Genomic DNA, 144,179 nt, shown 5'->3' with positions numbered 1-144,179 from the left:
TTGTCTGTACAGAGCCCTGTGTTGTTTGTCAACACAGGGCTCTGTACTGTGATTCGCTTAGCCACTCAGCAGGTCCCTGGTACAAATCATTGGATGGGACCTGCTGACTGACTTTTGCTGTAGTGAAAGACAGCACAGGTCAGGCAGGCATGTTCACGCCCCTTACCTGAAAAGTTGAATCACTTACATGTACAGTTCTGTTCAAAATAATAGCCATCAGACATCACTAACCGGATCAATCACTGTTTTTGGTAGAAATGATATTTCTACATGGCAAATAATTTACTAGCAGGTGTAGTAGAGTAAAAGAAATCCAACAGACCCAACAGTCATGACATGCATGGTGCTAATTCTGTGTAATTGAATCACTAATTGAATGGGGCATGTTCAAAATAATAGCAGTGTGGAGTTCTATTAGTGAGGTCATTCATTTTCTGAAACACAGGTGGCAATTATTGCCCTTATTTAAGGAAGGAAGGCAGCAAATGTTGTACATGCTGGTTACAGTGCATTTCTCTCTGAAATTCTGAGCAAAATGGGTCGTTCCAGACATTGTTCAGAAGTACAGCGTACCTTGATTAAAAAGTTGATTGGAGAGGGGAAAACATATAAAGAAGTGCAGAAAATGATAGGCTGCTCAGCTAAAATGATCACAAATGCTTTAAAATGGCAATCAAAACCTGAAAGACGTGGAAGAAACCGAAAAACTACCATTTGAATGAATAGAAGAATAGCCAAAATGGCAAGGACTCAGCCAACAATCAGCTCCAGGAAGATCAAAGAAGGTGTAAAGTTCCCTGTGAGTACTGTTACAATTAGAAGACGCCTATATGAAGCCAAGCTATCTGCAAGAAGCCCCCGCAAAGTCCCACTGTTGAAAAAAAGACATGTGCTGAAGAGGTTACAATTTGCCAAAGAGCACATTGACTGGCCTAAAGAGAAATGGCGCAACATTTTGTGGACTGATTGACAGTTTGTCAGACGACCCCCAAACACTGAAGACAGTGAAGCATGGTGGTGCAAGCATCATGATATGGGGATGTTTCTCATACTACGGTGTTGGGCCTATTTATCGCATACCAGGGATCATGGATCAGTTTGAATACATCAGAATACTTGAAGAGGTCATGCTGCCTTATGCTGAAGAGGAAATGCCCTTGAAATGGGTGTTCCAACAAGACAATGACCCCAAACACACCAGTAAACGTGCAACATCTTGGTTCCAGACCAACAAGATTGACGTTCTGGAGTGGCCAGCCCGAGCCCCGGATCTTAATCCAATAGAAAACTTGTGGGGTGACATCAAAAATGCAGTTTCTGAGGCAAAACCAAGAAATAGAGAAGAACTGTGGAATGTAGTCCAATCATCCTGGGCTGGAATACCTGTTCACAGGTGCCAGACGTTGGTTGACTCCATGCAACACAGATGTACAGCAGTTCTCAGAAACAGTGCTTATACAACTAAATATTCATTAAGTGATTCAAAGGAAAGCAAAATCTTCAAACATTTTTCAGTTTATATAGTGAATGTTTGAGTTTGTAAAGAAGAATACAAACACTGCTATTTTTTGAACAGTCTAATATTCACTTTTCTTCAATTTTTTTAGAGGAACAACACAAATTTGATATATTTTTCTTCATGTTTTGATTTGGAATAGAATGTGTAGTGTTCCCAATGCATTTGTGTGTATGGAAATAAAAGCTATTAGAAGGGTTTTGAGCTTTATTCACTTTTTTCAAGAAACTGCTATTATTTTGAACACAACTGTATGTGATCCGGCGCAGCAGGGCTGCCTTGCCGAGGTAAAACTATGGATGGCGGTTTTAGAGGTGATTTAACAGACATATGGCCAAATCGTTTTTGGTTATACTTATCTTGTAGGTCACAGTAGGGTACTTACTTTTCCACTCCTGTGACTCAGAATTAGCTGACAGTAGGCTTAAAGTAATATTAAAGGCCCCACCCCCAATCCTTACCTGAACCCCCTCTGAGCCAGCAATGTTTACGACAGCCTCTGTTCTATAGAGACTCTCCTCATTGGCTGAGACAGCAGCGGGAGGCTGTCACTCATAGCTAGTGAGCCTATGAGGAGGGAGCACCTAGGCATGCAACCTGCTTCTACAAACATTTGTGAAAGAATGGGTCGCTCTCAGGAGCTCAGTGAATTCAAGCGTGGTCCCATGATAGGTTGTAACCTGTGCACTAAGTCCATCCGTGACATTTCCTGGCTTCTAAATATTCCACGGTCAACTGTTAGTGGTATTATAACAAAGTGGAAGCAACAGAGAACAACAGCAACTGAGCCATGAAGTGGTAGGCCATGTAAAATGGCAGAGCAGGGTCAGTGCATGCTGAAGTGCACAGTACGCAGAAGTCGCCAACTGTCTGCAGAGTCAATAGCTAAAGACCTCCAAACATTGTGCAGCCTTCAGATTAGCACAACAACAGTGCATAGAGAGCTTCATGGAATGGGTTTCCATGGCCGAGCAGCTGCATCCAAGCCTTACATCATCAAGTGCAATGCAAAGCGTTGGATGCAGTGGTGTAAACATGCTGCCACTGGACTCTAGAGCAGTGGAAATGTGTTCTCTGGAGTGACAGTTTTCTCTGTCTGGAAATCTGATGGACGTGTCTGGGCTTAGCGGTTGCCAGGAGAACGGTACCTGCCTGACTGCATTCTGCCAAATATAAAGTTTGGTGGAGGGGGATTATGGTGTGGGGTTGTTTATTAGAGGTTTGGCTTGCCCCCTTACTTCCAGTGAAGGGAACTCTTAAGGCATCAGCATACCAAGACATTTTGGACAATTTCATGCTCCCAACTTTGTGGGAACAATTTAGGGATGGCCCCTTCCTGTTCCAACATTACTGCGCACCAGTACATAAAGCAAGGTCTGTGGTGTAGGAACTTGACTTGAGTCCCAACAGAACAACTTTGGGATGAATTAGAGCAGAGACTGTGAGCCAGACCTTCTCGTCTGACATCAGTGCCTGACATCACAAATGCTCTTCTGGAAGAATGGTCAAACCTTCCCATAGACACACTCCTAAACCTTGTGGACAGCCTTCCCAGAAGAGTTGAATCTGTTATAGCTACAAAGGGTGGGCCAACTCAATATTGAACCCTACGGACTAAGACTGGGATGCCATTAAAGTTCATGTGCATGTAAAGGCAGGCCGACCAATACTTTTGGCAATATAGTGTATGTGCAAACCCTCGTTGAATAAGGGTTAAGAACATCTTGTTTCCTGTACTCCTAAAGCAAACCTGTGTTTTCCAATGCATAGCAAAATATCCTCAGTATTACATACCTTTCTAGCCTTCCCCCAACCCTTGATTCAGCTCTTGGGAGTACCTCTAGTATACTTCTAGAGCAAGTGACTTAGCCACTGTGACAGTGCTGGTCATGCACCAGCGCAGTCATATGCAGAAGGTCCATATATATGTGCAAGCTTCAGCTTTGGGCTTATACAGGGCTGCTTCTGCTCCAGGTGGCTGAACAGAGTGATAGGAAAGCAAAGGTAAAGTGTACAAAATATGAACCTGACCTGCATGCAGGCAGAGGTTAGTAGGGTGGTAGTTGTTTGTCACGTCCTCCATCTTTCCCTCCTCGTGAGGCACCAAGCAAGGGTTAAATGAGAGGCCTACCCCAGGGTGGGTTCTTCTGGGCTACACTTCTTCAGGGTCACTGTACTTTGTATATTTGGGGTACCTTTGCTTTAGTGCTGTTTTCATTAATGCCCTGGCACAAGGCTAAGGTTGCCATCAGGGAATACTTGACCTTAAGGAAGGCCTCTACTCTTAGAGATGAATGTACACCATGTACATTTGCAGAACTGTTTTCCAGTTGACTTTCAGGTCCTTATGTAAATGTACATCTTTCCACTGTAGATTGCAATTAGGCAGGCTATGCCAAACACTGACCACAACCACCAGCTTCCCACTACCATTCCCTGTAGCAGCATGGAACCCCGCCATGCACATAGCATGAGCTCCAACGTGCACTTGACTTTAAATCTTAAACTTACGTAACTCTGAACAGGATGGGTACCTCTGCAGTGAATTTCTGTTCCGGTTGCTGTGGGAGATGGAATGCGCCGTAGGGAGTGCCGACAACATCTCCCTTATGGCTATAGGCAATTCCACCTATAACAGGTACACATTTATAACAGGCTGCTTGCTCACTGTAACTTGCATTGCTCATGGCAACCACATGTATAACTTGCATTAAGATGACTCTTAGCATGTTAATTCTTCATACCCTGTGTGTTAGTGACCTCAAGTGGTAGACGAAGTACAAAGTGGTGCTGGTTGCTTGCATAACATCCCTTTGAGTAACTTCAGACCAGGCAAAAGTCAAAGTTTCAATGCCTAAAGTGCAATGTTACAAAAATATAGTCCAAAAACAGACAAAACAAGAAGGTTGACTGTTTTATTGAAGTTATACTGAACTAAGTCCCTAATCCCTAATCCTAACCAGACTATGAGCTGTCCCAGCATAACTGCAGAGGAGAATTCATGTAGTTGAGGCATCCAACAGAGGCAAATTTCAGAAGCTGGTGTCTTTGGGGCAAACCCCAAGTCTTGATAGCTTTATGGCTTGAAGGTCAGCTGTATCATTTTTACATCTTTCCCAGGTGTCACTATCTTCGGGGTTCCAAGGAAATAGCCAAGGCCAGGGGTGCAGAAGACTTCAGAACCCTACAGCCTTCTCTCACAGTGGACTGCCAAAGACCAAGACCCCAGACTCGGCCCACTGTCCCATTTTATATTCACAAGTGCAGAGAGTGGGATCCAAAGATCCTGCCAAAAGCCAAAGAACCTGGAATAGTATTAACCCTTACTCTCCTGTACAGGACAGCTCCTAACTAACTACAACCTGCCCACATGCAAAGACAGAGTAGGGATGCACTTTAAGTTAACCTGGAACTAGTTTTAGTTTGGATTTGTGTAGATAATACAGATTTATTTAAGTACTTGGCTGTATGGGTGTCCTCAGAAGGGTTCCAGCCCTACAATCCTAATGGACTATGATGAGATTATTATCAGAACTGAGGTGGGTGCATTGCAGGCATCTTGTTTCAGGTCACTGGTCCATGTGGACCTTCTCTAAGGAATGCACATTACTCAGGTATTGTCTGAGGTATTGTAGCTGAGGGCCACCAGTAGCATGGCCAAGGAAAGATCTATTGGGGTGAATCTGTGGTACCATTAGGCATACCTAATTTTCTGATGGTAACCAGGATGTCCCGTGTCTGCTCAGATGATGGGTCTGTCAGGGGAATCTTCCGGTAGATCTGCAAAAATGAGAAGAAAATAATGTCATATGATTACATATCAATCAAGAACAGAGCTCCCAGTACCTGCAAGAATTTTAACAGTGGTTTAAAGCCAGCCACCACTGGATTCTAGAGCAGTGGAAATGTGTTCTCTGGAGTGACGACTTACTTTTCTCTGTCTGGCAATCCAATGGACGTGTCTGGGTTTGGCGGTTGCCAGGAGAACGGTACTTACCATAATGCATTGTGCCAAGTGTAAAGTTTGGTGGAGGGGGGATTATGGTGTGGGCTTGTTTTTCAGAGGTTGGGCTTGGCCCCTTAATTCCAGTGAAGGGAACTCTCAAGGCGTCAGCATACCAAGACATTTTGGACAATTTCACGCTCCCAACTTTGTGGGAACAGTTTGGGGATGGCCCCTTCCTGTTCCAATGTGACTACACACCAGTGCACAAAGCAAGGTCCATAAAGACATGGATGTGCGAGTTTGGGGTGGAGGAACTTGACTGGCCTGCACAGAGTCCTGACCTCAACCCAACAGAACAACGTTGGGATGAAGTAGAGCAGAGACTGCGAGCCAGGCCTTCTCGTCTGACATCAGTGCCTGATCTCACAAATGCGCCTCTGGAAGAATGGTCAAACCTTCCCATAGACACACTCCTAAACCTTGTGGACAGTCTTCATAGGAGAGTTGAATCTGTTATAGCTGCAAAGGGTGGGCCAACTCAATATTGAACCCTAGGACCAAGACTGGGATGCCATTAAGAGGTCCTTTGCCTCAACAAAACTTGTACAAGGTGCTTTACCAGGGTGATCTCCCCCAGTGTTGAGGGCATGTGGCCTAATATGGTTCAGCAGAGATGGGGTGGGTCACATGTACAGGTCATTGCCAGTCACTAAGACTTGAGGAGTTTCTGATTGTCTGATCTGAGTCCATCATAGTGCATCATTACATTTGTTGATATTTTTAAATAACTAAGTTATTGAAAAAAAGTATAACTTATCTGTAGGTAACAATTTGCTTAAATTGTTTTTTTGCTTGATCTTTTGCAATTGTATATCCAGTATAACTCACTTTTTCCCTAAGGGACACAATGTGCTGAAAAACATAAAACACCCATACCTCATCGGCATACTGACACGTGATGGCTCTTACAGCCTGCATGTCTGTAATGTCCATCATCAAAGTCACTGCCTGGCCCCTGCAGATCTTCACCTTTCTTTTAAACACTTGCTGGTTGTTGTAGCAGGTGGACAATGTAGCGATAGCCATCATCTAAAACACATGCATGGTCAACGGTTATGGCCAAACAATCTTACAGTATACACAAATACCTGTTGAAGCTACACTCCCAGAAATCAGCCAAAATACAGTTCAAATACATATGTAGCACTACCCCCATAGCAGCTGCTTGTATCTTGCCCCTATATCTTACCTGCAGCCAAGCACACGGTATTTCCTATAGCCAGGTGCACACAACATCTGCTTGTTACTCCAATGATCAGTCTAGGAGTTGCAGTTTTTGTTGTTTTTATTTTGTTTTATAATTGGGATAGGGAGGAGATATATTGGGATACTGCAAATTGAACTATTCACAAATGAGGACAGCTTTCTTTCAGTGGATCATTGGGTTTCCATAATATAACTGTGTAGCAGACTGTACAAAGAATGGAGCAAAGTCCCCTTGTATGAATGCAGAACTTAATGGACAGTTGCTCTTCTGGACACCAAATGGTGTCCCCCCTAACTTATACCCAGCAGCTGACCATATCGGTCCCGAGGGGGTTAAAAGCATAAGTCTCAGGGTCCATTTTGAACAGTGTGTACTCACAAGGCCCTTGCCACAGGTCACCTTCAGCCATGATATCAGACAGGATCTGCAGACATCCCCCTCAGTCAGCTCTCCGAAGCAACCTGGGTTTCAGCGTTCTGGCCCGCGGGTCGCCCATCCGAGGCCTCCTGGCAGCATGTACCAGGGGAGGCAAGCCTGCCTCCCTGGTTGGAACTCCCCTCTCAGAGGAAGAGGAAGAACAACCCAGATCACAAGTGCTCACTGAATATAAATACCAGTACCCAGTATGCTCAGGGACACCACCACATGGGAACCGAGGTTTCCATGCGGACTGCGTTTTCCAAAGAGTGTAGGGACTTCTTCCCTGCGTGTCCCGGAGCACGAAAGTCCATTCAAATGAATGGGCTCTCGTGCCCGTGCAAAACGCAGCTCGCAGGAACGCAGAGATGTGAACCTAGCCTTAAGCAGAGAGAGAGAGAGAGACTAAATTTGCCTTACAATCGCATGTTAAGCAGAAAACCAAATTATGCAAACTATCTACATCCTAGCACCTATCTAGGAGGTTGCTACACATACAGTTGTGTTCAAAATAATAGCAGTGTGTTGAAAAAAGTGAATAAAGCTCCAAATCCTTCTAATAGATTTTATTTCCATACACACAAATGCATTGGGAACACTACACATTCTATTCCAAATCAAAACATGAAGAAAAATATATCAAATTTGTGTTGTTCCTCTAAAAAAAATTGAAGAAAAGTGAATATTAGACTGTTCAAAAAAATAGCAGTGTTTGTATTCTTCTTTACAAACTCAAACATTCACTATATAAACTGAAAAATGTTTGAAGATTTTTCTTTCCTTTGAATCACTTAATGAATATTTCGTTGTATAAGCACTGTTTCTGAGAACTGCTGTACATCTGTGTTGTATGGAGTCAACCAACTTCTGGCACCTGTGAACAGGTATTCCAGCCCAGGATGATTGGACTACATTCCACAGTTCTTCTCTATTTCTTGGTTTTGCCTCAGAAACTGCATTTTTGATGTCCCCCCACAAGTTTTCTATTGGATTAAGATCCGGGGATTGGGCTGGCCACTCCATAACGTCAATCTTGTTGGTTTGGAACCAAGATGTTGCACGTTTACTGGTGTGTTTGGGGTCATTGTCTTGTTGGAACGCCCATTTCAAGGGCATTTCCTCTTCAGCATAAGGCAGCATGACCTCTTCAAGTATTCTGATGTATTCAAACTGATCCATGATCCCTGGTATGCGATAAATAGGCCCAACACCGTAGTATGAGAAACATCATTATATCATGATGCTTGCACCACCATGCTTCACTGTCTTCACAGTGTACTGTGGCTTGAATTCAGTGTTTGGGGGTCGTCTGACAAACTGTCTCCGGCCACTAGACCCAAAAAGAACAATCTTACTTTCATCAGTCCACAAAATGTTGCACCATTCCTCTTTAGGCCAGTCAATGTGCTCTTTGGCAAATTGTAACCTCTTCAGCACATGTCTTTTTTTCAACAGTGGGACTTTGCGGGGGCTTCTTGCAGATAGCTTGGCTTCACATAGGCGTCTTCTAATTGTAACATTACTCACAGGTAATAAATAACACTCTGACTGTTATCCCCCTATGAAAAGTTAAACTTTCACCCCTGAAAGTGTAAAATATATATAAAACCTTTTCTACAAAACCTGTATACAATATAAATCTTCCTGTAAATAACCCAAATAAGTCCAAAATGTCCACAACAAATATAGTCCAAAGTTTCCACAACTACTGTTTTTCAATCTTCCAAATCGTGAGAAAATCCCGGATACCTCAAAAAAATTTGAAAAACTGCTTATAGTGCATTACCCTTATTCAGAAACAAACATATTAAGTACATGCACACCACTCGTGAAAGAAAAAAAAAAACTTTTAAATTTATGTGTATATGCACTTACCGTATTTTTCGCTCCATAAGACGCACCTGACCATAAGACGCACCTAGGTTTTAGAGGCAGAAAACAGGAAAAAAAAAATTCTGAACTAATGGACTGCAGACATAGTACAGGAGATGACCAGAGACTGCGGACATAGTACAGGAGATGACCAGAGACTGCGGACATAGTACAGGAGATGACCAGAGACTGCAGACACAGTACAGGGATGACCAGAGACTGCGGACACAGTACAGGGGATGACCAGAGACTGCGGACACAGTACAGGGATGACCAGAGACTGCGGACACAGTACAGGGATGACCAGAGACTGCGGACACAGTACAGGAGAAGACCAGAGACTGTGGACACAGTACAGGAGATGACCATAGACTGCGGACACAGTACAGGGATAACCAGAGACTGCGGACACAGTACAGGAGATGACCAGAGACTGCGGACACAGTACAGGAGATGACCAGAGACTGGGGACACAGTACAGGGGATAACCAGAGACTGCGGACACAGTACAGGAGATGACCAGAGACTGCAGACATAGGACAGGGGATGACCAGAGACTGCGGACATAGGACAGGGGATGACCAGAGACTGCGGACACAGTACAGGAGATGACCAGAGACTGCGGACACAGTACAGGGATGACCAGAGACTGCGGACAGCACAGGGATGACCAGAGACTGTGGATAGTACAGGAGATGACTGCTGACCTTTGGGGAGGGGGGGGAGCGGGTACCTGAATTTGACAGGTACCCGCTCCCACTTCCGCGGAGTTGTTCTTTCATGTTACCTGTTCCTCTATCCAGCCGTGCGCTGTCTTCCTGGCTTCTGTAATGGCGCTCGGCATGACAGCCGGGTGCCCAGTGCGCATGAGCGAGAAGCACTTGCGCTTTGTGATTGGTCCGGCGGCTTCTGGGATCTGTCATGTGTCCCAGGTGCCGCCTTACCATTCACAAAAAGCACCGCTTCTTGCGCATGCGCACTTGGCACCCGGCTGTCATGCCCACACTACAGAAGCCGGGAAGACAGCGCGCCGCTGGATAGAGGAACAGGTAAGATGAAAGAACAACTCCACGGAAGTGGGAGCGGGTACCTGTCAAATTCAGGTACCCGCTCCCCCCCCTCCCAAAAGGTCAGCAGTCATCTCTATAAGGTCCCGCTGCAGGTCCCGGTATTCTGCACGGCGGCGGTGGAAATACCGGACCGGCCGCTCCATATTCGCTCCATAAGACGCACTGACATTTTCCCCCCTTTTTTGGGGGGAAAAAAGTGCGTCTTATGGAGCGAAAAATACGGTATATAAAGTGAATCAAAATACACAGCACTCTGTGACACTAAATAAACATACTAAATACTCCAATTTGTAAATAAACAATCTGTGACTCTTCACTCATGAAAACAAATCCACAGCAATTACACAATCCGTGATAATGTGCTCAATTAAGTGGTTCCACACTTTAGTAGGATTTCATACAATTACCCTCTCTCTGTTAAAACTAGCAATACAAGCACTCCAGGGTAGTTACTACTTCCTCCCTGTGGATGTATCCACTTCAATCTCCCCCGCTCCTCATAAGGCAGAAAGGACAAATTCAGTGGAGTATATAAGGGTAACACATATATTTTATTTCCATCTTACATCAGGCATAGGAACCGTCCATCCTTCCAGTAATTCACACAACCAAATTCCAAAACCAAGATGGCCGCGCCACTCCTTCCGGTATTGCGTCTGACGTCACGACACTGACGCGTTTCGTCACTTCCGACTTCTTCTTAAGGGAACCTGACGTCTAGAATGCGGTTCCTATTATCCTGTTCTTAATTACTCCTTGCTGTTCTTTCACATGTGTGTTTCTCTGTGCTCACCTATCGGGATTGTCCTTTCTGCCTTATGAGGAGCGGGGGAGATTGAAGTGGATACATCCGCAGGGAGGAAGTAGTAACTACCCTGGAGTGCCTGTATTGCTAGTTTTAACAGAGAGAGGGTAATTGTATGAAATCCTACTAAAGTGTGGAACCACTTAATTGAGCACATTATCACGGATTGTGTAATTGCTGTGGATTTGTTTTCACGAGTGAAGAGTCACAGATTGTTTATTTACAAATTGGAGTATTTAGTATGTTTATTTAGTGTCACAGAGTGCTGTGTATTTTGATTCACTTTATATAAGTGCATATACACATAAATTTAAAAGTTTTTTTTTTTTCTTTCACGAGTGGTGTGCATGTACTCAATATGTTTGTTTCTGAATAAGGGTAATGCACTATATGCAGTTTTTCAAAAAATTTTTAGGTATCCGGGATTTTCTCACGATTTGGAAGATTGAAAAACAGTAGTTGTGGAAACTTTGGACTATATTTGTTGTGGACATTTTGGACTTATTTGGGTTATTTACAGGAAGATTTATATTGTATATAGGTTTTGTAGAAAAGGTTTTATATATATAAGTACTCACAGGTAACTTTAGACCTTCTTTGATCTTCCTGGAGCTGATTGTTGGCTGAGTCCTTTCCATTTTGGCTATTCTTCTATCCATTTGAATGGTAGCTTTTCACTTTCTTCCACGTCTTTCAGGTTTTGGTTGTCTTTTTAAAGCATTTGCGATCATTTTAGCTGAGCAGCCTATTATTTTCTGCACATCTTTATATGTTTTCCCCTCTCCAATCAATTTTTTAATCAAGATACGATGTTCTTCTGAACAATGTCTGGAAAGACCCATTTTCCTCAGAATTTCAGAGAGAAATGTACTGTAACCAGCATGTACAACATTTGCTGCCTTCCTTCCTTAAATAAGGGCAACAATTGCCACCTGTTTTGCAAAGAATGAATGACCTCACTAATAGAACTCCACACTGCTATTATGTTGAACATGCCCCTTTCAATGAGTGATTCAATTACACAGAATCAGCAGCATGCATGTCATGACTGTTGGGTCTGTTGGATTTCTATTACACTACTACACCTGCTAGTAAATTATTTGCCATGTCGAAATATCATTTCTACCAAAAACAGTGATTGATCAGGTTAGTGATGTCTGACTGCTATTATTTTGAACATAACTGTATATGAGAATTGTAATAACTGGCAAAATAATTCTAATTTCAGTTTTGAGTTCTAGATACCCCTTACATTGAGTATACCCTGGTTCTTGACCTTCACAGCAACCAAGCAGAAAAGGCTGGTCAAGAACACATCCCAAGTCTACTGATGATGGAACCACCTCTGCAATGCACATACAGTACCTCTCCTAGACAGCAAACAGAGGGTGACACCACTTTTTCAACATGAAGGCAACACTCCCAGGAGTGTTGCTCTTTTGGATCTCTCTGCAGCTCTCAGTGGCTCCTCCTGCGGACCTCTATGTCAGTATTATATCCTGTGATCATTGGAGGACAGAGGGTGGAACAAGTGGGAACTGCAGGGGAACCTAGGAGTGCGGAGTCCAACAAAAGATTCCAGAATATCAGAGAGGAGTTCTATGATGTGCACAGTAGGAAAGTTAAGTATGCCCTATTTTCTTTTACAGGTATGTCAGAAATGAATTTTGTTTTGTTATAGTGGGTAATTTTGATGATGAATCTTTAGGCCTTATGCACACTGAGCATTAAAATATTGCTTTTATGGGGGTCTGGCATTTTTTGCTGTTAAATTCCCCTCCATATCAACCTATGTGTCCTTGCACACAGGAACGTTTAGAGGCAGAAAAAAACTCTACTGCCAGCGTGCCCAGGAGCAACAGCATGTTAACGCTAGACATGTTTAGTGCTTGAGCATTAATTCATTTCAAAGGCCAGTATAAAATATTATTCTGGCTAATTAAGAGAATGAATCCCCGAGTGCTTGGTGCACCTAAACGTGACTAGAAAGTTTACACACATCAACCGATCTTTCTGCCAAAACCCTGCTGCCAGGAAGAAAGAAATTTAGGAGACAGGCAAACACCAAGTGTGCACAGGACCTAAGGAAAACAGCGTTAAAGCTTTTAAAGGTGGTTGAGCCACAGTTTTACCACCTCCCAGTTGCCCACCTTACATTAAAATGGTGGTCAGAGAGGGTGGGTACACATGCCTTGGCAAAAATTATACCCCATGCCATGTTCAGTGAGCAGTACCGCCATCAGACATGAAACATGCCCCATTCACGTGAACATAGCCGTGTTGCAACTGTCTTGCGACCTCATGTAATGCGGCCTCTCAGTTGTTAAAACAGGCATATAACATATGCCCAGCCATCGGTGAACTGTCTTCTGAAAGGCGATCTACTGTAGATGGTATATCAGAGGGCAACGTAAGTATAAACGAGCCCCAAGAGCTGCTGAATGCCGCTCTGGTGCAAATAAAATCACCAGATGAAGTCTCTTCACAAACCAACACTTCCACGATTGCCCCCTCGCTGCATTTAACGGCTTCTCCTGCTAACCCACAAATCATGTCATTTAATCAGGGATGTCTAAACTTCTTCATAATCAAAATCAGGACAAAGCAGCAGGTTTGGGCTAATTCCGATCCCACACACCTGCTTACACTTGGTCTTCTCCTCCCTCCCATGTGATAGTGCTGGTGCTTGGTGGATCATACCCCCAACTGCTGTCATATGGGTGCAGGGAGAAAGTCCTTTGTCCTGTGTAAGCTCCAAGTTGTCCCCTTAAGGCTTCATGTACATAAGTGCATTCGTCCATGCAGCATAAACACCCTCTGTATTTCTGGTGCCCAGGATGTCCTGGAGGTGCATACCGCTGCCCATAGACATGACTGGATGAAGGTGGCTGTACACAGCTATATACTGCTATTAGGTAAGGTAGCAAATGCACACAGATGTAATTCCCCAAATGCACACTACCTGTGTTCAGGACAACACGCCAGTGTGCCCTTCACCCGCTTACTTCTGTGGGTGTCTGTAATCAGCTCCAGGACATCGTGGGTGTAGCAAACTTGCTCATCAGAGTTGGACGCAGAGTAACCCCTTTTGTATTAGAAGTATTCCTCAATCCTTCCTTCCCTACCCCCTCCCTTCCTGAGAGGCACAGGGACAGATGTGTGTTAAAAGTTGCTGGCAGGCTGGAGCAGCATGGGGGCCCAGCGCTACAAAGCCCCCCCATGAGCAGCAGATGCTCAGTCCCAAGGCCTGTGAAAACTCACCCCTCCTAATCAAGATAAGATAGTTTTTCCCCGGACTTGAAAGAAGTTGGAACCTCATAAAACCTACCAGCCAGGTGACAGAAGTTAAATGAACATTCCTCAACTCAGTTTGTCCTCTGCGTTTCATATCATGGATTATGAAGATATTGGTTTTAATTCAGAGTCCGCCCGAGATCCCGCCCAAAACAGGGTATTGGCCAGTATTCAGAGCCATTCCCCCCCCCCCTGCAGGGGGCTTTTAAAAAGACAGGCTGGCAAGCCTAAAGAGTTAAGGTAACACATCTCCCAGTTTGAACATCAATATACCTGTCAGGACTCCCAGGTATGACCAGAGATGTGTGACTGACGCAGGATAACGCAGACTTCAGATATGTGATAAACAATATAATTTATTAACACTAACAATACAAACATAAACGCAGTGCAATACTAAAACATAATACAGTGCAAACAAACCAAACCAAACCACCCACAGATAACAGTACATACAAGCAAGCGTCGTCAGGCAGGCCGGGTCAATATCAATAGGGCAGGTAGGTACAGGGGGAGCAAGCGGAGATTGGTCAGGGTCACAGGCCAGGTTCAGCAGGTAGCAAGCAGCGTAGTACAGAGGGTCAGGCAGAGGGATGGTCAGGGTCACAAGCCAGGGATCAGAACAGGTAGCAAGCAGCGTGGTACAGAGGGTCAGGCAGAAGGATGGTCAGGAGCGAGCCGGGATCAGAGCAGGAGAAGTCAGCAGCGGTTCAGATCAGGCAGGGTCAGCAAAGGAACAGAAACAGGATGCAGGACAGATACAGGGCCCAGGACAAACACACACCAAGGCCGAGTCTGTTCCAGGTGTTATCTGGCTGCAAAGTTGAGTCTCTGATTGCTGGGAGCACCCGCTGGCCAGCCCTGGTACTGCAGATCAAAAGGCAGGTGAGTCCCACCATTGCTGGCCAGTCCATTCCTGACAATACCACCTGGGGAGACCCTTTGCAAAGTGGATCTGCTTACAAACCAAGGCGTACTGGCAAGTAACTTAACCCTGTAACTTCCTTCCTACTATCTCTTTGCTGTATCTTTATATGCATATATACATCTTTGTAAATATTTTATTGCACCTGTTTGACTCGTTTAGTAATAAATCTTTCTTTCTGAAAGTGTTAAACTGTTTTTAAGTGCTCACTTGCAATTCACGAATTCCTGCCTTTTGAAGAGATGCTACTGTGTTTGTTTAATCCTCTGCCCAATCGGCCTGCAGTGACCGTATTGGACAGGCGAATTTTCAACCATTACAGGGTATATTTGATAAAGAGAGTTTCTCCTTTCTCTGTACAAAAAGGGGTGGTGGCAGAGAAGGGTTAGTTGCGTAATTAACCTGACCCAGTAACAAGCGCATTTAGGCTGCAGGCACAGATTGTAGACCATTAGCTGGTCAATCGTTGTGCAGGGCGCAGCTGAGTGTGGCCTTGTTACGCACGTCACATCCTGGTTTTAGATCGGCCGGTCCTTTGGTCACGAGTTTGGTGAGAAGGTCTGAGGTCTGACGCCGCGGGCGTGACGTATTATTGTTGGTCGCGGTTTTGCGATGGTCGCATGTTGAGGGTGGCGATCGGGCGACCGTGACAGTGGGCCCCAGAAATACGGAGCTTGTTTACAATACACAGGTGAATGCGCCTATGTGCATCAAGCTTAAGCCTACTTACCATTATTTTAAATAAATAAATAATAATAATTTTGCTTATAAACCTTTTTTTCTTCCTTGGTTGGATCACGTGATGGTAAGGCTCCGCTTCCTAATTTCTTCCTCTAGAGATGAACAGGTTATAGATATTTCAAAGAACAATGCCATGTATTGACTCTGTGTGCTGTTCTCTGCTGTATTATTCCATGAGCCCAGACCACCAGGGGGTAGGGCCATCAGGCCCTCAGGTCACATGAAGAGGGTTGAATGATGCCGGGTGTTTATCAACTCAGAAGAGGATCAGCACTGGATGGCTGGTTTTTCCGGATTTTTTTTTTTTTTTAAATTATGCAGTTGGGCATTAAATAAGACCATCTATGACTGAAGAAAATCCATTTTATTCATTACAAAAGTGCATAGACTACCATCCGCATGTCTAATATGGTTGCACCAGATGTTGCACTTACCAGTGGGCTTGCAGAGAATTTAAACACGCTCTGGTTTCTCAGTTGGGAGAGGTACAGCAAGAAATTGGGCACATGTTTCAGGGCATTAGTGATGAGCTCATTCAGACACTGCATGGCTGCCACAATATTTTCAAGCTTGGTAAAGTCAGACAACTTCTTCCCATATTTACTCCACACCTGGTACATCAGATACTGGTCATAGGTCTTGAACCTATTCCACCATCCTCAGAAATCGTACTGAATCTAGGAGATGGACAGTAGCCACTTCCAGTGTTGGTAAAATCACATATAGTACATCTATACAATACATTCACAGTCTGAGGTATTTAGAAAGAGGCATGGTGAGTTTTTTGAAGTTGTAGTTTTTTGTCACAATTTTTTTTAAATTAAATGTTTTTTTTCACAAAGTTGTTATTCTAACAAGCTATGTCTCACACACAGTGTAGGGATACTTATAATTATACCCCCAAACACATTTTGCTATGGGGATACCACGTGTGAGACTTTTTCACAGCCTAGATGCCTAGAGAGGTCCAAAATCCAAGGAGCACCTTTGGGCTTTCAAGTAGCATAAATTATTACATATCCAATTTCCTGACTACCTATCACATTTTTTGGAGGCCCTGTGGAAACACCCACAGTGGAACAGTGGAAACACCCATGAAATAAACCCATTTTGGAAGGCACTGCAAGGAATTTTGCAAAAGGCATAGTGAGTCTTTTGAAAATGACATTATTTGCCACACTTTTTGGAAAATGTAGAAAAAAAAAATTATTATTACTTCTTTTTTTTTTTTTCACACAAATAAGATATTGACATACTTAGAATTACAACCCAAAACACATTCTGCTACTCCTCCACAATATCGCAGTAACACGTGTGAGACATTTTTAATGTTTGGACTGATTATACACCAGACATTGTAACTAGTGTATAAAAACCAATGTACTGTAATGGTGGCCTCAGGTGCAGGCAGAGAAATGGTCAGCAAACAGGTAAAGGATCGGTCCAGGTAACAGGCAGAAATGTGGTCAATAAACAGGCCAGGTTAGCATAGGCGGCAGGCAGAGGCAACACTGTACTGGTGCGGTTGTTATAAGGAACACTGTTGTTGGCATATACTGTTCTGTGACACTGGGACTGGTGTGGAGGTCGTTAGAAAAACCGTTGCTTGCGTCACCGCTCTGGTCTGGAGGCAATCAGGAAAATTGATTCTAGCTACACTGGTCTGGTGACACTGAGGCCGGTGTGGTGGTGATTGGAGAATTGTGACTGGCTGCTCTATTAGGGCCTGTTCACACGTGAGGATGGGGGGGGAGTGGTTTTACCAACCCTCAACCACTATCCTTTTTAGCTGCAGAGGCAGTTGCTGGGGGTATAAACATGCTACGTGATGCTTTGCTTTATACCCCCTGTATTCATGCTGATCGTGACCCATTCAAGTTACTAGGGTTGCTTTTGCAGGGACCAAGGGGATAAAGCAGGTGGCGAGGAGGCGATACATTGCCTCCTCATTGCCTGTCAAATGCTCTCTGAGGAGTGATCTAAACATGAATGGCTCTTCAGAGAGTCTTTATGGCGACACTGATTGGTGTGGTAGTGATCAGGGATGCTGTAACTGGTGTGGCGGTAATCAGGGACACTGTAACGGGTGTGGCAGTGATCATGGAACCTGTGACCAGGGTTGCCAACCACCTGTCAATTTACTGACAGTTTTTAAAAAACGTCCAATTTACAATTGGTCCATAGATGTCCATTGTGGACAGTGGTTGCCCATAAAAGATATGGCTACGGGCTGGCATGGGAACTATGCATGCGCAGTTCTGAAGCCAGCTGGGCTTGGGCAGGGCTTGGTAGACTGTCACTTCTGGTCCTCTAGCTGAAGCATTTTGTGGCTTTTGTGGTCTTTGACACCCTGCAATTGAAGGCCTTCTACCACACCATCAGCAGCATCATCATCCCTACAGGATCCTATGAGGGACTCACTGGCCCTTTATCATTGATCTCCATGGTGGGTTTCTACATTTAAGCACTGTTTGTATCTCGACATTGAACAAAAGTGTTACTACTTGTTATTATTCCTATATATGCAATTTTTGGGACATTTTAGCCATTCTATCCTTGGTAAGTGGTTGGTTTATAGGACCCAAGTGTTACCCCCTAGTGGAACTAACGTCTCCAGCACAGGCTTTTTTCCATCTATATTTTGTGGGATTACTGTTTTATGTTAGGATTCCCTCTTACAGTGCAAGGGTGAACTCTGCAGATCCTGATATAAGTGGGAACTCTAATGTAAAGTAGAATGTTGCAGACTCTGATGTAAGGGAAGGCTCTAGTGACCAGAGACCACCTTACATCAGAGTTCCCCTTTACACCAGTCGACAGCATTTCCCCTTACATCCTGTTCTGTGGCATTTCCCTTTACATCAGAGTTTCTTTTTACATCAGGGTCTGTGGAGTTCCTTCTTGCACTGTAAGAGGGAATCATGCAGACTCTGATGTAAGGGGAAATATTTGGACTCTTGTGCAAGGATTGGGGGGGGGGGGGGCTCTGGTGACCACAGACCCCTTATATCAGAGTTCCCCTTTACATCATGGTCTGCAGTGTTCCCCTTTACACCAGGGTCCACAGTGTCTCCCTTTACATCAGGGTCTGCAGAGTTTCCTCTGTACCTGACTAACAACATTAAAGCCTGTTTCAGGTGGAAGTGCTAGAAGTCAATCCAGAAAGCTCAAGTTAGGCAACTCTAACAGAAAGAGCCATGTTACCAGTACCCATGGCCATGATAGGGCCTAAGTTCATTGCCACTCTGGAGGAGTTTATAGAGAAGCGTCAGAATAGTAGCCCATTGTACACTGGATCTGGGTACCAGAAGCTGAGGGTTCAGGTTTATATTTGCTCAAGATTTTTAAGCTTGCTTATGGATTTATTTATTTATTTAAATCATATCTATTATTTGACCCATCCATTTAGTCCACCAATATCTGCCTTGTGCCAAACGATTATTAGATTTATTTGTATGATTTTTGTATTATTCATTCAACACGACTTCCTCTATAGTGCCATTAGTATTACTGCAATTTGGAGTTCCGATCTTGCAGCGTATTTGTCCCATTGTCCATATCACATCAGTCATGCTAATAGTAAGAGTGGTTCTGGTTTTATCCATTATACAGCGAGTGCATTACTTTATTTTGATTTTATTTTTATGAATAGCTTACACTTTTATGGTGGTACCCTCTACTGTTTGCTCTGCTACGTCAGTTTATGTTATCCAGCTTCCTGACAAGTTGATAGACCCTTCTCTTGTGGTACCTGTGTTGATGGCAGGGACCTACACAAGCGCACTCCTCGACTCATGTGCTCAAGTGACTTTTCTGACCCGAGACTTCTACAAAAAGAACTTGAAGTACATGCCTCTGCAAGTGTTGGAAGACTTAGATCTCCAGGGCATTGGAGCAGAAAAGTACCTCTGTAATGGTTATCTGAACATAAAGGTGTCACTTAGTCCACCAACTGTTGAACGATCTGTAACCTTAGACACAATGGTCGTTGGCTGGAGGACACACTTCAGGGTGCAGGAGAAGTCCCTTGATTGTAGGGACGAAAAGTTAGCCCCTGTTGCCCCAGAAGTGGTTAATTAGTATAGAAAAGACAGGAAAAGTTGTCCATCCTGCCAGCCAAGAGGGAGCAGAGAGCAAGAATGGGGAACCGACCATCCAAGAGACTGTCCCATGGCACATTCAGTGAGAGTCCTAAGGAAGCTGTACCCCAAAGGTGTACAAAATGCCGTTGGGACCAGAGTAGGCACCTGCCAGATAGTGGTGAGCTGAACTACATGCCGTAACTGCCACCAAACACAGTTAACCAAAACAGAGAATTCTCCTACTTAGCAGCTTAGCCTTTATTGCTTGATTAATACTCTTAAAGGGACAGTGCACAACCTAAAGAAGGACCCAAACCAAAAGCCGGCAAATGTTAACTACTAGGCATCAGGTACTTTCACCACCTCCAGGGGTCCTCCCAGCCTAGGAATGTGTACACCAGCCCACTGTTGGCATTGTATACATAAGGTGTACACCGGGCCACTTTTTGAGGACCCTTTTTGACTCTTCTGAACTGGATGAGGTTATTTAGAGACTCTAGTAGCCCAGTTAAGATTCAACAATGCTGTAGTTTCTTTAAGTGCAAGTTAGCAAACAGTTACCCATTTGCCTATTATAGCGCTCTTTGTCTATGCGTTTATGGCTTTGCACTGTATTGATTTGGCCTGAATTGCCTTAATACATTGAGTCTGTTTACTGCCAAGATGTTTGTTGCCTCCTGTACATTCTTAGATTGGTTGTCACAAGTTTGCCTGTGTTTTCTTACCTCCTTGCTGCAGTGCTTTTCCTACCCGGATTCCATTTACATATGTGGCTTGGCTGTGTTCACCTATTCTGCGGGTTTTATTTCCGTCCCTTCCATCACTTCCCGGACCACCTCCTAGTTTGATTGAGCATGTCTTGTATAGGCAGTCAAGCCCACATAGCCTGAGCATCTTCATAGTTCTCTGAGCTCCTGTTTGTTTGCTACTTGTGCATCCTGTGTCTGACTAATAGTGTACCGATCCCGGCTTAGATCACCCTCTGTGCTTGTTTGCCACCCGTCCTAACCTCTGCTTGTCTACTGAAGCTCCTGTTGTCTCCTGCTGTCGTACTCTGCTCACGCGAGTGGTCTCCGCATCACCATCTGGGCGTACCTGAGGGACTGGTTCCAGTTTGCTGCAAATCCATCCCCACCATCAGAGGCTCTGGTGAATAAGCAGGCTGGGGTTTAGACTCCGCGCCCTGGGGAACCCCGAGTTGGCATTCTACAAGGGCTCATTACCACAGACGCTTGACAGTGATAATCTGCTAACTCCTAAATCTACAGATGCAACTGGTCTTTAGTATATGACCAAGTGCGTCAGTGGGGACCGAGCAGTTTAGAGAGTCATGGCAAGGAGAGGACACATCATCACTAGCGGCTCCTGTGGGGGAATCACTATGAGCAAAATACCAATCTATCAGTATTACACATATAAAATGCTTAGTACAAAGATGAAATGCTCATTCTCGAAGTGCCTCATACATCAGTGCAATTTGTGAAACAGGAAAAAAAAAAGTCAATGCAACCAAGCTTAACCTCTACCCGCTGAATGTATGCATATATATGGCTTTACGGGACTGGGTTTTTATCCATGGGGCTGCATATATTGTATGTGCTACAATGTTTGCGCTGCACCAGTATAGATTCTGAGCTGTCACTGACAACTCGTACTAATGATCCCGCTTCCCAATCACCTGATTGCTGTGATATTTGAATATATGTGCTGTGTTACAAAAATAAAGAAATAAATGTGTAACATGTAATAGCATATTTTTTTAAAAATGCAGCTAGAAAAGTAATGTGACAAACACTCCAAATGAATGAGAAAATATCAAGTAATAATAAAGCATACCATCAAATATAAATGTGAATAACATAATGTAAAGCTCTGCATAAAGAGGAGGGAGGAGGTCATATGCAGGCTGTTGATTCTCATCAATACAGTGAGACACACAACCCCTACTCAGTGCAGCAATGCCACTTCATTGTATTTGTAGCACTACCTCTGCAGCAGTCATTTGGTATGATGGGTTCTCTGTTCAGGACTCTTGAAACTGCTTGATCCCACTGCCACACCTGTGCAACTTAGACATTAGTATGCTACAAACAACAGCAACAACAAAAAAAACACATAAGTGGTATCGCTGCGACTGTCAGGAGCAGGAGAATTTATTTGGGTTATTCTTTGGTGGTGGATCATTCTAATTAGTGGTGCACTAAAATTATTTGGGTGCCGAAACCGAAAATTCAAAATGCACTTGGCCGAAAACCAAAACCGAAATGCGCAGTTTTTAAAAATGAATATATATTTTTTGTAAAAAAATACACTGATTAAAAAAAAATACATACCCCAATTTTTTTTGTAAAATATGTAAGAGGATGTTACAGCGAATAAATAGATACCCAACATGTCATGCTTTAAAATTGCACACGATTGTGGAATCGCGTGAAACTGCGGTGTTTAAAAATCTCCATGGGTGATGCTTTAAAAATTTCTACAGGTTAGCAGTGTAATGTTACAGAGGAGGTCTAGTGTGAAAATGATTGCTCTTGCTCTGATGTTTATGGCGATACCTCACGTGTGTGGTTTGAACAACATTTACATATGTGGGCATGGCCTACGTATGCGTTCACCACTATGTGCGAGCACGGGGGGACTGGGGCACTTTAAACTTTTTTTAAAAAATGTGTTTAATGTTTTTTTTTATTTTTGCACTGTTACTTTTAAAAAAAATGTAATCACTTTTATTCTTATCACAAGAAATGCATGCATCCCTTGTGACAGAAAAAATTAGTGACAGGTCCTCTTTATGGAGAGATATGGGGTCAATAAGACCCCACATCTCTCCTCTGCAATGTAAAGCATTAGATCAAAAAAGAGCATTGATCTAGTGCTTTAAAAAAAAAAAAAAATGGCCGGAACCGGAAGTGACATTGCTCTGGTCCTCCAAGGGCATAGAGATGTGTGGCAGCCATCTTTCCTTCTCTCATCTCTATGCCCAACTCCGGGATCAATGGTTTCTCAGGTAAGACTGAACTACCGGCGGGCGGGGTGACGGCGGACAGACGGCTTTGAGAGGCGGGGTTTTTTTCGGCACCTGTATTTTTTTTTTTCATTTCGGCCAACAGCCAAAAGGGGTGTTTTCAGCCTAAACATTTCAGCAACCGGAATTTCGGTGCATCCCTAATTCTAATAGCAAGAAAAATAGTCACATTTTAAAAAAATATTATTTTTACTATTTTTTTGCCAATTTTTCTGTGGCAGTGGGAAGAAGTCTGTACTCACCTCTTTTGGTCAGAACTCCTGGCCGATCAGTTGGTCTTCCAGGAAATCACAGATGATGTTGGTATCTGCATGAACAGACCAAAAGAGCTGGAGAGTCTGTTATCCTCTCCTACAATAGGATCCTCCATACCTGAGACAGAGAATATTACTGACAGGCCACGTATCAACGAACAGGAGACATAATCACAGTACTGTGGGGAGGAAATATGAAAGTCCTTAGAGGAAACCTATAGTGACTTTTATGCATTTTATTTTGTTCAGCATTAAAAAAAAAAAAATAATTTCTTTATAGCCAGGGAAAAATATGTTTAATATAAAATATTTCATATTTACCATTTCTAGCAATCCAGTAGAAGGCTCTAAGCTGGGTCAATGGCCTTTTTATTTTATTTTATATTTGCCAGAGCCGCAACTGCCCATACAAAGCCCAGATAAAGTCTTGCACCATCTCTTGATAGTTCTCTACCCCTGAATGTTATTGGAATACCTTAAAATACCATTCTCTCAGTGAAAATGCAGCTTCCTGCCCTCACACTCCAGTGCTCTATGCTGGCAGAGCTCAGTAACAGCTACACTTCTCACCACAAGTGTCCTCACACAGACCTATACTGAATAAGAGAGATGATGTGTCAGACCAAGTGTGGAGTACTGAGGATCTGGGTCTATCTTTGGGCCCAGTGGTTTACACAGTCATATTTGAACTCTTCTCACAACTTTTGGCAACAAGAAAATGGAGGTAAGACTGTGAAAGTAGAGCTTGTTCATGTAATGTTCTTTAGATTGCATGTTTATTTTGGTAACCTCAGTGGGGCTTGACATTCTGACATTTGACAGATGAATACCAGAGATTGGGGATTAGCTCCAGAAGGGGTAGGGCTTCATCCTTCAATACAGGAATTTTCACTTTAGCACAATTTAGGCTAGATCAGGTTCGCTAACGTCAGCTGGTTTATACAAACAACTACTGTATAAGGTATAGAGCAGGCATGTCCAAAGTCCGGCCCGCGGGCCATTTACGGCCCAGGGGTCGGTTTAATACGGCCCTCCAACAGCCCTCCCTGCTCTGTGTAATGTGGCCCTCCCTTCTATGGCAGACAGTCTTCTGCTTGAGAGCAGAGGGCAGTGCGCATGCCTGACTGCAGCGCGTTCTCCCTGGTCTGTGTAAATGCGGCTGTCGCACGGCCCTCCCTTCTGTGGCAGACAGTCTTCTGCTTGAGAGCAGTGCGCATGCGTGACTGCACCGCGCTGGGAGCGACAGAGGGCGGTGACGTCAGGGCCGGGAAGTGTGTTTCTCTTCCCCTCCCAGCTGCCGAGCAGAGACTTCAGCTCCAGCTACCTTTTTCACCCTTCACATTAGTGCAGGTAAGTTTTTTTAAAATTTATTTTCAATACATTGTGAAAACTCAGCTGTCAGTTGATCTTAATGTTATGAAATGAAAAGTATGTAGTTTGCAATTAACTTGGCATAAAATAATTTATTTGCATTTAATTGTAATGGTTCAAAGAATGTTCGGAAAAATGTTCGGCCCTCCACCATGTTCACTTCATCCAATCTGGCCCTCTTTGAAAAAAGTTTGGACACCCCTGGTATAGAGGGTAAGCAACTGATGGGCCCATGTTTTGCAGACACATTGTCATTGATGACCTACCATTTTTCTCTCATTTGTAAACAAAATACTTTATTATTCTAATTACATTCTATTTAAAACATGAGTATTAAAGCAGTATTAAACACAAAACCAAAAATGTATTACATTGCAGCTTACCAATCATTAGATGTGATGGCTGTATTAGTTTCCCATTTTGGCTTTCTGTCTTCTACAACATATTGTGTATTATAATATAAATAAAAGTATTGGGAAGCCTGCCTTTACACATACATGAACTTTAATGGCATCCCAGAGGCGGACTGACAACTCATGGGGCCCCCGGGCAATAGGGGATCATGGGGCCCCTGTGTTCTTGCCCAAACTCAAAAAAGCCTATGAAAAAGGTACCAGGGGCATCTCATGGGGCCCCCTACTGACCCCGGGCCCTCGGGCAGCGCCTGAGTTTCCAAATGGTCAGTCCGCCCCTGTGGCATCGCAATCTTAGTCTGTAGGGTTCGATATTGCGTTGGCCCACCCATTGCTGCTATAACAGCTTAATTTTTTTAATTTTAACATTTTATACATGCAATCACATGACTGCAAAATTAATTAAGAAATTTCTGCGTAGATGACGGACTTACATCTGTGCCTACTGAAGCTAAAGCAGTCAGTCTCCTGCAGAAAGCTAATTAGATACTTGCAGGATCTAATCTTAACCGTTGGTTCATATCTGTGTGGATGTTGCTGCTGCGGATCTGCACGAAAATCCGTGTGGCCGTACCACCCGCACAGAGAAATGCGGACCCGTGGGCGGGTGCCATTAGTTCTAATGGCACTCCGCCCGCACTGGAAAACGCAACCGTACTGGGAACCAAGGTTCCTGCGCAGGCTGCGCTTTCCAAAGAAGTGCAGGGACTTCTTCCCTGCATGTCCTGGGCATGGGAGTCCATTCAAATGAATATGCCCTTGTGCCCAAGCAAAACGCAGCCCACACAGCCGCATAGATGTGAACCGAGGGTAAGCTACACAAGGTGGCATCCAATAGAAACTCAGTAATGGAAGCATTTCCTAGAGATGACAGAGCTAAAGAGTTAAAAGACCTTGTTCCAGGTATCTATCCTCTGCTGTTCAATGGAGTTTAGAAGTAAGTTGGAATCTCCAGACAGAAAGTTTTAACTGTCAAGCATTCAGAAAGGTGAAGCCATACACACAGAGAGGTATCCTAGCCACAGTAAACAGTATTTATGACCCACTTGGGTTAGCAGCCCCGATCTCTATGCAAGGCAAAGCCTTAATCAGAGATCTCTCGATAGATCAATGTGACTGGGGCTCCCCACTCTTGCCAGAAAGAGAAACTCAGTGGAGTACATGGATGGAAGACTTTATTCATCTTGAATAGTATTCCCAGATCCAATGTGCCAGTGTCTCTAACATCTACAGTAAAATGGATGTGTTTTTTCTGATGCTTCTGCTTAGCTATAGCAGCTGTAGCATATCTCAAGGTCATAGAGAGTAATGGTCAATGTCATGTAGGCCTTATTATGGGCAATCTAAACTAGCTCCAAGAACAGCCCACACAGTGCCATGTTTAGAGATATGTGCAGCCATTTAGCCAGTTGAGCTAGCAGAATTGATTCTTGAAGAAATGGGCTTTGAGCCCGATGCAGTTATATAATACACTGACAGCAAAATTGTGCTAGGCCATATTCACAATACCTCCAGAAGAGTTTATGTGTATGTCTCAAACAGGGTGATCCACATTAGAAAATCCACTGAGCCACATCAGTGGATTATGTTACCACTAGCTAGTACCCAGCAGATCATGGTACCAGACTAATTCAAGCAGCTCACCTGATACATACCAACTGGTTCTCAGGCCCAAATTTCTATGTTATGCAGATACAAGAGAGCAAACTGAAGCTGAGGTATTTGACCTCAGTGAACCAAATTCTGACAGTGAGATCGGACCTGAAGTTACAGCCATAATGAATCCTAGACCATTGTTGTCTATTTCAACAGACCCCGAGAGACCTGAAATTCTTACACCAGCAATGCTCTTGACTTAGGAGTCTGGTGCTGTATTAGCACCACCTGGTGAGTTCACCTCAAAAGATCTTTATAAGTGCCAGTGGAAGCAGTTTCAGAACCTTTCTGATATCTTTTGGAAATGATGGAAGCAAGAATATTTGTCATCCCTCCAAAGTGAACAGTGGAGAAACCAAATGTTCAAGTAGGTGACCTTGTTTTGTTGAAAGACCCTCAAGCAAAGCGCAATGTATGTTCTGTCTCTCCAATCTAAGCATTGAAAGTGTGATCTCTGTAACTTACAGTTGTGATGAGATAGTGATAACTCCAATCTTAGTTGAATAACACAGGCAGTGACTCGATCAGATGACACCTTGTAGATCTTGTAAAGTTTATTCCATAAACTGGGAGAATCTTACAACAATGAACATCGGATAGGTCAAAAGATCATGAGAAGGAGAAGAAGTGCCTCTAAGTGCAGCATAACACTTTATTGAAGATAAAAGGTAGGAGCACTCACATTTGTGTGGTAAAAATAATGCATGGTATAATGGTATGATGTAACATCGGACAGGGGAGTGTAGTCATCTGTATAACTGAGCTGTCATCGGTACAAGGTCTCAGCGTGCCGCTGGAGCAGCGTGGTGGCTGGAGGGGAGAGAGCTGAGGTGCCGGCCGGCGTGCACGTCCTCACTGTGAGCAGGGTGTAACGCACGCTGGAATGCAGTGGCGACGTGAGCACGATGACATCAGTATCCCAAGGTGCACTGCGACACATTTCGGAGCATGCGCTGGACGGGAAAGGCAGAAGTGCACTCCTTTTTCAAGCAGCTAGATCATAATGTGATCTACGTCATGACATGAGGCTGAAATGCATTACTGGGAAATGAATAAAAGGGTGGGGCTATCTATACAGCATGAACTAAACCAAAGGAAAGGGAGGAGCAGAGACAAAATACAAAGAACACTTAAAGGCATATGACAGTCATATGAAACATGACACTACTCCACTACTCAGCAATGTAAAAGAGCTCTTCTTCCACTGATTTACGATAACGTGAAAATATAGCTTTCAACAAAGGATCCCTGAGATCTTAAAAAAGTGTTCCTCTGGGGAAAAGGTTGAGAAGGATCACTAAAAATAATATGATGGTGATACTAGTGGCAAAAATACTACGAATGTAAAAATGCCAAGAAAAATAACTTCACGGCTTATACACAATACAAATCAGTTAAAAAAAAAAGGCACAAAAATCTTTGAGCCAAAACGAAATAATCTGGTGGGCTCTGCCATATTGCCTCATCTAATGGAGAGTATAATCTGGCCTGCTCTTGCCAGTGGCTCTGTTGATGACAGATATTGACTGGTGGATAACATTGCAAGGTGTGTGCTGTGGGAGAAGTGTCTAATGCCACAGAAGGCAGAAAGAGTGGCCAGCTGTCAACTTTCTCTGCAAATTAAAATATGCACATATCTTTCTGAATTAACATCTTAGGCTATGGACCACATTTTGATATGAGGTAACAACTCCTTTTAAATTTAACTATTTCTGAAAAAAAAATCACCTAAAATGCAGAATTTTAATGGATGTGTTAGCAACCCTGGTGCCAGGCAAAGGGTGCCTCTCACTTCAGACAAGCTGTCAGGACCATCAAAGGTCTGATGGACAAGGACAGTAGGGTCTCATACTCCTAATGTAGGAAGAAGGGACACAACAAATGCATACCTTCCACCTTTCTGAGATGGAACGAGGGACACCTATAAGCACAAGTATGTATTCATAGGACACCCCCCTGCCAAGCCCCTTTACAGGGAGAATTAATAATCAAAAAATGATTGGTTAAACACCCTAACTTCAGACAATCTGTCAGAACCAGGGGCGGACTGACCATTTGGAAACTCAGGCACTGCCCGAGGGCCCGGGGTCGGTAGGGGGCCCCATGAGATGCCCCTGGTACCTTTTTCATAGGCTTTTTTGAGTTTGGGCAAGGAAACAGGGGCCCCATGATCCCCTATTGCCCGGGGGCCCCATGAGTTGTCAGTCTACCCTTGGTCAGAACCATCAAAGGTCTGATGGACAAGATCAGTAGGGTCTCATACTACTAATGTACGAACAAGGGACATAACAAATGCATACCTCCCAACTTTCTGAGATGGAACGAGGGATACCTATAAGCAAAAGTATGTATTCATAGGACACATCCACTTCCACGCCCCCTTACAAGGAGAACGAATACCCCAAAAATTATTGGTTAAACCCACAAGTGCTTTTTTTACCCCTACGTTTCATTTATATTGGCTTTTGAAATGTACAAATGCAACAATTTAGAAATTGGATGAAAGGTTTAACACAGTTAAACACTCTTTGATAGATAAATAGTGCATTTTTTATTACAGATATATACATCAGACCAAAATGAGGGACAAATGAGGAGGAAAGAGGCACAGAGGGACTTTGTTCCAAATAAGGGACAGTCTCTCAAACTCAGGGACAGTTGCAAGCTATGCAAATGCATAGTTGGCAAGCAGAAGCAAATCAAGGCAAAATCAGAGGGCTAGAAACCAGAGTTGGTAGTGATCCAAAGCCCAAAAAGGAATCAATCAGATATAAAACATACAGACTGAGCATAATCTGACACCAAAGGGGAAATGGCTAATTATGGTAGAAAGACATGCTATAAGCAGGTGGCAAAGAGTACTTGCCTACTCTCTGTATAATACTCTCAGGAACTAGACTTGCTCTTCATTGGCCTTCAGCCAAGTGGGAAGGGTTTGGCCACTGGACATCCCATAAGTCAAGTCCTCTAGATTTCCTATCTGGCAGTAGCTGTCAGACAGTGGGAAATAGATCATCTATAATATAAGAATTCACATAGGATTAAAGGTGAAGCTATCCATAATAGCAAACAACATAAAGATGAATTGCATAAAAACATTAACAAGGTTATCTAAGGGAAGGTTATCCAAGGCAAGATTGGAAATTAAGGAAGCTGTGGTACATACAGCAAAGGATCTTATAGACTACAAGGTCTGAAAATGTTTTAGCACCTGGCCTATAGGAAGACATCCCTAAATGGCCATAGGCAGAGTACAAATAACACAGGTGTGGGCAAGCAGAGCAGGGTGGAGACAGCCCAGGGACAGGTAACATACAAGTGACAGTGGAAAAGCAGACAATGAGTAAACAGAAAGGATAACCCAGCAAACAGAGACAGGAACATTGAGATTTGCTCCAAGTACCTCCTTGTATGAGCACTGATCTGCTACTTTGCATTCCTTGCTCTGTCCTCAAAGCCTTTCAGACATAAAAAATTGGGTTATAAATCTTGCTTTATAAGACATTTTATTCTTCATTCTTTACGCCCAAAGGAAGCCAGTAGTTTGAGAACTGACCAGAGGCTCTACAACTGATCTCCAAGCATCTGAAATGGCCAACTACTACTGGCCATCAACTGATGGAGTTCTTCTGGTATTTAAATGAAAGTGAAAAACTGCTTTCCCTTTCATTTAAGGATGCCTTTCTCTACTGACCACCAATATAAAGGAGTCCTTCTACACTGATCACCAATATAAGGAGTTTCCTCCTCTACCGACCACCAATGTACAGTACAGGGGCACCTGTCCTCTTACCACCAATTAAGGGGTTCTTTCTCCAATGCCCACCAATATAAGGGGTTCCTCCTCTACTGACCACCAGTGTAAAGGGCCACCTCTGGCCAACACTGTAAGGGATTCCTTCTCCACCACCCACCAGTGTGAGGGACCCTTCTTCACTGACCCCTAATCTAAGGAGGCACCTCTACCATTAACAACAAATCATTTTTTGTGAATCTGTCATTACGTTTATTAAGTGGAGATCCTGCCAGTGCCAGTACTTCATGTTGTAGGTGGACAATATTAGCCACTGCCTTGCAATTCTAGCACATACAGTATGTAACCCAACAACCAACTGAAAGAACTTTCACGGCAGGTCTATTTATATGTTCTTTTACCCAAGATCCAAACACCTTTCACTCAAGAGTCACACATATTTTCGATTCAATGTGTGAATCTTGTGAGAAAACATTTGTAAATAGACCCATAAGTGTAAGAAGGAGGAATAAACCCACAAGAGTAAAATCAGTCTGTATATGCAGTAAAGCATGCTTGTTATATTAACTGTGCAACCTAAGGGGTTAATCCTCTGCATTGTTTAAAAAAGATGTTTGATCCTGTCTTTTCTGATCCTCCCCTTCTTCTACTGTCCCCAATACATCTGCTGATAGTATGTAGCCATTGGAGACATTCTGCACATGCTCAGTTTGGTATGTATTGCTAGAGAGGTTTTTTTTTCCCCCTTGGGAGAGTGCATGTGATCAGCACAGGGCCAATCAACACTGTCCAGATGGAAGGTTGGCGGTCCTGCAGCCTCTTAGGACAATCAGGGGAGAATGAAAACTCCTCCTGCAAGCTTTAACCAGTGCTCTGCTGGACACTGGTAGAAGACACAAGACTGCTCTAAATGCTGAATCGAAAAGATATTTAGCAGTTTATATTTGCTAAAATAATTGCACTTCCATGTTCTGTGTACTGTGGGAGACCAGATATAGTGAATGCAGGGTCCGGGGAGACCAGATATAGTGAATGCAGGGTCCGGGGAGACCAGATATAGTGAATGCAGGGTCCAGGGAGATCAGATATAGTGAATGCAGGGTCCTGGGAGACCAGATATAGTGAATGCAGGGTCCGGGGAGACCAGATATAGTGAATGCAGGGTCCTGGGAGACCAGTTATAGTGAATGCAGGGTCCGGGGAGACCAGATATAGTGAATGCAGGGTCCGGGGAGACCAGATATAGTGAATGCAGGGTCCTGGGAGACCAGTTATAGTGAATGCAGGGTCCGGGGAGACCAGATATAGTGAATGCAGGGTCATGGGTTTAGTAACTATAAACTATAATTTCATTCAAAGTATATATGTTTATTAAAAGGAGAAGTATGGCTAAAGCTTTTTTGGCTGTACTACTATGGATCACAGGAGTGCAGTTCGTTCTGCACTCCTGTGAACTGTTTTCAGCTGACAGTGGGCTGAAGCCTGGAGCAGCAGCTGCCTCAACCTCTCAGCTGTGCCGCTGGGAGACTGAGCCAGCTGCTGCCTCCCTTCCCCAGCCCAGCACTCCAGTGAGAGCTGGAAGGGCAGAGCAGAGAGCTGGAGACTGACAATCATGGCTCTCTGCTCAGAGCAGAGAGGAGAACTGAGCGGTCAGCGGTGTTTGATTGCTCAGTTTTCAGTGCAGAACCAGCAGGGGACTGAAGCAGCATCGGATCAATACTACAGCCACCTAGGAGAGTATGATTATTTTATTTTAATACATATCCCATATTTCTCTTTTAACCATTCCAATACCAGGCACTTTCACCCCCTTCCTGCCCAGGCCAATTTTCAGCTCTCAGTGCTGTTGCACTTTGAAAGAGAATTGCGTGGTCATGCATCACTGTACCCAACTTAAATGTTTATCATTTTTTAAGACAGATTTCCTTTGGTCGTATTTAATCACCTCTGTGTTTTTTTATTGTTTGCTAAACAAATGAGAAAAGACCAAACATTTAAAAAAAATATGTTTGTCTTTTCCTCTGTTATAAACTTTTGCAAATAAATAATTTTTTTCTTCACTAATGTGCACTGATCAGGCAACACTGATGGACATTAATAAGACACTGTTGAGGCAGCACTGATGGGCACTGATAAGCTGCACTGATGAGGAGGCATTGATGGGCACTGATAAGCAGCACTGATGAGGAGGCATTGATGGGCACTGATAAGCAGCACTGATGAGGAGGCAATGATGGGCACTGATAAGCTGCGCTGATAATCAGGACACTGATGATCAGTACCCTGATTATCAATGTAAACAAAGTACTGACTAGTGTTGGGCTTGATTTTCAACTCGAACATTGGCCGTTCGAACACATGAATGGTGATGTCGTTCGGCAAGCTGTTCGCCCGCCATGCCCCACAATGCACTGTGCCCTGACAGTGCATTGTGATTGACCAAAGCAATGCACCTAACCACAGGTGGCCATACACAGCACATGATGACATCACAAGGGGCGGGGTCACCACAATGGCATCTTCAGTATTTAAGAACTGTCATCCTCGTGCAGCTGTCAGACAGCGGGAGCCAGCGTCGAGAATTCCAATAATTCACCCGCCCGCAGACCCCCATAACCACCATGGGGACAGTGTTGGTCTGGTATGGTTATGGTTCAGGAGGAAGGGGGGCTTGCTCGCCTGCCGGGCTGCATATGGATTTTGGGGGGGACCCCCACGCCACTTTTAAAAACATTTTGTTGTGGGGGGTTCCCCTCAAGGGCTTAGTAAGAGCAATTCTTGGTAAGGGCAATTCTTTTTACATTCAGCTGTCAGCAGGGAACCCCGCTGACAGCTGAAACATTAAAGAATGTTTTCACTGCTAAAATACCGCATGACTTAATAATATAACTCATGTGGTATTTTAGTAGCTGTGAGATATCTTACCACATACTCAGATGCGGTAAAAAACAGCTTAGTGAATTGTCCCCTCTGTTCAAAGGTCGTGGTCGAACTCTCTTTGGGTTTGAATGTTCGACCGCAAACTGAACAGGGGGGGTGTTTGCTCAGCCCATCACTAGTACTGCCAGCCTTGCCGGTTTTTGGCTGTCTTTTCCTGACACAGACACAGCGTGTGACAAAAAGACTGCCGATAACCAGTAAGTCTGTTTACATGTGATCAGCTATGAATGGAACAGCTGTTCACATGGTATAGGGCTGCTGTGATTGGCCCTTTACCGCAATCTGTGTCCAAAGGAAGAAGGAGTTCATTGGGACTAGTTACAGTAAACTAAGGCTTAAAATGGAATTCCAGGCACCTATATTGACTAACCTGTGTAAGAAAGATGTACACTTGTGTTTAAAATAATAGCAGTGTGTTGAAAAAAGTGAATAAAGCTCAAAATCCTTCTAATAGCTTTTATTTCCATACACACAAATGCATTGGGAACACTACACATTCTATTCCAAATCAAAACATGAAGAAAAATAGATCAAATTTGTGTTTTCCTCTAAAAAAATTGAAGAAAAGTGAATATTAGACTGTTCAAAAAATAGCAGTGTTTGTATTCTTCTTTACAAACTCAAACATTCACTATATAAACTGAAAAATGTTTGAAGATTTTGCTTTCCTTTGAATCACTTAATGAATATTTAGTTGTATAAGCACTGTTTCTGAGAACTGCTGTACATCTGTGTTGCATGGAGTCAACCAACTTCTGGCACCTGTGAACAGGTATTCCAGCCCAGGATGATTGGACTACATTCCACAGTTCTTCTCTATTTCTTGGTTTTGCCTCAGAAACTGCATTTTTGATGTCACCCCACAAGTTTTCTATTGGATTAAGATCCGGGGATTGGGCTGGCCACTCCATAACGTCAATCTTGTTGGTCTGGAACCAAGATGTTGCACATTTACTGGTGTGTTTGGGGTCGTTGTCTTGTTGGAACACCCATTTCAAGGGCATTTCCTCTTCAGCATAAGACAGCATGACCTTTTCAAGTATTCTGATGTATTCTGACTGATCCATGATCCCTGGTATGCGATAAATAGGCCCAACACCGTAGTATGAGAAACATCCCCATATCATGATGCTTGCACCACCATGCTTCACTGTCTTCACAGTGTACTGTGGCTTGAATTCAGTGTTGGGGGGTCGTCTGACAAACGGTCTCTGGCCACTAGACACAAAAAGAACAATCTTACTTTCATCAGTCCACAAAATGTTGTGCCATTTCTCTTTAGGCCAGTCAATGTGCTCTTTGGCAAATTGTAACCTCTTCAGCATGTCTTTTTTTCAACAGTGGGACTTTGCGGGGGCTTCTTGCAGATAGCTTGGCTTCACATAGGCGTCTTCTAATTGTAACAGTACTCACAGGGAACTTTACACCTTCTTTGATCTTCCTGGAGCTGATTGTTGGCTGAGTCCTTGCCATTTTGGCTATTCTTCTATCCATTCGAATGGTAGTTTTTCGCTTTCTTCCACGTCTTTCAGGTTTTGGTTGCCATTTTAAAGCATTTGCGATCATTGTAGCTGAGCAGCCTATCATTTTCTGCACTTCTTTATATGTTTTCCTCTCTTCAATCAACATTTTAATCAAGGTACGCTGTTCTTCTGAACAATGTCTGAAACAACCCATTTTCCTCAGAATTTCAGAGAGAAATGCACTGTAACCAGCATGTACAACATTTGCTGCCTTACTTCCTTAAATAAGGGCAATCATTGCCACCTGTTTTTCAAAGAATGAATGACCTCACTAATAGAACTCCACACTGCTATTATTTTGAACATGCCCCTTTCAATTAGTGATTCAATTACACAGAATCAGCAGCATGCATGTCATGACTGTTGGGTCTATTGGATTTCTATTACTCTACTACACCTGCTAGTAAATTATTTTCCATGTAGAAATATCACTTCTACCAAAAACAGTGATTGATCAGGTTAGTGATGTCTGACTGCTATTATTTTGAACACAACTGTATATACTTATCTATTTTTAGCCTGCTTCAGTCTGGTCACGTGATCTGCAGTGTCACCCGGCGGTGGCTGCAGGGGAGTGGAATGGCTGGTAAAGCTTGGAGAGTGACGTCAACCATAAGCACGTATGGCTCATTCATTGCCTGCGCTCCCTTCTCTCCCCTGACAGACACAGGGAACCCGGATCAGCTCTTGGAAGAGTCCTGGTTGTGCCAAACCTCTTCCATTTGCGAATTATGGAAGCCACTGTGCTCTTGGGAACCTTCAGTACAACAGAAATGTTTTGTATCCTTCCTCAGAGCTGTGCCTTGCAATAATGCTGTCTCTGAGCTCTGCAGGCAGTTCCTTTTACTCTGATACAGTATGCATTGTTAGCTGTGAGGCCTTTTATAGAGAGGTGTGTGCCTTTCCAAATCATGTCCAATCAATTTAATTTACCAGAGGTGGACTCCAATCAAGATGTAGAAATTTCAGCAACGATCTAGAGAAATGGGAGGCACCTAAGCAAAAGTTCGAGTGTTGTTACAAAGGGATTAAATACTTATGCCAATGTGATAGTTCGATTTTTCCTTTCATACATTTGCAAAACATTTCTAAAATTCTGTTCTCACTTTGTCAATACGGGGTACGGAGTATAGATTAATGAGAAAAGAAAATGAATTTAAAAAACTGTAATATCAGGCTGAAACATATCAAAATTGAAAAAAAGTGAAGGGGGTCTGAATACTTTATGAAAGCACTGTATATTAGAGGAAGATACCAGATTCATTAAGCAGAACTCCGGTATTAATAGCCTGTTAAAGTGATTCTAAATCTGCTATAAAAAGAACAAAACAAATTACATAAAACAAACATGACATACTTATCTGCTCTGTGCAATAGAATCCGTTCAAAGTGCTGAATTTATATAGCTCATCTGGAAGTTCAGAAAAAAGGGGGCGGAGAGCTACAATTACACACTGCAGAGCTCAGTGAGGAGAGCTCTAAGAGCTGATTGGAAGGAGAAACACAACAGCACACTGGAACAGAGCTGAGGCAGTCAGTCTTCTGGAAGTCCCTCCCGTCACCATTTTTCTCTTGGTGTCAGGAAAACCTGTCAGAAGTGATTAAAACTAATAGCAGAGGAACGAAGCAGTAGATAGAAATGACATTTAGGGGTCGATATACTAAAACTGGAGAGTGAAAAATCTAATGCAGCTGTGCATAGAATCCAATCAGCTTCCAGGTTTTATTGCTACATAAAAAATGTTCATAAATTAATTGAAATTATATTATTATTATACAGTATTTATAAAGCGCCAATAGTTCGCTCAGCGCTGTACATTACAAAGGGGGACAGAACATGTGACAAAACAATACCAATACAATGCAAAACATGAGGGGATCGAGGGCCCTGCTCTTTTGAGCTTACAATCTAGGAGGGAGGGGATGGTGGTACAGGAGGAGATAGCTGTGGGGGATGGAGTGGTAGGAAGAGTGGAGGAGGTCGGCAAGTTAGCAGGGGGTGGGGTAGGCTTCCCTGAAGAGATGGGTTTTCAGGGTGCGCCTAAAGGAGAGGAGAGTAGGTGATAATCTGATGGGTTGGGGCAGGGAGTTCCAGAGGATGGGTGACACCCTGGAGAAGTCCTGGAGGCAGGCATGGGAGGAGGAGACCAGGGAACTAGAGAGAAGGAGGTCTTGTGAGGAGCGAAGTGTGCGTGCTGGGTGGTACTTGGATATTAGGTCAGTGATGTAGTTCGGGGCAGTATGGTGGACAGCTTTGTACGTCAGTGTTAGGATTTTGAATTTGATCCGTTGTGCAATCGGAAGCCAGTGGAGGGATTGGCAGAGGGGGGTGGTGTAAACGGAACGGTTGGAAAGGTGAATGAGTCTGGCAGCCGTATTCAGGATCAACTGGAGCGGGGATAGCCAGCGGTGAGGCAGGCCAGTGAGGAGGGAGTTGCAGTAGTCGAGTCGTGATATGATGAGGGAGTGGATGAGCTGTTTAGTGGTTTCTGGGGTTAGGAACGTGCGTATTTTGGCGATGTTGCGGAGGTGGAGTCTGCATGAGTTTGTTAAAGATTGGACTTGGGGCTGGAAGGATAGGTTGGAGTCCAGAATGACACCAAGTACTCTGGCCTGCGGGGCGGGTTTGATGGTGGCGTTGTTGGATGTGACGGAGAAGTCAATGGGGGGTGGGGTCCGGGCTGGGGGGAAGACAAGAAACTCGGTTTTGGAGAGGTTCAGTTTAAGGAAGTGGAGCGACATCCAGTCTGATATGTCGCTCAGTAGGTGTGTGGTTCGGGCGGAGACTGAGGGGGTGAGGTGGGGGGTTGAGAGATAGATTTGTGTGTTGTCGGCATATAGGTGGTAGTTGAAGCCGTGAGAGTGTATGAGTTGGCCAAGGGAGGAGGTGTAGATGGAGAAGAGAAGGGCCCCGAGGACAGAGCCTTGAGGGACCCCAACAGAGAGGGGGAGGTGGTAGCATTATAGGTAATGCTGAAAGAGCGTTGTGACAGGTAGGATGAGAGCCAGGAGAGAGCAGAATAAGTCCACATTCACATATTAAATAATTAAAATTCCCAAAATCCAATAACACACTGCTGTGTGCTAAACAAATCCTCCAATGGAAAGTACATAAGCGTCCACAAATGCTTGACGCAAAAGAAAAAAATCAGCCTCTTACCAGACACTTTGATCTCCAATCAAGAGATCAAACGAGCAGATAGTGTTCAGATCCCACACTGACACCCTAGTTAGCCATATCAAGGAGATGAATAGAAGATGAATGGATGACTGCAGGTTCACTTGAACGAATCCATCTCATCAGACAGCTCTCCATATCATGCAAGGAAAGGTTTAAAACAGAAGAAGAAAACTTCATAGTGCGACCCGATAAACCAGCAAAAAATTTATTGAAGTATTGCACTTACATAAATCCCAGAGGACGCCATTTTGGGAGAAACGCACGTCAGGCAGAGCTTTCTCTGATGTCACTTTGTTCTGGACGGTGGTCTGACACCACAGGAATTTTAAATGTTTACACTGCACCTTATCTATGAAAGTGCAATACTTTAATAAATGTAATACATTTCTTGCTGGTTTATATAGCTCATCTTTTAGTGTACAGCACACTCATTTTTTATATGTTTTGTATTTTCTGGTGTTCAGGGAAAGAGTAGCAGCAGTTCACAAATTGTTTCACTATTGTTTTAGAATATATATTTTTTTCACACATTTTATTCACATATTGCATTGTCTGGGGTGTAGAGCAGGTTTTTTCCCAGGTTTTATTGCCAAAGCTTAATTGAAAAAGCTGAAGTTAGTAGCTCATTGGCTACCATGCACAGCTGCACCAGATTTTGCACTTTTCAATTTTAGTAAATCAAACCCAATTAATTGAGACAAGTACACACTATAGAGGGATATGCTTTGTTCATATATCATGTCTGAGGTTTACAACCACTAACCACTTTCTGGCACTTTTTGTTTACAAGTTTAAGTCAGTATTTTTTGCTAGTAAATTACCTATAACCCCCAAACCTTATATATATATATATATATATATATATATATATATATATATATAAATAATTTAATTATTTTATTATATATATATATATATATATATATATATATATATATATATATAATATAATGTATTTATTTTATTATTTTAGCAAAGACCCTAGAGAATGAAATGATGATCGTTGCAATTTTTTATGTCATATGGTATTTGCGCAGCATTTTTTCAAATGCAATTTTTTGGGCAAAAATACACTTTAATGAATAAGAAAAAAAACAAAACACAATTTATATCTCATTTTTTGTAAAACATGACAGATGATGTTACGGTGAATAAATAGATACCTAACATGTCACGCTCTAAAATTGCGCAAGCTTGTGGAATGGTGACAAACTGCACTACTTAAAAATCTCCGTAGGCAAGGCTTTATAAATGTTTACAGGTTGTGACAGCGTGAGAAAAGTGCAGCCGATAACCGGCAACTGTATTTACCCGGTGATCTGCTGTGTCATTGGACACAGCTGATCACGTGGTAAAAGGCCACTGTGATTGGCCGTTTACCGTATCAGGGGGCATGTTTATGAATGACGTCCATTGACATCGTCCCAGAACCAGACAACCGTGCTGTAGCTGTCCTTTGGCTATAGCGCAGTAGGGAACTGGTTAAGGAGAGATCTGGGGTCAAAAAGTCCCCAAATCTTTCCTTTACCTTTAAAAGCAAAAAAGCAAAACTATTTTTTTTAATCATTTGTTTAAAAAAAAAAAAAACCCGGACCTGAAAAAAAAAACCGGACCAGAAGTGACATCATGACATCGCTCCAGTCCTCCAAGGCCATAGAGGCTATCAGAGGCAATAGAGTCTCTCATCGTCTCTGTGACCAGCCGGCCGCACGTCTTTCTTGGGAGCACTGGTTGAAATGGTAAGCCTGAGAAACACTGGCAAGCAGCCGGAGGGGATGTTTCCAAATGAGCCACTCATGACCACCAATGAGCTAATGAGCCACTCATGACCACCAATGACCTAATGAGCCACTCGAACCACTTCCATGAGAAATCTGGTGGCCGGCGGAAAAAAAAAAAAGAAGCTACCTGGGTTATGGCTGATAGCTTCAGCCATGACCCCAATAAACCGCTTGCAAATCACAACGTTCATATACGTATTTCAGTCTTGGCAAGTAGGTATAACTAAACTTTCTTTTAGTTTCGGACAGCATGGAGACAAATTTGAACCTCTGTCAGTGTCTTCGTTAGAGAGAATCAGTCTCTCTGTTTGTCCTGTTTACCAGTATCATTGTAAGTGAAAGTAAAAGTAAAATTCCTAGTTTTGGTTTGTCCCTAGAAAAGTAACAGAGGAGAACTCTTCCAATGGGGACACTAGTTTTGGTGACCTGGGGGTCCCTAAGGGATTTTCTTAATTTGCAGGGATTTCCCCTCACTTCTTGTTTTGGTAAATCACCCCAAAGCAGCACAGGTGGCAAGAAAAAAATCTGACAAGGGTTATAATCCTTTCTTACTCTATCCAAAATGAAAATAAATAAAAAGTTTTGCCTATAGCTCTACTTTAATGCAGATAATGCATTAAGGTAAAAAACCTTAGGTCTTTAAAACCACTTTAAAAGGAAATGTACAAATCATCCATAGCTCTCCTCTGCTATAATCCCTTTCCACCACTAGATGTCACCAGTCTTCCAGGTTGAATAACTGCCAGCTTCATTCAACCCCCTCCCTCTGAGCCTAGGTAGTCATGAACCTATACCCTAGGGGTGAAACATCATGGCAGCATGGACCTGTACCACTGCAGTAAAACGACATTCCAGTCAAATTCTAAGCCAAAACCTACTCCCACCCCCATTCTAACCCTATTCTATCTACCCTGTGAAAGGAAAGAAGCCTATACTTACCTATTCTGAAGCTGTTTCGTACTGGTCACATGATTAGGTCCCAGCTTTGGCTTCACTGTAGAAAACAGATGCCCTGTAGTAAGCCTATGGGAGACGTCATCTCCCAGGCTCTGCAGCCATTGTTATTGCCCTCTTCTACATTGAAGCCAGCAATCATGTGACCAGAATGGAGAAGCTTCAGAATAGGAAAGTATAGGCTTCTTTCCTTTTACAGAGTAGATAGAATAGGTTTAGAATGGGGGCAGAAATGGGTTTAGACTTCAGTAGAATTTTACTCTAATTCCACCTTAAAAGGCAGCTCCACTTTCATGGGAATAGCAAATAAGAAAAAAATGTACACTGCTCAAAAAAATTAAAGGAACACTTTTTAATGAGAGTATAGCATCAAGTCAATTAAACTCCTGGGATATTGATCTGGTCAGTGAAGTAGCAGAGGGGGTTGTTAATCAGTTTCAGCTGCTTTGGTGTTAATGAAATTAACAACAGGTGCGCTTGATGGGCAACAATGAGACAACCCCCAAAACAGGAATGGTTTTACAGATGGAGGCCAGTGACATTTTTTCCCTACTCCTCTTTTCTGACTGTTCTTCACTAGTTTTGCATTTGGCTAGGGTCAGTGTCACTACTGGTAGCATGAGGTGATACCTGGACCCTACAGAGGTTGCACAGGCAGTCCAACTCTTCCAGGATGGCACATCAATATGTGCCATTGCCAGAAGGTTTGCTGTGTCTCCCAGCACAATCTCAAGAGCATGGAGCAGATTCCAGGAGACAGGCAGTTACTCTAGGAGAGCTGGACAGGGTCGTAGAAGGTCCTTAACTTATCAGCAGGATCGGTATCAGCTCCTTTATGCAAGGAGAAACAGGATGAGCACTGCCAGAGCCCTACAAAATGACCTCCAGCAGGCCACTGGTGTGAATGTCTCTGACCAAACAATCAGAAACAGACTTCATGAGGGTATCCTGAAGGCCTGATGTCCTCTAGTGGGCCCTGTGCTCACTGCCCGGCACCATAGAGCTCGATTGGCATTTGCCATTGAACACCAGAATTGGTAGGTCCACCACTGGCACCCTGTGCTTTTCACAGATGAGAGCAGGTTCACCCTGAGCACATGTGACAGACATGAAAGGGTCTGGAGAAGCCGTGGAGAATGTTATGCTGCCTGTAACATCGTTCAGCATGACCGTTTTGGTGGTGGGTCAGTGATGGCCTGGGGAGGCATATCCATGGAGGGACGCACAGACCTCTACAGGCTAGACAATGGCACCCTGAATGCCATTAGGTATCGGGATGAAATCCTTGGACCCACTGTCAGACCCTACACTGATGGAGTGGGTCCCAGGTTCCTCCTGGTGCACAACAATGCCCAGCCTCATGTGGTGAGAGTATGCAGGCAATTCCTGGAGGATGAAGGAATTGATACCATTGAATGGCCCCCACACTCGCCTGACCTAAATCCAATAAAACACCACTGGGATGTCATGTTTCGGTCAATCCGATGATGCCAGGTTGCACCTCAGAATGTCCAGGAGCTCAGTGATGCCCTGGTCCAGATCCGGGAGGAAATCCCCCAGGACACCATCCGTGGTCTCATTAGGAGCATGCCCCGACATTGTCAGGCATGCATACAAGCACGTGGGGGCCATACAAAACTACTGAGTACCATTTTGAGTTGCTGCAATTAAATTTCAGCAAAATGGACTAGCCTTCTGCATCATTTTTTCACTTTGATTTTCTGGGTGTCTCTGAACTCAGTCCTCTGTAGGTTGATAATTTGCATTTCCATCAAATGATGGGACAGCCTTACATTCCTAACACATTACCCAGCCCATATCGGTATAGAGATCCAGCAGGAGATTTCTCCCCATTTAGATCTGATGTGTTTTCAAAGTGTTCCTTTTATTTTTTTTTTGAGCAGTGTTAATATAGCGTATACAATTGCAAAACAAGTCATACTGTAATTGAATGTTATTAAATTACCTTTCCTTTTAAATCTTCAGCGCTGTAATTTTCTGTAAAATGCATTGCATCGTGACAACCTGGAGGTTGCCATGTCATTTCTTGCTCACTGATTTTCCCAGATGTCTTCCCTAGGAGACAACTCAGATTTTAGGCATCCTCTGCAACAAAAATGTAATTTTTGGTGAGCTACTCCCAAAGAGAATTTACCTCTAAAGGGATGCAGACCCTGCCACTTTCCTCATTAGAGGTCTGCAAGTGCAGCAGCCGATTGATCATTATAAAGTCACTCCCATTCACATTCACTCTGCACATGAGCACAGACAAACAAACAGATATTTCTTTAGAATAATATATTGTAGGAATCTGCAACATAGTTTGTTAAAAATCCCTGCAATGCGCATAGATCACCCAGAGGGAAAGATTTTTTTCCCAACAAAATGGCACTCACATGTCATTACATACAGTAAGTGTTTTGTGCAGCAGTAAGGACTGCCAATGACTGCCACCAGAGAAGATGAAGGACCCCATGACCAGGTATGGGCATAACTTCACACACACATACTGTATATGCATTGTACATTGCAGAGCACTGCAGAAAGTGACACACAAGTCATTTTTGATCAGTTGTGTAAGCTGGGCACCCTATTTAACTACTTCCCAACTGTGCTATTGCCAAATGACGGCTACAGTGCGATTGTCCAGTTCTGCGAGGGCGTCTACTGACATCCTCCCAGAGGCGTGCTCTGTGATCGCAGCTGATCACAGAGCGAGGTAAAGGGTTACACAAAGCAGCCCTTTACCATGTGATCTGCTGTGTCCAATCACACCTGATCACGGTGTAAACAGAGTTGCCGGTTATCGGCAGTCTTTTCCTTCCACGCTCTGACAGCGTGAGGAAAGGAAAGCCGGTAACTGGCAATTCGCACAGCGGACATTTACTCTGATAATCAGAGCACTGATAACCATTGCCTTGATTATCAGTGCAGCCCCATTAGTGCCCATCAGCAGAACCTATCAGTGCTACCTATCAGTGTAGCCTCATCAGTGCCTCCACATCAGTACCACCTCATCAGTGCCCATCAGCGCAGCCTATCAGTGCCACCTCATTAGCGCCCACCCGTACAGCCTCATCAGTGCCTATCAGTGATGATGAAAAATTACTTATTTGCAAAATTTTCTAACAGAAATTACATTTTGTTTTCAAAATTTTCGGTCACCTGTGCCCATCAGTGTCACCCATCAGTACTGCCCATCAGCGTAGCATCATCAGTGCCTATCAGTGCCGCCTATCCATGCCACCTCATCAGTGCCCATCAGTGCCCATCAGTGCAGCCTCATCAACGCACATCAGTGAAGGAGAAAAATGACCTGCTTGCAAAATTTTATAATAGAAACAAAGAAAAACTCTTTTTTCAAATTTTTTGCTCTTTTTTTTTTTGTTTATAGCACAAAAAATAAAACACCCAGCGGTGATTAAATACCACCAAAAGAAAGCTCTAGCTGTCCCAAAAAAATAACAGTTATTTGGGTACAGTGTTGCATGACCGCACAATTAACATTCAAAGTGCGACAGCACTGAAAGCTGAAAACTGGCCTGGGCAGAAACGGGCTGAAAGTGCCCGGTAGGCAAGCGGTTAAATAATGGTTTGCCGTCACACAAGAATGGTCTGCTTAACACACCTGCAGGTGACCAGCCTGGTGTGACGGGACCCAAGAGCTTTAAATGTCACAAGCCACTAGCTAGTCTATCCAGTGAAGTGAATTGAGGTTTTGGTGTATGTGCTGGGGGAGGGGGTGCTAAGAAGGATAAGAACACTAATCTTTTAAGGATCAATGTACGTTGGTGTTAGATTCAACGGTAATTCATGTGTTGCACGCTTTCAGGTCAAAAGGGTTTGGGCCGAGATGTGCTGGAGAAGAATTTACATGGCTGCAATTCCAATCACTTGGCTAGAGGAATAAAAGCAGCTGAAATACAGCATTTTGCATTTATAAAGATGCAACATATTGTATGACAAAACCAACACGATGAAGACTATACCGTATGGTGACAATGCTGGAACAAGGTCTGTACTTTAGCACCCGAGCTGAAGGTACACCAGGCCCCCCATGACTTGTAAACTACTTTAAAAAAAAAAAAAAAACCTGTGCCTGGAGTTCTACCTTAATGACAAAGTATACACCGGCAGCACAGCGCGGACCTTTAAGATAATGAACAAAGATTTATTCGGGTGATCACACTTTTTTATTTACAGTCGATCTGCGATTCAATCAAAACATTAAAAAATTGAATATCCATAACTTAATGTGAATGTACTATATATATAAAATGTAAAAGTGTTGAGTAAATTGACGGCACTGTATAAGTACCTGAAATAAATAAATAAGAATAAAATAAAATTTCCGATCAGACTCAGTTTCAATCAAATTTGGGAAGAAAAACGTCTGATCATTTTGCATCAATTTGCAGCAGTGGGATACTTTGCTGATGAATTTGATGGCATTTCATTAGTCAAATTATGAGATTACATTGTGGAAACAGACATGCAAACAATGACTTACAAATATAAGTTACCCCCCGGTCACACCAAACCCGACTTTGAAATCGTACGATTTACAGTGAAATCGCACGATTTCAAAGTCGGGTGAGATGCCGAGTTCAGGTGCAATCTGAAAGACATCTGACACTGATGTCTATGCAAATCGCACCAAAAGTAGTGCATGTACTACTTTAGAAATCAGTGCGACTCTGACCAAGCCAGAACCGCACTTATATGACTCTTCTAATTGCAGACAATAGGGTGCAACTTGGCATCCGCAAGTCGCATGGCATGCAAATCGCTTGCCAATTCGCATCCAGTGTGACTGGGGACTTACTATCACTCAAAATCCATCTAATGGGTTGGCATCTCTAAATTATTTCTTCTGAACAGAAGAGATTGATTTGAAAAGAAAATGATCATTTATCGAAGTGTGTATGGCAACCATTAACCAGCTGCAGTTCAGGCCAGTTTTGGCATTCCTCTCTTCCTATGTTACAATAACTCCCAAACATTATATATTTTTTTTTATGCATAAGCAGAAGACCTAGAAAATAAAATGGTGGGTGTTGCATATTTTTATGTCAAACGATTTTTGTGCAGTGGTTGTTCAAATGCAATTTAAAAAAAAAAAAAAAAAACTTTAATGAATTTTAATGCACAAAAAACACAATTATTTGGTAAAATAAAAAAAAGATGATGTTACGCTGAGTAGATAGAGACCTAATATGTCACACTTTAAAACTGTGTACACCTGTGGAATGGCGCCACACTATGGTACCTACAAATCGCCATAGGTGATGCTTTAAAAGCCTTTACAGATTACCAGTTTAGAGTTACGCGTGGTTTGTTCAAGGTTTACATGCCTGTTTGCATTTGGGGGCACTTTAAAAAAAAAAATTGTACATTTATTTAATTTTTTTTTTTACATTGTAACTTTAATTTTTTTTTTAATCAAATTTGGGAACAATATCCCTTGTGTTAGCATGGGCTATGACAGGTCCTCTTAATGGAAAGATCTGGGGTCTATATTATACAGGATTTATATAGCGTCAACAGTTTGTTCAGTGCTTTACAATATAAAGGGAAACAATCCAGCAACAATACAGTTCAATAGTTCAAGAGGGTTAGGACAGCCCTGCTCCTTGGAGCTTACAGTCTAAGAGGGAGGGGCTGGTGGTACAAAAGGTAATAACTGTGGGGGATGGAGTAGTATGAGGAGTAGAAGATTCCATTAATTAGCTGATGGCAGGATAGGCTTCCCTGAAGAGATAGGTTTTCAGAGATCACCTAAAAGTGGGCAGAGTAGGTGATAGATAGATTGTGGTAGAGAGTTCCAGAGGATTGGGGGGGGGGCTCTGGAGAAGTCCTAGAGGAGGAGACAAGGGAGCTACAGAGCAGGAGCAGAGAGGACAGTTTGGGTGATATTTGGAGACAAGATTGCCGACTTAATTTGGGGCAGAGTTATAAATGGCTTTATGTTATTGTTAATGTTTTACATTTTATTTGTTGGGCAATGGGAAGCCAGTGGAGGGATTGGCAGAGAGGGGTGGCAGATACGGAACGGTTAGTAAGGTGGATGAGTCTGGCAGCAGCATTCATGATAGACTGAAGAGGGGATAGCCTGCGATGAGGTAGGCCAATGAGGAGGGAGTTACAATATTCAAGGCGAGAGATAACAAGGGAGTGAATAAGTTGCTTCCGAGGTTAGGAACGGGCGTATCTTGGAGATGTTGCGGAGGTGAAGTCTACAAGATTTGTACAGTGATTAGATTTGGGGCTGAAAGGACAGATGGGAGTCTAGTATTACACCTAGCACCCTGGCATGAGGGGAGGGACTGATGGTCATATTATTGATCTTGATTGAGAAGTCAGGGGAGGGGGCACGGGCTGGAGAGAATAGTATGAGCTCAGTTTTGGAAAGATTTAGTTTGAGGAAGTGAAGTGACATCCATGCCGATATGTCACTTAGTAGGTTAGTAATGTGGGAGGAGACTGAAAGAGCAAAGTGAGGAGAAGAAAGAGAGATATGTGTGTCATCAGCATAGAGATGGTACTTAAAGCCATGGGAGTTTATCAAATAACCAAGGGAGGAGGTGTAGATGGAGAAGAGAAGGGGTCCACGGACAGAACCTTGAGGAACCCCTACAGAAAGAGGGAGTGAAGAGGAGGAGACAGAGTTATAGGTAACGCTAAAGGAGCGCTGCAATAGGTAGGAGGAGAACCAGGAGAGAGCAGAGTCTTGGAGGCCAAGAGAGTGGAGTTTTTTTGAGGAGGAGCGGATGGTCAACAGTATCAAAAGCTGCAGAGAGGTCAAGTAGTAAGAGTATGGAGTAGTGGCCATTGGTTTTAGCAGTTAGTAGATCATCAGTGAGTTTTAGTAGGGCAGTTTCAGTGGAGTGTAGTGAGCAAAAGCCAGACTGGAAAGGGTCAAGAAGGTTGTTGTCAGTGAGGTGGGAGCTCAGGTAATTGTAGACTAGGCGTTCTAAGAGTTTAGAGGTAAATGGGAGCAGAGAGATGGGTCATAAGTTGTTCAGGTTGTTGGGGTCCAGGGAGGGTTTTTTTTTAAGTATGGGAGTGATGTGTGCATGCTTTAGAGGGGAGGGGAAGGCACTGTTAGAGAGGGAAAGATTGAAGATGTGAGTGAGGGAGCTTAGGATGGAAGAAGAGGGTGACCGTAGTAGTTGTGAGGGGACAGGATCCAGGGGGCAGGTAGTGAGACGGGCTTCTGAGAAAACCTTAGTGACCTATTCACTAGTAGCAAGGTCAAAAGAGGAAAGTGCTGAGGGAGGTTTAGTATAAGGTATGAGAAGTGGGATGGATGTCTGTAGAAATGCCCCTACGAACTGCATCAATCTTGTTTTTGAAATGATTTGCAATCTTGTGAGCAGTGAGTGAGGTACTGGGTGGAGGTAGAGAAAGTAGAGAGTTAAAAGTAGAGAAGAGACGACAACTGGATGACAAGGTATTATTAAGAGTGACAAAGTAGGTTTGTTTGGCAGCATGGAGGGAGGAATTGTATGTTAAAACGGAGTTCCACTCATGCTGTAAAAAAATAAAAGTAACACACACTCACCTGTCCCTCGGTGTGTCCCCTGCAGCCCGTTTTACCGGCCGTCTTCTCTCCCTGGTGCTGGCATCTTCAGTGTGGGCACCTGGCTGTGACAGCTTGAGGCTTCACAGCCGGGTGCCCACTGCGCGAGTAGCGCTGCGCTTCATGAATGGCCCTGCAGTCTTCTGGGACCTGTCACATGTCCCAAAAGACTATGGGGAGGGAGGATACCCTCCACTTCCGATCACCTAGGCAATCGGAGCGGAAGTGGGAGTGGGTACCTGTCAAATTCGGGTACCCGCCCCCCAAAGGTGCCAATCCTTAATGGGGAGCGAGGGACTAGTCTTTAAAGCGGAACTTCCCCTTTTGGGTGGAGCTTCGCTTTAAGAAAGCAGATTTATATTGGGTGAATGATGGTGGAAACCTTCTGCGTTTCTACCTAAAAATACCTAATCCAAACCAATATAGAGAAGCTGCTAACATCCAATCATATACCAAAATGATCAAAGATAAATGAAATAAGGAAGTGATGCAGCGCTACTCTGATAACAAATATATATATATATATATATATATATATATATATATAATAAATAAGATGATATATATGAAGTGACACAATGTGCAACAGACACACAAACAGTGACCTGATCCTCCAGGGATCTACAGATATATAGATGGACTGATCCTCAATGCATCCAAGGTGTACACAGTGAATGTTGTACCACCCAAATGATGGTAATCGCAGATTTTTTAACCAATACTAAATGCATGGTATAACTGTGCATAAATCCTAAATTAGGATTCAAAGTGATGGTGTAAGCAAAACAAACAGGAAATATGTAAATTTAGCTCAAATCGGACTAATATGTCCAAAATTTGGACTAACAAAAATGCATAAAAGTGCATAAACACGCAAAAGCAAAATATCTGAATCCCAAAACATTATAAATAGAGATGAGCGAAGTATTCAAAAATTCGATTCGGCTGATTCGGCGAATTCGAGGAATAAATTCGATTCAAGGCGAATATATTCGCTGCGAATTTAACTTATAAAAAGGGTGTTTCTAGGCTTCAGAGAGCCTTTATATTAGTGCAGAACACTGTACCTTTAATTTAAATGCCCTTGGAGTCTGCTGGGGAAGAGAAATAATACTGTCAGTCAGTATGACATGCAGATGAGTGCCGTCGATCTTAGAATCACCGCACACTTCACTCATTTGGGCAGTCACGGGGCCAAAACCAGAGTGTGGAGCCACAGTGTGGCGGTGGAGGCAGCAGCAATGGGAGGCCATACAGCACCCTATGACAAAATGGAACCCACCAGCAGTGTGAGGAGACCTGAAAGTGGCACATGGCAGAGTGTGGCGATGGAGACAGCAGCAATGGGAGGCCGTACAGGGACCCATGACACACTCTGGACCTGGCAGCAGCATGAGGAGGCGGTACAGGGGCCCATGACAGATTACGGACCTGGCAGCAGCATGAGGAGTCGGTACGGGGGCCCATGGCAGATTACGGGCCTGGCAGCAGCAATGGGAGGCCATACAGCACCCTATGACAAAATGGAACCCACCAGCAGGGTGAGGAGACCTGAAAGTGGCACATGGCAGAGTGTGGCGATGGAGACAGCAGCAATGGGAGGCCGTACAGGGACCCATGACACACTCTGGACCTGGCAGCAGCATGAGGAGGCGGTACAGGGGCCCATGACAGATTACGGGCCTGGCAGCAGCATGAGGAGTCGGTACAGGGGCCCATGGCAGATTACGGGCCTGGCAGCAGCAATGGGAGGCCCGTAATCTGCCAGCACCCTATGACAAAATGGAACCCACCAGCAGTGTGAGGAGACCTGAAAGTGGCACATGGCAGAGTGTGGCGATGGAGACAGCAGCAATGAGAGGCCGTACAGGGACCCATGACACACTCTGGACCTGGCAGCAGCATGAGGAGGCGGTACGGGGGCCCATGGCAGATTACGGGCCTGGCAGCAGCAATGGGAGGCCCGTAATCTGCCAGCACCCTATGACAAAATGGAACCCACCAGCAGTGTGAGGAGACCTGAAAGTGGCACATGGCAGAGTGTGGCGATGGAGACAGCAGCAATGGGAGGCCGTACAGGGACCCATGACACACTCTGGACCTGGCAGCAGCATGAGGAGGCGGTACAGGGGCCCATGACAGATTACGGACCTGGCAGCAGCATGAGGAGTCGGTACGGGGGCCCATGGCAGATTACGGGCCTGGCAGCAGCAATGGGAGGCCATACAGCACCCTATGACAAAATGGAACCCACCAGCAGGGTGAGGAGACCTGAAAGTGGCACATGGCAGAGTGTGGCGATGGAGACAGCAGCAATGGGAGGCCGTACAGGGACCCATGACACACTCTGGACCTGGCAGCAGCATGAGGAGGCGGTACAGGGGCCCATGACAGATTATGGGCCTGGCAGCAGCATGAGGAGTCGGTACGGGGGCCCATGGCAGATTACGGGCCTGGCAGCAGCAATGGGAGGCCCATAATCTGCCAGCACCCTATGACAAAATGGAACCCACCAGCAGTGTGAAGAGACCTGAAAGTGGCACATGGCAGAGTGTGGCGATGGAGACAGCAGCAATGGGAGGCCGTACAGGGACCCATGACACACTCTGGACCTGGCAGCAGCATGAAGAGGCGGTACAGGGGCCCATGGCAGATTACGGGCCTGGCAGCAGCAATGGGAGGCCCGTAATCTGCCAGCACCCTAGGACAAAATGGAACCCACCAGCAGTGTGAGGAGACCTGAAAGTGGCACATGGCAGAGTGTGGCGATGGAGACAGCAGCAATGGGAGGCCGTACAGGGGCCCATGACACACTCTGGACCTGGCAGCAGCATGAGGAGGCAGTACAGGGGCCCATGACAGATTACGGGCCTGGCAGCAGCATGAGGAGTCGGTACGGGGGCCCATGGCAGATTACAGGCCTGGCAGCAGCAATGGGAGGCCCGTAATCTGCCAGCACCCTATGACAAAATGGAACCCACCAGCAGTGTGAGGAGACCTGAAAGTGGCACATGGCAGAGTGTGGCGATGGAGACAGCAGCAGTGGGAGGCTGTACAGGGGCCCATGACACACTCTGGACCTGGCAGCAGCATGAGGAGGCGGTACAGGGGCCCATGACAGATTACGGGCCTGGCAGCAGCATGAGGAGTCGGTACGGGGGCCCATGGCAGATTACGGGCCTGGCAGCAGCAATGGGAGGCCCGTAATCTGCCAGCACCCTATGACAAAATGGAACCCACCAGCAGTGTGAGGAGACCTGAAAGTGGCACATGGCAGAGTGTGGCGATGGAGACAGCAGCAATGGGAGGCCGTACAGGGACCCATGACACACTCTGGACCTGGCAGCAGCAAGAGGAGGCGGTACAGGGGCCCATAGCAGAGTGGCGAAGCGTAAGCAGCTTAAATTGAAGGCCATACAGAGGCCTATGTTAAAAATAATAACATGTTTGGGGCATGATTCATGGCGGATTTAGTCAGTTGTGTCAGGAACTGGTGGTTTGAAATCCAGACTAATCCACGCCTGATTCATTTTCACAAACGCGAGTCTCTCCACGCTTTGGGTGGACAGTCGTGTCCTCCGCGGAGTTACAATACCTCCTGCCGCACTAAACACGCGCTCCAATGCCACGCTACTGGCCGGGCATGACAGCCTTTCAAGGGCAAATTCAGCTAGTTGGGGCCAAAGGTCAAGTTTCGTTGCCCAGTAGTCAAGGGGATTGTCTACCTCGGTTGGCAGGGTGCTGTCCAAGTAGGCCCAAGCCTGTTGTTTGAGGTCCTGCTCCAGGTCCACCTGATGCTGCTGCTGCTGCGGCTGCGGCTGGTTAGTAGTTTCCTCACTGCACTGGTGAAGAAAGCTACTCATCATCGACTGCAGACTGAGGCAGCCGCTGCTGGTGGAGCTGCCACTGCTCCTACCACCCCACCCCTCCCCTGCTGCCATGGCAGCGGAACGCGAGCGCACAGGGCCCACAGTGTATGAGGATGGACGTTGGCGCAGAAAGGCAGAGACCAACTGACTACATAGGTGGTTTTTATAGTAATTTATTTTGGCCTCCCTCTCAGCAGGTGTGAAAAAGGCCACCATTTTTGAACGGTAGCGAGGGTCCAACAAGGTGGACAGCCAAAAGTCATCCCTCTGTCTGATGGTTATTATTCGGCTGTCGCTACGCAAGCAACCGAGCATGCTATGGGCCATTTGTGCCAAGGAATGCGAGGGACTCCCTGCCTCCATCTCCACAGCATACTGCCACGGTGCGTCTGGGTCCTCTGTCTCCTCCTCCTCCTCCTCCTCCTCTACCAGATGCTCCTGCTCCTCCACTCCTGTCCGCTGAGTGGAAAAACCACCCATTTCACTCAATAATTCCTGAGCACCAATGTCCTCCTCTACCTCCTCCTCTTCTTCCTGTCCTGCCCCCACAGGGGTCATGTGGCGTTGAGATCTGTGCGCCACGTCTACCGCACCCTGACCAGCCATTGTTAACAGCATTTGTTCCAGGACGTGCAATAGAGGAATGACGTCGTTCATCCCATAGTCCTGCCGACTCACGAATAGCGTGGCCTCCTCAAAGGGCCTGAGCAAGCGGCAGGTGTCACGCATGAGCTGCCAATGGCTGACATCGAAGTTAGACAGGGGAGTACCTTTATCCGCTTGTAACATCAGGAAATTGGTGATGGCCTTTCGCTGTTCGTAAAGGCGGTCTAACATATGTAGGGTTGAATTCCACCTTGTTGCAACGTCGCAGATCAGGCGATGCTGTGGAATTCCGTTCTGCCGCTGCAGCTCAAGGAGGGTGTGCTTTGCGGTGTAGGAATGGCTGAAATGCATGCAAAGTTTACGTGACATTTTAAGGATGTCTTGCAGTGGGATGGTGGATTTTAGGAACCGCTTGACAACCAGATTGAACACGTGAGCCATGCATGGCGCATGGCACAACCTTCCTTGACGCAGAGCAGACACCATGTTCTTTCCGTTGTCGGTCAACATGGTTCCGATTTTCAGTTTGCGCGGAGACAGCCATCTGTCGATTTCTCTGTTCATTACACTCAGAAGTTCCTCCCCTGTGTGACTACGTTCGCCAAGGCATACCAGGTGCAGCACAGCGTGACACCATTGCGCCCTGCACATGTGATATGCCGGTCGGGTAATGGGACTTGGCACAGGGGTGGCGGCTGAGGACACGGCGAAAGAAGAGGTGGTAGAGGCGGACATCTTTGCTGGACCAAGGACGTGCAAACGTGGAGGCAAAAGCGGCGTGACCTGTTCAAGTTGCTGGTGCGGCTGTGCCGGCACCACGTTCACCCAGTGGGCCGTAAATGACATGTACTGTCCCTGACCGTAGTTACAGCTCCACACGTCGGCGCTGCCGTGCACTTTGGCAGAGACCGACATGCTCAAAGACTGGCCCACCATCTCTTCTACATGTGAATGCAGGGCTGGCACTGCCTTTTTGGCGAAAGAAATGCCGGCTTGGCACTCTCCACCGCGGCGCGGCACAAGCCATCATTTCTCGGAAAGGTGCTGAGTCCACCACTTGGAAAGGGAGGGACTGCAGCACCAGCAACTTGGACAGGAGGACGTTCAGCTTCTGCACCGTCGGGTGCGTGCTCGCAAACTGTTGTCTCTTGGAAACGGATTCCAAGAAAGACTGCTGATGGAATCCGTGAAGAGGAGTAGTAGGAGAAGGAGCATCTGAACGAGCGGAAGATGCCAACGAGCGACAACTCCCCTCAGCAGAGGTGTTGGAGCCTTGACTGGCTGATAGAGGGCGATTGACGTCGGGTGACGGAGCAAGTAACGGAGCGGGTGATGGAGCGGGGGCTGGGGCAGGCAGAACCGCCGTATCTTTATCACGGTTTTCCCAGGCCACCGAATGGCGACACTGCATATGCTGACGCAACGCTGTAGTCCCAACATGGGCCCCCTGGCCACGCTTGACTTTCTGGCCACATAGTCGACATACGGCTACGTTTACTTCCTCGGGCAGCTTGACGAAAAATTGCCACACCGCCGAGTAGGAAACTTTGCCCCCGCTACTCCTCACTGGCTGACTGCTACTTCCTCCGTGCACACCGGCACCACTACTGGCCGTGGTGGTAGGCTGCAGTGGAGCTGGTGCTCTACTCCATGGCCGTTTGCCTCCACTGACACTGCTGCGACCCTGCTGCCTCCTGGGCAACCCACCGACTGTTTTGCTCGCTGCCAAGCTGGCACCCTCTTCTCCTGATGATGCGGAAGCAATAGCCTGATGACGACGAGGCTGCCAAGTGCGATCAGCCTCATCATCATCATCAATTAGGGTCTCTGCCTCACTACTAGCCCCCTCGGCTGCGTGTGGGTCAGGAGACAGACCTGTCTCTAGACCGGCTACCGAGCCACTCTCCTCGCCAGTACTTCTTCGCCTGGCTGCTGAAGAGGCGGATGTCTCCCCCCGTTCCTGACCGCCCTCTGTTAGCTCTTCCTCACTGTACAGTGGGGCTGAGCCCACAGCATGCGATACTTCGCTTGGTGAGGGAACTCCAAAGGACAGGGGCAGGTAGAGGACACGTGATTTCAGTGGGCTTGCTCCCGGGCCATGCCAACTAACGGTTGTGTCTGACGTACCCACCGACCGTTGGCTGTAGGTGTCAGAGGTGACCTGGGAAGAGGAAGACGACCGAGCCAACCAATCGATGACGGCAGGGTTGTCGGTGGAGACACGACCGCTGGATGACACCGGGAGCACTGGCCTCTGGCTGCGACTAGTGCTGCCTCGACCCCTTCCTCTGCTGCCACGTCTGCTCGCTCCTGAAACATTGCCTCCTCTGCCACTCCTCTGCGTGTTGTCTGACATACTCTTTAATTCTATAAGCACCCCAAAAATAACGTAACGATTCTGTGTCCCTGAGTAACGATTGTGTCCCTGAGTAACAATTCTGTGTCCCTGAGTAACAATTCTGTGTCTGTCCCTGAGTAACGATTCTGTGTCTGTCCCTGAGTAACGATTCTGTGTCTGTCCCTGAGTAACGATTCTGTGTCCCTCAGTAACAATTCTGTGTCCCTCAGTAACAATTCTGTGTCCCTCAGTAACAATTCTGTGTCCCTCAGTAACAATTCTGTGTCCCTCAGTAACAATTCTGTGTCTGTCCCTCAGTAACAATTCTGTGTCCCTGAGTAACAATTCTGTGTCTGTCCCTGAGTAACATATCTGTGTCTGTCCCTGAGTAACAATTCTGTGTCCCTGAGTAACAATTCTGTGTCCCTAAGTAATGATTCTGTGTCCCTAAAGTCTCTGTGGCCCTAACTCTGTCCCTAATACAGAGAGGTCTGTCTCTCTTGAATGACCGGAGGCTAATGGAGAATTGTAAGATGGCCGCGATTTATAGCTCCACCATTACACAGTGCTGGCTGGCTGGCTGCTGATTGGCTAATGCGATCACATGTCATGAATGAATGCATTATGGGTCAGCGCGCCTTGTCTGCGTGCCTTCCCAGAGATCCCCGCTCCGTCGCCACACATGTCGCCGCCATTTTTGGGAAAATTCGATTCGTGCATCCGAAGTTTGCTAATCTTCGGATTCATCGCGAATCGAATATTTCCTAATCTTCGAAACGAATTCCACTTCGTCATGTTTGATTCGCTCATCTCTAATTATAAAGTGTTTCCATACACAAATCAATACATACGCAAAACAAACACAATCAATGATAAATACAATAGTGAACCTATATCATGCAAATCGCATGACTCCAAACTTAGGTGAGAAACGTGAAAAAAGTCCAAATGTGGTACTACATCACTATATATTCAAATAAACAAATGACACTCGTGCACGTGGATGGTGTACGTGAGTAATCACAGAAGAGTATCCGTCAAAAGCTGGATTGGCCGCTCACCTTGCTTCGACCCGCAGGGGGTCCAAACACTTTTCGGATCACTAAACCGGATCCTCCATGTATAGGATTCCTCTACTCCTGGATATCTCTCCCCTCAGTGATCTCCCTCTCAGGGATGTGCGTGTAAGTAGCAGAATCCTCACCAGGTATATGCATATGGTATAAGCCAGTATCTCAAAAAACATAGGTAGAACCTTCCATAGTGTAATACCTTTTCTTAAACTCGATAAAAGCACAGAAATCCAAATATTGCACTCACATTTTCATCCTTAGAAAACCAGCATTTAGAACCTCATGTTCTGGGTATGTTCAATTTGGGTGCAGCAAGATGGTGTCACCGCACCTACGCGTTACGTCACTTAGTCACGTGACTTCCAAAGAGCTCTTTGGAGAAATTCGGAGGGCTCTGCGGAAGGATTTATGAATTTTTCCTTTTTGGATGAAAAGTTTTGAGTGACTTTATTTTTTATGGACACTTTTTGGTCCTTTTTGAAAGATTTCAACTTTATGGACTTTCACTTATCATTTGAACAATTATTGGAGGATGTTTATAGCACTTAAAAGGGTTTATTCACTCATCTGTCTAATGCAGCTTTCGGTAATGGAGAATGGTCACATCCTCTACCTTGCTTTGCAGTCAGTGACCGGTTTCCTCCCTGTTCCCGGCTTTAGTATAAAACGGACAGCACTGATGTGATGAGAGCGGTTTAGTACCAATCCTGATGATTGATGGGATGTGCAGTTCACAGGAGCAGACAGAAGATAGCCAGCCCTGTGCAGTTTTCTTCTCCTGGACTACAGAACACCTCCACAACTTAGGAGAAGAGAACTGGGCAGGGCTAATAACACTAACTGGGAATTTAGAGGTTAGGAGCTAACTGGATTTCTGGCAAATCAATGGGAATTATTCTGTACTCCCAGTGTTTTTAAAGGATTAAATGGGGATATATTCACATATTCCAGAGAATTATTATGAATAAAAAAAAAAACACACACACAACACAACACACTTTAAAATAGATTCAACAGAACAAAGGAATTGAAAAATGAACAGACTATGCAGATGCTAAATCTTGTCAGAAAAGATGTGATCTAATTTACATATTTATGAGGAAAGCGGTACCAAAAAAGGCATTTTAATAAAATAATTAAAATGAACACGTGGGCACCCACTCAATTAAAAAAACAAAACAAAACAAAAAAAAAGGCTGTGGCAGCATAAATCAATTGAACTGTCATTTTATTTAATAAAAATTAAAATACATTGTATAACAATGTCACAATACAGATCATTCCCAACACTCCCGAAAGTGCAGACACTTGTAGCACTGCAATGACACCTGTGTGTAGACAGGTGATGACAGAGTGATCGGTCGGTCCAGTCCTTTCATTCTCTGTCCACAGAAGACATTACTAAAAAGGCAAGAAGCAGAGTGGAAAGTGAAGTTATTCAAAGCAACCAACCAGCAATCATCTCATTCAGAACTCTTTGAACCGTCTATAAAAAAGAAAAAAAAAAATAATCAAGTTTGGTTGGTTGTTATGAGATGCCACACTTTATGGCTTCTCTTTAAATTGCCTTATTTAAGAATTTATTTATCCGATATGGGATGGTTTAATCAATGAAGTATCGAGAATGGAGATTTTCTGAATTATCTTCCAGTTGGTTTCACTGAAGATATTTTTAATACAAAGAAATGCAAAAAAAAGAATAAACTAATGATGTATACCAACTTTCTTGCCAATGGCATCATACACAAAGGTAGGGTTTAAAGGGCTCCTAGCCACAAAGCCGTAAGGGACACCAAACCTTTAATCTGTTGCATTTTGAAGGTCAATTCAATCCAACTCAATTTCATTTGGGACTGGATTAACCTGCTGCTTCTTATATCTCATAGAGACTCCAGTGGTGAAATTTCCCTGAAGTATTCTGTCTCCGCCCCCTCCCACAGGGCCATATCCAAGGGTGTCACTCTTGTGCTGGTACCCAGTTATGGTAGCTGGTGTGGAACTGAAAACCCCTGTGGGGATCTCTCTTCACTACAGTCCCAAGAAGAAAAAGAAGCAGTGAGTAAATCACTCCAATGAACAGTGATATTAGTCTTGCTTGGGGCTGACCTTTCATTTTAGTATTCTTCCTTTGGCTTAAAAGTACTGACCCAATAATAAGTCTTGCTTAGGGTTGACCTTTAAATTTTGGCTTAAAAGTACTAACCCCAGATAACAACGTGTAACAATTCTAAGGTCCTCTCAACAACAATAGCTTGCCAAACTGAGAAGAAAAAACTGCTGGAAACTGAAGGAGCATTAGAAGTACCACCTATTGATGTAAAGGACAAAACATACTCATACCCGTATGGAAGATAAATCATCAACCTGTCAATGTGATATCAAGGTAGGCACCTCCAAGTTGGTTCAGCATTCATCTCATACATGAACATATAACCAAAGACAAGTGCAGAAACCTGGAGGTGCCTGCTATTACATCCAAGTGACAGGTGACATATCTTTTTTTTGGTACAGGTACAATGTAACTGGCAGGAGAGCATGGTTGGGTGTGACCAGTGTTCCATCTGGGCCCTTCTTGGGCCAGTACATGAGATCTCTCCTCAAAGTGTCTTGTGTATCTGTAGGGAGATCTTCAACACCTCATGATCCAAAAGTAAAGTAGTGGACCTGTATATTCTGTATCTTCTCTTTACAAGATGCCTTACCTAGCTATGGGGAGACTTCAGACACCCTATTTGCCAAAGGTAAAGCAGCAGACCTCAGATGCCATATGAGTCAAATGTAAAGCAGAAGAATACCTTTACATGCTCCTCTGTCTCCACAAGATGGCTTGCCTATCTATGGTGGTATCTGAGACACTATTACCTGAAGGTAAAGCATTGGACCTCTTCATGATTCTCTCTCTCCACAAGATGCCTTGCCAGTCTATAAGTAGATCTCAGACACCTTATGAGTTGAAGGTACAGCAGCAAAATACCTCTACATGCTTCTCTGTTTCCAAAGCATGGCTTGACTATCTATGGGGATATTTCAGATACTTTTGGACCTGAAGGTAAAGCAGTGGACCTTCTTTCTCCATAAGATGTCTTGCCAATCTAGGAGTCGATCTCATGAGCCTTGTGAGATCTGTAAATGTTTCTTTCACCACAAAATGCCTTGCCTATCTATGAGGAGATCCCAGACACACTTTGAGCTAAAAATGGTAAAAGCAGCAGAATACCGCTCGGCTTACCAATACCCTATGAACTGGAGGCAAACTAGCAGGTACCTCCTGGAAAGGCTTTGACCATACAGCAAGCATGTAGATAAATTAGATGGTACTAACTCAGGGTACCAATTCGAACTCTTGGCAAATGAAATGTTTTCAGCTGTTGTCCCTTTATAGTGCACTACAATCTGTGTAAAATAAGCCTTGAAAGCCCAACAATGCTGGGGTTCCGTACTTTGTCCAAGCACAGTTGTATTTCAGGATGTCATTCTACTAATCCAAGACCTACCTGTTGCCAATAATCTAGTGCTGGCAACACCATCTGCCAAGACGTGACATAGCAGGCCAGCTTTAACCACTCTCGCCACTAATGTAATCTTCCTACAAGACAGAAGGGGAAGTTGCACCATGCAAAATCAGGTGACTTTAGGAGGTCCCAGCCAGTAGCACATGTAGCATCCAGAATCTAAGCTGAATTGGAATTACATGAAACTGACATAACATACTGTAAATTGGATGGACCTTGAGTTTAGATTTCCTATATTTCACTGGTAGGTCACTAGCTGAGCTCACTTGTTGCCTGTAGTTGCAACATGTGATATAGAAATAAGGGAACTGCCATTGTCAACTTGAATCTATATAGGCTCTGGGGTCATCAACCTCCTCTTGCCTTTATTGGCTGCATTCTTGTTCCAGGTAACCAATCACTAGGTAGCAAAGTTGCACCTTTAGGGTCCATGCACACTAGCAGCAGAAAAAAATGCCAGCACCTCCGGCAGAAAAAGTGGCATAAAAAAAAAATGTCCAAAGTGGCCCTGTGTTCTTCCTGTAAAGTCTTCTCTTTAAATATGCCTCCAAACGTCATGGTACATGGAGACATAGAATAAAATTGAGCTGCTTCTGTAGGCAGGAGAAAAAAAACCCCCCTGCAAAACACCCATAGAAGCACCATTTTTTAAGCCCAGTGTGCATGATCCCTTAGTGAGCATTGAGGCTTCCATTGTCTTTTTATCAGCAACAAGTAATAGGAGTTGATTAGGAGGACCAGCTATTGCATAAAACCAACACTTTGTACATGGGTCCACTGGGTACTGAATAAGCGCTGTCTTTAGCATGAAACAAGTTTACCTGCCAGTCTCCCACTGTATTTCCACTGTCTGTATTGGTTTTATCTTGGTTCAATAAAGTGGTTTGTTTGGAGTGCAGCCGACCGGATGTCCTTTGATCTCAACCAATAGGAGGTACTTCTGCTCCTAAAATACAACCTATTTTAGAGGCTATCAGTCTCTATGGGAAGATTTTCCTCATATCAAATATTTTTTTTTCCTCCACCATTCAGTTATAGTGTACATTTATCAAAAAGTCTGGAAAACTCTCTTCCCCAGACTACAATCTGATCCCTTAAGTGAAATTCCACCGAAACAAAAACAAAAATTAAACAGAAAAGAAATGCATTTCATAAAAGTTCAGAGAAAGTACAAGAAAGCCAATTAAAATTTTAAGATGCAGAACTTTCACATTTACTGTAGATGCCCTTACTTTTTACCAGGCAGTGTGCATGACAATATATATATTTATTATCATGGAATTTGAAAACATCCCTTAGTATAAAAGGTTTTAAAAAAAAACCTCTCAATCTGAATAATTGTAATCCTAAATTGTGATTTTCAACCAATAGGATCACTTGGGACCTTATGGTCTAAAATATTTACTCACATTTTTCTACTTCTGGACAGCCTACAGAACTGTCGTCTTTTCATCAGCTTTTAAAACTGCAACTGAAGAGTGTGCTGGGACTTGACCTTCCACCAGGGCTGCACAGATGCAGGTTGGCCAAGCTAAGCTTAGGGGATTAGCCATACTTACAAGGGATCGATATTGGTGCTGCCACTGCTGACTTGTTTTAAAGTTCCAATTATATTGTCTTTTTTCCCACTTTATAGTTCTGTACCACCAAGGTATGATTTGTGACTAACATTACTTGAAAAATTGTCCTTTTCTGTTAGTGGAAATGCACTTTATGCCCTCCCCTCCAGTGCTCTATGCTGGTACTTCAGTATGTTGGACATACCCCTCATCTTAGGTATCCTCACACAACCTTGTACTATACGGGAAGAGAGGGAACAGTGTCTGACCAGGTCTGTTAGCCTGTATGCACTCAAAGACATGGAGGGTCTTTAATGCTGATGTCTGGTGAGCCTCAACAATTTAAAACAACATGAAGGCCCAATTGGAAAACCATATGGGATAACAAGAGCCCACCTCATTGGTTATATTACAGTCCACTTATTCCCCAGCTAGCAGCCATGTTACGACAGCTTAGATGTCCATCCACAGTGCTCCTTCTCCTTACCATCCAGACCTTCTCTATAATCCGATCACTAGTAAATTTTAAAGAATAATCTGATAAAGCTATGAGTCCTGGAATAAATCCCGATTTCATGTCTCCCTTGTGATTAAACGTCATGGAGATGAAAAGCCAGTTCGAGTCAAGCAAGGCTTGATAAATGTGCTTTAATTGCTAGGAGCTCAGCCGAATAGGTGTCCTCAGAAGGGCTCCAGCCGCATAATCCTCTGAGACACAGAAGAGATTACTACCATGGAGAACTGAACGGAGATGGGTGCATATTAAGCGAATTGTCTATGGTCACTGGCCTGTGTGGACCTCCTCTGAGGCCTGCACTGTGCTCAGGTACTGCCAACTGAAGGCTGCCAGTAACATGGCGCAGGACAGATATATTGGAGAAAAGCTGTGCCGGGACACCAGGGGGCCATTTGGAAAGCTCAGCTTCCTGACAGTAGCCACAATGTTTTGTGTCCGCCCAGAAGATGGGTCTGTCATTGGAATCTTCTGATAGATCTAAAAGAGGGGAAAAAAAAAATGAATATCACATTTAACAAAAACAAACCAGCAATAAAATGACTAACCAACAACCAAAAACATGTGAAACTAAGAGGTAAGGTAGATAAACTACAGGCATGCAGCCTACACACAGTATTCTGCATGTTGATTGTTTTACCTGCAAAAAAAATCTTTGTTCAGCTAGTCCTATGATCCAGACACCATAGCAGGGGCGGACCGACAACTCATGGGGCCCCCGGGCAATAGGGGATCATGGGTCATGGATGGCCTTGCCCAAACTCAAAAAAGCCTATGAAAAAGGTACCAGGGGCATCTCATGGGGCCCCCTACTGACCCCGGGCCCTCGGGCAGTGCCCAAGTTTCCAAATGGTCAGTCCGCCCCTGCCCCATAGCCAGGTTTGGATCTTTCACAACAGTCAAAACATACAGTTTGTTCGAGGTCATATCTCCAGCTTGCTGACTGTACAATGAAGGAGCAGCAGCATACTGATGAGGCATCACGCTGCTCTCTCCTCCAGTCAGTAAGCTTTCATTGTAAGACTGACAGAACTGCAACATTGCCTGACTGGCTACTAGTGTTGGCACCCTCTCTGCTAGCCAGGTTGCAGAGGCAATTACAGGAGAATCCTGGTGACGCTGATGCCTCAGGGATCCTGGATTGTAGCTGCACAAGTGAGATCTTAAAGGCGCTTGTACTTTATTCTGCTTGTAACTCTTTTAACATATGGAAATGATTTTATTACACTATCATGTCCATCCCATGTCAGAGTATATTGACCGTGCACAAGGTGGAGACCTGGAGGTCTCTTAAGTGACACACACCAGCTGATATTCCTACAAGGGAGAAGGTCCATATTGAGAAATCCCAGGATACATACTCATACCCAGTGGGGGTAAAATGCCTATGTAGACCTAACAACAAAGATGTTAGGTCCACTATTGGAGGTGAGCAGATTGGGGTACAGGTGGTAGGACCCACGTGCATGTTTGGTGTGGATTATTGAGATCTTTAACAGAGAGTGAAGGAAGATTCTGTTTGAAATAACAGTGCTTGGGACTATTAATTTGGACGTATTTTGAAGTTTATGCACGATTTAATCAGCTAATACTATATATATATATATATATATATATATAAAATTTATTTTTCTCTAATAGCTATGTATATATGCTTAAAAGGAGACATAGGGCTTTTCCCTATTTATAATTACCTAGGTGGATGCAGAATCGGTCAGATACTGCGCCTGTCCGACGGCTGTAAGAGTGAGAATTTAGCGATCACATGCCGGTTGATCACGGACAGCCGCTCTGAGGATAGAGTAGGACTGTCAGTCACCACTTTCTGCTCAGCCCCATCAACGATGACTGGAAAGCTGGGCTGTGGAGGGAGCAGCTGGTGCAGGCTCTCAGCGCTTCGTGAGGTGCGGCTCCGGACTCTGGAGTGGATCCCAACTTTGAAGTCGGGATCTTTCCCCAGCCTTGATTGGCTGAGTGACATCAGCCGATAGCGGACTTCAGCCTGCTGTCAGCTGAAAACGGGTCACAGGAGTGCAGAACAAACTGCACTCCTGTGATCCACAGGAGAAGTACAGCCAAAAAAGCTTTTAAAAGGTAGCGCCGCATTACATATATAGAATTCAAGGAATGGAAAAGTGTGAATCCAGCCTAAACCTTCAGTCAGTCTCTTGAGGGCTGGTTCCCAGCTCCACGTACGTTACAACCACTTTAGGTTGGTCCTGTGCCTGCTGACTTGTCATAAGTGAGAAGACTGCCTTCTCAGATCATGGCTCAATCCCAACAGTAACTATGGAAGACCTTGCTTTGCTTTATACTGCAATGTTTTGTACCCAAGCAGCTTTAATCAGTTTTATACAGGACATGATGTGCTGACAGGGCAGAACACTTAAAACATACATACCTCCTCTACATACTGATACATGATGGCCCTTACAGCCTGGATGTTTGTGGCGTCCATCATCAGAGTCACAGCCTGGCCCTTCCGAATCTTTACCACTCCTTTAAACACTTTCTGGTTGTTGTAACAGGCGGCCAGTGTGGCGATAGCCATCACCTAAACACACAATATCTGTTAGAGCCAAGAATAACACTCACAACTATACACAGGCAATGCCGATCAGAGATTATAAAAACTACAACAACTTATTAAACCACATTGGAAAGAAACAGAAAGTAACAGGTCTCATTCATACAAGTTTGAAAGGATCACATTTCCTGTTTTTTTACAGCTAACCATTTCTTCATGTTCCCAGTACAGTATGGGAGAATAGACGTCTGAATCTTATTGCCTGTGCTAGACAGAGGACTGTTGCTTCAGATCCTTTTATACATGAGGCTATGTATTTAGAAATAGTGGGCTTTACCAGGCCAACTATAAAACAGCGTTGCTGAAAAATCCTAACTTTGTATCATGGGACACAGAGCGACCATATAATTCCTTCATCTAGGGATTATGCACTACCTACAGATTGGACACTGGCAAAAAAAGACAGGAAATCCTCTGCTATATAGCCCCTCCTATACAGGAAATACTTCTGTTTTTTCCACCAGTGTCTGAAGGTGAGAAGTCCCTTCTGTGTTACTTTCTGCACAATGTTAACAGGTTCTCAACGGTTCCAGCAGGAATCAGGAGATTAGATTGGTGCTACCCAGATCCATTCCTACAGCTAGAACGGTCAAGAGGATGGTACTCAAACCTCGCACTGGATGAAGAATGGAAAACATGCAGGGACTGCCTGTAATGCAACCAGCTTTGGACTCTGTATATATGGCATCCTGTTCAGTAAAAGCAGACAAGAAGATTTTGGCATAGTGTTATACAGGTCCAGGGCAGTGGACCCCACAAAGAGGGACTGAGTCTGTGAAGGTCCTGAGAGACATTGCCCGCTGTGATTGGTGAAGATTGGACCCCACTCTTTTGGAAGAGGGGTCCTGCGGCTGGATTTGTGAGTGTGCTCATAGCCCTACTAGTTGCACTGTGTGGTCAGGCACTCCTTTAGGACAGGCACCCCATCCTAAAAAAAAAAAATCAAAAAAACACATACCACACCACTCCAGTGAACCTGGACCTGCACTTAAAAATACAAGTTTGCTATGTCACGAGGAACATCTAGGAATATTAATTGTGTCTAAGCATTGCCCTGAAAAATTTAGCTATTTTCTAGAATTCCTCCTGAAACAAAGCAGTGCACTTCCTATGCCTGGGTCAGTCTTACTCAACTAGGGGTTCCCACAGAGGTTGCTAGGGGTCTCTTGAACAGTGATGGATTCACCTGATGGTGCCCAGATAGTTCTAGCACCAGCACCACTCAGAACAAAATGAAATGGAACTAGTGGAGCTTCTCGTTTATCAAGCAACTAACCACTGACACCCAATGATCAGGTTCATGGTCTGTTCCACTAAACACAATGTAAAGAGTATTCTGTAGGGGGGCTCTACACTGACCACCATTGAAATGATCGTTTTTTTCATGGACCACCACTAACAGGAATTTGTATCTTTTACAACTAGTGTAATACGACATTCCTTCCACTTACCATGACTGAAAGGCTATTCTTTCCAATGACCACCAGTGCAAGGAAGCCTCTCTCTCACTGATCGCCAATGTGGTTTGGCTAATATGCCATGAGCCGTGGATATGATCATCTCAGAGGTTTCCCTGAGAACTGAAGATTATTTCAGGTCTTCATGGTATAAAGATTGAGATTGGCTGGCCTATCTCAATCAAGTTGTGGAAACATCTCAAGGATGATCAGTGGGAACAGGATGCACCAGGAGTTCAATTTTGAGTGTCATGGCAAAGGCTGTGAATACTTATGTACATGGGTTTTTTATTTTTTAATAAATTGCAAAGACTTCAAAACAAACTTTTCACGTGGTACCGCCCCTTGATGACGTCGGTGTGACGAAACCGGTTGGGCGTAGCCTACTTGATGTGGACGTTAGAGAGCCTTGCTGGTCTGTGCTGTATGGGAGAGATCCGCGGTGAGCGTTAACTGTATCTCAACCCTTTTTTGCGATTGAAGCTGGTGTCTGTTGGACACCTTGTTTGTGAGTTTCCTTATACCTTTTTTATTAAAGAGATAAATGGAAAAAACGTATTGCACCATTATGTTCTCTTTTTTGTCCCTGAGTGTACTGCATGTCCTCATGGAGGTATGAGAAAGAGTGGAGAAGTTCATCATAAGAGCTTGGGCTGCAAAGTTGTTTGTCTGTGATTATTATTATCTGGAAGTATCTGAAACCTCACCATATCTATTTGGACATCGGGTTCATTGCTCCCAGAGCACAAGCGCTGTTGCTGGTTTATTATCTGACCAGCCATTAGCTCTGGTGAGTTCATTTAATCTCCTTTGGTGGTGGATTTTTCACAATTGGTTCAAGTCACTGAAGATATATATATATTTTTGGACACTAATTTATGTTTGGACACTATAATTTATTTAAAACACTAATGTTTTTTGGATGATGATATACACTTTTGTATAAGTTTGTTATTAGCGCATACCTTTTAATTTGGATTATTGTTTGTAGAATGTTGGGGAAAAAAATTAATTTAATCCATTTTGGAATAAGGCTGTAACATAACAAAATGTGGCAAAAGTGAAGCGCTGTGTATACTTTCTAGATGCACTGTATATGTGTATATGAAGAAGTCACGTGACCAACATGACGCAACGCGTAGGCACGCGGTGACGCACTTCCGGTTTGGACGCCATCTTTGTACACCCATGCAACTATACCCAGAACATGAGGTTTTTCCTATCTATGCCTTATACAAGATGTAGGAAAATGTGAGTTTACATTTTGTTAGATTTGTTTGCAATACTTCTTGATAATAAACGGTATTATACTATGGGAGCTTCTGCTTGTATTTTAGAACGAGCATATTGGCTACATCTCACGATACCACAGGGAGAGGAGGTCTGCCACCATTTAAACCTGCCTGGGAGAGGGAGACCACCAAGGAGAGAGTGACGCGGTTCTGGAGGAGTCTCTTATATGAAGGATCCAGAATTAGTGATCCTAAAAGTGTTTTGACCCTGTCTGGGTCGAGGCAAGGAGGTGAGCACGCATTTCAGTCATCTGTGGATACCCTCCTGTCACCTTACACATTTATCACCCATCTTCACGGGTGTTTACTTCTATTGAATGTATGGTGGTTCACACCAATTTGGACATTTATGTATTTAGACTTTTTTTATGCAATTTTAGTGACATGCGTTGTTTTTAGTGATTATCGATTGTTCACGGCATGTGATTTAATATATGCACTTTATGCGTGTGGTTATATACGTGTTGGTCTTTGAATAATGCTTGGTAATTCATTTGAATTGTTTGTCTGTTGTAGGGGAGCATTTTTTTAATGCATGACACTTCATGCACTTTTCATTATTTGTTTCTTTGGAGCACAGTTGATATTGTAGTCCCATTTGGACTAGTTGGATGGTTCACTATCACATATAGATCCTATTAGGATCAATTGGGCACATTAGTCCTGATATGGACGTTTCTGGATTTTTCACCACTATAGATATATCATTATTTATGTGCACACACACATTTGTATGAATAATTTTGATCACCTTTTGTGTATGTTTCTTGGTTATTCTTTTCACTTCTTTTGATCTTCTATAGATCATACTCACATTGCAGGAAGCACTTGAGAGGTTTATAGTATATGTTATATATTATATATTATCTATTTTGATATTTATGCGGTTTAGATCTTCCACATATATGCAATATTGCACATATTTTTAGTAGCACCACATCATTTTTTTTTCTCTGTATATGTGGCCTCTCAGCTTTATGGCCCACCTCCTGAGAGGCCACATATATTCAAACCGCCGGGGCGAAAAGGTTAATATAAAACAATACAATAGAATCTTAACCACCACTAAAAAATAATTGCTTGTTACCTTTACATCAGCCTTTCAATGTCTAATTGGCTCACCTGTGGGATTGCGCAGAAGTTGAACACACTTTGATTTTGCAGTCGGGACAGGTACAGCAAAACATCTGGCACATGTTGCAGGGCATTGGTGATGAGCTCATTCAGACACTGCACAGCTGGCACAATGTTTTCTGGCTTAGCGAGGTCCGACAGCTTCTTCCCATATTTATTCCACACCTGGTATAGGCAGAGCGACAGATAAGAAATACTGATCGCCAATTGACCTTCTTCCTGCTGTGCTGACAATGCGCTGATTGCCCGCTCCCAGCACAAAGTCCAAACTGTCAAAGACAGCTCCTGATCCCCACTAATGATCAGTGTCCGGTGATGCCCCTGGGCATTCACAACTTTTTAAAAGGACACTGGAGCGGGCAGGAAGGGGATAAAATGTCTTACCTATCTGTCTACATTGTACACCAAGATGAGATCAGCACAGTGTACAATTTTAATATCTGCAGAGATGAATGAACATGTCACCATCTCGGCCTGGCCAATCAAAATGTCTAAAGATCAAGAACCCAGAAGTAGACAGCAAGCGAAGGAGCTTCAGGACACCACAGTGCTGGAGTGGAGGGGAGTATAGTTCTGCTTGAAGCAGTCACATTAAATGACCCCCCCCCCCCCCAACAATAATATCTATCTATCTATCTATCTATCTATATATATACACACACATACATACATATCTCAGATAGTAGAGAACCTGGCTGTACTTGCCTCTTTCGGCCAGAACTCTCTGCCCTCCAACTGATCCTCCAGGTAATCACGGATGATGTTGGTCTTCTGCAGAAACAGACCCATGGAGTTGGAGAGCCTCGTGTCTTCTCCTACAATGGGGTCCTCCAGCTCTGATGCAGAGAAGAGACGGGACAGACCAATCCCCACCAAACCGGCTACATAATGACAGTACTGTGAGGGAGGAAGAAAAAAAACAAAGCAATTTAAAATCTGCAACAGTTAGTGAAGTAAAACATAACTTTGGCTCTGCAAATCAAATACCAGGAAATGATTTACATAGCTGCCTAGTGTAAAATATTTTTTTTGGCATATTCAGGAACTCCAGCCTTCCCTTCAGTCTTGCACAGTTGTACACGACTGTGAAATCTCTCACATTTCACTGCACACTGTGAGCATCTCACATTGTGACTTTCTGCAGTTTCTAATGTACAAAGAGCCTGCCTCATTTCCTGGCTGGAGAACATTCAGCATTATCTAAACTTCCCCCCACCAACCTTGCTGTCCCTGGCCCACACCTTTCATTTTTTCACTCATAGATGCTCAGCATCGCTTATGGGCATTACAGTGGTCTGTGAAGTGCAGTTTCATCAAGGTTAAAATACACTTTACTGACCAAAAATGGTGAATTTAAAAGGAGAAGTAGTACAGCCAAAGCTCTGTTACTGACATTCACCGTTCTCTGCCCACAGTGGCAGTGAGAACTCAGTGATCATGTGACCACGGAGTTCTCACCCTTAGAACCAGCGGGGGACAGATGCAGCATTGGACCGTAAGTATCATTTGGGAAAAAAAAAACACTTGTTTTAAAAAGAGTAGATATGGGACTATGAGAAAAGAGGACGTTTGGAAACAATCTTGATAACGTGTGAGCCAACAGTTGACTTCCCCTACCTCCTTAGCACTCTGCATAAAACACAACATAAAATATTATCCATAAAAAAGAAAAAAAAAAAAAAAAACTTTGAGCAGAATTCACTTTTTTTAGGTTGCTACAATATTCCAACAATCAAAATGTATTTAAAGAATTACTTTCTAATAAAATGTTATTACTGAGAGGTTGCAGCAACCCGAGACAATGCTTTTTTCTGCTGCAAATTTGCATCAGTCTTCTATATTTGTTGGTAACCTGGTACATTAAAAACATCTCACCAAAGTAAGTGGAAAGATCGACTTTTGACAACGGTCACCAGGACACATGTCCTCACTGAACAGAGGATTCTAGGACTGGTGAAGCCTAGTACCTGCCAGGGTTTCAGCTATAGGACCCTCCATGTGTACTCCTCACAGAGACCATGATGCTGCATTGACAATTGTATGGATCTGTCTAGTGCTTTCATGGAAGTTCAGGTGATGTCAATGCCAGCTTTACCATTCACATTACCATTAAGGTCATAGCAGCAACCCCCCAAACATAGTAATTTCCAAGACTGTAAAGGGACTTGTAACTGTCCTGATCTGGATACTTGTTCCATGACAAATGACTGTTAAAGTATTAAATTCAGAGGATAAGCATTAAAGTCAGACAACTAGCACTTTCAGAAAGTGGTCAGCAATGGCAACCAGTCCATCACAGCGGGGCTGATCACAAAATATGCATCAGGCTGATCTTATAGTGATGGAGAAGATGGGATGTAGTGTAGGCTGATGTCATATAGTGATGGAGAAGATGAGGTGTAGTGTAGGCTGATCTCATATAGTGATAGAGAAGATGGGATGTAGTGTAGGTTGATGTCATATAGTGATAGAGAAGATGAGGTGTGGTGTAGGCTGATCTCATATAGTGATGGAGAAGATGAGGTGTAGTGTAGGCTGATCTCATATAGTGATAGAGAAGATGGGATGTAGTGTAGGTCGATGTCATATAGTGATAGAGAAGATGAGGTGTGGTGTAGGCTGATCTCATATAGTGATGGAGAAGATGAGGTGTAGTGTAGGCTGATCTCATATAGTGATAGAGAAGATGGGATGTAGTGTAGGTTGATGTCATATAGTGATAGAGAAGATGAGGTGTGGTGTAGGCTGATCTCATATAGTGATGGAGAAGATGAGGTGTAGTGTAGGCTGATCTCATATAGTGATGGAGAAGATGGGATGTAGTGTAGGTTGATGTCATATAGTGATAGAGAAGATGAGGTGTAGTGTAGGCTGATCTCATATAGTGATGGAGAAGATGAGGTGTAGTGTAGGCTGATCTCATATAGTGATGGAGAAGATGGGATGTAGTGTAGGTTGATGTCATATAGTGATGGAGAAGATGAGGTGTGGTGTAGGCTGATCTCATATAGTGATAGAGAAGATGAGGTGTGGTGTAGGCTGATCTCATATAGTGATGGAGAAGATGAGGTGTGGTGTAGGCTGATCTCATATAGTGATAGAGAAGATGGGATGTAGTGGAGGTCGATGTCATATAGTGATGGAGAGGATGAGGTGTGGTGTAGGCTGATCTCATATAGTGATGCAGAAGAAGGGGTATAGTGTGGGCTGATCTCATATAGTGATAGAGAAGAAGGGGTATAGTGTAGGCTGATCTCATATAGTGATGCAGAAGAAGGGGTATAGTGTGGGCTGATCTCATATAGTGATAGAGAAGAAGGGGTATAGTGTGGGCTGATCTCATATAGTGATAGAGAAGAAGGGGTATAGTGTGGGCTGATCTCATATAGTGATAGAGAAGAAGGGGTATAGTGTGGGCTGATCTCATATAGTGATAGAGAAGAAAGGGTATAGTGTGGGCTGATCTCATATAGTGATAAAGAAGATGGGGTCTAGTGTGGGCTGATGTCATATAGTGATGGAGTGTAGTGTAGGCTGATCTCATATATAGTGATAGAGAACATGGGGTATAGTGTAGTCTGATGTCATATAGTGAGAGAGAAAACAGGGTGTAGTGTAGGCTGATGTCATATAGTGATAGAGAAGATGGGGCGTAGTGTAGGCTGATGTCATATAGTGATAGAGAAGATGAGGTGTAGTGTAGGCTGATCTCATATAGTGATAGAGAAGATGGGATGTAGTGTAGGCTGATCTCATATAGTGATAGAGAAGATGGGATGTAGTGTAGGCTGATGTCATATAGTGATAGAGAAGATGGGGCGTAGTGTAGGCTGGTGTCATATAGTGATAGAGAAGATGAGGTGTGGTGTAGGCTGATCTCATATAGTGATGGAGAAGATGGGATGTAGTGTAGGTTGATGTCATATAGTGATGGAGAAGATGGGATGTAGTGTAGGCTGATCTCATATAGTGATGGAGAAGATGGGATGTAGTGTAGGCTGATCTCATATAGTGATGGAGAAGATGGGATGTAGTGTAGGCTGATCTCATATAGTGATGGAGAAGATGAGGTGTAGTGTAGGCTGATCTCATATAGTGATAGAGAAGATGGGATGTAGTGTAGGCTGATCTCATATAGTGATAGAGAAGATGGGATGTAGTGTAGGCTGATGTCATATAGTGATAGAGAAGATGGGGTGTAGTGTAGGCTGGTGTCATATAGTGATAGAGAAGATGGGGTGTAGTGTAGGCTGATGTCATATAGTGATGGAGAAGATGGGGCGTAGTGTAGGCTGATCTCATAGTGATGGAGAAGATGGGGTGTAGTGTAGGCTGATGTTATATAGTGATGGAGAAGATGGGGTGTAGTGTAGGCTGGTGTCATATAGTGATAGAGAAGATGTGGTGTAGTGTAGGCTGATCTCATAGTGATGGAGAAGATGGGGTGTAGTGTAGGCTGATGTCATATAGTGACGGAGAAGATGGGGCGTAGTGTAGGCTGATCTCATAGTGATGGAGAAGATGGGGTGTAGTGTAGGCTGATGTCATATAGTGATGGAGAAGATGGGGTGTAGTGTAGGCTGATGTCATAGTGATGGAGAAGATGGGGTGTAATGTAGGTAGATCTCATATAATGATAGAGAAGATAGGCTGTAGTATAGAGGAGGTAAACAGATGCTGTTTATTACCAGAGATGTCATATCTCACCTTGTCCCATTCCAGTAAAGACTCCACATGCTTCTCCAGAAACTCCGCCATTCCCACCCCCATCTTGTGACAGATGTCGGCGATCACCTCCTGGTAGACCACAGCTAAGTTCCTGAACTCCAGTGAGATCTGACAGAAGAAAATGCAGCAGCTTAGAGCCACCAGAAATCACAAACATTTCATTTACTAGAGTCATAGGGAAAGCAGGAGGGGACACCTGCGGCTTTACAGCAGTATTATAGCAAAAGGTGATGGAGGGAGTTACAGTCCAGGGTTAAAGTGCATGTCAGCACATCTTTAAAATACATGAACATTTCCCCACTTTTTATCTTTTCAAAAATGCTGCTTGCCCACACATTGTGTTTAGCAAAAGGTCTCTTGGGAGAAGTAGTTCAGGGGACATGCCTACGTCAATAGAAACTGAACTCCCAGCAGTTGCCTCTGCAGGAACAAGCCTGATGATGCCACAGGGAGGTAAAAGAAAAAAAATTATCCTGGGACATGCTCTAGAATGGAAGAGGAGATGAGGGTGTAAATGTGGGTAATGCCCAGACCAGGGACGGACTGACCATTTGGAAACTCGGGCACTGCCCGAGGGCCTGGGGTCAGTAGGGGGCCCCATGAGATGCCCCTGGTATCTTTTTCATAGGCTTTTTTTGAGTTTGGGTAAGGACATAGGGGCCCCATGATCCCCTATTGCCCGGGGGCCCCATGAGTTGTCAGTCCACCCCTGGCCCAGACATACCATCCACTGATCTGTATCATTAGAATGTAAGAACACTACAATGGTGGCAGTGTGGTAGAAACACATATCTACAGTACAAGACTTCAGCAATTGAATACAAAACAATGACTCACTGTTGGGAAGTCCTCAAGAACCTGGCGATCCTTCTCTTTGCTGTCTGTGAACCTCCAGTCAGCCTTGTAGAGGAAGGTGTGGAAGTTGTGCAGCATGGGGATCTTGGTCTCTAGGCTTATGGTCATGTCGTCCTCCACAGTGTCCAGAGCTCGCAGAACCAGATAGAAGATACAGACTGCATGCCTGAGGGGAACAAAGAGCAGGTGGTCAATGTGTGCAACCAATCCAGATCATCACTAGAACCATCGATGCAGGGTCCATGTCGGTATGCTTGTGTCAATAGCTTTAGTTTGAGGCTTCTGAGACCATTCAAAATCCACTCACTGGTGCAACTGATCTGCAGTTGACCTCCTCCAGACCTATTTTAAGTACGTATTTCATTCCCATAGACTTACGGGGCATACACTGGAATCCTTGTCCATCCCTGGGCAGGATGTGCTGTGAGGGCCTGTGTTGAGGAAAAGCATCAAACACAGTCCCTAATAGAAGTTCTCACACCACAGCCTACTCAGGGATGGACCAGAATTATATGCACTGGCATCTTTGTAAGCCCCCAAACGTGTACCAGGGCTAGCCATAGAAGATCCCAGCCATGACAGGTGGATGGCCTGAGCTGTACACAAAAAGGAGTTGGCATCCTTTAGAAAAAAATAAATAACTAAAGAAATTTACCCAGTTATTATATTATTATTACTACTACATCGAGTTTAGTAATTAGTAATAGTTCCTCTTTTTAAACAACTCTGTTCCTAAAATAAAACTGTACAATAAATGGTTACTTAGAAAGACATGGAATACTCCCTTCTCCTGCTGCCTGTGCCACCCAGCTCTTGATCTCTGTATTAGTGAATAGAAAACTGCTGGCTGAAGATTCTGTAAAATCTGACACTTCCAGGAGTGTCAGTATTTTAGTTCCCTGCTGCACTCAGTGGTTTGATCCACCAGCTCCTTCATCACTACTGTGTCCTACAGAGAAGGAATCCGACTGCGCAGCTGGGGACTAGTTAGTTGACACTCCCAGAACTTGGATTCTGTAGGTTCTTCAGCTGTTGGTTTATCTTCAATGCTGCAGAGATTTTTTTAAATATTTTAAATATTATACAGAAGTAGGTGGCTCAAACTATGGAAGCTGAGCTGTTACGACATGGAGCTGAAGAGCAAAAAAGCTTACAGAGACAGCCCTTCCACCTCTTTCCTATCAAAGTTGGAGCCATCAGGCGTATAGTAGAACTGTAGACAAACATTTTTATTTCCATTTTGGATACAGTAAGGGAGAGTTATAACCCCGTCAATTTTCATTTTTTGTCATGTTCCCATTAGATTTCCCCTCTATTCCTGTTCTGTTGACAACCCAAAAATTTGGGGATTTTCTTTCACTCTCACTGATAATGGTAGAACAAATAGAGAGGGTGAATCTTCCTAACCAGGACACAAACAGCCATAAAAACCTGACACGGGTTCTAATTTCTCTCCATGCTATCCAAAACTGAAGAAAAACAAAAACGTCTCCTTTAGTTATACTATAATCAATTATGCACAGGGTGCAGGCAATGCAATTAGCAGGCTTGACAAGCTTTATAAAACTTACTTTTAATTGTAAAATAAAGATTTTTTTATCATCCAAAAAAATGATCTAAACTGTCAACATAAAAAAAAAAAAAAAAATATTTTCCTCTCTAGGCTATATTCACTTCTTTGTGGTTTCTTTGCATGTAAACATGCCCATTCTTGTGAATTGGTTCCCCACAGTACTAAAAACACACCAAAAAAGTACATGTACCTTTTTACTGAAAGATAGTGCACCACAACGCAGTGCACCAAAATGCATGTGCATTGGCAGGGGAAGTTGGGGTTTGGAACAAATGGCATTGCAGCACCACAATGTGCAAAACGATGTCCTGCCTGTTTTTAAACACCCTGTAGAATACTGTAAAGGGATCCTGCTCCCCACCAGTTGCGCACTGGGTCTCCTGCAGCCGCCATGACATGCTAGTCTCTGGCCAGTCTGGTCTGCCCCTTTTGCTGACGTTCTCAAACCTGTAGTTACTACGGGACCATTGGCCACATCATTAGGATGGGAGGTGACCGCGGGCAGACGTGTCCATCCACATTTTAGAGAGCCGGACGGACGGCTGTCACAAGATTGTGAAATCAGTGCTGGTGAGGAGTGGAGGGAGACAGTATCATGAATGTCAGTAAGTAGATTTAAAAAGCTACACTGGCTTGTTACCAGCCAAGAACTTCTCCACTGCAGAAAATCCGCAGGAGAGTGCCCAGGCTCACATTCTTCCTGTGCTCTACTTGTACATTCAGGAATAATATCCACTATACAGTGGAGCAAAAAGTATTTAGTCAGCCACCAATTGTGCAAGTTCTCCCACCTAAAAAGATGAGAGAGGCCTGTAATTGGCATCATAGGTAGACCTCAACTATAAGAGACAAAATGAGAAAAAAAATCCAGACAATCACATTGGCTGATTTGGAAAGAATTTATTTGCAAATTATGGTGGAAAATAAGTATTTGGTCACCTACAAACAAGCAAGATTTCTGGCTCTCACAGACCTGTACCTTCTTCTTTAAGAGGCTCCTCTGTCCTGCACTCATTACCTGTATCAATGGCACCTGTTTGAACTTGTTATCAGTATAAAAGAAACCTGTCCACAACCTCAAACAGTCACACTCCAAACTCCACTATGGTGAAGACCAAAGAGCTGTCGAAGGACACCAGAAACACAATTGTAGACCTGCACCAGGCTGGGAAGACTGAATCTGTAATAGGCAAGCAGCTTGGTGTGAACAAATCAACTGTGGGAGCAATAATTAGAAAATGGAAGATATACAAGACCACTGATAATCTCCCTCGAAATGGGGCTCCACGCAAGATCTTACCCCGTGGCATCAAAATGATCACAAGAACGGTGAGCAAAAATCCCAGGACCACACGGGGGGACCTAGTGAATGACCTGCAGAGAGCTGGGACCAACTTAACAAAGGCTACCATCAGTAACACACTACGCCACCAGGGACTCAGATCCTGCAGTGCCAGACGTGTCCCCCTGCTTAAGCCAGTACATGTCCGGGCCCGTCTGAAGTTTGCTAGAGAGCATTTGGATGATCGCAGAAGAGGATTGGGAGAATGTCATATGGTCAGATGAAACCAAAATAGAACTGTTTGGTAGAAACACAACTCGTCGTGTTTGGAGGAGAGAGAATGCTGAGTTGCATCCAAAGAACACCATACCTACTGTGAAGCATGGGGTGGCAACATCATGCTTTAGGGCTGTTTCTTCGCAAAGGGACCAGGACAGAATGAATGGGGCCATGTATCGTGAGATTTTGAGTGCAAACCTCCTTCCATCAGCAAGGGCATTGAAGATGAACCATGGCTGGGTCTTCCAACATGACAATGATCCCAAACATACCGCCCAGGCAACGAAGGAGTGGCTTCGTAAGAAGCATTTCAAGGTCCTGGAGTGGCCTAGCCAGTCTCCAGATCTCAACCCCATAGAAAACCTTTGGAGGGAGTTGAAAGTCCGTGTTGCCCAGCGACAGCCCCAAAACATCACTGCTCTAGAGGAGATCTGCATGGAGGATGGGCCAACATATCAGCAACAGTGTGTGCCAACCTTGTGAAGATTTACAGGAAACGTTTGACCTCTGTCATTGCCAACAAAGGATATATAACAAAGTATTGAGATGGACTTTTGATATTGACCAAATACTTATTATCCACCATAATTTGTAAATAAATTCTTTCCAAATCAGCCAATGTGATTGTGTGGATTTGTTTTCTCATTTTGTCTCTCATAGTTGAGGTCTACCTATGATGCCAATTACAGGCCTCTCTCATCTTTGTAAGTGGGAGAACTTGCACAATTGGTGGCTGACTAAATACTTTTTTGCCCCACTGTATGTGTGGAAAGCATTTTTAAATTTTTTTTTGTTAAGAGTGCCATACGATACAGGGCTGAATCTGATCTGGGGGAGCAGGGAAAAAAAAAAGCCAGGAGGCATAATATCAACACTGTGTGTAGGTCACTGAGTGTCACACAGTGTCATGACCTGGGAAACACTATTACATATTACATTGTCCTTAGGTTAGGGTGATTAAACAAAACCCGTGCCCCCTTATATCAGATGTCCTAACGGAGACCCTTTACATCATGACTACTCATCAGAGTTCCCTCTGACACCAGGTTTCCCCATCAGGGTGCCCACATACATCAGGGTTCCATCAGAAAGCCCCCTTACATCAGGTGTCCCCAGACTGCCCCTTACATCAGGATCTCCATCAACATGCCTCCTTACATCAGTTGTCACCATCAGAGTGCTCCCTTACATCAGGTTTCCATCAGAGAGCCCCCTTATATCAGTCTCCCCATCAGAGTGCCCCCTTACATCAGTCTCCCCATCAGAGTGCCCCCTTACATCAGTCTCCTCATCAGAGTGCCCCCTTACATCAGTCTCCCCATCAGAGTGCCCCCTTACATCAGTCTCCCCATCAGAGTGCCCCCTTACATCAGGTTCCCATAAGAGAGCCCCCTTACATCAGTCTCCCCATCAGAGTGCCCCCTTACATCAGTCTCCCAACAGAGAACCCCCTTACATTATTTTGCCATCAGGGAGCCCCCTTACATCAGTCTCCCCATCAGAGTGCCCCCTTACATCAGGTTCCTACATCAGGTTCCCAAAAGAGAGCCCCCTTATATCAGTCTCCCCATGAGAGTGCCCCCTTACATCAGGTTCCCAACAGAGAACCCCCTTACATTAGGTTTCCATCAGAAAGGCCCCTTAAATCAGTCTCCCCATCAGAGTGCCCCCTTACATCAGGTTCCCATAAGAGAGCCCCCTTATATCAGTCTCCCCATCAGAGTGCCCCCTTACATCAGGTTCCCAACAGAGAACCCCCTTACATTAGGTTTCCATCAGGAAGACCCCTTACATCAGGTGTCCCCATCAGACTGCCCCTTACATTCTTACATCAGGATCCCCATCAAAGTGCCTCTTTACATCAGGTGTCCCCATCAAAGTTCCCTCTCACATCAGGTATCCCCAATTAGAGTGCCCCCTTACATGGACTGTCCCCATAAGAGTGCCCCCTTACATCAACTGTCTGCATGAGACTAGCTCATGGGCCAGTGGCAAGTAAAATCTGGGGGGGGGGGCACAGCCCATCCCAGCACCCCCCTAGATCCGGCCCTGATACAATATCTACCATCATTTTAGACATATAACATACATCATGTTATAATCAGGTTACCTGGTAATTTGGGAATATAATACATGTGATAAAAGGGGGTTGCTTGGGATGTATAGATGAAAAATATTTGGATTTATACAACCCAGTTTTAAAAATTGTAGTTTAAAAAAATAACTCCAGGGAAAAAAAAACCCCAAAACCCTGCATGGGTTAACTGCTCATTTTTGTCTAGAGGTTTGGATAGCAGAGATATACTTACCTTATCCGCTGATCCTCCGAGTGCAAAACCTGTCCTCACCGCACACTAGCAGTCTTGTACATGGATTGTTCCTGACATCATCACACCCATAGACCAGTTCTGGATGGGAGGATTGACAGGAACAGACCACTGCTGGATGTGGGGGAGTGCTGTCTTTAGGAGGATCGAAGGATTGGGTGAGTATAGCCTTTGCGGGCTTCCCTGGACAAAATGAGCAGTTGCCTCACTACATGGGAAAACAATCCTTGAGTTCTGATTGAGGGTTTCAAGTTTTGATGATGGAGATACAGCCAGTTGCCTAAAGTGGTTGTTAACCTCAGACATGAAATCTGAACAAAGCATATCCCTCTATAGTGTGTATTTGTCTATCCTTGTCAAGAAGTGTCATGTTTCTCTGCTGCCTCATTCCTGTACAATCTGCAGAGTCACTTCTGACAAGTTTTCCTGACTCCAATAGGTAAAAAGGTGACAGGGAGGGAGCTCCAACACACAGCCTGTGATTGACAGCTTCAGGTCTGTTTCTGTGTGAAGGGGGGGTTGTCTCTTCTCTCCAATTACCTGTTATGAGTATTTGTTTCACCTCTGTGTATCACCTGAGGCCAGTCACTGCACTGGGTATAGGAGGGGGCTTACAAGCACTTTAGTTGAGTGTTAATTAACATATATTGGTGACTGGTGAATGGTAACATATGGGTGGATTTGAAGAGCAAGTATGGATTAGAACCGCCTCTCCTAAAAAAAAAAAAAAAAAAAAAAAAAAAAAAAAAAAAGGGAAAAGAAAAAAAGTCCAACATTTTACAGCTGTCACTAGAGCAGCGGTTCTCAACCTGGGGGTCGCGACCCCTTTGGGGGTCGAACGACGCTTCCACAGGGGTCGCCTAAGACCATCGGAAAACACATATTTCCGATGGTCTTAGGAACCGAGACACCGCTCCTCGCCGCCGCCACCGCCGTCTCCAGGTGTGGGCGGGATGACATGCCGCCCCTGTCATCTGGACACACCTCGAGATCAATCCTCGCCTGTGATTGGCCGCCGGCACTGTAGCTCAGGAGAGGCACACAGGCGGCCAATCACCGGCAAGGAGGTGGAGCTTGGAGAGGAGGAGCCGAGCGGCACCGCGAAGATCGAGCGAGTGAAGAGGAGGAGAGCGGCCGGAGAAGGAAGACATCTGACAGGTAAGTGTCGGTACCATGGGAGAGGGAGGGAGCGAGCGAGCCCAGGCTCGAGCAGGGGTCTGCAAGGTAAGTATCATTGGTGTCAGTGGGAATAGTGCCCCATCATTGGTGTCACTAATACCAATGATGGGGCACTATTCCTCCCACTGACACCAACGATGGGACACTATTCCTCCCACTGACACCAACGATGGGGCACTATTCCTCCCCCAAATGACACCAACGATGGGGCACTATTCCTCCCCCACTGACACCAACGATGGGGCACTATTCCTCCCCCACTGACACCAAGGATGGGGCACTATTCCTCCCCCCACTGACACCAAGGATGGGGCACTATTCCTCCCCCCACTGACACCAAGGATGGGGCACTATTCCTCCCCCCACTGACACCAAGGATGGGGCACTATTCCTCCCCCCACTGACACCAAGGATGGGGCACTATTCCTCCCCCCACTGACACCAAGGATGGGGCACTATTCCTCCCCCCACTGACACCAAGGATGGGGCACTATTCCTCCCCCCACTGACACCAAGGATGGGGCACTATTCCTCCCCCCACTGACACCAAGGATGGGGCACTATTCCTCCCCCCACTGACACCAAGGATGGGGCACTATTCCTCCCCCCACTGACACCAAGGATGGGGCACTATTCCTCCCCCCACTGACACCAAGGATGGGGCACTATTCCTCCCCCCACTGACACCAAGGATGGGGCACTATTCCTCCCCCCACTGACACCAAGGATGGGGCACTATTCCTCCCCCCACTGACACCAAGGATGGGGCACTATTCCTCCCCCCACTGACACCAAGGATGGGGCACTATTCCTCCCCCCACTGACACCAAGGATGGGGCACTATTCCTCCCCCCACTGACACCAAGGATGGGGCACTATTCCTCCCCCCACTGACACCAAGGATGGGGCACTATTCCCCCCACTGACACCTATGATGGGGCACTATTCCTCTCCCCACTGACACCTATGATGGGGCACTATTCCTCTCCCCACTGACACCAATGATGGGGCACTATTCCTCCCCCCACTGACACCAATGATGGGGCACTATTCCTCCCCCCACTGACACCAATGATGGGGCACTATTCCTCCCCCCACTGACACCAATGATGGGGCACTATTCCTCCTCCCACTGACACCAATGATGGGGCACTATTCCTCCCACTGACAGCAATGATGGGGCACTATTCCTCCCACTGATACCGATGATGAGGCACTATTCCTCCCACTGACACCGATGATGGGGCACTATTCCTCCCACTGATACCGATGATGAGGCACTATTCCTCCCACTGACACCGATGATGGGGCACTATTGCTCCCACTGATACCGATGACGGGGCACTATTCCTCCCACTGATACCGATGACGGGGCACTATTCCTCCCACTGACACCGATGACGGGGCACTATTCCTCCCACTGACACCGATGACGGGGCACTATTCCTCCCACTGATACCGATGACGAGGCACTATTCCTCTCACTGACACCGATGATGGGGCACTATTCCTCCCACTGACACCTATGATGGGGCACTATTCCTCCCATTGATACCGATGATGGGACACTATTCCTCCCACTGATACCAATGATGAGGCACTATTCCTCCCACTGACACCGATGACGGGGCACTATTCCTCCCACTGACACCGATGACGGGGCACTATTCCTCCCACTGACACCGATGACGGGGCACTATTCCTCCCACTGACACCGATGACGGGGCACTATTCCTCCCACTGACACCGATGACGGGGCACTATTCCTCCCACTGACACCAATGACGGGGCACTATTCCTCCCACTGACACCAATGACGGGGCACTATTCCTCCCACTGACACCAATGACGGGGCACTATTCCTCCCACTGACACCAATGACGGGGCACTATTCCTCCCACTGACACCAATGACGGGGCACTATTCCTCCCACTGACACCAATGACGGGGCACTATTCCTCCCACTGACACCAATGACGGGGCACTATTCCTCCCACTGACACCAATGACGGGGCACTATTCCTCCCACTGACACCAATGACGGGGCACTATTCCTCCCACTGACACCAATGATGGGGCACTATTCCTCCCACTGACACCGATGACGGGGCACTATTCCTCCCACTGACACCGATGACGGGGCACTATTCTTCCCACTGATACCAATGACGAGGCACTATTCCTCTCACTGACACCGATGATGGGGCACTATTCCTCCCACTGACACCTATGATGGGGCACTATTCCTCCCACTGATACCGATGATGGGACACTATTCCTCCCACTGATACCGATGATGAGGCACTATTCCTCCCACTGACACCGATGACGGGGCACTATTCCTCCCACTGACACCAATGACGGGGCACTATTCCTCCCACTGACACCAATGACGGGGCACTATTCCTCCCACTGACACCAATGACGGGGCACTATTCCTCCCACTGACACCAATGACGGGGCACTATTCCTCCCACTGACACCAATGACGGGGCACTATTCCTCCCACTGACACCAATGAAGGGGGCACTATTCCTCCCACTGACACCAATGACGGGGCACTATTCTTCCCACTGATACCAATGATGGGGCACTATTCCTCCCAATGACACCAATGATGGGGCACTATTCCTCCTACTGCAAAATTACAGTTATGAAGTAGCAACGAAAATAATTTTATGGTTGGGGGTCACCACAACATGAGGAACTGTATTAAGGGGTCGCGGCGCTAGAAAGGTTGAGAACCACTGCACTAGAGCAAGAGGTAAAGGGAAATCTTCCCAGGGGAAACACAGATGGCAAAAAATAAACATACAGGAGTGTAATCACTTCACTATTCTAACAAAACGAAAAATGGCCATATATACACTGTACAAATATATACAACGTGCAATTATGTGAATGGGGGACTCTGATGTAAAGGGAGAGGGGCTCTGATGTGATGGGAAGCTTCTGATATGAAGTCATTTCTTCAGTGTGTTAAAATGTATTTATTCATATATAAAAGTTTTTTTTGGCCTGCACATGTTTGTAAAATATACAATGTGGTGAAGACTAGAGACAGGCTACAAGAGAACAGTCAAAGACTCCAGACAGGCTACAAGAGAACGGTCAGAGACAACCTACAAAAGATGGTCAGAGACTCCAGACATACAGTATTACAGGAGACGGTCAGAGACTCCAGACAGGCTACAAGAGACGGCCACAGACTAAAGACAGGCTACAAGAGATGGCCAAAGACTAGAGACAACCTACAAGAGATGGCCAAAGACTAAAGACAGGCTACAAGAGATGGCCAAAGACTAGAGACAACCTACAAGAGATGGCCAAAGACTAGAGACAACCTACAAGAGATGGCCAAAGACTAGAGACAACCTACAAGAGATGGCCAAAGACTAGAGACAACCTACAAGAGATGGTCAAAGACTAGAGACAACCTACAAGAGATGGTCAAAGACTAGAGACAACCTACAAGAGATGGTCAAAGACTAGAGACAACCTATAAGAGATGGCCAAAGACTAGAGACAACCTACAAGAGATGGCCAAAGACTAGAGACAACCTACAAGAGATGGCCAAAGACTAGAGACAACCTACAAGAGATGGTCAAAGACTAGGGACAACCTACAAGAGATGGTCAGAGACTCCAGACATACAGTATTACAAGAGATGGTCAGAGACTCCAGGGTGCCAGCAAGTGATGGTCATGTAACTAGCTGTCTGTGTTGAGATTTGGGATCTCTTTATTCGTCTGGTTTGGATGCAAGTAGCAGCCATTCCTCCAGTAGAGGACAGAATGTGGTGAGCGGGCACAGTGTGGAGAGGTTACGTGTAGACGGTCACACAGCGTACGTGCAATGTACCCCATCCCAACACATCATCTTTCTGCTGCATTAAGTACATTAAGCTTTATTTGGCGTTAACAATATTTTCCTAGATTGCTGGAGGAAAGCCAAAAATAACATGGCAGTGACGAGATGACATCTTGGTGGAGAAGGAAAGGAAATAAAAAGCAGTTTGTTCAGGGTTTCCAAAATCATGGGAACACACTGGAAGCAATATTCATCCATTACTGCTGAAAGTATGATTTATGCCAAGTTCACAAAAGCGGCAAAGGGGCAGTAAAAGCAGGCATCTGCGTTTTTACTGTTCCTGGACCGCCTAACTAAAAATTAATGGATTTCAGATATGACTTTTTTTTTTGTAATAGATACATTGATCCACAATGAACTAAGAATGCATGTTCCATGCCTGTGGGATCCCTGTAGTAGTCACCACTACCCAAGTGATTGCCACTCTCCCCAGGTTCCATGCCCAGTGGCTGCCCTGCTGCATAGTAATCACAGAGAAGGGGGGGGGGGTGACTGCTCAGCACGGGCACCATTCACAGAATGCCTTGTACCCAATGGCTGTAGGATCACAATTACTCTGAGCCCAGGTCACAATGTCACCGTCAGTGAACATCCCTTCTAAGGACAATAATACAGGGATCAGGTGATCGGATCACAATTATTCCAATCTCAGGACAGAATGTCACTGACAGTGTATACCCCATCTAAGGAAATGTATACAAGGATCACTTGATCAAACACAAAGGCTGGAGGATAACATTTATTCCAATCCCAGGACACAATGTCACTGTTGGTGAACATCCCATCTAAGGACAATAATACAGGGATCAGGTGATCGGAACACAATTATTCCAATCTCAGGACAGAATGTAACTGACGGTGTGCACCTCATCTAAGGACATTAATATCTAAACTCCTCGAGCGCCTAGTCTACACCCGCCTATGCTCTCACCTCAACGACAACAACCTCCTCGATCCCCTACAGTCCGGCTTCCGTCCCCTACACTCCACCGAAACTGCCTTACTCAAACTCTCCAATGACCTGCTAACCGCCAAAGCTAATGGCCACTATTCAGTGCTCCTACTCCTTGACCTCTCTGCGGCCTTCGACACAGTCGACCACCCCCTCCTACTCAAAAAACTACACTCCCTCGGCCTCAGAGATTCTGCTCTCTCCTGGCTCTCATCCTACCTGTCACAACGCTCTTTCAGCGTTACCTATAATGCTACCACCTCCCTCTCACTCCCCCTCTGTTGGGGTCCCTCAAGGCTCTGTCCTCGGGCCCCTTCTCTTCTCCATCTACACCTCCTCCCTTGGTCAACTCATACACTCTCACGGCTTCAACTACCACCTCTATGCCGACGACACACAAATCTATCTCTCAACCCCCCACCTCACCCCCTCGGTCTCCGCCCGAATCACACACCTGTTGAGCGACATATCAGACTGGATGTCGCTCCACTTCCTTAAACTGAACCTCTCCAAAACCGAGTTTCTTGTCTTCCCTCCAGCCCGGACACCACCCCCCATTGACTTCTCCATCATGTCCAACAACGCCACCATCAAACCCGCCCCGCAGGCCAGAGTACTTGGTGTCATTTTGGACTCCAACCTATACTTCCAGCCAAAGTCCAATCTTGAACAAACTCGTGCAGACTCCACCTCTGCAACATCGCCAAAATCCGCACGTTCCTAACCCCAGAAACCACTAAACAGCTCATCCACTCCCTCATCATATCACGACTCGACTACTGCAACTCCCTCCTCACTGTCGCCGCTGGCTATCCCCGCTTCAGTCCATCCTGAATACGGCTGCCAGACTCATTCACCTTTCCAACTGCTCCGTTTCCGCCACCCCCCTCTGCCAATCCCTCCACTGGCTTCCAATTGCGCAACGGATCAAATTCAAAATCCTAACGCTGACGTACAAAGCTGTCCACCATACTGCCCCGAACTACATCACTGACCTAATATCCAAGTACCGCCCAGCACGCACACTCCGCTCCTCACAAGACCTCCTTCTCTCTAGTTCCCTGGTCTCCTCCTCCCATGCCCGCCTCCAGGACTTCTCCAGGGTGTCACCCATCCTCTGGAACTCCCTGCCCCAACCCATCAGATTATCACCTACTCTCCTCTCCTTTAGGCGCACCCTGAAAACCCATCTCTTCAGGGAAGCCTACCCCACCCCCTGCTAACTTGCCGACCTCCTCCACTCTTCCTACCACTCCATCCCCCACAGCTATCTCTTCCTGTACCACCATCCCCTCCCTCCTAGATTGTAAGCTCCAAAGAGCAGGGCCCTCGATCCCCTCATGTTTTGCATTGTATTGGTATTGTTCTGTCACATGTTCTGTCCCCCTTTGTAATGTACAGCGCTGAGCGAACTATTGGCGCTTTATAAATACTGTATAATAATTAATATAGGGATCAGGTGATCACACCCAATGACTGGAGGATCACATTTATTCAAATCCCAGAACACAATGTCACTGTCAGTGAACATCCCATCTAAGGGCAATAATACAAGGATCAGGTGATCCCATCCAATAACGGGAGGATCACAATTTCTCCGTTCCAAGGACACAATGACACTGACAGTGTACACCCCATCTAAGGACATTTATATAAAGATCATGTGACCATGCCCAATGACCAGAAAATCACAATTACTCTGATCCCAGGACACAATGTCACTGGCAGTGTATGTCCCATCTAAGGACATTTATACAAGGATCACTTCATCACACCCAATGGCTGGAGGATCACATTTATTCCAGTCCCAGGACACAATGTCACTGTCAGTGTGCACTCCATCTAGGACAATAATACATGAATCAGGTAATCCTATACAATGGCTGGAGGATCACATTTATTCAAATCCCAGGAAACAACATCACTGACAGTGTACACCCCATCTAAACACAGGGATCAGGTGATTACACCCAATGACCAAAGGATCACAGTTATTCCAAACCTAGGACACAATGTCACAGACGGCATGCAGGGAATGCAGAGTGTAAACATAGGGCATGCTATGGGAGCGGCTGCACACAACACATCATAAGCACCACACAGGCAAGATATGGTGTAAAACAACACACCAAAATATCACCCCCCTCCCCTCCCCCACGTCACTGTACAACACACCAACTCCAACTGATCATTGCACAACTGTGCACAAGGGTTGGTGAAAAACAGAAAATAGTCATTGGTGACTCATTAGATACATCCTCACTCCTGCAAAATAGGATCCAAGGCAGACCTAGAAACTTCTCTTACTAGTGTGTGTGCTCTATATATATATATATATATATATATATATATATATACACACACACACATACGTATATATATATATACACGTATATATACATATACACATACATACACACACACACACACGTATATATATACATATATATATATATATACATATATATATATATATATATATATATATATATATATATATATATATATATATATATATATATATATATATATATATATATACAGTCATGGCCGAAATTGTTGGCACCCTTGATATTTCTCCAGGAAATCATGTATTTCTCACGAAACGTATTGCATTAACACATGTTTTGCTATACACATGTTTATTCCCTTTGTGTGTATTGGGACAAAACAAAAAAAGGGAGGAAAGAAAGCAAATTCGACATAATGTCACACAAACCTCCAAAAATGGGCTGGACAAAAGTATTGGCACCCTTTCACAACTGCGGATAAATAAGAATGTTACAAGCATGTGATGCTCCTGTAAACTCACCTGGGGCAAGTAACAGGTGTGGGCAATATAGAAATCACACCTGAAAGCAGATAAAAAGGAGAGACGTTCACTTAACCTTTGCATTGTGTGTCTGTCTGTGCCACACTAAGCATGGACAACAGAAAGAGGAGACGAGAACTGTCTGAGGACCTGAGAACCAAAATTGTGGCAAAATATCAACAATCTCAAGGTTACAAGTCCATCTCCAGAGAACTAGATTTGCCTTTGTCCACAGTGCGCAACATTATCAAGAAGTTTGCAACCCATGGCACTGTAGCTAATCTCCCTGGTCGTGGACGGATGAGGAAAATTGATGAAAGATTGCAACGCAGAATAGTCCGGATGGTGGATAAGCAGCCCCAAACATGTTCCAAAGACATTCAAGCTGTCCTGCAGGCTCAGGGAGCATCAGTGTCAGCGCGAACTATCCGTCGACATTTAAATGAAATGAAACGCTATGGCAGGAGACCCAGGAGGACCCCACTGCTGACACAGAGACATAAAAAAGCAAGACTACAGTTTGCCAAAATGTACTTGAGTAAGCCAAAAGCCTTCTGGGAAAACGTCTTGTGGACAGATGAGACCAAGATATAGCTTTTCGGTAAAGCACATCATTCTACTGTTTACCGAAAACGGAATGAGGCCTACAAAGAACAAAACACAGTACCTACGGTAAAATATGGTGGAGGTTCAATGATGTTTTGGGGTTGTTTTGCTGCCTCTGGCACTGGGTGCCTTGACTGTGTGCAAGGCATCATGAAATCTGAGGATTACCAAAGGATTTTGGGTCGCACTGTAGGGCCCAGTGTCAGAAAGCTGGGTTTGCGTCCAAGATCCTGGGTCTTCCAGCAGGACAATGACCCCAAACATACGTCAAAAAGCACTCAGAAATGGATGGCAAAGAAGCGCTGGAGAGTTCTGAAGTGGCCAGCAATGAGCCCAGATCTAAATCCCATTGAACACCTGTGGAGAGACCTTAAAATTGCTGTTGGGAAAAGGTGTCCTTCCAATAAGAGAGACCTGGAGCTGTTTGCAAAGGAAGAGTGGTCCAAAATTCCGGGTGAGAGGTGTCAGAAGCTTATTGATGGTTATAGGAAGCGACTGATTTCAGTTATGTTTTCCAAAGGGTGTGCAACCAAATATTAAGTTAAGGGTGCCAATACTTTTGTCCAGCCCATTTTTGGGGTTTTGTGTGACATTATGTCATATTTGCTTTTCTGCCTCTGTTTTATATTTGTTCCAATACATACAAAGGGAATAAACATGTGTATAGCAAAACATGTGTTAATGCAATACCTTTTTTGTGTGAAATACTTGATTTTCAGGAAAAATATCAAGGGTGCCAACAATTTCGGCCATGACTGTATATACATATACACATACATACACACACACCAAAAAAATGAAAGGAAAACTTTTAATCAGAGTCTAGCATGAAGTCAATGAAACTCCTGGGATATTGATCTGATCAGTGAAGTAGCAGAGGGGGTTGTTAATTTCATTAACACCAAAGCAGCTGAAACTGATTAACAAGTGCACTACATGGGCAACAATGAGACGACCCCCAAAATGGTTTTACAGGTGGAGGTCACTGACATTTTTCCGTACTCATCTTTTGACCGTTTTTCACTAGTTTTGCATTTGGCTAGGGTCAGTGTCACTACTGGTAGCATGAGGCGATACCTGGACCCTACAGAGGTTGCACAGGCAGTCCAACTCCTCCAGGATGGCAGATCAATATGTGCCATTGCCAGCAGGTTTTCTGTGTCTCCCAGCACAGTCTCAAGAGCATGGAGGAGATTCCAGGAGACAGGCAGTTACTCTAGGAGAGCTGGACAGGGGCGTAGAAGGTCTTTAACCCATCAGCAGAACTGGTATATGTTCCTTTGTGCAAGGAGGAACAGGATGAGCACTGCCAGAGCCCTACAAAATGACCTCAAGCAGGCCACTGGTGTGAATGTCTCTGACCAAACAATCAGAAACAGACTTCATGAGGGTGACCTGAGGGCCCAATGTCCTCTAGTGAGTCCTGTGCTCACTGCCTGGCACCATAGAGCTCGATTGGCATTTGCCATTGAACACCAGAATTGGGTGGTGGGTCATTGATGGTCTGGGGAGGCATATCCATGGAGGGACGCACAGACCTCTACAGCCTAGACAATGGTACCCCGACTGCCTTTAGGTATGGGGATGAAATCCTTGGACCCATTGTCAGACCCTACACTGGGTCAGTGGGTCCTGGGTTCCTCCTGGTGTACAACAATGCCCCGCCTCATGTGGTGAGAGTATGCAGGCAGTTCCTGGAGGATGAAGGAATTGATACCATTGAATAGCCCCCATGTTCACCTGATCTAAATCCAATAGAACACCTCTGGGATATCATGTTTCGGTCCATCTGACACCACCAGGTTGCACCTCAGACTGTCCAGGAGCTCAGTGATGCCCTGGTCCAGATCTGGGAGGAAATACCCCAGGACACCATCCGTCGTCTCATTAGGAGCATGTCCCGACGTTGTCAGGTATGCATACAAGCACGTGGGGGTCATACAAACTACTGAGTACCATTTTGAGTTGCTGCAATGAAATTTCAGAAAAGTGGTCTAACCTGCTGCATCATTTTTTCACTTTGATTTTTGGGGTATCTTTGAATTCAGTCCTCTGTAGGTTGATAATTTTCATTTCCATCAAATGATGGGACAGCCTTACATTCCTAACACATTACACAGTCCATATCAGTATAGAGATCCAGCAGGAGATTTTCTCCATTGATATCTGATGTGTTTTCATAGCGTTCCTTTAACTGTTTTGAGCAGCACACGCACAAACGTTTAACCCTTCAGCACCTGCCAAGCAATGAATATCACTTCTGGGTATACTAACTTATTTATCTTCAGTAGGGAACTGTAAAGTCAACAGCCTAAATGGCCTAACTGTACTGTCTGGCAGGGGTGTCTGGATCACAAGACTGGCTGAACGCAGTTACTAATCCCTAGACAGCTGTAAACAGTTCATGGTTATGAAGTTAATGATTTTCAGGAACATAACTAATGCCTACCAAGGAAAATGTTTCTGATGCTAAAAGCCCCATGCATATTGAGTGTTTAGTCCTGGTTCTCGGGGTTCAGGTGCTGAGCTGTAGGTGGGGGGTACAGGTGACTGTCCAGCCCATCACTGGCAGCCTGTCAAACTAACAGGGTCTGACAGCTGCTTCAGCTGAATAGGGCCGGACAGTGCACCTAGTGCTACTTCTGTTTCGGGCAGTATGCCCCCAGAGATGAATGCCTGGAATGCTGACTCCCTGCATTGTGGGCATTCCTCCCTGGGCCCATGATGCCCTGAACATACCTACCACTAGGTGCACCACCCAGCCACAGCAGCTGTCTGATGGTCAGAGGTGCTCAACCTTGTGAAGAATGAGGGCCACTTAAGTGATTTGGGAATAGGTCACGAGCAGTAATAAAATGGTTCAGAATTTCTAATTTTTTTTTGAATAGCATAATGAACAATTTTCCTCCTGGTGCTACTGAATGCCAGTGAGAGGGGGAGAAGCCAACTCTCAGCGATTGAAGGAAACAAATGAAGATCAGTTCCTGTATATGCTGCCCCTCTTGTCCTAGTTTAAAACAGAATGTGAAAGGGAGGCCGCATGGTCCCCCTGGAGCATGGGGGGGTTTGCCATTGTGACCCCTGACACTATACTAATGGATGCGGGGGCAGTGCTGGTGGTAAAAACACATCTTAACTATGGGGTTTTACCATCCCCCCAAACTGCAAATGTAAATGAGCCCTTACTTTCCTGAGCCTCCTATAAGGTTGCTTTTACACTGATGAGCTGCGATTTACCAGCACCGCGGATGCAGCACAGTGCACCTAGCTGCTCTTTGCCATAGGCTTCTATTGTATCTTGCAGGTGTGCTGTATCCAGGAGTTAGGGTGCATTTCAGAAACTGCACCTAACCCGCAGGATAGAAAAGAAGTAAGCTTCCCCAGTTTGAAGTTGAGGGCCACATCACAGGGCTCCAAGGGCCACAGGTTGAGCACCCCTGTCATAAAGATTGACAGGCTGCCAGCAGTGGAGCTGGATGACTACGCTCTGCACTACACCCACAGCAAAAATGTCCAGTGAGCACGGGGCCCAACGTTACTTATTATTATAAACTGAGAACAATATTGGGCACAGCCGAAGAAAAATATACTTTATTGAAATAAAAAAAAAGAAAAAAGATCTTTTTTTTTTTTATTTCATTATACATATATATACACACACACACACACACACACACACACACACACACACACATACATACATACATACATACATACACACACTTTTTACTTTTTTTTTTAATATAAAATTTTTAGTTCATACATTTTATTTTTATAAATAAATAAAAAATATAAATGTACGAACTAAAAAATTTTTTCTATAAAATATTTATGTAAAAAATCATAAAAAAATATATAAATGTACAAACTAAAGAAAAATTCTATAAAATATAAATGTACAAAAAAATATATATATATTTATTATAATATAAATGTATACAGAAACAATTGAGTACTGACGTGATACTTTTTTTTATTTACAGTAACATACAATTTTACCTCAAGCAATATAAATGTATAAAACAGTAAAAAAAAAAAAATAAAAAAAAACAGTAAACACTGTGGTGAATTGTAATAATGCACAATGCGCACCAGAACGTGCATTATACGCACCACAACACGTGCCTGCTGAACGAGCCTTGTATAAGATTGCCTTCCCTCCCCTGTTATCAGTCTGATCTCTATCAATGTGCAGACATGATCTGACTGGTCTTCAAGAAAATTAAAAAAAAAAAAAAAAAAACAAAACACATTACAGACCGCTGCAACAACTTGTATGTTTGCTGGAAAGGGGAGGGACTAATAGAAGACAGTGACTGTGATTGGACGAGCTTTTGTATTCGATCGGCCATAACCCCTGCAGAACAGTGGGATGGTACCTCAAAGTAGTACAGGAACCTTTTTTAAGTCGCATAGATTTCAATGGCTTTCACACATACATGGGCTACGACTTGTCATGCGACTTTATGGCCTCTTTTAGAGATGTCAGCCATTTTTTTTTTTACGGCTTCGAAAAAGGCCCTCCATGTTATCCTATGTGTCCATGCACATATCGACTCTTAGAAGCTTTTAGGAGCAGTAGCGTTTACCAGCAGGAAAAAAACCCACAACCAGCGCGTCCAGCAGAAAAAACGCTTGACGCAGCTAAATGCATCTAAATGCAAAAAAACTCTAGGCACATTTACCGCTTGAGTGTCAATTAATTTCAATGGCCGGAATAAATGATCATTCTGGCCAATGAAATGAACTCTCAAGTGCTTGACGCTAGTAAACGCGCCTAAACGCTTGTAAAAGCGCTAGATACTTTTACAAGTGTCAGGCGTTTTTTTCTGCAAAAACGCTGCTGCCAAGAAGGCTTCTAGGAGAGTTTTTTTTTTTAAAGTCCTGTATGCATGAGGACTATGTGTCCACAATCGCATGACAAGCCGCACAAGTGTGAATGGAGCCTAATTGGCCTCAATTGTTAACTGTAAGGCTCCGTTCACACTAGTGATACTTTGGACAATCCTGTATAATAATAATAATGTCCCATAGGAAACCATGTAAGGCTAGGTTCACACCTATGCAGTATGTGTTTGATCTGCTTCTACAGTGTGTTTTGTGTTTTTTTTTCTTTTCAACTTGTTGCTAGGCAGAATAAAATGCAAAACGCATCAAATATGCACTACATGCTTTTCTGGAGCATCTCCATTGAAGTCTATAGAACCAAAAATGTAACGTTTTGATTTAAAAAAGTCCCTGACCCTTTCCAAAAAACGCACTGGGTGAAAATGCGGAGATGTGAACCTGTCCCACAGGAAATCATGTTAAATGGACTGCTGTGCGTTTCTGCAAAACACAGTTGAAAACGCATAGGTGTGAAGCTAGTGTTAAATGGAGGGCAATGCACGTCTGCAAAGAGCACTAAAAAAAAAAAAAAAAAAAAAAAAAAAAAAAAAAACGCACTTGTGTGAACCAGGCTTTATACCTGCAGCTGGTGGGGGGGGGCAGTAAAAATACACATTTGTTCTGGCAAGCCGCTGTCACGTTCACTAGGCAGTTCTGCCTGCTGTATGCGACCTATTCAAGTGAACGGGTCTGCGCTGCAAGTGGCCCACCACTGTGTGCGATACACCTGGTAGTTGAATGATGGAGTGGGCTTATGGGTGGGGGGTTAAAACAAGCAGTGAGGAAGATACCTCACCACCTATCAAATGAACTCTGAAAAGCAATACGCCACAGTTCGCTCTTCAGAGGGCAACACCAGTGTAAACAAGCCCTATTAGACGACAAATATTTATGCTGAATCATAATACCTACATATGTAAAAAAAAAAAAAAATAAACAAAACAGGAAGAGGTTAAATCTCCTGCTGAAGAGTGAAGGAGCCAGGTATAATAATAATGTAAAAAAAAAAACAGAAAGGGGTTAAATCTCCTGAAGAGTGAAGGAGCCAGGAATAATAATGTAAATAAAAAACAAAAAAAACAAAACAAAAAAAAAAAAAAACAAACACAGGAAGGGGTTAAATCTCCTGCTGAAGAGTGAAGGAGCCAGGAATAATAATGTAAATAAAAAACAAAAAAAACAAAACAAAAAAAAAAAAACAAACAAACACCTGAAGGGGTTAAATCTCCTGCTGAAGAGTGAAGGAGCCAGGAATAATAATGTAAATAAAAAACAACACAGTAAGGGGTTAAATCTCCTTCTGAAGACTGCAGGAGCCAGGAATAATAATAATAATAATATTAATGTAAATAAAAAAAAAAAAAAAAAAAACCAACACAGGAAGGGATTAAATCTCCTTGTGAAGAGTGAAGGAGCCAGGAATAATAATAATAATAATAATAATGTAAAAAAACAAAGAATAAACCACACAGGAAGGGGTTAAATGTGCAGAGTGCGGGAGCCAGGTGTCTCCATCCATATCTGGCCTCCTTGGTACACTGCGCATTGCCTGGCTGTTGTGTTTCTGAATCCCGGACCTGGAAGCAGCATTGCAAACAGAGCAACGTTCCAATTCCCGTGTGCTTCTTACTTCCAGGACTCCGTACTGAAGACGGTGATCGCCATGACAGCCAGGCAAGTAGCATTTTCACAGAGAAGAGCCGTCCCGAGATGTCTCCTGTATAGTTTAGGAGAATTCTTTGGTTTTTCTTACAGATACTATTAGGAAGGCGAGGACCCCTTATTATTTGGGTTGTACTACCATCCATGGCAACATTCTGCAGATTACTGTCGTGGTGACAATGGTTTTCCAAGACAGGAAGAGAAGGTAAAGCTGGCCATACACTATACAATCTGATTTACAAGGACACATGGAAAAAAAAATGCAATCAAAGTTTCAAATCAGGCACAACAGAAGTGAGATTTGATTTAAAGGAGATTGTACAATCAGATCCTATAGTGTATGATCAACATAAGGGTCAGCACACACAATGCAATCTCTGTACAATCAACTTTAGATCCACCAAAACTATGTAATAGGAGAACCTCGCCAACCTATCCAGTCCATAGGCATCTCATCAGGCAGCCTCTTGGTTTACAAAGTTGATGGTAGATCTAAAGGAGATTGTACAATCAGAACATATAGTGTATGGCGAGCGTACAGGAGATTGTACAGATTGTATAGTGTATGGCGAGTGCAAAGGAGGTTGTACAATCAGATCCTATAGTGTATAATCAATGGAAGGGGACACCACACACAATGCAATCTCTGTACAATCAACTTTAAGTCTACCAAAACTAAGTAATAGGAGAAGCTCGCCAACCTCCCCTATCCAGTCCATAGGCATCTCATCAGGCAAGCTCTTGGTTTACAAAAGTTGATGGCAGATCTAAAGGAGATTGTACAATCAGATTGCATAGTGTATGGTGAGCATATAGTAGATTGTACAATCACATTGTATAGTGTATGGTGAGTGTATAGGAAATTGTACAATCAGATTACATAGTGTATGGTGAGTGTATAGGAAATTGTACAATCAGATTGTATGGTGAGTGTATAGGAAATTGTACAATCAGATTACATAGTGTATGGTGAGTGTATAGGAAATTGTACAATCAGATTGTATAGTGTATGGTGAGTGTATAGGAAATTGTACAATCAGATTGTATAGTGTATGGTGAGTGTATAGGAAATTGTACAATCACATTTCATAGTGTATGGTGAGTGTATAGGAAATTGTACAATCAGATTACATAGTGTATGGTGAGTGTATAGGAAATTGTACAATCAGATTGTATAGTGTATGGTGAGTGTATAGGAAATTGTACAATCAGATTGTATGGTGAGTGTATAGGAAATTGTACAATCACATTTCATAGTGTATGGTGAGTGTATAGGAAATTGTACAGGTTGTAGAGTGTATGGTAAGCTAAAAAGGCGATTGGACAATCAGATTGTATAGTGTACAGTCAGCCTAAAAACAGAGAAAACCAAAAAATATTCCATCTTAGGGGAAGCCTAGTCAGCATTTTCCTGCTGTGTTTCCCTTCTGCAGATTTTCCCTCTGGTATAACTGTTGTCACCAGGACAGGAAGTGAGGGGAAATCTCTCCTAGCAGGTAAAACCCAGCAGGGGTTCCAATCCTCCCCCCTTCAGAACCGGCATGAATATCTTTCCTGAACACACACCATAGACAGGCAGAGGCAGGTTGGCCCTCTACACACGGGACATCTGACGTCCTGCCGATCCCTGTATAACACCGTGTCCGAACACAATCATCGATCACATGACCCACCCGTCACATGACCTCACATAGGTGGACCGTCTCCGCTCCCTGCTCACCTCCCTTCACAGAGGGGGCTCGCCTGCACTGCAAGGGTTAAATAATCGCTGGGCACCTTAAAGTAGAATTAAATGGCATTAAAAGGCCCTGATAGGGAGATTCTGTCTGTGGCCCCGATAGGGAGATTCCCCCTCATGTCCTGTTCATTCTCATCACAGAGAGTAAAAGAGAATCCCAAATATTAGGTTGTCACCAAAACAGGAAGAGAGGGGAAATCTTCCAATGGGGACACTAGTTCTGGTAACAACCAGGGATTCCCACACTTTGGAGTTTGTTTGTTTTTAAGTTCCTGTTTTGGCTATGGGACAGGAAGTGAAGAGAAATCACCTTAACGAGGACACTAGCTCTGGAGACAACCAGGGATTTCCTATCACTTCCTGCTTTGGCTATGGTATGAGAAGGGAAGGGAAACCTCCCTAATGGGGACATTAGTTCTAGTGACAACTAGGGATTCCCAGATTTTGGAGACATGTACTCTAACTTCCTGTTGTGGCTTTGGGACAGGAAGTAAAGCAAAATATTTCCAATGAGGACACTAGTTCTGGTGACAACCAAAGATTCCCTTACTTTGCATGTTTTTTTCTACTTCCTGTTTTGGCTATAGGACAGGAAGTAAAGAGAAATCCCCCCCAATGGGGACACTCATTCTGGTGACAACCAGGGATTCCGACACTTGGAGTTTGTTTTTTTTTACTTCCTGTTTTGTCTATGGGAAAGGAATTGAAGGGAGATCTCCCCATGGGGGACACTAGTTATAGTGACAAGTCGGGATTCCCAGATTTTGGATATATTTTCTCTTACTTCCTGTTGTGGCTATGGGACAGGAAGTAAAGCAAAATATTTCCAATGGGGACACTAGTTCTGGTGACAACCATGGTTTTCCTCATTTTGGAGGGATGTTTTTCACTTCCTGTTTTGGCTATGGGACAAGAAGTGGAAAAAAGGGAAATCTCCCCAATGGGCCACAGAACAGGAATAGAGGGGAAATCTTTCAATGGAGGCACTAATTCTGGTGACAACCAGGGATTCCCTTACTTTGCATGTTTGTGTCCACTTCCTGTTTTGGTTACAGGACAGGAAGTGAAGGGATAATACACCAATGGGGACACGAGCTCTGGTAACAACCAGGGATTCCCCCTCACTTCCTGTTTTTGCTATGTGACAAGAAGTGAAGCGAAATCTCCCCAATATGACATAGATGGCAAAAATCTGGCAGAGAATATAATCCTCGCTCTGGCTTATTTTCATATTAGTAGTTTACCGCCCTCTGAAAAGTGATCCGCAGTGGATTGCTTTTCAGAGAGCAGTAAAGCAGTGGCTGACAATCAAGAGGCACAACTGCTTTTTTTTTTTCAACTTTATTATTTAAAAGGGCTGAACAGCCAGTTTAAATTGCAGCACAACGCACCAAGTGAACCCAGTGTTGTGGTGTGGCCTCATTGGACGTGATTGACAGGCAACGCCACATGCCAAACTCTGCACCCCAAGATAACAATGCTGTGGCATGTGTACAGCACTGCCCGAGGGCCCGGAGTCAGTAGGGGGCCCCCATGAGATGCCCCTGGTACCTTTCATAGGCTTTTTGGGGTGTGCTTTGAATCTGGGCGAGGACACAGGGCCCCATGATCCCCTATTGCCCAGGGGCCCCATGAGTTGCCAATCCACTCCTAACAGCTCAAGGGCCCGGAGTCAGTAAGTGGCCCCATGAGATGCCCCTGGTACCTTTCATAGGCTTTTTTGGGTGTGCTTTAGTCTGGGCGAGGACATTGGGGCCCCATGATCCCCTATTGCCTGGGGGCCCCATGAGTTGTCAGTCCGCCCCTAACAGCCCTGTATTATTACAATTCAGATAGGCAGCTGGGAGGGGCGGGGGGAGGTAAAGCCACAGCTCAGTTTTTACTGCCCCCATCTGAAGGAGCCCTTGTTCTATCCAAAGTTTTACTTTCAGGAAATGTCCCTTTAAATGCCCCCAAAAACAAACACAAGGATTTAACCCCTTCCAGTGCAGAGGAGCCCCCACTACAAGGGTGGTATGGGAAACTTCCCCAGAGTTCACCTTTAAATCCTGAAGGTCTCCGGAAATGGTGGCTACACAAAGGTCTGCGACTCGGCCAGACGAGTGGGAGTTGTCGGTCTGGATTGCTGGCCATGCTAGCGAGGGGTTAAGTGTGGCACTCACCGGAGCTCCCCGTCCAGGGCCTGGATGACTGCGGCGAAGCTGCGGCTGGTCTCGTTCAGGTACTTGTAGCAGGTGTGCAGGCTCGGGCTCATGGAGTCCTGTCGGGGTAAAGAGACGGCATGAAACCTGCAGACGGAGGAGTTGTGGGGGGCAAAGCATTTGTGTACGGTGCGCCCCTCCCGGAGCCCCCTCTCCTGCAGCCTGCTGACCGTCAGCACAGACCTCTGCCCTCCGGCCTTCTGAGCAGGAGACAGGCACAGCGTCCTCTTGAACAGACAGGCGGCCACCTTGCAGTTCATACTGGCCATGGGCCAAACTTGGAGAAACTTCCCCTCCGGGACACAGAGCTCAGCAACGGCGCCCCCCGGCCCAGCACAGGGGAAGGAGAGTGCCCATGGAGGCTGACAGGACAGAACTCTACACGAGGGGGGCTTCACAACACACCCACACGGCCCCGCCCCCTCCCCAATGTTTTCATAGCCTATGGGCGGGGTCACACATCTCCCCATGTTAACCCTTTCCTTGCACACCGCACAACAGCTGCTTTGTTCACCACTTAAAGGGACAGTGCAGAGAAAAGCGGGCCCTATACAGAGGAAAGCGGGGCCCTACACAGAGGAAAGCGGGGCCCTACACCACCAGAGGGACAGCGCAGAGGAAAGCGGGCCCTACAGAGAGGAAAGCGGGCCCTATACAGAGGAAAGCGGGGCCCTAGAGGAAAGCGGGGCCCTACATAGAGGAAAGCGGGACCCTACATAGAGGAAAGCGGGACCCTACATAGAGGAAAGCGGGACCCTACATAGAGGAAAGCGGGACCCTACATAGAGGAAAGCGGGACCCTACATAGAGGAAAGTGGGGCCCTATATAGAGGAAAGCGGGGCCCTATACAGAGGAAAGCGGGGCCCTACATAGAGGAAAGCGGGACCCTACATAGAGGAAAGCGGGACCCTACATAGAGGAAAGCGGGGCCCTACATAGAGGAAAGTGGGGCCCTATACAGAGGAAAGCGGGGCCCTACATAGAGGAAAGCGGGGCCCTACATAGAGGAAAGCGGGCCCTACACCACCAGAGGGACAGCGCAGAGGAAATGCGGGCCCTACAGAGAGGAAAGCGGGGCGCTACACAGAGGAAAGCGGGGCCCTAGAGGAAAGCGGGGCCCTACATAGAGGAAAGCGGACCCTACATAGAGGAAAGCGGGGCCCTATACAGAGGAAAGCGGGGCCCTACATAGAGGAAAGCGGGGCCCTACACCGCCAGAGGGACAGCGCAGAGAAAAGCGGGGCCCTACATAGAGGAAAGCGGGGCCCTACACTGCCAGAGGGACAGCGCAGAGAAAAGCGGGGCCCTACATAGAGGAAAGCGGGGCCCTACACCGCCAGAGGGACAGTGCAGAGAAATGCATTTGCGGTGCATTTTTTTGTTTTTAGGATTTTTTCATTTGTTTCAAGTTACACCTACATGCTTCATGTGCGTTTGCATGCGTTCATATGCATTTGCGTTGCATTTTTTGAGTATTTTTTTTCATTTGTTTCAATTTCTTTTTTCTACTAATCATTTTTCATGTGTTTCAATGGATTTTAACAAAGTTGCGATTACATGCGTTTGCGGTGCATTTTTTGGAGTATTTCTTTCATTTGTTTCAATTTATTTTTTTCTACTAAGTTACACCTGCATGCTTCATGTGCACTTGCTGTGCGTTTGCGTGCGTTCATGTGCATTTGCTGTGCGGTTTTTGGAACATCTTTTCATTTGTTTCAATTTATTTTTTCTACTAAGTTGCGTTTACTTGCGTTCATCTGCACTTGCAACGTATACGCATGCGTTTTCCATATTTTTTCATTTGTTTCAATTTATTTTTTTACTAACTTACACCCGCATGCTTCATGTGCACTTGCAGTGCGTTTGCGTGCATTCATGCGCTTCTACTGTGCAGTTTTTGGAATATTTTTTCATTTGTTTCAATGTATTTTTACAGAGTTGTAATTACATGCACTTGCAGTGCGTTTGCATGTGTTCATATGCGTTTGCGTTGCATTTTTTTTGAGCATTTTTTTTCATTTGTTTCAATTTCTTTTTTCTACTAATTATTTTTCATGTGTTTCAATGGATTTTAACAAAGTTGGGATTACATGCGTTTGCGGTGCATTTTTTGGAGTATTTCTTTTATTTGTTTCAATTTTATTTTTTTCTACTAAGTTACACCTACATGCTTCATGTGCACTTGCAGTGCGTTTGCTGTGCGGTTTTTGGAATATCTTTGCATTTGTTCAATTTATTTTTCATGTGTTTCAATGTAGTTTTACAGAGTTGCGATTACATGCGTTTGCGGTGCATTTTTTTGAGTATTTTTTACATTTGTTTCAATGTATTTTTTCTACTATATTACACCTGCATGCTTCATGTGCACTTACAGTGCGTTTGCGTATGTCCATATGCATTTTTTTTTTTCATTTGTTTCAGTGTATTTTTTTCTACTACGTAACACCTGCATGCTTCATGTGCGTTTTTTGGAATATCTTTTCATTTGTTTCGATTTATTTTTTCTACTAAGTTGCATTTACTTGCGTTCTTCTGCACTTGCAACGTATACACATGCGTTCATATGCGTTTTCAATGCTTTCTTTTCAGTATTTTTTCATTTGTTTCAATTTATTTTGCTAGTAAATTACACCCGCATGCTTCATGTGCACTTGCAGTGCGTTTGCGTGCGTTCATGCGCTTCTACAGTGCAGGTTTTATAATTTTTTTTCATTTTTCAATGTATTTTTACAAAGTTGCAATTACATGCGTTTGCGGTGCCTTTTTTTTTTTCTTTTTTTTTTACTATTTAATCATTTATTTCAATTTATTTTTTCTACTAAGTTGCATTTATGTGTGTTCATGTGCACTTGCAATGTGTATGCATGCGTTTGCGATGCATTTTTTTTAGTTTTTTCATTTGTTTCAATTTATGTTTTCTGCACTTGCAATGTATACGCATGTGTTTTCAATGTTTCTGTTCCGTATTTTTTCATTTGTTTCAATTTATTTTGCTACTAAGTTACACCCGCATGCTTCATGTGCACTTGCAGTGCGTTTACGTGCGTTCATGCGCTTCTACTGTGCAGTTTTTGGAATATTTTTTCATTTGTTTCAATGTATTTTTACAAAGTTGCGATTACATGCGTTTGCGGTGCATTTTTTTTGTATTTTATCATTTATTTAATTTTAGATTTTACACTAAGTTGCACCTTCATGCTTCCATTTATACTTGCAATGCGTTTGCATGCATTCGTGGCCATTTGTGGTGGTTTTTTTTTTGGAATATTTTTTATTTATTTCAATTTATTTTTTTCTATTGCGTTTACTTGCATTCATTTGCGTTTTCAATGCTTTCTTTTGATTATTTTTTCATTTGATTCAATTTATTTTTATCTACGAAGTTGCACCTACATGCGTTTGTGTACTTGCAGTGCGTTTACGTGCATTCATGCACATTTGCTGTGCATTTTTTGGAATATTTTTTCATTTGTTTGAATTTATTTTTACAAAGTTGCAATTACATGCGTTTGCGGTGCATATCTTAAGTATTTTATCATTTATTTCAATAAATGTTTTCTACCAAGTTGCATTTATGTGCGTTTGTGTGAATTTTTTTAAATATTGTTTATTTTTTTCTAATTTATATTTCCTGCTAAGTTGCACCTACATGTGTTCATGTGCACTTGCACTGCGTTTGCATGTGTTCATGGGCGTTTGCGGTGCTGTTTTTTTAAAATATTTTAAATTTTTTTCATTTATTATGCATTTTTTAAAAAAATGATTTTTTCATTTGTTTTCAAGTTACACCTGCATGCTTCATGTGCACTTGCAGTGCGTTTGCGTGCTTTCATGCGTGTCTGCTGTGTGGTTTTTGGAATATTTCTTCATTTGTTTCAATTTATTTTTTCAAAGTTGCGATTACATGTGATCATGTGCATTTTGCATGCGTTCGTTGTGCATTTTTTTGAGCATTTTATCATTTATTTCATTTTATTTTTTCCACTAGGTTGCATTTATGTGCGTTTGTGTCCATTTGCGGTGCATTTTTTTAAAATATTGTTTCATTTGTTTCTAATTTATTTTTCCTACTAAGTTGCACCTACATGCTTTCATGTGCATTTGCATGCTTTCGTGGCTGTCTGCGGTGGGTTTTTTTGGAATATTTATTCGCTTGTTTCAATGTATTTTTTCTAAGTTGTGTTTATGTGTACTTGCAGTGCGTTTGCATGCAGTCATGCATGTTTCAATTTATTTATTTATTTTTTAATTAATTATAAATTATTTTTTTGTTTCAATTGTTTTATTATTATTATTTCATTTTATTTTTATTAATTATTTAATTATTTTTTTTGTTTCAATGTATTTTTGTTGTGTTCATGTGTACTTGCAGTGCGTTTGCATGCATTCATGCATGTTTGCGATGGGATTTGGGAATATTGTTTCATTTGTTTCTAATTAATTTTTTCTACCAAGTTGCTCCTACATGCGTTCATTTGCAGTTGTAGTGCACATTTGCATGCATTCATGTGCGTTTGCGGTGCTGTTTTTTTTTTTAAATATTTTTTCACTTTATTTTTTCTACTAAGTTGTGTTTACATGCATTCATGGGCATTTGCGGTGCGTTTTTTGGAATTTTGCTTGTTTCAATTAATGTTTTCTAAGTTGCATTTACATGCGTTTGTGTACTTTGCATACATTCAGGCATGTTTGCAGTGAGTTTTTGTTTTAAATATTGTTTCATTTGTTTCCAATTTATTTTTTCTACTATGTTGCACCTTCATGCTTTTTATTTTTCATTTATTTTTCATGCTTTTTATTTGTACTTGCAGTGCATTTGCATACATTCGTGGTGCTTTTTTTTGGAATATTTTTTCATTTATTTCAATGTATTTTTTCTGTTGCATTTACTTGCATTTATGTGCGTTTGCGGTGTGTTTTTGTAATTTGTTTACATTTTTTTTCCTAAATTGCATTTACATGTGTTCAAGTGCGTTTGCATGCGTTCATGCACATTTGCGGTGCATTTTTTTCTTCATTTGGTTCAATGTATTTTTTCAATCAAGTTGTGTTTCGATGCATTAATGAACACTTGCATGCGTTTATGGTACATTCTGGTGCAGAGAAATGCAGCAAGCAGTACTATTCCAACGCACATGATAGCGCTGCTTGTGTGTTTAAAGACCTGCATGTGGGTCATGCAGGTCACTGGCCTGGAACAAGCATGCAGCCAGTGAAGTGCGCACAAGTCTTCCAGGACAGTGACTCAGGAGGAAGTGAAGCAACAACAAGGATACCATTGGGAGATGTATGTAGATTGCCCCTTACTGACCTCCCCGTCTGAGGGAAACCATCACTCTACTTCTACTGACCTCCTGACAATGCCGGCTGCCTGGCTGCCTACACAACTTGCTGAATCACTGACCCGGAACAAGCATGGCAATAACAAATTGGGACATGTGACCACTTCCTGGTTATGGGGGGGGACATTTGACTTTGTCCCAGTACTTCTGGGTATGGGGGGGGACATGTGACTCGGCTCTCTCCCAGTACTTCTGGAATTGGGGGGACGACAACGACACATGTGACTCCCAGTACTTCTCTGTATGGGGGGGAGGGACGACACATGCGACTCCCAGTACTTCTCTGTATGGGGGGGGGGGGGGACACACATGTGACTCCCAGTACTTCTCTGTATGGGGGACGATGACACATGTGACTCCCAGTACTTTTCTGTATGGGGGGGGGGGGGCCGACACATGTGACTCCCAGTACTTCTCTCTATGGGAGGACATGTGACTCTCTCCTGGTACTTCTGGGTATGGGGGGGGGGACATATGACTCCCTCCCGGTACTTCTGGGTATAAGGAGGGGGGAGATGTGACTCTCTCCCAATACTTTTGGGTTTTGGGGGGGACGTGTGACTCTCTCCTGGTACTTCTGGGTATGGGGGGGGAGATGTGACTCTCTCCTGGTACTTCTGGGTATGGGGGGGGGACATATGACTCCCTCCCGGTACTTCTGGGTATAAGGAGGGGGAAGATGTGACTCTCTCCCGATACTTTTGGGTTTTGGGGGGGAGCATGTGACTCTTTCCTGGTACTTCTGGGTATGGGGGGGGGGGGACGACGACATGCAACTCCCTCCTGGTACGTCTGGGTATGAGGGGGCATGTGACTCTCTCCTGGTACTTCTGGGTATGGGGGGGACATGTGACTCTCCTGGTACTTCTGGGTATGGGGGAGGAACATGTGACTCTCTCCCGGTATGGGGGGGGGGGGGGGGGACATGTGACTTTCTCCTGGTACTTCTGGGTATGGGGGGGACGACGACACGTGGCTCTATCCCAGTATTTCTGGGTGGGGGGGGGGACACGTGACTCTCTTCGATACTTCTGGGTGTGGGGGGAGTAACGTACTCCTTTCAGTTCTGTCAGCTACACAGTGCTCAGCAGCAGAGCAGCATTCCAGGACTCAGGAATGGCAGAGGAAGTGCAGGGAGGACAGGGGGCGCAGCGAGGGCAGGAAGAACACACCCCTGCACTATGTCATAGTGAGCTGATTCCACAATTTGCTGCTCCAGCTGCCCGATCATTTCAAAGGCTGCAAACATATAAATGGGCCCTACAATTGATCATCTCCTACATGTCAGTGGGCCCCCAGACTCCTTGTCATCGTCTGGCTGTGTAGAATGCTGGGTACCCCACTGTGCGCTCCATCTCTACCCCCCACCCTCAGTCACAACAGGACACAGCAGTGACATGGTGGAGGTGGGATAGATCTGCACAGTGTGGTGGGGGGAGGGGGCATTAAAGACATCCGACACTCCAGGAAGTGTCAAATGTTGAAGATAGAGTGGAGGATGAAGCAGGAGAGACGAGCCGCCAGGGGGGAGGAGATCCCATGATGACCCCCACCCTCGCTCGCTGTGATGTCACTGCCCCCATGTAGAGGAGATCCAGTCTACTGGGATTAGGAGATTAGGTTGCAGTCAACCCGGTAATATCAGGTGATTGGCCTCTGATGCTACGAAGAGCCCTCCCCTCCCCCCCGCACTACAAGCACTGCACACCACCTTCTGAAAATGCTGAGTGCCTGGCTGTGCAGGAAGTCAGAATCCATGTCCTGGGGGGGGGAAGTCTGATCAGGAGGGGGAGGGGACAGCTTTCCTTTATAGTGACTGAGAGCTGCATGGTACAACCACCAGGACAGATCAGAGGAGGAGGGCTGTGTATACATGACAGGTATACAGGTTAGCACAGGACAGATCAGAGAGCTGTGTATACATGACAGGTATACAGGATAGCACAGGACAGATCAGAGAGCTGTGTATACATGACAGGTATACAGGATAGCACAGGACAGATGGGAGGGCTGTGTATACATGACAGATATACAGGATAGCACAGGACAGATCAGAGGGGGAGGGCTGTGCATACATGACAGGTATACAGGATAGCACAGGACAGATCAGAGGGGGAGGGCTGTGCATACATGACAGGTATACAGGATAGCACAGGACAGATCAGAGGTCTGTGTATACATGACAGGTATACAGGATAGCACAGGACAGATCGGAGGGCTGTGTATACATGACAGGTATACAGGATAGCACAGGACAGATCGGAGGGCTGTGTATACATGACAGATATACAGGATAGCACAGAACAGATCAGAGGGGGGTGTATACATGACAGCTATACAGGATAGCACAGGACAGATCAGAGAGCTGTGTATACATGACAGGTATACAGGATAGCACAGGACAGATCAGAGAGCTGTGTATACATGACAGGTATACAGGATAGCACAGGACAGATCGGAGAGCTGTGTATACATGACAGGTATACAGGATAGCACAGGACAGATCAGAGAGCTGTGTATACATGACAGGTATACAGGATAGCACAGGACAGATGGGAGGGCTGTGTATACATGACAGATATACAGGATAGCACAGGACAGATCAGAGGGGGAGGGCTGTGCATACATGACAGGTATACAGGATAGCACAGGACAGATCAGAGGGGGAGGGCTGTGCATACATGACAGGTATACAGGATAGCACAGGACAGATCAGAGGTCTGTGTATACATGACAGGTATACAGGATAGCACAGGACAGATCGGAGGGCTGTGTATACATGACAGGTATACAGGATAGCACAGGACAGATCGGAGGGCTGTGTATACATGACAGATATACAGGATAGCACAGAACAGATCAGAGGGGGGTGTATACATGACAGCTATACAGGATAGCACAGGACAGATCAGAGAGCTGTGTATACATGACAGGTATACAGGATAGCACAGGACAGATCAGAGAGCTGTGTATACATGACAGGTATACAGGATAGCACAGGACAGATCGGAGAGCTGTGTATACATGACAGGTATACAGGATAGCACAGGACAGATCGGAGGGCTGTGTATACATGACAGGTATACAGGATAGCACAGAACAGAGGGCTGTGTATACATGACAGATATACAGGATAGCACAGGACAGATCAGAGAGCTGTGTATACATGACAGGTATACAGGATAGCACAGGACAGATCGGAGGGCTGTGTATACATGACAGGTATACAGGATAGCACAGGACAGATCAGAGGGGGGGTGTATACAGGACAGGTATACAGGATAGCACAGGACAGATCAGAGGGGGGGTGTATACAGGATAGCACAGGACAGATCAGAGAGCTGTGTATACAGGACAGGTATACAGGATAGCACAGGACAGATCAGAGGGGGGTGTATACATGACAGGTATACAGGATAGCACATGACCGATCGGGGGGGGGTGTATACATGACAGGTATACAGAATTCACTCACCTGCTCCATCCTGGGCATCACCGCCTGACAGCCGCCCATCTTGAACCTGATGAGGTTGTAGATTTCCTCCGGGTGGCCGAGGGACCTCAGGAACTCCATAGCCGGGGATTATGCGCTCTGCTCGGTCACAGCATCCACACACGTCCCGCTATACTCGCCAGCTGCCGGTATCTAGCCCCGCCCCAGTTGTCAGCACTGGCCAATGGCTTCTTAGCTCCATAGTGGACTGACGCCTGCGATAGGGCTGACGCTCGTCAGACCAGCAGCCACCAACCAATGAGCGGGGACCTGTTGCTGGGGTGACGCCTTGTGCTAAGCAGGTATTGGCACAGAGCAAGCCGTGACGGCTGTAGGAAAATAAAATGGGCCGTCCCTGGGCTCTCACTATGGAGACCGGTTTAGGGGGCGTTCCCTGGAGTGAGATGTGACGTACAGATAATGGTGGACCCTGTAGTTCCATGTGCTCTTGAGCAGAAAATGCTGTTGCATAGCAACCAGGATCCTTCATGCAAGGCGTTGTGGTTGCTATGGGCAACAGCTTGGCGTTGATAGAATACCAGCAGTGAGTGTGTGATCATGCTATGGAGATTATTCTTTCTGGAAATGCTGGTTGCCTGGCTGTCACACTTTAATCCAGCGATGGAACTATGATACAGAGCAAGGAAGGGAGAAGTTCTAATCAGTAAACTCGGCCATGGTGTCAATGTATCTGAGGGTGACAGCCAGGCAACTGGTATTTTCAGGAAGAACAATGGCTGCTCCCATAGCTGTCTCTGGACCGCTTTCCTTTATGGGGGATCCTTCACCCGGAATTCACTAGTAAAGGAGAAGCACAGTTGTAGAAGGACATCATCGATATTCCCTGCAGGCGCTTCCTTCCTTCAACTGTTTTATCATTTCTTTTTTTTTTTTTTTCAGTATTTACCCACCTCTAGTCTGGGACATTCCTCGCCGACGTGTGAAAAAAAGTAAAGTGTTTTGCTAGAAAACTACTTAGAACCCCCAAACATTCTATACTTTTTGAAGCAGAAGCCCTAGACAATAAAATGGTGGGTATGTCCAATTTTTGTCTCACAATATTTGCGCAGCAGTTTTTAAAGCGCAAATGTTTTGCAAAAAAATACACTTTAACCCCTTGGCGCCAGCGCCTCCCGGCCCTTTAAGGGTTTCAGAAGCCAGGAGGCAGGGTGGGATTTTAGGGTTATTTGTCCGCCGTGATTCGCAGTCACATGAGCGGGAAAGGTCCCAATCGAAAGAGGAGATTGGGACCTTTCCGTGTGTACCGGACATGTGTGCTGGGAGCGTGCAGGGCGTCTAGGCCCAAACGCCAGGAGGCTGCACATTTGCGTTCAGCCGGGGTGAAGAGGTTAAGTTACCCACAACCTGAAAGCGGTCCACAAAACGCGGTGCGATGTGCAGAATCAAATCGCATAGGTGTGATTACCCATGCAATCTGATTCTAGCGGGGACCCAAAAAAGGGTCCTGCTCCTTTTTGGTGCGGGTGCAGTGCGATAAAAGCCTTACAAAATGTATGACTCCAATCGCACCGCACACAAATCACATGAATGCGGTGCGGTTCCTGTGCGAATCACATGTGATGTACCGCACCGCATTAGCGTGAACCCAGCCTCATACACAATTGTTGGGTAAAATCTAAAAGATGATGTTACACCGAGTAAACAGATACCAAACATGCCAGGCTTTAACACTGAGCACACAGCCATGGACTATGATAGCTAAAAATCCCCATAGGTGACGCTATAAACCTTTCGCTGCCAGAGCCGTTTTTACATTTTTTTTGTTTTTTATGTCACATGATATTACCCTGAAGGTCTAGGAAATGCAAAATTTCAGTAAAAAACACACTGAAGTGAATTTTAGGGAAAACAAATGCAATAGATTTCCCTATTTTTTGGCAAAATATAAAAGATGAGGTTGCACCGAGTAAATAGATAACCAACATGTCAAACTTTACTTCCAGTCCAGACATTTTCACCCCCTTCCTATCCAGGCCAATATTTAGCTTTCAGTGCTTTCACACTTTGAATGACAATTGTGCGGTCATGCAACACTGTACCCATATTTTTATTTTTTTCTATATAAATGAAAAAGTCCAAAAATTTTGAAAAAAAGGTGTTTTTCTTATACAATTTTGCAAATAAATAATCTTTCTTCATGAATCTTGGCCATAATGTAGTCAGTTATCTTTGTAGTAAAAAAAAAACCCAAATTAGTAACCAAAATTATTTTTCAAAAATTGTTTTTACATTTTTAATTTTTTTTTATATTTGTGCGGGTTTTTTTTTTTAACATACTGTCACCCTAGCACCCATAGTGACACTGTATTACTTGTGGGGGTGATGAAGATTTTTTTTTTCTTTTTTTTTTACACTGATTGCTTTTACACCCATAAAGGCATTCTTGCAAGCATTGAGAAATACTGTGTGAGCTGTGATTGGTTACAGCTTGTCACATGGTACAAGGCTGTTGTTAATAGCCTTGTACCATGTGACCTCTGTGATCATTCACAGATTTCCCAAGTAGTGAGCAATGATGTCTGGAAGCAGGGGCGGACTGACCATTTGGGAACTCGGGCAGTGCTCGAGGGCCCGGGGTCAGTAGGGGACCCCATGAGATACCCCTGGTACCTTTTCATAGGCTTTTTTGGGTGTGGTTTGAGTATGGGCGAGGACACAGGGGCCCCATGATCCCCTGTTGCCCAGGAGCCCCATGAGTTGTCAGTCCACCCCTGTCTGGAAGTGACATCTTGTTTTCTACTGATTGGCCAATCATTGATCACATGAATCGGGACCTCACACAGATGTCCCTTACATTGGGCACCGATCGCAGTGCCGCGTACTCCCAGGGAGTGCACACAGGCAATGGCTGCAGGGGGGACATTTAGAAACACCCACCCGCATCAGCAGCGAGGTTAAACTCTGTGAAATGCCAAAAAGCTTCAGTACCCTATAATTTCTATAGGCGACGCTTCTAAAGCCCCCTATAGGTCATCAGTTCCATTTTATGGAGGAGGTCTGGTGCTAGAATCGTTGCTCTCATTCCAGCGTGTGCGGTGATATATAACGTGCATTACAATAGTCACTTCTGCGCGTAGGCGCCCCGACGTGTGCGTTTACATTCGAATATGTGGGGATGGGAGGGCATCAATTTTTTTTTTTTTTTTGGGGGGGGGGGTGTTATGTGCTTGGGTGTAGCTTTATTTTATTTTTTTTTACGTAACTTTTTTCTTCATCCCATAGAGGACACAAATGTGCTGATTTTTAGGTGACAGGTTCTCTTTATTGAGACATGCAGGCTCTAAAAGACCCCACATGTCGTCTCTGGGCTCCACTGGATGTATTGCAATGCAGATGGTATTGCAATACATGTTTCTCTGGCTAGTCTAGCCGGGATAGTGACAACCGTAACCCGGAAGTGACATCATACACAGCAACAAGGGGAGAAGAGCGGATGTTTGTCCTCTCCGCTCTCCCCTCCACCCGCCATGGCACTCCCCCTGGGCCCGCATATGGGCAAGGGGAGCACGGAATACATGGTGGGAGCTCGTGCATGCAGGGGGGGCCACCTTTAGAGTGACTGTGGATGCATTTGGGCGGCAGCATAGCCAACTAACCACTTCCACCTGATAGGCGGGAGTCTGTAACCACCAGATTGTGTACAATCCCCCCACTGTCAGGTTTGTAGGACATACGGACATGACACTGATGGGGATAAAAGCCTTTAGAGGTCACCAGTTTAGAGTTAGGCCCCTTTCACGCGGGTGTTCCGTATGTCCGTTTTTCATCTTTCCATTTACAGATGAAAAAAAAGGGACACCCATGTATTTCTATGGACTAGCAGATGTAAACGGATCTTCTGTTTGCATCTGTTAACCACTTCCCGTTCAGCCGATGTTTATAAATGGCCGGACAGTGGTAGTGCAGGGTCGGGTGGCCGTTTATAAATGGCCTCCCCACCCCCTGCTTGTGCGTGCTCCCTGGGAGCGCGCTGCACCGCAATCTGGTGCCCGCTGTGTCCTACGGACACAGTGGAAACCCGATCGTCGTACAGGACCTCTGTGTGAGGTCCCGATCATGTGATCACTGATTGGCCAATCATTGATCACATGCAGAGTAGTAAGCAAGATGTCACTTCTGACATTATTGCTTACTACGTGTGAAATCTTAATTATCACAGAGGTCACATGGTACAAGGCTATTCACAACAGCCTTGTACCATGTGACAAACTGTGACCAATCACAGCTCACACAGTAGTTCTCAATGGCTGCAAGAATGCAGCTAAAGAGAAGGAGAAATGATTGCTTTTACAGTCTTTATGGGTGTAAAAGCAATCAGTGTAAAAAAAAAAAAAAAATCTTCAATCACCCCCCAAGTAGTACAGTGTCACCATGGCGACACTGTACTGCTAGGGTGACAGTATGTTAAAAAAATATATATATATAAAAATGTAAAAAAAAAATTAAAATTATGTTTGGTTACTAACTAATTTGTGTTATTTTTTCTTTAATGAAAAGATAAAGGAATACATTTTGGCCAAGATTTATGATAAAATATTATTTATTTGCAAAAGTTTATAAGAAAAACACTTTTTTTCAAAATTTTTGGACATTTTCATTTACATAGCAAAAAAAATAAAAATCCCAGCGGTGAATAAATACCACCAAAATAAAGCTTTATCTGTCTCAAAAAAATGCTAAAAAAATTAATATGGGTACAGTGTTGCATGACCGCACAATTGTCATTCAAAGTGTGATGGCGCTGAAAGCTGAAAATTGGCCTGGACAGGAAGGGGGTAAAAGTGTCCGGACCTGAAGTGGTTAATGTTCACATCCGTTTTTTTTAACGGAAGAAAACCCTATTTTTCTTCTGGAACAGACAGAAACCGGATGTAAACAGACAAAAAAAACAGATGTAAATGGACATACAGTCTGTTTTTGCATTGGTAAAGGATGTAAAAAACGGATGTAAACGGGTGAAAAGTGGATGTAAACTTATGAAAATGAATGTAAACAGATGAGAAACGGATGTAAACTGATGTGAACTGAGGAAAAACTGGATGTAAACCGATGAAAATCGGATGTAAACTGATTTGAACTGATGAAAAACGTATGTAAACTGATGAAAAATGGATGTAAACTGTGATCCCGACCCCATTTGGTGATCTGTCAATCCCTTCTTTGCAAACCTTCCTATTCTTCTTGGAGTATGAACGACTCCTTGCTGTCGCTGAAAGAAGTTCAGGCGGACCTTCTGCACAAATCTGTGGAATATTTTCAGCTCAATTCAGGTTCTGTTATCAGTGACACTGTGGGAAGCGTACAAGGCAGTCCTTCAAGGTCATATTATCCGAGTGGCCTCAAGGCGTAAGCGGGAGAGGCAACATATACAACAACGTCAGCTTGAAACACAAGTAGCTGCTGTGTCACCTCGATTTAAACAATCACCGACTCCCTCCAACCGAAGGTTGCTGGACCAGGCACACCTGGAATTGGATCTTTACTTAACCCCTTCCTGTCCGGACACTTTTACCCCCTTCCTGACCAGGGCAAATTTTCAGCTTTCAGCGCTATCACACTTTGAATGACAATTGCGCGGTCATGCAACACTGTACCCATATGAATTTTTTACTGTTTTTTTGAGACAGATAAAGCTTTATTTTGGTGGTATTTATTCACCGCTGTGATTTTTATTTTTTTTGCTATGTAACTGAAAAGTCCACAAATTTTGAAAAAAAGTGTTTCTTATAAACCTTTGCAAATAAATAATATTTCATCATAAATCTTGGCCAAAATATATTCCATTATCTTTTTAGTAAAAAAAAAAAAAGCCAAATTAGTTTATAACCAAAAATTACAATTTAAAATTTTTTTTTACCTTTTTATTTTATTATTTGTTTTTTTACATACTGTCACCCTAGCATGGTGACACTGTACTACTTGTGGGGGTGATTTTTTTTTTTTTTTTTACACTGATTGCTTTTACACCCATATAGGATGTAAAATCAATCATTTCTCTTTCTCTCTGCATTCTTGCAGCCATTGAGAACTACTGTGAGAGCTGTGATTGGTCACAGCTTGTCACATGGTACAAGGCTGTTGTGAATAGCCTTGTACCATGTGACCTCTGTGATCATTCACAGATTTCACATGTAGTAAGCAATGATGTCACAAGTGACATCTTGATTACTACTTTGCATGTGATCAAAGATTGGCCAATCAGTGATCACAAGATTGGGAGCTCGTACAGAGGTCCCGTCCGACGATCGGTGTTTTACTGTGTCCGGAGGACACAGCGGGCACAGGATTGCGGTGCTATGTGCTCCCAGGGAACGCGCACAGGCAGGGGACGGGGAGGTTGTTTATAAACGGCCACCCGACCCTGCAGTGCCACCGTCCAGCCATTTATATACAACAGCCGGACGGGAGGTGGTTATCAGACGATGCCGAGCACTCCTTATGCTGAACATGTGAGAAGTGGTACAGTAAAGGAAATAAACCGGATTCTATGCTAGCGCGCAGGTTGCGTTCTTTTACACACAATCCAAAACCGCTCTCTTTGCATACTTGACTTAATGTCCCAACAAGTAATCCTGCAAAGGTGTTGGAGGAGTTTCAGTACCGCCTTGCTAAACTTTACACAGACCCTACTCGGGCAGAACCCCATGCTATCTCTGACTTTTTATCTCGTCTGTCTTTGCCTACTCTAACTCAAGCTCATGGAGATTTGATGGACCATGATATTCAAATATCGGAAGTCTTGCGCTGTATCGCCGATTTGAAGACTAGCAAACATCCAGGACCTGATGGCTACACGGCCTTGTACTATAAAAAAACTGGCTGATGTTCTGGCCCCTCACCTCGCAGCCATGTTTAATGCGGTGAAAGGAGGTTCAGCCTTTTCCCGAGTGAATGCGCCACTCTGTGAGCACCCCTCCACAACAGCTGTACCCCTTATCTGCAGCCCTGTGAGTAGATGTACCCTTATGTCCAGGGGCGGACTGACCATTCGAGCACTGCCCGAGGTCAGTAGGGTGCCCCATGAAATGCCCCTGGTACCTTTTTTATAGGCATTTTTGAGTGTGGGCAAGGACACAGGGGCCCCATGATCCCCTATTGCCCGGGGGGCCCATGAGTTGTCAGTCCGCCCCTGCTTATGTCACCCCAGCATCATCTGCGCATGTGCAGCTTTTGTGATCGATGTGTCCCTGAGACACCCTGTACCATGTGATCGCTGTGACCAATCACACAAAACCTTTCTACATATTTCCCTGTGTGTAACTCAACATGCAGCTAAACCCTCATATTCTGCAGTAAGCTAGACTGAATGTAATCTTGAAACCTTATTAACAAAACAAGGTGGGTGAAACTTAAGAAAAACAGATAAGATGAACATATAATTAAAGTGTTACCATACCCCGGGCCCTGCATTCACTATATCTGGTCTCCTCGGACCCTGCATTCACTATATCTGGTCTCCCCGAACCCTGCATTCACTATATCTGGTCTCCCCGGACCCTGAATTCACTATATCTGGTCTCCCCGAACCCTGCATTCACTATATCTGGTCTCCCAGGACCCTGCATTCACTATATCTGGTCTCCCCGGACCCTGCATTCACTATATCTGGTCTCCCTGGACCCAGCATTTACTATATCTGGTCTCCCGCAGTACACACAACATGGAAATGCAATTATTTTAGTAAATATAAACTGCTAAATACCTTTTCTCATCAGCAGTTACAGTAGTCTTGTGACTTCTATCAGTGTCCAGCAGAGCACTGGTTATAGCTTGTAGGAGGATTTTTCTTTCTGCTCTAGGAGGATGCAAAACCCCTGACCCTCTGGACAGTGCTGATTGGCCCTGAGCTGATCACATGCACTCTCTCAAGGAAAAAGAAACATCTCTAGCAATACACACCACACTACACGGGCATGGGCATCTGGTTCAGTCGGTCTTATCAGGAAATAAAAGGGGGACATTTGAACAAGAGGAGGGGCAGAGAAAAGAGGATCAAACAACCTTTTTACACAATGCATAGGATTACCCCCTTAGGTTCCACAGGGAGTATAACAAGCATTCTTTACTGCATATACAGACTGATTTTACTGTTGTGGGTTTAGTAACATATTAATATATGAAATATACAAACACAATGAAATGATTAGGCTGTAGCTGACAATAAGTCCTTGCTCACCTGTAGGGGATATAAGTTCAGTCCACAACATGTGCTGCAGAGAAATATGGCTGGTTCCTTTCCCTCAGTTCCCAAAGGAGAAGTACAGCCAAAGCTCTTTGGCTGTACTTCTCCTGTTGATCACAGGAGTGCAGTGTGTTCTGTACTCCTGTTGCCCGTTTTCAGCTGACAGTGGGCTGAAGCCAGCTGTCAGCTGATGTCACTCAGCCTGTCCAAGCTGGGAAAAGATCCCAACTTTAAAGTTGGGATCCACCCCGGAGTGTGGAGCTGCACCTGGCTCAGCCTCTCAGCGATCTGTTGAGAGCCGAGCCAGCCACTCCCCCTCCACAGCCCAGCATTCCAGTAAGGATCGGGGGTTCGGAGCAGACAGTGGTGACTGACAGTCAGCAATTTCTGCTCACAGCAGTGATGAGAACTCAGTCATGTAATCGCTGATGTGAGTTCTCGCACTTAAAGCCGGCAGGGGACAGATGCAGCATTGGACCAATGCTGCATCCACCTAGGCAAGTATCATTTTCAGGGAGAAACCCCCCAAACCTCTCTTTTAAAATGGAGTCTAAACTCCCAGGATGCACCTGTTCCCTTTTGAGTTGAATGAGTTTTTCATTAAGGATAAACAGTCCCTAGTTTCTATAAAACAATACATTTATTCTGGGCTCCATCTAGTGCCCAAATTTAATATTGCAGGGAGGAATGATGAATTTCCCTGCTAAAGGCAGAACACAAATTGCACTACGCCCACTGAAAGTGTCGGGGGTACAAATCCTGCCACAGCTGCGAAGCAAAGCATCACAGCTGCCGCATTTGAGCACCCCCAACTGTTGCCTCTGCAGCGAAAAAGGGGTATTCTCTTTATGTTCAGTAGTCTCTACATACAGATCCATCTTTTTCATGACCACTATCTTTGATTCTACTATGGCCAACTTTACTCTCCTCTATTCTCCTATGTACAATGACATCTAAAAGTTTTTTTATTATTTTGAAAAAAAAAACAAAACCATTCCTCCATTAAATTTTGGGTCCTCCAAACTGTCATTAGGGCCCAAATCCCATCTCAGTCTTCTGGGTGTCATATCATACTCCAACGCTCCAGTTCCCTGGTCTCCTCCTCCCATGCCCACCTCCAGGACTTCTCCAGGGCATCACCCATTCTCTGGAACTCCCTACCCCAATCCATCCGACTATCACCTACTCTCATCTCCTTTAGGTGCACCCTGAAAACCCACCTCTTCAGGGAATCCCACCCCGCTATCTGCTAATTGCCGATCTCCTCCACTCTTCCTACCACTCCATCCCCCACTGCTATTCCTTCCGTACCACTATCCCCCCCCCTCCTAGATTGTAAGCTCCAAGGGGCAGGGCCTACGAACCCCTCGTGCATCACATTGTATTGTTATTGTACTGTCTCATGTATTGTCTCCCATTGGAATGTACAGCGCTGAGCGAACTGTTGGCACTATATAAATACTGTATAATAAGAAAAATGTAACAATATCCCACCAGATCCATAGTTGCTTGTCCATTGTATTTTTTATCATTCTTTTCCATGTCTATAACTTGAAATACTTCTCCCAATTGTATATTCCGATTTTGCATAAAATTTAAATTCTCCATGGCTGCTGGTAGTAAACCCATGCAACAAAACTAAAAAAAACAACAAACAAATCTACCTGCACCACGGATTTGGCAGAAAATAAAAATAAAATAAACAGTGTCCCACAGCCATGTGATCAGCGCTATGGATGTGCTACAATAAATATTCCCATACCATGGTGTGCATTATTTTGTATGGAATACTTTTATAACAAACATACACTGTGTGCACAATTATTAGGCGAGTATTTTGACCTATTCATCATTTCTATGCATATTTGTGTAAGTTTGGAGGGTGTGGCCCAAGGAGATCAGCTCCCTATATCAAGGTGTGCATAATTATTAGGCAGCTTCTTTTCCTTTAGGCAAAATGGGCCAAAAAAGAGATTTAACTGACTCTAAAAAGTCAAAAATTGTAAAAAGTGTTTCAGAGAGATGCAGCATTCTTGAAATTACTAAGATATTGGGGCATGATCACAGAACCAATCGTTTTATTGCAAATAGTCAACAGGGTTGCAAGAAACATGTTGAGAAGAAAAGATGTAAATTAACTGCCAAAGATTTGAGAAGAATCAAACGTGAAACTACAAGGACCCCATTATCCTCCAGTGATGTCATATTCCAGAACTGCAACATACCTGGAGTGCCCAGAAGGTGTTCAGTGCTTAGAGACATGGCCAAGGTAAGGAGACTGAAACCCGACCACCAATGAACAAGACACAGAAGCTAAAACATCAAGACTGGGCCAAGAAATTTCTGAAGACGGGTTTTTCAAAGGTTTTATGGACCGACGAGTTGAGATTGACTCTTGACAGACCAGATGGATGGACCTGTGGTTGGATCAGTAAGGGGCACAGGGGCCAAGGTAAGGAGGCTGAAACCTGACCACCACTGAACAAGACACAGAAGCTAAAACATCAAGACTGGGCCAAGAAACTTCTGAAGACGATTTTTTCAATGGTTTTATGGAATGATGAGTTGAGATTGACTCTTGACAGACCAGATGGTTGGATCAGTAAGGGGCACAGAGCTCCACTACGACTCAGATGCCAGCAGGGTGGAGGTGGGGTACTGGTATGGGCTGGTATTATTACTATAATAATGCCTCCTAGGAGGCCTGAATCTAGGGTTTAACGCATATAGATGGAAGGAGCTGAGCCCTAGATGTTTTGAACTGATGGCCATCTGGGAGAGCAGGGTGGTGAGCCATGTTACGAAATATACATTATATGCCAGCTTGTTTCCTTCATTTTAAAAGGGTTTTTAATCTGGGCTCTAATAAATTGTTTTCTAAATAGAGAGCACTATGGTTCCACTTTCTATAATACACATTTTATGAGAGCGTCAGCTGGAGGAGTGTATACTTTGGTGGTGCCGGGAGAGAAGCTGGAGCAAGACCACAGAGGGTGTCCACAAGTCTGTCCACATGTTGAGCGCATTATGATCCATTGATGAGGTCATAAAGTGAGGGGAGCAGGTTTTTCACCTAATAGTGGTGGCACAGTTGGCACTGAAGAAGTGAGAAGATATATTTTGTACACATTGCACAGTGGTGTTAGAAGAGACTTTCATGGGACTTTGTTTTTTATATGAGATATTAGTTTGTTGCTCTACACTCCATTACGTTATTCATAGGCTCTGTCATATCACATAGGAAAGCCACAAACAAAGATCGTTGCTCACCTCACTTTATTAATAGTAAAAAGATTTTCTTTCCACATTTTCAAAAAACCTTTGGCAAAAAAGAAAGTCTTCAAAAGGCTCGCCATGCCTCTTCTTTGAGGTGTTTCATCTCCTACACAGCTTTATCCTGGATCTGTCCGGTGTGTTCCTTGGCCTTCATGATGCGGTTTGTTCACTAATGTTCTCTAATAAACCTCTGAGGGCTTCACAGAACATCTGTATTGATACTGAGAATAAATTACACACAGGTGGACTCTATTTACCAATTAGGTGACTTCTGAAGGCAATTGGTTCCACTAGATTTTAGTTAGAAGCATCAGAGTAAAATACAAAATGCACACCACACCTATCAGATTTTTTTTTTTATAAAAAGATTTGAAAACCATTTAATAATTTTCCTTCCACTTCCCAATTATGTGCCACTTTGTGTTGGTCTATCACATAAAATACATTTATGTTTTTGGTTGTAACATAAAAAAAAAAAAAGTGGAAAATTTCAAAAGGGTATGAATACTTTTTCAATAATAATAACAAAAAAAATGAACAATACCTTGATCAAGGTTTGATCTAGGTCAGCGCCTGAGTTACTGTTTGGGTCAAGGTCCGGATCAAAAGGTTAAATAATCAGGGTCACATTTTTAAATTAGTATCAGTGTATTTTAGGCAGGATAAAAAAAAAAAAAAAAAAAAAAAAAAAAAAGGAAGTGCACTATTGTTTCTGGGCCATACTATGGGTACAACCAACAATTAACTTACATATATGTAGTATTGCTGAGATCGTCACAAGCGGGAAAATTTAATTTTGGGTTGTTCTTTGGTGGTAGGTTATGGTAGTAGCAAGAAATATACAGCTACATTTTTATTTTTAACTATTTTGGGGCAGTTTTCCTTTGATAATTAATAAATAAAACAAATAATCAGGAGATATCCATTACCTTTTACCAAATGAAAGTCCAATTTGTCATGAAAAAACAAGGTATAAACCACCTGGATGCACAAAGTAGTTGTACATGTACAGTTTTACTAACACGTTAAAGGTGCAAAATTTTGCTTAGGCATTACGATGTTTTACCCTTAGACGCGAAGGGGTTAAAATTCAACTCCATCCAAAGAATTAGAGAGTCTCTGTCTGCTTTTTGCCATCATCTGTGTCCCCTATTGGGATGATGCCGTAATTTCCTGTAAGGCCAGTAAATGACGGGTAATTTCTCCGATGGGCACACAGCAGTAGGGTTAGCACCTGCCCAATAGTTAAAGTGTATCTATACAAAAAAAAACAAAAAAAAGAGAAGGGGGGGGGGGGGGGGAAGTAATGTACTATATTGTAGCTTAGCAGTCAATAGATGTACTGGTTGCATTAGTTTTACTTTATCAAGTTAATTTTTCTTCATTTTCCTCTGGTCTCTCTGCCAGTGAAACAATTCCTGACTAAAACGTGACCGCACTCACTCGCTGTGCCAAATCTATGGAGAAGCTGTATTGTCACCCGAGGACAGGAAGTCTGTTTGCACTACAGAACAACCCCCTCTTTCCTCATCTTCATAATATATGGGAGGTGTTCTATAGTTCACAAAAAGATCTGGGAACAATAGTAACAGCAAAAGCAGAGAGCACACAAAAAGGATTAGCTCACTAGATTTCCAGCAGGATCTACATGTATTTTTTTGTACATATGGCACAAATGCACCAAAATACTTTCACAAAACACTTTGACGAAGGATAAAAACAGCTACGCTGCGGTTTTACCACCCCCTGACAACCCACCCAAGATTACAGCCTGAAAAAGGCTTTTAAAAATGTGCCCATAGAAATTAATGACTGTATACCAGTACTTACGTAAACACAAGCACACATATGAACATACTGTCTGCATACAGGGACGTATGCTCATACACGTTTACGCAATTAAAAAGAAATTTTGAAAAAATGATAGAGGACATCTTTGATGAATACAAAATTTTTATTCTACAGAAAGCAGCCACAATTATTAGCTGAAAAATGTGAGAGAGGAAAAAAAAAAAAAAAAAAAAAAAAAAAAAAAAAAACACCATCAAAACTTATAAAGACCACTCCAGGCTTGAGACAAATTAAATAAATGGTGGCCAAATGTCTTGATATAAGAGGCTGTAAGAGTGGCCTTTGACATTGTGAAAGGGCTGTACATAATAAGCAACAAATGTAATCCTACAGAAAGCATATAAAGTAAGAAGGTAATCAAAGACTACAGTTGTCAGATACTACAACTATGCTATGAGACATGGTCCGATACCACAGCTGTGCAACAAGATAAGGGGTGGACAGAAGGGGCAGCTGCCTTGGGCACGGTTGCATCATGTGAGGTGGGGGGCACCACCAGGAGATTGGGGGGGATTTGTGTTGGGAGGTGGCAGGAGATAAGAATTGTTCTAGGACAGGGAGTTTGGGGAGGTGTGCAGGTGGTGATTTAGGGGGAAATTTGTGTAAGGGGGGGGGATAGAGGATGAAGATTTGTGCTAGGAGGGGGGCTTTCGAGAGGTTTGTGCCAGAAAAGGTAATATAGTAGAGGGGTGGAGGGGGATTTGTGCTAGGAGGAGGTATTTTTTTTTTTTGGCGGGACTTTGGGGGAATTTGGAATGAGGATTTGAGCTGGGGAGGGGGGTGCAAATATTTGTGCTGCGAGAGGGATTTGAGTAGGGGAAGGATTTGTACTGGGGAGGAGGGGGAATTTATGCTTAGGGGGCAAGCATGCAGATTAGTGCTCAATTTAAAAAAAATATTTTTTTTTGGGTGGGCAAGGGGGTGAAATTTTAGCGAGATGGTCAGAGCCTGTAGGAGTGCTACAGGGGTCGTTGGGGATTATCTTGCTTCAGGAGACTTTCATGGACAATACATGACTGCTACGGATCACGGCTATTACAGTCCCTTTACAAATCAACACTTCTACATTTGCACTCTCTACCACCCTTTTTAAAAAGTTTCAGGGTTGGACAGCACAGAAAAAAAGTGTAATGACTTAAAACAAAAAAAAAAAAAATTAATAATAATAAGCTCTTTAACTAGAAGAACCCAGGCAAAAACATTATTTCCTTCATAGACCTGAGTAAGAACCTAGGTAACAAAACCTCAGACTATTGTCTCCAGGGGCCCCGAGGGCCACACAAGTGCCAAAGGGATGCATTACGGTATAAGTTTCATCTCCAACCCATGGGTGATTTACTCCAGGGCAGGCTGCACTGCATCAGACCTGACCAGTTTCTGGAATGTAGGGCAACACCAGGTCCTCCTCTTCAGCCTAAACGGTGGGCCAATGGCCTCTTACTACTTGATGTCCATTTTCACATTGCTCCTTCATGTAGATGCGTGAAGGAAATAAACCAAACTATTTAACAAAGAGAACTCAGGAGAATGAATACTTTTGCTTCACCAGCCTGAGTAAGAACCTAGGTAACAAAAAACACAGACTATGGACTTCAAGGGCCCTGAGGGCTGCACAATAAGAACCAAAGAGGTGCACATCGAACACGGGGCATAAAATGACAGTTTCATCTCCGTCACCCTTTCATCTATGACACAAGGGGGATTTACTCCAGGGCAAGCTGCACAGCATCTCCAGACTTGGCCAGTTTCTGGCATATAGGACAATACCAGGTCAGCCTCTTCAGCCCAAAAGTTGGGCCAATGGCCTCTTTGACCACTTGATGGCCATTTTCACATTGCTCCTTCATGTAGATGTGGTAGTGCAGTGCTTTCCTCTTCATCTTGTTATTCAGCCAATCAGCAGTGAAGGTCACAGCATGGTCTATCAGAGCAACCAGGGTCTCCACAGGAAGAAAAGAACCCAATGACAGAGGATGGACACGTGCCAAGTATAGGATTTCATTCTTAATAATGTTACCTGGATAGAGCATTTCAAAATTAAAGAATAATCATGTATCCATACTATAGAATGCCAAAATTCACTTACAAAGACTACAGAACTCAATGCAGTGCTGTAGCTACAGTTTTGAACCTGCCTCAACCCCACTGGGCTATGCTACCATGGGCATCAGGGATGCCAAGTGGCTAAGTACACACTTGGGGATCATTTACACTTTTTTTCCCGACTTTAAAATGCATTAAACCCCCTCTGCTTCAACATGCTTTTTGATGCATGTTTTGTAACTTTAATGAAGCTTGGCAAAATGCCCTGTGTGTGTTGATATTCTGTTTGTTTTAAGGGGCCCAGTAAAACCCCCAGCTCAGTAGTACACCCCCCCACACTTAGTATCCCTGTTCAGCAGATCCCCTGCTCTGTAGTCTGTAGTTCTCCCAGCCCTGCTGATGCCCCACTCAGTAGTAAGCCCCAGCACTGCTGATTCTCTGGTTTGCTGATGCGCCTCTGAACACCCTGTGTGACATCTGCTGGTTTCTCCTGCCGTGGTCCCCCAGCTCTGCTGATCCTCTGCCACTCAGTCCTCTCTCCTGTCCCTACTCCCCTTCTGCTACAGTGTTCCCATGTTGCACACCACATGTGCCATCTTCTAGTTACTCCAGATCGGATCCTGCTCACCTGCCTGTTGCTCCACACCAGATGTAACGTCTGCACAGACACACACTTTTCTGGTTCACTTGTTTCACTTCCAATGTATCCTAGGATATGCACAGTGGCTAAATAGTTAGCACTTCTGCCTGGCAGTACTAGGGGTGTTGGTTTGAATCACAACCACAGCACCACCTGCCTGGAATTTGCATGTTCTCCCTGTGGCTGCGTGGGTTTCCTCCAGGTATTCTGCTTTCCTCCCACACTCCAAAGACATGCCAGTAGGTTAATTGGCTCCTGTGTAAATTAGCCCTAATATATGTATGTATGAATGTGAGTTAGGGACCTTAAACTGTACGCTCCCCAAGTGTTAGGATGCGAGGAGAAAAAAAATAATAAATATATATATATATATATATATATATATATATATATATATATATATATTTTACATACACACATACAGTTGTGTTCAAAATAATAGCAGTCAGACATCACTAACCTGATCAATCACTGTTTTTGGTAGAAATGATATTTCTACATGGCAAATAATTTACTAGCAGGTGTAGTAGAGTAATAGAAATCCAACAGACCCAACAGTCATGACATGCATGGTGCTGATTCTGTGTAATTGAATCACTAATTGAAAGGGGCATGTTCAAAATAATAGCAGTGTGGAGTTCTATTAGTGAGGTCATTCATTCTTTGAAAAACAGGTGGCAATTATTGCCCTTATTTAAGGAAGGAAGGCAGCAAATGTTGTACATGCTGGTTACAGTGCATTTCTCTCTGAAATTCTGAGCAAAAAGGGGTCGTTCCAGACATTGTTCAGAAGAACAGCGTACCTTGATTAAAAAGTTGATTGGAGTTGGGAAAACATATAAAGAAGTGCAGAAAAGGATAGGCTGCTCAGCTAAAATGATCGCAAATGCTTTAAAATGGCAACCAAAACCTGAAAGACGTGGAAGAAAGCGAAAAACTACCATTCGAATGGATAGAAGAATAGCCAAAATGGCAAGGAAGAGGTCATGCTGCCTTATGCTGAAGAGGAAATGCCCTTGAAATGGGTGTTCCAACAAGACAACGACCCCAAACACACCAGTAAACGTGCAACATCTTGGTTCCAGACCAACAAGATTGACGTTATGGAGTGGCCAGCCCAATCCCCGGATCTTAATCCAATAGAAAACTTGTGGGGTGACATCAAAAATGCAGTTTGAGGCAAAACCAAGAAATAGAGAAGAACTGTGGAATGTAGTCCAATCATCCTGGGCTGGAATACCTGTTCACAGGTGCCAGAAGTTGGTTGACTCCATGCAACACAGATGTACAGCAGTTCTCAGAAACAGTGCTTATACAACTAAATATTCATTAAGTGATTCAAAGGAAAGCAAAATCTTCAAACATTTTTCAGTTTATATAGTGAATGTTTGCATTTGTAAAGAAGAATACAAACACTGCTATTTTTTTCAACCGTCTAATATTCACTTTTCTTCAATTTGTTTAGAGGAACAACACAAATTTGATATATTTTTCTTCATGTTTTGATTTGGAATAGAATGTGTAGTGTTCCCAATGCATTTGTGTGTATGGAAATAAAAGCTATTAGAAGGATTTTGAGCTTTATTCACTTTTTTCAACACACTGCTATTATTTTGAGCACAACTGTACATACACACATCCATATATATTTGGACACAGGCACAATTATAGTTTTTTCCTGGTATTTACCAAAACATATTCAAGCTATAGATATGGGCATGTACATGAGGGTATGTACATCCAAATTGAAGGAAGGGTTTAGGAATTACAGCTCTTAAGAGTAGCCACCCCCCCCCCCCCTTTTTCAAGGGACCAAAAGTAATTGGGCAAATGAATATAATCACAAATAAAATGTTCATTTTTAATATTTTGTTGAGAATCCTTTACTGGCAATGACTGCCTGAAGTCTGGAACCCATGGACTAGGCTTCCTCCTTTCTGATGCTTTGCCAGGCTCTAACTGCAGCTGTCTTCAGTTGTTCTTTGTGGGCATTTCTGCCTTTAGTTTTGCCTTCAGCAAGTGAAATGCATGGTCAATTGGGTTGAGATCAGGTTGAGAGCAGGTTAAGATCAGGTGATTGACTCGGCCATTGCAGAATATTCCACTTCTTTTCCTTCAAAAGATCTTGGGTTGCTTTTGCAGTGTGTTTTGGATCATTGTCCATCTGTACTGTAAAACACCATCCAATCAGCTTTCCTACATTTGGCTGAATCTGGGCTCACAGTATATCTCTAAACACTGCAGAATTCATCCAGCTGCTACTGTCACATCATCAATAAACGCCAATGACCCAGTGCCACTTGAAGCAATGCATACCCATACAATCACACTGCCTCCACCATGTTTTATACACTTTTTTTCTTCCCGTGATTCTGGTACAGATTAATCTTAGTTTCATCAATCCAAAGAATGCTTTTCCAGAACTGGTCTGGCTTTTTAGATGTTTTTTGGCAAAGTCTAATCTGGCTTTTCTATTTTTCAGGCTTTGAATGGTTTGTACCTTCTGGTGAATCCTCTCTATTTGCTCTCGTGAAGTCTTCTCTTGATTGTAGACTTTGACAATGATACACCCACCTCCTGGAGAGTGTCCTTCACTTGTCTGGATGTTGTGAATGTGTTTTTCTTTACCATAGAGAGGATCCTGTCATCATCCACCATTGTTGTCTTCCATGGACATCCCTGCCTTTTTATGTTGCTGAGCTCACCAGTGCGTTCTTCTTTCCTCAGAATGTAACAAACTTGATTTGGCCACTCCTAATGTTGCTGCTATCTCTCTGATGGATTTGTTTCGTTTTTGAAGCCTTACAATGGCCTGTTTCACTTGCATGGGCAGCTCCTTTGAACGCATGATGTAGGTTCACAGCAATATATTCCAAATGCACATACCACACTTAGAACCAACTCCAGACCTTTTACCTGCTTAATTGATGAAGAAATAATGAAAGGAGTAGCCGACACCTGGCCATGAAACAGTTTTTGATTCAAATTGTCCAATTACTTTTGGTCCCTTGAAAAAAGGGGGGGGGGGGGTGACTATTCTTAAGAGCTGCAATTCCTAAACCCTTTCTCCAAGTTGGATGTACATACCCTGAAATTAAACCTGAGAATGCGCAATTTCAGCCTATATCTATAGCTTGAATATGTTTTTGTAAATACCTGACAAAAACTAAAAAAATTGTGCTCGTGTCCAAATATATATGGAATATATATATATATATATATAAATAATAATAATAATAATAATAATACTACACACACATGTATATATATCTCTCTATCACACATACACACGCTGCATGAATTGACCGCACTGTACAAGTACCAGTAATAAATAAATACCTCCAGCAAAGATAACTCTGAATAAGAGCCCCTCAAAAGCTGCAGGTGCTGTTAGCAAGCTTTGTCTCTCTGCCTCACTAGAATGCTTCAGGGTGAGGGTCCATGAATACTTAAAGCAGCCCAAAGATTAAGTGATTTTCGCTCTCTCTTTCCTTTCTTCCATGGGTGGAAGGAAAGAAAATAGATTTATTCTCCCATCAATACAGTCAGTGTTGATGGGGGAATCCCTCCCGCAGCGCTATTGTTTTCTGCTGGCAGAAGGGGGGTTTCTGGGGAGCCTTCTCAGCTGCTAGCAGTAATTGCATGAAAAAACAATTAAATAAGAATATCAAAACAGGCTGTCTGTACCAAAGTCGATTGATGGATCAACTTGGGTAAAGCCAATCTGCACATAGAGGGATCGAATCTCGGAGGGTCCCTGCTGAGCCCGCCGAGATTTGATCCATCTACGGCCAGCTTTAAACTCTTAGTATGTCCTCAGTCTTCATTGTTAAATGATACTTGGCATTGTTCAACCTGAAAGGCTGAGGACAACTAGTGGCAGAACTGAATTACTGTGGGGGACAGTTGAGTATTGATGAGCATTGCAGCCAGCCAGGGGGGGGGGGGGGGGCGAAAAAAAAAAAAACCCCACACACAACACACCACACATACCTCTAGGAGTTGGAAAAGAAAAATTTGAATCAAATGTAGCTGTGAAAGAGTGAGTTATAGCACAATATTGTTGCAGTTACATGGTAAAGTAGTCCCTTGTGGGAATGGAAAGTCACTCTGTATGGTCATACAAATCTGCTTTTACCAAGGGGTGTGGTGTGGGAAGTTCAGCAGAGGAGATCATCCTTGAAGACATTATTCTTACCTACTCCAGAGAAGATTGATTGGTCCATCAGGGTGATGCAGACGGGTCTGGGTTGGGAGAGGGCACGAAGGGCCTTTTCCTTATCAAACTCTGGACACAAGATATCACAAGTTGGCTCCACAAACGGACAAGAGCACCATGTCATTCGGCAGTTGTAGAATACCAAGAATCCCCCACCATCAAAGTGGACAATTAATCTAGAGACCGGCATATAAAAAGATACAGACCTCAGAAAACGCAAAAAAAAAAAAAAAAAAAAAAAAAAAAAACACACACCACACAACACATATATCAAAGTGAAATAGTTTCCTAGGCCTCATTCATGGCAGTAGGCTTCCACTTCCAGGTTTGTTCATGTGCAACCACATGGCTCTCAAACAGGGATGATCAGCTGTGTCCATGCAACCTCTGAATTCCCATAGACATGAATGGGCTTGCCTAGACACAGCACCAATCACTTAAAAACACGGCCCATTCACAGTCTATGGGTGTAAGTGCTCGGGTGAATGAGGCCTTCGGCAACAAGAATGCTGAAATGCAGTGGTGCCTCAAAGTACTTGTGTCAGTCTTCAGACTGATCCCTGTGTTCTATTGGAAGCCCTTGGATCTACACTCATTCTGTTCATGAGGCCCCAACCCCTGACAACAGAGGTACAGAGCGGGATAGCATGGTGAATGTGATTGTAAGTGGGTTAAGCGTGGCCCATGAACCACTGTCATGTTGTCCTGAGTGGGCAAAACTACAATTGATGGTGCTATACAAGTACCTGTAATAATAATAATAATAATAATAATACCTGGGAGTTGGGTCTTTCCAGTCTCCTTTCTTGTTTCCACTTTTAGCACGGGCTAACTCGTTGGCTCTCACGCTTCCATACAGACCAAAGTGAAAGCGCAGCCATTTGTGCACCACGGTTTCCTCGCTTGTACCAGGAGTGCTGTGGTCCCTAGGGACTGTGGAGGGTTCACTTATCAATGGACAGTCTTCCTCTGACTTCCCATCATCCTGTGTATTGACATTATCAGCCTTTTCTTGTTTATTTGCACTGCAACCAAATGCTAGGTATAAATTCTTCCCATGAACCTAAAATATGGTAACAATGGTGGTAAAAGTGAATGCATACATTGTACTAAACTACTGGAAATAACAATACAAAAATTTAAGCAGCAGGCGGTACGGCAAGTAAAATATTGAATTGTATTGTACAGTCCTAGTTATAATTAGGAAGGTTGAAGAAATCTCAAGCCAAAAGTGGAACACACACCTTCCGCTTCCAATTGCCTAGGCGGGTACCTGTCAAATTTGGGTACCCGCTCCCCACCCCCCAAAAAGGTGCTAATCCTTAATGGAGAGTGGGGGAGCAGTCCTTAAAGTGGAACTTCCCCTTTTGGGTGGAGTTACGCTTTAAGCTGCAATATGCAGAGGATGGAGATGGTTTCATGCCACAGCAGTGATGTGATTCGCGGCCAAGTTGACCCAACATGATGCATCTTCAGCGGGCCATGCAAGTCAATAGGGAAGCGCCACAAACGTCTTGCAACCTGGTGCAACGCATGTGGTTGCGGTGCGATTGTCGGCCATAAAAAAAAAAAAAAATAAAATAAATAAAATGATGGGGTTACAGCAGAGCGTGAGTTGGAGTGACATTTTTTCTTCACCTCCTATTAGTAGCCTCGGGAGCGTGATCCTAAGATGGATCGGCTTCAGAGACAAGACAGATTAAGGGTCCATTCACACTTATGTGACTTGTCATGCGACTGTCACAGAAATTCGCAGCCCATGTATTTTAATGGAAGCCATTCAAATCTATGCAACTTAAATTCACAGTGACTTTAAAAAGGTTCCTGTACTACTTTGATGTGACTTTCATGCAATTTGAGTGCCACAGACTGCAATGTAAACTTCCAAAAGTTGCATCTTAATGCGATCAATGCAACGGTTGTGCAACAGTCAAAGCCAACAGTCAAAACTGCATTCAAGTCGCACCCAGTTGCATCGAAGTCGCAATGTGTGATATCATATCAGCATAGGCAAAGTCATTTGCATGGAAGTCAATGACAGGTTTTGAATAATATAGACTTTTGAAAAAAGGATGTATATTGTAATGGGTCAGGAATTTAGTTATTTAAATTTCTTACTGAAGGTCCACTATAAATCTGCATTCAAAAATAATTACTGGAGAATGGGAGTGTAGCCTTGTTAAGTTTTCAGGTACACAAGTCCAGATTTTTGACTGGTGATTCCTGATCTTTAGGTTCACTTACCTGACAGTCTTGGAACTGCTGTCCCATCAAGTCCTGAAGAATAATCTGCTTTGTGCTGCCGCCGACCTTCGTCACCTGCTGGCCCACAAATGGCGAGGTCACGGAGCAGTACCTTCTCACTGTGGGACCTTCTGGCATGTTTTCCCAACTCATATACACACCTAGAAAGTAATTCAATTGAATGTATACCGAGTTCATTTAATCCAACTGAAGTCATAGAATTAATTTTACAGTCACAGACATTATGCGGTCAGCCTCCATTTTCACAGCTTTTACTACAACAGTTATAACAGGACCTGTGCCCCCAAAAAAATGCAGTCAGAAGGCAAGAGACTAGTAGCTATCAGTATCACTTGGGAGCCCATTACTGACTTACCATGCCTGAATCTGAAGGTGTGCTTTATGAAAGCAACCACATTGGTAGAGGCAGGGCTTTGCTTCCTCATGTGAAAGGTATTCCCCTGATGAATAATGATCTGATGGTAAAAATTCAAGAAGCAACAGGAGAGGTGGAAGAAGCACAGATCCACAGAATGAATGAGGCAGAAGCAGGGAGATGCTTGCACTGCAGGTTTTCAGGTACAGTTCCCTCTCCAGCAAGGAGCACAGCATCTCACTGCAAATGTAGGGGTCAGAGGGCCTTAGATGATCTCAAAATGCACACACACAGCAATTAGGGTAGACCCCAGTTTACATCAGTGCGACTGCAAAGTTGTGCAACTTTGTGTTCCGACTTTTCTGTGCGCCTTCGTTGCGGCTGACATTCAATGACAAATATCTATGAAAGTTGCAATGAAGTCACACAAAAATAGTGCAGGGACCTTTTTCAAAGTTGCTGCGACTTGAGTAGAATGGTTCCATTGCCGGTAATAGGGTGCGGCTTGTCATGAAACTTTGAACTCACAAGTCACACTGGTGTGAACTGGGGTTCAAGGCACAGAAACTGCAGTCCATTTTTTTGATGACCCTGCTTAGGCACAATTAACATTTTTAGATGAAACTTATAAAATAGCTACTCATGTTTTTTGGTGACAGTCCCGATTATAGGCTTGTTCAATGTCCAATGCAACCACACATGCATGGTGTGAACAGAGTTGTTTTCTATGTGTCCTGATAACACCATACAAGTGTGATGGTGTGCAGAAAAATGCAGCTCAGACATGTTGTGAACAAGCCCTAAATATGACTGTGTAGTCCATCAGGTATTAGAATTAATCCAGGTACATTCAGTAATCAGCAATTAAAGTGAACTTCACTCTCTCAATCAACATTGACTATTTCAATCCTTATGCCGCTAGCATTAAATAAATAGATATACTTTCCTATCATATTCAGTTGTTTTAAACTTTTTTTTTTTTAAATTTGTAGCACCCTTTAGCATGCTACTAGTGTTAGTGTAGGTAAATGTATTGTGGTATGACTCATGGTACGGCACAAGTCTGTAATTAAGTTGGGTTACTACAGTTCAGGCTGGGTAACTCAGCAGATTGGAACTCGATCGCCTCCACCTGGTTCTGAAGGACCATAGAAGCTTCCAAAACCCAGTGGGCAGAAGGGGTGGAGACCTAAATCTGCATGTTTATGGGAGTCTAACCAATCCCAGGTGTGGAGACCCTGGTAGTGTGGGGAGGCTAACGCATAAATATGGGAGAGGAGGAGGCAGAGGAGTCGGGTGGAAGATGGAGTGCCGAGGAGGCCGTCAGTGGCCTGGGAGGGATCCCCTAGGTCCAAAGGGGGCTGTCTCAGGAGGATCCATTCAGCATCACAGTATAAACAGGATCCTTGCTTGGTTGCAAGGAGGACAGAGAGAGTACATCAGCACACCCAAGGATTCACAATGGGAGAGACTGCCACTTGTAAAATGCTGTGCTTAACCCTTTATCCTTGTCCTGGGAGATCTTCAGAGCAGCCAGGAGGGTTGGTAGTGTCCACAGGCTGGGGAGATGGGAGCAATTCTAGAGGGGAGAGGAGACATCTCTGCATGTAGTTTGCAACAATCTGTGCTAACTTTCAAAGCGGCTCAGAGTCCCTGGCCTAGCTTTAGTTACTTATCTGGAATGACTGACTGCACTCAAGGAAAAGAACAGTCCAGGATTTGTTTCTGTATATAGGAAGGAAGTTGTCCCTGTGCATTGAATCAGTCAAGGTGGGCATCCCATAATCCCCATTACCCTATCCAAGTTACTTCCCCTAATAAAAAAACAAGCTCATGGACTGTTCACGGACTGTGGATGCAAATTTGGAAAATGCGTGTTGCCTGGCTGTGTGAAGCTTAGGGGGACCCAGAAACACAGCAGCCCTCAAGAGGAGAAATGCTACACATTTCTTCAGTTACTTTGTGGTTTCCAGGTTTAGGCAAATTACATCACACATCCCATGTGCCTGTAGGAGGGGTTTTCTCAGCTAAGCACACCCTCCTGTCTGTAAGGCTGAGCTAAGGGCAGATGGATTCCAGGATGTAAGTGCTACATAAATCATCTGCGCTGGCTAAAGCTGGGTGATTACACCCATAAATATTAGGGGGGTGTTTTTCAAAGTGATTTCTCAGCAAAATAAAGCATGGAGACATGGATGGATGGTGAAGTTTGCTTTGAATATTAAAAATTAAGTAGTGTTTTTGGTTTGTGTTGCTCAGGTGCAGTGCAATTTCACTTTAATAACAGAACTGGTCAGGCACGCCCCCCTCTTCCTTTGTGATTAGGGGGTGTGGCTGTTACTCAGCTCTGCCAGCTCAGAACACTGCAGGGGGAGAAATGGAAGCAGAGTTAAAAAAAAAAAATAAAAAATTGCCCAAATATAGGCTTTAAAGCGGTATTAAACCCAAAACCAAAAAGGTATTATATTGCCGCTTACCAAGCCCTAGATGTGGTGACTGCATTAACTTTCTTCTATTTGGCTTTTTCTCTCCGTTTTCACCTGGAGATCTGGCCAGTAACACACCTCCTGTATTAGTGAGACAACTCTGGATGAATGAGCACAGGGGGCACAGGAGACAGCAGCATTGTCAGTCTGAGAAAAGGGGAGTGGTAAATATATTAGCAGATTTAAAAAACAGTCATGAATTGAAGCCAAACTCCAGATCACACATTATAACAGTTACAACAAACCACATTTTTTCCTTTTGGGATAAAAGTTTCACATGAATAAATAAAAGCTGATCATTTAACCATCCCTGCCTGTGGTAAATGGTTTGTCTCATAAGTGTAAGCTGATAAATTCTGCTGGAGAGCATGAGCTTTTGAAAAACAACAGACTTGCTGGTGAATCACAAGATGAAAATTGAAGAAAGAAAGCCTAAAAAAGAAAACGAATGCAGTCATCACATCTAAGAATTGGTAAGCTGCAACAGAATAAAATGTTAGCTTTTAGGTTTAGGAATGCTTTACATTTACACTTTAAACACTAAAAAGGCACACTTTTATCCTACATGTTGTACAAACACTTTAACTGCTAGTGGACTGCCCACCAATGTACTGCGGATGGGTGGCCCGTCCAGGCACAGGGACGTACCTGTATGTTGCTGGCTTCTTTCAGGTAGGAGCCAGACACACATACCCCTGCTGACTCCTGCTATGATTGTAAATAGAGATGAGCAAATTATTCAAAAATTCGGTTCGGCTGATTCGCCGAATAAATTCGCTTCGAGCCGAATATATTCGCTGCAAATTTAACTTATAAAAAGGGTGTTTCTAGGCTTCAGAGAGACTTAATATTAGTGCAGAACACTGTACCTTTAATTTAAATGCCCTTGGAGTCTGCTGGGGAAGAGAAATAATACTGTCAGTCAGTATGACATGCAGATGAGTGCCGTCGATCTTAGAATCACCGCACACTTCACTCATTTGGGCAGTCACGGGGCCAAAACCAGAGTGTGGAGCCACAGTGTGGCGGTGGAGGCAGCAGCAATGGGAGGCCATACAGCACCCTATGACAAAATGGAACCCACCAGCAGTGTGAGGAGACCTGAAAGTGGCACATGGCAGAGTGTGGCGATGGAGACAGCAGCAATGGGAGGCCGTACAGGGACCCATGCCACACTCTGGACCTGGCAGCAGCATGAGGAAGCGGTACAGGGGCCCATGACAGATTACGGGCCTGGCAGCAGCATGAGGAGTCGGTACGGGGGCCCATGGCAGATTACGGGCCTGGCAGCAGCATGAGGAGGCGGTACAGGGGCCCATGGCAGAGTGGCGGAGCGTAAGCAGCTAAAATTGAAGGCCATACAGAGGCCTATGTTAAAAAGTCCCCCCAGCAGCAGCGTGGGGAGACGACTATCAAGAGTGCAATGGCAGAGTGGCGGAGCGGAAGCAGCTTCAATTGAAGGCCATACACAGGCCTAGGTTAAAAAGTCCCCCCAGCAGCAGTGTGGGGAGACGACTATCAAGAGTCCAATGGCTGAGTGGCGATCCGGGAAGTCAGCATTGTGATTGCAGATGCAATGCAGAGATTCTATGAGGTGATGCTGTGGGTGCGAAGAAGATCATATACCGTCGTACTTCCATCCATAAGACGGAACAACCTGCGAACCGGGAGCTTTATTGCCCTAATCACCCAAAAAATATTACCGCCACCCGGCGTGTAAATGGATCTAACTCTTTGAACGTACAATAGTGGTTGTGAAACAGAAAGTCAGTTTATTGTACACAATCGGTCAATTGCAGCTTGCCGTTGGCTGGAAACTGTACGTTTGTGTCACTGGAATGCACTAATCACCCAAAAAATATTACCGCCAGCCGGCGTGTAAATGGATTTAACTCTTTGAACGTACAATAGTGGTTGTGAAGCAGAAAGTCAGTTTATTTTGCACAATCGGCAAACTGCAGCACCAACTGTGCACGACAGCCACCAAAAAAAAAAAAAAGGGTGTATGTCACTTTAAATTTTCGATTCTTTGATAGCTGTGTCCCTGAGTAACGATTCTGTGGCCCTGAGTAACGATTCTGTGGCCCTGAGTAACGATTCTGTGGCCCTAAAGTCTCTGTGGCCCTAACTCTGTCCCTTAATACACACAGGTCTGTCTCTCTTGAATGACCGGAGGCTAATGGAGAATTCTAAGATGGCCGCGATTTATAGCTCCACCATTACACAGTGCTGGCTGGCTGCTGATTGGCTAATGCAATCACATGTCATGAATGCATTATGGGTCAGCGCGCCTTGTCTGCGCGTCTTCCCAGAGATCCCCGCTTCATCTTCTCTGTCCATTTTCTCCGTCGCCACACATGTCGCCGCCATTTTTGGGAAAATTCGATTCGTGCATCCGAAGTTTGCTAATCTTCGGATTCGTCGCGAATAGAATTTTTCCAAATCTTCGGAACAAATTCCACTTCGTCATGTTCGATTCGCTCATCTCTAATTGTAAACAGCTGGAGTTTGTCAGCAGGTCCCAGACAATGATTTACCTTCCGGGACCTGCTGATCCACTGTGTCCAATCATAACCCAGAAACGAGATATTTAGTAAAAATCAGCACACATTACACAAATTAACACTTGTTAGACATGCATTTAACCCCTTGATCTCCCCAAAATGTTAACCTCTTTCCAGCCAGTGTCATTAGTACAGTGACAGTGTACATTATTATCATTGATCACTGTATTCAGGCCTGGACTGGCCATAGGGCACTCTGGGCATTTGCCCTGTGGGCTGAGGCCACATATCTTTGGGGCTCATAGCAGCTGGGCTGCTCCTTGAACCCATGCCAATTACCCAGCCTCTCTGCGGGCCAGCCAGCCACCCACTCAGTTCAGCCGTCAGGGCCGGGAGTGAAAACTACAGGTCAACTGATCTGTGGCTGGGAAGGGGGAGGAGCTGGTGGAGACCCTATGAGCTGATATCAGGGATAGGGGTCGCTGCCACCACAGACACTATGGGCCAGGGAGAGAAAGTAAGTGCAGGCTGCTGTTAGAAGAAAAAAAAAGAAAATTTGTTATTTTAGCTTATTGGTGTACTACTATAGAGCTCTATGTCTGATGCTGGCATTCTGCCTTCACTTTACCGTCTGTTATCGTCTGTTCAGTAGCCTCTAGCAGCCAGTCAGTGAGCGGTAGTGATCTTTAGCAACCAATCCCGCTCTCTGATTGGTTGCTAGAGTTTACGGCACATCACTACCGCTCACTGAGCAGTAACCTTTAGCAACCAATCAATGAGCAGTAATGATGTGTAGTAATCTCTAGCAACCAATCAGTGGGCTCTAAGGATGTGCAGTAACCTCTAGCAACCAAGCAGTGAGCTGTAATGATGTGCAGTAACCTCTAGCAACAAATCCGCAAGCAGAGATTATGTTCTGTAACCTCTAGCAACCAGTTTGTGAGTGGTAATGATAAAAAAAAAAACAAAACAAAAAAAGGGCTATTCAGTTTAAAATGCCCGGGCCTATTTTTGTCCCAGTCTGTGCCTGACTGTATTGTATTGATGTCACTGGCAGTTTGTTCCCACCCTGTAGCAGTTAGTGTCAGATTGCCCGCTGCATCACATACCCACTATAAGCAATATACACTTATTAGGATTTTTGTTTACCAAAAGGCATGTAGCAGAATACATTTTGGTCTAAAATGTATGAAGAAATTTATGTTTTTTTATTGGGTAGGTTTTATATCAGAAAGTAAAAAAAAAAAAAAAAAAATATATATATATATATATATATATATATATATAATTTTTTTTTTCAAGAAATATAAAACCCTGTGGTGATTAAAATTTTTTGTTTGGGTACAGCATTGCATGACCGCACAATTACCAGTTAAAGTACGCAGTGCTAAATAGCAAAAAAAGGCCTGGTCATGAAGGGGGTAACACCTTTCTGGAGCTGAACTGGATAATAAATGACTGCCAATGCCCCTGAGCACTAATGAGTGCTATATAACTTAATGTTTCCTAAGCTTGAAATACTATTACCCCAATTCCATATACTTTTTAACCATTTACCATCCATGTAATGCATATGTGCAGCAAAGAGGGTGGGCTTTAACACCCACATGCATACCTCCCAATTTTCTGAATGAAGGAGACCTATTAGCAAAAATATGTAGCATAGGACATACCCTCGAAGAAGAGGAAGAAGGAGGAAGAAGGAGGAAGAAGGAGGAAGAAGGAGGAAGAAGGAGGAAGAAGGAGGAAGAAGGAGGAAGAAGGAGGAAGAAGGAGGAAGAAGGAGGAAGAAGGAGGAAGAAGGAGGAAGAAGGAGGAGGAAGAAGAGGAAGAGTGTTTTTTTTTTTTTTTTAACTACTATTTCTTTATTTTGGCTTTTGAAATTTACGAATGCAGCAATTAGAAACTGAATGAAAAAGTTTTAGCATTATGAACACTTTTTCATAGAGAAACAGTGCATTTTATATACAACGATATGCATCAGATCAAAATGAGGGACAAATGAGGAGGAAAGAGGGACCTTATTCCAAATGAGGAACAGTCCCTCGAAATCAGTAACAGTTGGGAGCAATGCATAAGCGGCCCTGGGCGGCAGAGCTCACCATAACATAGTGACCCAGCTACAGGGCCCTCTTTAAGGCTGGGCAAAAGGGTCCAGTCAGTTTTTATGGGGCCCAAAGCAGCTGTCTCATATTTGCCAGTTGTCCTGCTTTACATACCCTTGTCCCTTGAAGTCTTCCTCCTGCGCTGTGTCCCGATAACTCAGTGTGACGTGCTGTCACTTATACAGCCCAGCTCTGCCCTATTGCAGTGTACAGATGACCCAGATCATGTCAGCATTCACATGTATATAACAAGGACTGAAATGTAAATAGCGCTGGCATTCATATGTATATTATGCCCCCCTGTTTTTCCATCCACCATCACCTCTGCTGAATGCTGCCCATTGGGGAGGTAAACAGGAGCATGCTTGAAAGTCCTGCCTGCAACTGTGGTCATTGAGCCTACCATCAGCCTGTTCTGCAAAAGTAAGCAAAGTGGTGTGGGTGGAGTGTGCAGAGGTTGACAGAGAAGGAATTACAGTTTGGGTTGCACAGGTGAGCAAGGAGGGGGATGTACATGATGTGCTGTAACCTCTAGCAACCAATCAGTGACCAGTAATTATGTGCTGTAACGTCTTGCAACCAATCAGTGAGCGGTAATGATGTGCTGTAACCTTTAGCAGCCAATCAGTGAAGTAATAATGCACAGTAACCTATAGCAACCAATGAGCAGTAATGAGGTACAGTAACCTCCAGCAACTAATCAGTGAGCCGTAGTGTGTACTGTAACCTCTAGCAACCAGCCAGTGAGCAGTAATGATATGCTGTAACCTTTGGCAACCAGTCACAATCACTGCTTCTGATCTGCTGCAGTAAACTAATTTTGAGTCTAGCTGCTATGTATTGTTTGTCTCAGAGAAAGTAGAGGGTGAAATTGCAGGGGGGGGGGGGGGGGGGGGGGCGCAAGAGAATGTCTGTCCAATCAATATTAAAGATGGCCCTGTCCAGCTGTCAAAGTCAACTCTCTAATGATCAGGAGTCAGCGGGACCGGCTCCTGATCATGTGACCACTGTGAAAGCCAATAACGTGATTGGCCAGTAACACCCTGGGCTTAAAGGGATTAACCATTGAAAAGCCAAAATTCCTAGATATTAACATGTATACAAAAGGGCCTCCAATATAACATGCACCTTATACTGCAGAGGAAGGTGCAGCATGCAAAAAAAGGATGATGCAAAACAAAAATGAATGCATGCTTTTTGACAAGCAAGCAGAGGTAGAGGGGCCCAGAGAAAATCAATGACTGTTTCCTGCATGTTTATGTGCCTCCATCATATGGTGATAAGGCCTTCACCTGGAAGAAGACATATAAATACAAGTACAGTGTGTAATGGGGCACATTTATGCAGGACATTGTGCAGTAGAAGGCAGATTAGAGACACGCTGTAAGGGCTGGTTCACACCGCATGCAGTCCAATGCGTTTTTTTTTTCCTGCATCAAAAATGCATGGATAGTTAGTTATATGGTTTCCAGTGGCATAGGTCACACCAGTGTTGTCAGTTCCAGAACAAAATAAAAAAAAAAAAAAAAAAAAAAAGGGGGGGGTGGTAGAACATGCTGCTTTTTCCTGCACTGAACTGTACTGGAACATGGTGAAATGCATCAAATATGCACCGAAATGTACCTAAAAGCACACGTCCATGCACCAGAATGCATCAAAAATGTGCATGCAGAAACACATCCAAACTGTTTCTTTGGTGTGAGCCAGCCCTGTAGGTCAAACATTCTATACTTAGAGCGTCAGCAGTGAAGATCAGAGACAAGTCATCAACACCCTATGGATAACCTCTGGATTTTGTGGTATGGTTCATCAGAGTAAGGCCGGCCATAGATGGTTCCAGTCTTCAGCATGAACCGGCCAAAATTCAACACATGTATGGGGAGGCTGAATGTACCCAGGTCGATTCACCAATCAACTTGGATATACCCAGCTTGTCGCATTTTTTACATGTGATTACTGCTATGGCAGTAATCATTGCGTTCTGCCAGCCAGGAAGGCTCCCCAGGCCAGGTGTCCCCCCCCCAAAAAAAAAAATTTAAAAAAATTGCATAATCTATTTGAAACATGTATGGGTAGGCTGAAGGCACCCAAATTGATTGATTATCTTGGGTACAGCCAGCCTACCTGATTTCACATACAATTGTCAACAACAGCTGGTAGCAACGATCACCATCTTCTCCCCACCGGGAGAATACAATGGCCAATGGCTCTCTGTAGGTTTGCCACTTCATCCCTTTAAAACCAAATACATATTAAATTACACAGGTTCTGGGGCTGATTAAGGTGGTATTTAAACTCGCTTAGCCTGGGTTCACACTAATGCGGTGCAAAATTTGCGGCGGTTTTTGTGCGAATTTCTCAATCGCATCCTGTTCATGTGAACCACTGCAGGTGTGAATGTTAACAACACCCTGAAATTGGTTTAGAAAACGCGGTGCGATGTGGACAATCGGATTGCATAGCTGTGAATACCCATGCAATCCGATGCTAGGTTCCTGCACCTATTTGGTGTGGATGCGGTGTGATTTGAACCATACAAAAATGTATGGCTCAAATCACACTGCGCAGAATTCGCATGCAATTTGCACAGCAATGCGGTGCGGTTCCTGTGCGCATCACATGCGATATGCCGCACAGCATTGTATGAAGCCTGGCTTAATGTCTTATCTGCATTAAATTAGCCCCGGAACCTGTGTAATTAGAATGTGTCTAGTTTTGAAGGGATGAGGTGGCAACCCTGGCTCCGCAGGAGCAATCCAAGCTTGCAGGAAAGAAATTTGCTTTGTGTATGGCCTACCTAGGCTTCCGAGTCACATCTGAATTGCACAGAAACGCATACCGCGTTCCCGTGCAGTGCGACTTTTCATTTGAATGGGCTGCAAAATCGCATAGAAACACAGAAAATGAAGTGCATGCACTTTTTAAAAAAAAAGGCGCCGTACCAAATGCAATTTGGTAACTGCATTTGTGATCTGTGTTTGGGGTGCTGTTAACAATACCTACAGCAAATCGCAAGGGCAGCGCGCTCGAGCATTGTGCAGGAAACGCACACAGAACATGACTCTCCCACACCAGCCCCAAGGGCTCATTCACATCATTTTCACTGAGCAGTATAGATCAACACAAGAGCCACTATAAAACTATGGTTTTCTATGTACCCCGCTGACACCATGACACCATCCAGGTGCATTGGTAGGTGCTGCGTAAAAATCCACCATGTCTGCAGCACATCACAATATGCGCATAGAGCTGAGAGATGTGTTATTTGGTGACACCTCAATACAATAAAAAGAAAAATAAATAAACAGTGTAACAATACATCACACCACCCCTTCACATTGCACACCAGCCTTACAATGTGCATGCCAAGGTGGACAAGCCCTTTAATGGGCATTTCCAGTGTCAAACCTGCAATCTCTGGGCACCCAAATCACCAAGCTCCCAATCAAGTACAATAAAGCTTAATAAAGGAAGTCTCTCACCCACAAACAACAGACAATCCAATGTCTCTATCCCACCTGCTCTGCTGCCACCACTGTGCACCCCCCAATACTGCACACCAATGGATTCATCCACTGCTCTCTAACATTCATAGGACCATACCACTTCCAGTAAATGAGGGGGAGTATCCTCAGCCTACGCCCAAAAACAGATGAGAAAATCTATGTGCTATGGACTAGTCTATTTCAAAAGGTGTCAGGGGGGGAATGTCTGCGCAAATAAAACAAATGCTAAATTGAATGGATTTGTCCGCATAATGAAAGCCAGAGGGAAGTAAAGTGTATAGACACCTTAATGCTGGCCATAGACGGGTCGAAAATTGGCCGATTTTTCATTCAAAAACAAAAAAACGGCCAATTTTCTCACTGTTAGGGCTCGTTCACACTTGACTGTTTTTCCAACTCTTGCCAAACGCCCCTATAGCGTTTGACAAGCATTGGTCCGACGTTTGCGGAGCGTTTTTAACGATATGCAAACGCAGCATGCGCGGCTTTGCCAAGCATTAAAAACGCCCCACAAACACCTATAATGAAGTTTGAATGGTGTTACCGCTCCGCAAATGCCTCGCAACTGCACCGCAAACGCCGGCCAGGCGTTTGCGGAGCGGCACCATAGACTTGAATAGGAGGCTTCAACTCCTCCTGACTCGACCAGAGGCGTCCGTTTTGCCGCAACGCAACGCTAACACTCCCGTTTGAACAGCACTACGTGCTGCAATGTGCAAAATTTTCCCAGGCATTTGGGAAACTGTAAAAACGCTTCCCAAACGCCTGTCTGCCGCTTGCTAACAAGGCTAGTGTGAACGTAGCCTTAGTGGGGTAATTGGTCTGCCGTTTTTCGGATTTTTTGCACATTTTTTTTATCGGTTATGTTGGAAAATTCGCAGCCGATTTTGACAATCGGCTGATTTTCCCGGCAATGATGGGCAAATCAGCCGATCGTTTTACCGATAAAAAATCCGCGCATGAGCCGTGACCTGCAAGGGACAGAAGTTATGGGGTGAGCTTGATGATTTTGTCGGCCGATTTTTTTACCGTTGGTGGTAACTTCGGCCGACCGAATGACCGATTTTTAATTTTTTTTTTTAAAAAAATCGGCCGATTTTCGACCCGTCTATGGCCTGCATAAGGCCCCATGTACACGGGACACTTCTGAACGATGGAAACTGATTGCTGGAAAACGTAGGTTAAAAAACATCTGTTTAGTCGTGTTTGCATACCGTGTTTAGAAGCGTTTTTTTTTTTTAAAGATAACCTCAGGAGACCCTCCAAAATGCCCAGAATGCACTGAAAAATAGTACAAAATTAACTATTTCAGACATTTTGAGAGAAATAGAGCAGAAGCAGAGAGAGCAGTATTTGTTGAGGTTAGCTGTCTTTTTTTTTGTGGTGTTTGGATGTATTCCAGCTCATTTCTGTGCAGAAATTATTGCAGCAGTGCCTAACATTTTCTTTCATGCGAAACCTCAAAGTATGGTGTACCAGGTCCATTTGAGTACCGGGAAAACGCTTTGCATGCATTTTTCATGATGAAAAAAGGCTCTGGACAGCATCTGGAAATGGAAGAGTTAAAAAAAATTTCAAACGCAAACACCTATAAACGCGGTTAGCCATGTTTACAAGCATTTTGTGTTTGAAACGCCGATAATCACTGTATTGGTGTCACTGGGGATGTCAGTGACACCAAGTCAGTTCCACCCAGTGTCAGAATACCCACTGCAGTCCCGCAGTCCTGCTATAAGTCACTGATCAAAGGGGTGATCAAAGGGTTAACTGTGTGCAGGAAGTGTTTTACTAGGGGGCGGTGTGTGTGTTTCACTGTAATCACACTGCTCTGGATGGCTGTACTGTGCACAGCCATCCAGAGCAGTGTGCCGAGCTGACAGGGAGGAGAACTGTTAGTAAACAAAACAGTCCTCCTCCCCGTCGGTGATCGTCGGAAATCACTGGGCGCTGGTGAGTAATTACTGGCAGGGACCCAGTGATTGACAGCCGCAGCCGCAAATGGCGGCGCAGGTAGGGCGCGTGGACTGCTCGTGTGCACCCCCTACCCGCAGATGCGAAATCATGTGTATATATATATATATATATATATATATATATATATACGTAATTTTGCGCACCCGTGCCGCCCTGCAGCAGTATTTCTGCTATAGGGCTGTGGGGATGCAGTTAATCAGCCACAGAACCTGTGAAATTAATATGTGTTTGGGGTTAAAGGGATGAGGTGGCAACCCTATGTGCCAGGTGGCCTGAATCAGATTTCATTGTTTTATCAAACCGATGACACTGTTGACTCACTACCTCTGCTGAAAGTCTGTTCCAGACTGCTCAACTGCTTTTTTTTTTTTTTTTTACTACTACAACCCACAACACCCCCCCCAAAAAAAAAACCTATGTGAAAGATACTGTACATGATTATTATTATTATTATACAGGATTTACCAGTTTAACCACTTGTTCTTCAGAGAATTTACCTCCCCCGCCTTCCTGACCAGGCCATTTTTTGCGATACGGTGCTGCGTTACTTTAACTGAAAATTGCGCGGTCATGCAACGCTGTACATAAATTACATTTATGCAGTTTTTTTTCCACAAATAGAGCTTTCTTTCGGTGGTATTTCATCACCTG

The 144,179-nt window shown here is 44.2% G+C and overlaps 2 protein-coding genes and 1 pseudogene across 5 annotated transcripts; all 3 read right to left on the bottom strand.

Moving 5' to 3' along the window:
• Positions 1-4,998: 4,998 nt before the first annotated feature.
• Positions 4,999-27,597, bottom strand: LOC149455816 (squalene synthase-like; annotated as a pseudogene).
• A 29,872-nt stretch (positions 27,598-57,469) lies between these two features.
• On the bottom strand, positions 57,470-116,317 carry LOC149455815 (squalene synthase-like). Of its 4 annotated transcripts, none has more exons than XM_089685917.1 (8): positions 116,299-116,317; positions 99,227-99,324; positions 73,879-74,062; positions 73,021-73,149; positions 69,019-69,210; positions 68,302-68,478; positions 64,245-64,397; positions 57,470-62,323 (listed from the first exon to the last, which is right to left on the bottom strand). In XM_089685917.1, exons 2-8 carry the CDS (start codon positions 99,316-99,318, stop codon positions 62,111-62,113), a joined length of 1,140 nt encoding a protein of 379 aa, XP_089542043.1. In that variant the 5' UTR covers positions 99,319-99,324; positions 116,299-116,317; the 3' UTR covers positions 57,470-62,110. The 4 variants fall into 4 exon arrangements, with proteins under 4 accessions (XP_089542043.1, XP_089542041.1, XP_089542042.1 ...); XM_089685915.1 differs by lacking the exon at positions 116,299-116,317 and adding an exon at positions 108,084-108,253; XM_089685916.1 differs by lacking the exon at positions 116,299-116,317 and adding an exon at positions 99,449-99,667.
• A 5,315-nt stretch (positions 116,318-121,632) lies between these two features.
• On the bottom strand, positions 121,633-130,715 carry NEIL2 (nei like DNA glycosylase 2). Its single transcript, XM_089685887.1, has 4 exons — positions 130,578-130,715; positions 129,110-129,396; positions 128,313-128,509; positions 121,633-123,448 (listed from the first exon to the last, which is right to left on the bottom strand). The coding sequence occupies exons 1-4, from the start codon at positions 130,713-130,715 to the stop codon at positions 123,135-123,137; spliced, it is 936 nt and encodes a 311-aa protein (XP_089542013.1). The 3' UTR covers positions 121,633-123,134.
• Positions 130,716-144,179: the final 13,464 nt, after the last annotated feature.

Source organism: Staurois parvus, unplaced genomic scaffold (genome assembly GCF_062004578.1).
Source record: "Staurois parvus isolate SC_StPar_1 unplaced genomic scaffold, SC_StPar_1.0 ptg000388l, whole genome shotgun sequence".
Classification (NCBI taxonomy): Eukaryota; Metazoa; Chordata; class Amphibia; order Anura; family Ranidae; genus Staurois; species Staurois parvus.
Note: the sequence above shows the minus strand (reverse complement) of the source record. Positions and strands in the feature narration are given on the sequence as shown.

Excerpts from the sequence above, each read along its gene's own strand:
- LOC149455815 (XM_089685914.1), bottom strand. The coding sequence starts at position 99,534 with ATGGCCAGTATGAACTGCAAGGTGGCCGCCTGTCTGTTCAAGAGGACG. Across the intron at positions 69,211-73,020 it reads CTTTACTGGAATGGGACAAG|TACTGTCATTATGTAGCCGG; the intron begins GTGAGATATGAC and ends CCTCCCTCACAG. Across the intron at positions 68,479-69,018 it reads GAGAGTTCTGGCCGAAAGAG|GTGTGGAATAAATATGGGAA; the intron begins GCAAGTACAGCC and ends TGCCTATACCAG.
- NEIL2 (XM_089685887.1), bottom strand. The coding sequence starts at position 130,715 with ATGCCAGAAGGTCCCACAGTGAGAAGGTACTGCTCCGTGACCTCGCCA. Across the intron at positions 129,397-130,577 it reads AGCAGTTCCAAGACTGTCAG|GTTCATGGGAAGAATTTATA; the intron begins GTAAGTGAACCT and ends ACCATATTTTAG. Across the intron at positions 123,449-128,312 it reads ATCAATCTTCTCTGGAGTAG|GTAACATTATTAAGAATGAA; the intron begins GTAAGAATAATG and ends TGCTCTATCCAG.